The sequence below is a fragment of the Sinohyriopsis cumingii genome, chromosome 8 (genome assembly GCF_028554795.1).
Source record: "Sinohyriopsis cumingii isolate HCF-2022 chromosome 8, ASM2855479v2, whole genome shotgun sequence".
Taxonomy (NCBI): domain Eukaryota; kingdom Metazoa; phylum Mollusca; class Bivalvia; order Unionida; family Unionidae; genus Sinohyriopsis; species Sinohyriopsis cumingii.
Genome location: NC_142968.1, coordinates 85,036,411 through 85,162,482, shown reverse-complemented (window position 1 = coordinate 85,162,482; position 126,072 = coordinate 85,036,411). Strand labels below are relative to the sequence as shown.

At 35.5% G+C, this 126,072-nt stretch overlaps 1 protein-coding gene across 2 annotated transcripts; it reads right to left on the bottom strand.

Annotated features, from left to right (window-relative positions):
- Nucleotides 1-22,578: 22,578 nt before the first annotated feature.
- LOC149794039 (uncharacterized) lies at nt 22,579-97,322 on the bottom strand. Of its 2 annotated transcripts, XM_089967983.1 has the most exons (19): nt 97,068-97,322; nt 96,526-96,693; nt 94,083-94,220; nt 81,588-81,755; nt 79,142-79,279; nt 66,399-66,566; nt 64,476-64,613; nt 43,047-43,181; nt 42,227-42,296; nt 40,595-40,692; nt 38,696-38,729; nt 36,608-36,735; nt 35,352-35,388; nt 33,071-33,159; nt 30,291-30,327; nt 28,466-28,593; nt 27,236-27,272; nt 25,703-25,773; nt 22,579-24,866 (listed from the first exon to the last, which is right to left on the bottom strand). In XM_089967983.1, exons 1-18 carry the CDS (start codon nt 97,126-97,128, stop codon nt 25,725-25,727), a joined length of 1,821 nt encoding a protein of 606 aa, XP_089824109.1. In that variant the 5' UTR covers nt 97,129-97,322; the 3' UTR covers nt 22,579-24,866; nt 25,703-25,724. The 2 variants fall into 2 exon arrangements, with proteins under 2 accessions (XP_089824109.1, XP_089824110.1); XM_089967984.1 differs by lacking the exons at nt 94,083-94,220; nt 96,526-96,693; nt 97,068-97,322 and adding an exon at nt 82,105-82,357.
- Nucleotides 97,323-126,072: the final 28,750 nt, after the last annotated feature.

Below are 126,072 nucleotides of genomic sequence, written 5' to 3'. Positions count from 1 at the left end.
GTGAGTCCTGCAGTCTTTCGTTCTTCAGACCAGAGAGCGTTAAATACAAATCTCCACAGAAGCAATACAGCTGCTACTGTACTTAAAGGCAACACTAAAATTAATCGACGTATAAACGTAATACTAACTCAAGACGTGTACACCATCTGGAACTCCGCATTAGACTTGATTCAAACGTTCATGGAATTGCAGCCTGCTGTTTATGCTGCTTTAGTTACTAGGAAACGTGAGAAGAAACGCCAGCAACATCAGTTCACTGTCAGAGTAAGATGTTATTCTATCCAATTACATTACGAATTGCCTGCTTCGGCTACGAGAAATTATGAAAACTATGAGCTCGGAGAAGACACATACGGTATCAATCATAATTCCGTTCCAGAAAAAGCACCTGTCCTTTACCTTAGCTGCGATTGTCAAATAAATGAAAAAGGCTAGTTTGATGATTTGTCTTCCAGGTAAATATACTATCAATGACTATAATAACTTTGACTTTTTAATCGCTCAAAGACTTTGCTACACATAAAGTTAAAGTTATAAACGGAATAAAAGTATCCAAATAGTAATACATATACAATTTTGTAAAAGTAATTCAAATAATTGCTCTGCATTTGTTCAAGCGAGTTTAACGATTGACAGAAATAGTCACCACTCCACAACGATGTTCTTCTGCCTGTTTGTATGTCACATAACATTAAGTTTTTGCTTCCTAGTTTCTACATTGATGCATATTACCTTGACACGGACTGCTTAACAAGTTGACAGTGGCCGCTGGCATCGATAATTCATGCTGAATGCTACAGGAATTAATTCAGTTAAACATTTATATCAAACTATGTTTTGTTGGGTATAGGAATAACCAGGAGTTTCTGCAGAAATGCACACTAATAGATCCTCGATTCAAGTATGTGCTTGATTGAACAGGAAACGTTCGACACATGCAACCGACTAGCTTTGGAAGCATCCGTGGATAACTACGCTGTCAGCGTCAACACATGAGCCTGGGACATCGTCTCAGTCACAGCTTGCTGTAGATCCATCCATGCGTGAAATTGTTGATACTTGTAAGTTATTATATCTTGTTATGTTTTGCTATATTTGCCGGTCCTTTGGGATTATTTTGCCCAGACACACAGTCGCTGGCATCGTCGTAATTGTTGTTGTATCCATTGTAGCAATAGCTGATGCAGTGGAAGTTTTGTTTGTATAGGTCCTTTTCTCTTATGCTTGGCCGAATAGGATTGATATAATGCTCTCATCTCTTTCAGTAGAGTCCGGTTATGTTGCAGCACAAGCACCACCACCTCTCTGTCTCTCTCTCTCCTGTTGACAGCTGTCCGTCATCGTTAATATGTTGATATGTTTTGTTTGATCTTCTCTTCTTCCTGCTGCTGTGGAAAATTTGCTTCTTTCCCCTTCTTACGTTGTACAAATCCTTGAAACTTACTTCTGCTTATTTCTTCTTAAAATGATCGTAATCTAAAATGGATGCTGTCCATTACATATGAAGATACTAACATGATTATAAGGAAAATCGAATAAATCGCGTGTAATGTATGATGACATCGATTGATTAGTAGCAATTACAACGGTAACAGCGGTGTTACTGTCATAAATAGTAAATTTGAATATGTGGTTTCAAAAAGGCGATTGATCATAAAGGTGAAACAAACTGAGAAAAAGACGCATTACGGTTGACAAAGTTTCAGAACCATTCTCAAAGAACCAACATATGTGCAAGCATAGAGTACTCCACAATTATCGTGATTACTTAGTGTATGTGGAGTGAAAACTGACTAAAATACGTCTCACAGACAAAGCAGTATTTCTCAGAAACATTACTTGGGCTTGCCACGGGTGTGTCAGACGTGTCTGCAATATTCGCGAGGTCAATTAAGGTTTGAGACGGAGAAGACTGGTCTTGTAAAGTATGTTTGTTAACACTTAAAATGCCTTTTCGGGGCCATCCGATATTTTGAAGAAGGTAGTGATAATTGATACCCAGTTTCTCGATGTTTGTGTTAGTGTATTTGCTTTTCTATGTTCATATGTGATTGCATGTACGACAGACAAAAACTATAAATTGAAAATACCCAACCTCATTCCTTCGGCGTATGGATGGATAGATGGATGTGCATACATACATACGTATGTATGTATGTATGTATGTATCTATGTGTGTGTGTGTGCATGCGTGCGTGCGTGCGTGCATGCATGTATGTATGTATGCATGCATCATGCATGTATGTATGTATGTACATATCTATCCATATGTATGCATGCATGTACGACTGACTGATTGACTGACTGACTTTAGTTCCTCTTTAGAAAAGATTTCATTCAGTTAATTTTTCAATATTGCACAATAGAGATAGGAACATATCTTGACATTAATCGATTTACAGTACACTATATATATATATATATACATATATATATATATATATATATATATATATATATATATATATATATATATATATATATATGTATGTATGTATATATGAAACACAATATCTAAGCACATGAGTGAGAGAACTCATTGCACATGAGATTTCTACGCCGTCTTAAACTTTGTGTGAAAATACCCATTGGGCTTCGAAGTACTCCAGTATTGGGATCCATAAATCGAATATCTTTGAATTTTTAGGAGCTAGCAACCTGTAATATTAATTTACCGTGTGACCACAGAAAACAGCAAATCTTAAATGTCCATCGTCTCCATATTGGTCCCCTATACTACTAATATGAAGAGTGCGAATCATACCATAAACTAGGTGTTTATCAACCAGTTTGATCACCAACGTGGTAGATCACAAATATCTTTATTGATGTCATGTTGGATGACCATTACCTATTCATTTCTCTAACACAAGGCGTTGTAAGACAATTCGGGAGTAAGATGTGTAGAACTGACAGATTTATACCTGATTTTAGTCACAAAGAGTAGTGTTCTCACTCTGAGAAACTCCAGTATTGTACCATTTTATTGTAAGAGTAAGAGTACTTTGCTGATGCAGAAATATTGTTTTCGAATATTCCTGTCACCACTAATATATTTACATGTTGTCGTCTATCTAACAAGGAACTGATAATTTCCCGAACACGAAACATATTCCAGTATTGCTATTTAGAGTCTATTCCTGTTTCTTCCGTAAAATTCGTTGCCTTCCGAGAAAAAGAACCCAACAAAAATCAAAGCAACAAAGAAAGAAAAAAAAAAACGCCGGATATAAGTGATTGCAAGTAAAAAACGGGTTCATTTTTTTAAATAATGTATCTCAAGTATTTTTCTTAACCGGAAGCTTTAGACTGGACCACGGGCATTTTTAAGAAAGCTAATACAGTATAATGTAGTAAAGTCAGGGCTTCACATTGACATTGAAGAAACAGAGCTGTAAATGGTCATGCATTCTTCTATTTAGTTCTGTTCAGGTAACATAGCTCTGGAATGTTGCAAGTTTACATCTTCAAGGCATTGATTTGATGTGTAAACTCTTAACATTATGGACGGCAGCATTCGAACTTGCAGCAAATGAGTTTTTCTGCATCCAGATATAATTATTTGTATCACCCCTGTTAATAACCTAAACGAATACATACACATCAACACACAAACACCAATACCCACCCACCAACACACCCACACCCACACACCCACAGCACTCCCCCCACCAATACCATCCCACACACACACACACACACACACACACACACACACACCACAAGTCCAATTATACTGTGAGTGTGTATGTAGCGGGTTGCATCGTTTAACGAAAGTGTCTTCTACAATTCCATCTAAGATTTACGATAAAATATAATAGAATGTCGATATCTATAGCAGGTTCAAATTACGTACAACCGTGTAGTGAATTTACATTAGATTGATTTGGGTTTGAGAGGACACAGCTAGACCTTATTCTGATAACTGAATGATGGTGATTGATAGGCTTTGAGAGTAAACAGCTAAAGTTTATCCTGTTTACTAAATGATGATGGTTGATAGGGTTTGAGAGTACACAGCTAATCCTTATTCTGATATCTGAATGATGAAGGATTATTTTGGGTTTGAGAGTAAACCGCTAGACTTTATTTTGATAACTGAATGATAAGGGTTGATTTGGGTTTGAGATATCACAGCAAAGCCTTATTTTGATAACTGAATGATAAGGGTTGATTTGGGTTTGAGATATCACAGCAAAGGCCTTATTCTGATAACTGAATGATGATGGTAGATTTGGGTTTGATAATACTCAGTTACGCCTTATTGTGATAACTGAACGAGAAGAGTTTATTTGGGTTCGAGAGTACACCGGAAGTCCTTATTCTGATAACTAATGATGAGGTTTGAATTTTGGGTTTGATAATCCTACTGACGTGTAACATATTGAAGATTTCCAGCTCAACATTGCAGTTTACACTTCATGGAATTCAGATGTTGATGAGAAAAAAACAAGCCGATAATTTCATTTAGTTATTTGATATTTTCATAATTAATTCCTGCGCTTTTAGAAAACAAAAGTTCCTACGCTTTGCACCTTTTTTATTAGTGCAGGTTTTAGCTATCTTTAGTACATTTCCCAATACATAGAAGTAGTCATGTTCATCAGCTGAATGATGACTTCACTGGCACATGAAAGTAGTCATTTTAATTAACTGTCTGTAGACGTCCCAGTCACATGGACGTATTCATTTTCATCAACTGTCTGTAGACGTCCCAGTCACATGGAAATATTCATTTTCATCAGCTGTCTGTAGACGTCCCAGTCACATGGAAATAGTCATTTTCATCAGCTGTCTGTTCACTTTCCTGGCACATAGAAGTAGTCATTTTAATGAACTGTCTGTTTACTTCCCAGGCACATAGAAGTAGAGCAAATACATTTGCCACGCGTCTTAACAACTTTCATATATGTTTGAAAACCCAATGCAACGCAAAGAAAGGTTTTCAAAATATAAACTGCACTTTCTCAACAGAGCAACAACCACTGTTATGCTAATGGATAGAAATATGAAACTTGCCATAATTATTTATGATTTGTCTCTCGTACAGTCACACGTTGGAAAAGATCAGGGTCACATAGTTCAAAGGTGAAAGGGTGCACATTTGCTGATTGTTCTGTCATTATTATATTGAAAAATGTTAACCTGACTGAACTTAAAATACAAATGTCTGATATGTCTCTTTTCTTGTAATTTACCAGTGTTAAATTTAATATTTTTTGTTTCTATGTCCTAAGACTTTTATGTTCATGATAAGTATTTTGATTTCACGCACACTACTACAAAAACACATGCTTTATGATGAAGACCTAAATGGAATTGATTAGCTTACTTTCTTATACAGAATACATTTTAATTGTAAAGCATTCCCTGATACAGTAAACATGCTTCTGATTTGTTCCCAATTTGTTGTCAACCAATTTCTTTGTAACTGCTGTTAAATATACCAGTCTGAATCATTATGCTTTATGTTTAAGTTTTTTCTTGGAATTGCTTTTAGTGGAATTTATTTGAAGTGCGTGATTTTTCCTTCATTTAATACAACCTGGATCATTTGAATCGTTCATTTTCCTTTCTCGTCGTCTTATAAACCTGTTTGACCAGTAACATATATAACATTTCTATTTTATTTTCATGAATTTATTTTTTCTCTTGTAAAACATTTCTTCTCTGTCTTACAAATGGGTTCGGGCCCATGGTGGCCGAGTGGTCAGAAGCTCTCACAGTTACAGATCACTGGCCATCTCACCACTGCGTAGGATCGAGTCTTTGGTTCGGCCAAAGTGGGTGCGTAAGAAAACTTGCCAGTAGCTTCCCGTTGGTCGGTGGTTCTTTTCAAGGTTTTTCCGGTTCTTCCTCAAGGAGTTATAATGTCCAGTTATAGCCTATGAAATATGGCGTTAAGCCCGAAAACAATAAAACAACAACGAATTTCAAATGGCTTCCCAAATATAAATACTGATGTGCTATTTGTCATTTTTGAAGATGAAATTTGCCGTTTTATTGTTGTATCTGATACTCTTTTTTGTTCTTCTTGGTTAGATCCTTCAGTAACATTGTCAGCGCACTATGAAGTCCAGATTGTATTGGTATTTTATGAAATCTGGATTGAATTGGCATTTTATGAAGTGAAGATTGTACTGGTAACTTATGAAGCCTAGATTGTATTTGTAGTTTATGAAGTCCAGATTATATTGGTATTATATGAAGTCCAGATAGTGTTGGCATTTTATTAAGTCTAGATGTACTGGTAACTTATGAAACCCAGATTGTATTTGTAGTCTATGAAGTCCAGATTGTATTGGTATTATATGAAGTCCAGATAGTGTTGGCATTTTATTAAGTCTAGATGTACTGGTAACTTATGAAGCCAAGATTGTAATCGTACTTTAGGAAGTCCAGATTTTAATGGGACTTTATCAAGTCCAGATTGTATTGGTGGTTTATATTTTTGAATCTGATTATTTATGTGCAAACGAGAATAAATGCGGTGTTCATGATTTATTCTACAGTGATTAAAGACTCTGTTAATCAGCATTTCTGAAGTTTGTATCTGATTTTGATAATGTTGCAAACACAATCATCACATACATGTATCACGTGAACATTCATTTTATCAAAATTCAGATATACAGTTAGTGAGGTACAAACCTTGCGGTATGGTCATATATTGGCAGAATTTACATTTACTGATAGCAAACTGGATTTTTCTCTTTGTGATTTTTTATTTTCCCCAGGAAAGAATAAGAAACATCCATATAAACAAACAAATGAATTAGCATCACCTAACAGGTGCATGACTGATGTTTTAAGCCCATTCTTAAGACTAAATATTTAGAACTTCATTTGATTGTTTAAATCTTTAGAATTTCATTCAACGGTACTAAATCTTTAGGATAGAATCTCATTCCATTCGTCTAAAGTTATAGAATCTCATTCGTTTGTCCAAATCTTTAGAATCTCATTATTCGGTACTAAATCTTTAGAATCTCATTCGTTGTCTTATTCTTTTGAATCTCATTCATCATTACTAAATCTTTAGGACGGCATCTCATTCCGTGGTATATAGTTTTAGAATATCATTCGTTTGTCTAAATCTTTTGAATTTCATTCATTGGTACTAAATCGTTCGGCTAAATTTCATCCACTGGTCTAACTATTTTCATTCTCATTCGAGGATTTAAATCTTTCTAATCGCATTTGTTGGTCTAAACCTATATAATCTCATTCATTGTACCCAATCTACATAATCTCATTCATTGTACCCAATCTACATAATCTCATTCATTGTACCCAATCTACATAATCTCATTCATTGTACCCAATCTACATAATCTCATTCGTTGGCCTAAAACTTTAGAATCTTATTTATGTGGCTAAATCTGTAGAATCTCGTCCGCTGGTCTAAATATTTTGAATCTCATCCGCTGGTCTAAACCTTTAGAATCTCATTCATTGTACTAAATATAGAGAATCTCATTCGTTGGCCTAAAACTTTAGAATCTCATTCATTGGTTCAATTATATCTTCATGTAATACTAGTTTCATTCTCAGTTATACTCTTTATGTACCTACATGTTGCTTTCTGATGAATAATAGTCTCGAGCTGGCTCGCTATTCTATATTTAAAATAGTATATCTGTTATAGGGCTATGGGTGGGGGCAGGAAATGAATAGTCATTGGAAAATGATGTACATGTACATATATGGCTTAACTGGAAAGAAAATTAAAAGTAAACTGATAAAAAGTAAAGACGGAAGAAATATCAGTAGAAACAATTGCATTTTGAAACTAATTCAAGGAAAAGAAAACAATACAAAATAGGAACGGAGGTGACTAAAATGGCCTTACACAAAAGCAGGAACTGTACATAATAGAGTCATCTACAGAATTGTCCCGAGCTAATAATACTTGTACCGGATGCAATATTTTGATGGCAAATATTAGAAACGATGGTCTGTTTATTTTATATGCGTGTTTGAAAGTTGGGAGTGGGTTGGGGTAAAGAGATAATATTATTCAGAAAATAATATATAGGTACATGAAGATTGGAGTTGAAAAGGAAATTAGCAGTAAATAAAAACCTAGTTAAATAAAATAAAAACCAAGTTAAACCGAAAATAACCACGCTGGAAACAACTGTAAAAATTATTTTTGTCATTGTCTCTCAAAACAATGAATTCAATACGCTATATATACCATGAAAATTGTAGAAGAGAGGAACATGAATAGTCATAATAGTCTCAATGTAGCTATAAAAAAAACAGAAAATATTGCGCGTATTGTCGGGTATTGTCTAAAGCAAACAACGTATGTTATAAAATATTTTGATGATAGTGATCTGACGAAAATATTTGTATTGTCATTTGAGGTATCTATTTCAACTATATTATACAAATTGGCCAGAGTATTGGCGAAAATTACCAAAGAATGTGTAAACAAAACATCTAAAATGAGAGCAGGTAATTTTAATATGTCCTAATTTAAAATGACAATTAGTGATTCAGGGTTAAATATATGAACTGACATACAATCACTGTTGAGTAATAATTTTAGAAACTTTAAATTCGTCAAACAACGTTTTGAAATATACCCAAAATTCTGATCTTTAGGCTTGTATGTACATGCGGTGGAGTAACGAATAGCTATATTTTAAATGTAATTTAATTACTATTCAGTTTATATGCAAATAACATAAGTGAAATACAGCAGTAATAAACAGTAATAATTTCTTGAAAATAATGTTATAATTTGTGATTGGCGGGTGACAGGAGATGAATAATCATAAGAAACAATGTACATCTAATTAAAAACAAATAAATGAGACGCAAACTTGCAGCACACGAAAATGAAAGTACACTGATGAAAATCAACACGCAGGACAGTACTGCAGAAATGTCACGCTTTGACCCTTTGAAGACGGATGACAGTAACAATGGAGTTCATAGAAAAGCCAAACATATATGGTATATAATTAGTCGGCATTATTGTCTGGACATAACAATGTTTGTATCGTAAGTGACATGTTTATAATACACTCACATCTATTTTATTTTTGACGAGTACTTGTCAATTGTTCTACAAACTGGCAAGAACATAAGCAGGAAGTCATCTGAGTCGGTGTGAATAAAATATGACATAAGTCTACGCAGATTCAATTTAGCTCTGTTTCAGTGCTAATTAGTCAGGATTTATTTAAGTCGGTTCCATCCTATTATTAGATCGTATTCTATATTTCCTACTTTAGTCAGTGCTGGATTTCAAGTATTGTTCGCTGACCATCGTGTAATAGGAACCGTGACAATGTTTCCATTCCTAATGCATATGAAGGTTATCGTCTTAGCACTCGTCACTAAGGTTTATATACTTGTGAATAAAGTCAGAGCCCCAGATCGCTAAAAAAAATACGATAAGTGGAGACATTCAAGCAATTCTATAAGACATGCTAAATCAAGAAGGAGAAGGAAGAATGGACGGAGAAGTACATACTTCAGAATCAGCAAAGATAGCAGCGGCAACAAGATCAGCAGGAACCTGATAGAGGGTCACCCTTGTGATATTGTTGTGTCTTGGGAAAGTGGTAAATTTCGTACACTTCTAACAGTTGGCATCCCATGTCCAAAGCTTTAAACAATTCCACGCTGACCCACGTTCCCGTCAAGGCGCGTTCTTCCTGGGTGTGCTGACAAGGTTGGCCTTGGTTGCACGTTTCGGAACAAGTACGGCACAAGGGAAACATCAGTTTGCCTTGGCAATGGTGAGGTAACACGGGATGGTACAAGTCTGTGGGAGGCAAACCTTTGCACTTGATCAAGCCTTCGTATTGTCGAATGTTGTCCAGGTCAATGTGTTCCGTCAACAGTTGTGGGTGCCCTGTAGGAAAGCGACACTATTTGCACACTTAAGGATACAACGAACACACGTACAAGTATTTGATTTCTTCTCCGTTCTCCTCGTCCGCTTGGTACAGCAAACAGGTGGCATTTGTCCTTCCTCCGTACAAACTGTCCTTCGGGTTCAAACTCGGGATCAGTTTTCAAACGGTGATCGTACTCGTGTTCCCACATTTCCACCACTTGGTGTTCTTGCTGTTCTAACTTCAAGCGTCGCTGACAAGTGGCCTGGTACAAGTATTCCATGGTTCGTTGTAAAAAATATTGATTTTTAGTGCCACGTTCAAGGTAACAGACGGGACATTCGTGAAATAAGCAACCGTTAAACTCATACACTATCTTGGGGTTTTCTAAGTCCCAGCCATCTACCGAATACGTTCCGATGGTCTTTTCACCCCCTTCGTTGCGGGCGTGCTGAATCCATTGTCTTTCTTGTTGCACAAGTAATGTAACCAGCGTAGGGCTTTGACCGAGTATTGACGTTTGACAAAGTTGGTCGTCTGAGGGCTGATGACAGCCAGGGTGTTTTGGGCATGAATCGTTGGCGGTACACTAAGGAACACGCTTTGGCAATGGTGCAGGCTTCTTTCAAAGGATCGACCCCCCGTGTTCCATGAACAGTTCTCGAAATGTTCCACAGTAACGCCGTTAAATGTCCACGTCGGAACGACAATACTTTAACATTTCTTCTTGAAAGTCGAAAGGGTCCGAAGCGTGAGCCTGGTACCAAGCGTAGAAAGCTTCTCGTTGTTCGGTACGCATGTTGTCGGGGTCGTAGTCTTTAGCCTCAGGCAAATGGGATAGAACAGCATGTTGATTGGAAGTGAGGAAATTAACCTTTGGCCATTTCTGCCATTCCAAACATTTTAGGCATTCGGCTTAAAGGCATGGCCACGTAACTCATCGAATCTTTAAACTGTACTTGTCCCACTTGCATGGAAATGATTTTGGCTCCGTTCAAAGTCACTTTAGGACGTGCGGTGCCTTGTTCCGTATAGTATCTGAGAATAAACTGTCCGTCGTATCCCGAGAAATTGTGGACCATCACTGTGGCATGGCGATGACAATCTCCGTAACGTTTGATGTCCTCTTGGCTCCACGTCTCGTCGATGGGGTCTAAGACCCGTTGAGCGAAATTGGCCAGTGTGTTTGGTCCTCGAAATATTTTTTCACGTCCTCCAGGAATCTTGCTCTTGAATGAACCTCACGCACTCTAGATGAGACACGCAGAAATTAGGAATGTGAATGCCAGTCTCTTGCATGCATTCAAAATCGAAAAAGATGAAATTGCCTTTCGAATTGTTCTCATCATCTTGCTCCTGGAGTAGGTATTTTTTAATATAACATTGGTGCTCCAAGTCCACGATTTGGTAACAAATGTGACATTGTTTTCTTTCCTGAAGATACGTGTGCCTTGGCACTATTGGTACGTATGTCTTGTCCACAAGTGGGGCACAATCTCAGCAGTTGACAAGCACTTTGCTGCTGTGAACCTTGTGTCTTCAAATGTTGTTATTAATTGGTAGGGTTGTCCGGTCGCTTGAGGAGGAGAGACGTGGGTCATAAGCAGTGTCGCTTTTCCATCAGTGATGTGAAACTGGTCATTGGATTGTTGCACGTGTTGAATCTTGTCCAAGGTGTCAATTCTGCAGGGCTGCTAAACTCGACCCAAACGGGATTTCAAGCTGTCGTGATGTATGGATAGTTTCAAGCGATGGTCTTTTTTGGCTTGACATTGTCGCTTTAGTGTGGTAAACAAAGAATCCCACATCTCGGTGATGAACCCTTCTGCTTTCACCAATGATACGTCGGACTTGAAATTTTTAAAGTTCACCGTATAAGTGTAATCCGTGGTTCTAAATGTTCTAGAGGAGCGCTTTTCTGTCCCTCGAATGTGGTAATATTTTTCAGGGTTTACTGGTGAACTTTGGTTAGGTGAAGACTCTCTGGGTCTGGATTCTGGTTCACTCATGTCATCTTCAAAATCACTGGCATGAATCTGTGCCAAGACTTCAGCTATTGTACGAGGCGATACATCACGTTTCTGCCTCTTACTTTCTTCTACTTTCTTCACGAATTGATGCGATCGTTTCATCTTGACTTGCAAAAAGTCAGATGACTACTTGTTAAACACCATGGGTCGCTTTATATCCACGACAGACTAGCGTATATATAAAGGGTGTGTGTCTTGCCCTTTCACTATTCATTTCACTCTCAAACCGAGCAGAACGATGGAAGAGCCGACACAGATCGAACGTTTGATCAGAGCTTTGCGAGGGTCATCATAAACATTTCTTCAACGGACTACTCACCCTCCTTTCGAGATAAAGTCAAGATACTTGCTATATCTGTAAGAAGAAAGGACATTGGTCTTCAGAGTGTCCCGACCATCAAAAAAGCAAAACAGGGGCTAGAAGAGACAAAAGTCAAGATACCTGTTATCATTGTCAAGAAAAAGGACATTGGTCTTCAGATTGCCCTACGAAACAACAGAAGCAAGAAGAAAAAGAAGAGAGGGGTTATGGACAGGAAGAAGAAGAGGTACCCTCCCCCAAGGAAGACATGGAGAAAGTGAGGAAAAAGTGGAGGAAATAACTGTGACAGTAAAGAAATTTAAAAAAAGAGAGAAGGAAGACAGACACAAAGCAGCTTATGAACTTTTTAAAGTGTTATGTTGTGATGTGAATTGCATTGTACAAATTGGATGAGAATAGACCAGGAAAAAAATGTAAATATCTCTTGGTTTTGATAGAAAAAAAAAACCTACACTCACGCACGCAATCACTTAAATGATGGGTTAAAAAGGGCTTTTTTAGTTTTAATTGATATTGGCAATTGAAATACTATCTCTTTTCGAGAGAAATGGATGGCCCTGAAAATGGCCTTTGGGTATTTGTTTGTTTAAATCAACTTTAACTGCCTTAAGCCTTTGCCACGGCGAAGGCCTAGTTCTGGTTTGCCTCCTGTCGATGATGATTGGGTAGAAATCACTAAGGGTGGTAAGACAGGTATAGTCGCAGGATTGGGTTGTTTAGCTCGGGAAAGCCTTATTCTCTTTGGTCGTAATAAAGTCTGATACATTTGTTTCAGACTTCTTAACTCTGCAAAATGTCTAAAAGTACCGTGACCGTTTGACGTTTACACCCTTGTTTCTTCGCTGCTTCTTCTTCCTGTCATTTCCTTCTTGCCTCTTCTTCTCGCTGATGTTGAAGAAGAAAAGCTTGTTCTGCTTCCTTTTTCTGCTGCATAAATTTCTCCAATTCTTCTTTCTGTCTCTGTTTGAAATGATCAGCGAGTGGTAAAGAAGAAGAAGGTCCTGGCAAAGGTACTGGTACCGGAACAAATTCTTCCGAGGTAAGAAAATCCACAAAATCCCAGTTCAAAGTAGACTCTTCTGGAAGTAGGTCCATGTTCACTTTGGTAGTCGCTGATATTTCATCGCTTCTCGTCTCCACGATCGGTGCATCCCAATTCATCGTCTTCTTAGTTTCCGTCATGATTGAAAACTTTGTTGCATGGACTGACTGCGCACAGATGCTAGCGCCTCTATATAGGGGATGTGACGTCGCAGACTGCTCTCTTCTGATTGGACGAATGACTCCGTATGGTGACTGAATTTTGTAATGCGTGTTTGGATTGGTTCACCAACTCAATCTGTTTCGATCCTCCCTTCCCCTATAAATAACCGCAGTTCGTTGCATTCCTTCACCTGTTTTCGTCACCAACATGTGGACTGACGTAGAATCCTCTATTCTCGTATCGTCAATGCTGCTCCGTAAGGACTTACCCATGTATGTCAGATCATCGTGGACCATTGTCAGGAGGACGGATACAAGCGTTTGGAAAAGAAGAATTTATGTGGAGAGACAAGGCTGTTTAAAGAGAGCTATGATCTACGGACCAGAAGTCAGACAAAGTTTAAGGAAGAGATGAAGACCAATGATATGCCCTCTATGTTAACGAAATGATGCTAACATAAACCCAAAGGCCCTTTTCAGGGCGCCTCATAGACCTAGAAAAGAAATGACTTTCTTGCCTGTAATTTTGTTTATATAAAAATGTTGTATCAGTGTTTGTCTCTTGTCTGTTGTCTGTGTTATATAAATATTCCATGTTCAATTCCCATTGTCCCTAGACAGGCCCACGATGTTCAATTCCCATTGTCCCCAAAGTGCCAGTCCTGTATTCCCCCATGTTCAATTCCCATTGACGCTATACAGTCCCACGATATATTCTGATGTTAAATTCCCATTGACGCTATAGTGGCCCAGGATGTACTTAAAAGTCTTGACGCCATATCGTCCCAAGGGGGTCTTGTAATGCTAATGCCCACTGACGTTAGAACTCTTGATGCTATATAGGCCCAGGGTGGTTTGTAATGTATTTTCCCATTGACGCTATATCGCACCCATTCACTACTCACATATGACATTAGTACAAACCGTTCAAGTTTTTAGAGTGATAGAATTATGTTTCTTTTTCATAGAGTAATTGAATTATGTAGTCTTTATTTTAAAAATGTCAAAACCTCTCCATCAGTTGCGGTCTCTAAGAACGCACCAAGTGACTTTGAAATAACAACTCCGTGTTCCTCTGCTGGCACACTGATGTGTATGCTACTTTTTAAGTATTCATTCATTTTATTTGAAGCAGAGAGCAAGACTAAACAGGTGTTTTGTTTCTTTCTTACCTAAACACCAACCATTTCCTGGTCTTTTACATTGCTGGGAATCCTTCACAATCAAATTATTTTCCCGCTTTAAAATAAGTACTTATCAAATTTAAAGACGTGCCCCAGAAATGGAGAGAGAGAGAGAGAGAGAGAGAGAGAGAGACAGAGAGAGAGAGAGAGATGGGAATCATTGGATTTGGCTTTGAGAAGTATACTTGGAACCTTTTCTTGGAGCCATTACAGAAGCATTTCCTAGGCCATGCACTAGAATGAACCTCAAATTAACATCGAATGTATACATCGGAAATTATCAGTTGGTAGGATAAATTAATTTATAAGGATGTGATACTTTTTACAATATCTAACTACAAGTAGAATGGTTCTATTTAAGTCATAAGGGTATTTATCTTTACTTGTAGCAAGAAACATTAATCTCTCGATGAACGATCGTGCTAGTTTCTGTGATGAACGTAGTTTGAGACAATGTCATGGAAATCATTTGATTTGAAGACCATATACATATTTGGGGAAAAATATACTTTTAGAATACCAGAAAGAAATTGGATTCAACATGACAGGTGTCATGGGAGGACTTGATTGTCTTCTACATCGGCTGTTCAACCGTTCCAAGTTAATGGTTGACACTTTCTTTCCCATCTTTCACTCTGACATTTAATGCTTTTGCCCGGATTATACTCATCCGACTTAATACGATGACATCGTTTACCTCTATCCACCCACCACACACCCATTTATCAATCCCTTCCGCATACTGACAGTGTTACAGCACTGAAATTTCTCTTGTGAAAGTAGTTCATCCTTTCACCCCGTTTTTGATGATGGAACAATTTAGTTCTCATCCAGCTTGACGTATCTGCAGAACATTTGCTACAGTAGACCATACGATATTGTTACAACATTTATGATACATCCGACTATGGTTCAAATTATACTTTAATGACTCAGATTATGTCAGTAAATGGGAGGTATTCCAGTCTAGTTCTTCGTTGTTTTTGGCGTTGCATTGGGTTCGATTTTCTTCATTCAGCACTTTCTGCGTTTCTTTTTAAATTTCATAAATCGCCATTTGTGATTCTCACCATCAGTATACTAGTGACACCCAGTTATAGAAATTTAGTCACCCAAATGAAATCGATGCTACCATATCTGATCTGACGTTGAGTATGACGTGTAAAATGCTGCAGATGAATGATAATAAAACCGAAGTCATTTTAGTCATCTTACAAAGACCTTTTCGTTTCTGTCCTTTGTCTCAAACAGTAAGTATCAGAAACGTCAGCATTAAATTCGAAGAATCAGCACAGAAACATTGTGTCACTCGAGTGTTCCCTCTCTTTGAACGAACACAACATGAACACATGCAAGACTGGATATCTGAAGCTATTTTGAATAAGCTCTATTTCAAAACCTTTCGAATATTTTTCGTTAGTCTGTATCTTTAGAATCTTTCTGTTGGTGCTACTAAAACACTAATGTGCCCCCCTCCAACAAAAAAAAAATGCTGCTCGGATCGTTGTTAGAATAGAAAGAACCGAGCGCAGATTCACATAATCCCCCGTACACTCCACTGGGTACCCATTCGCTCAAGAAACAAGCACAAAATTTCTTCTCTTCGCTACATTTTGTTGAATGTCAAAAGTCCGAAATATCTATCTGACATCACGAGTGTGTCGATCTGTTCTTAAAATCAACGCTCTGCTACTGGTATATGTATTCTAGTTATTTCCAGCGCTATGACCAATTCTTGTGGACCATTTTCTTGCTTCTTTTGCATGACTAAGTGCAAAGAGGCAATTCATTCCAAGTAGTCAGACACTAAGTCTGACTACTTTGAATCAACTGCCTCTTGCACTTAGATACAACGACATACTGATCTCGCAAAAGAGTGCTCTAACAGCTCTCCTCCGTCAGCTAAACGAGCAGACATAAGACAACTTAATATTTCTGCACCCTTACTTATTTTCACATGCTTTATTAATTCCTTATTATTTTGTAAACTTGCCTAGATATTAGTGCTTATTAATTTTTTTATAGCGCTCAGACCTTTGAAAGATTAAGCGCCTATAAGTCATTATCAACAAGGAGCTTATATATCTAAATTGTTTGATATATTTCTGTATAGTGTATGTTGTTGTACTGATTGGAAGATGAACTTGATGTTGTACCTTCAGATGTACGATGTAGTACATTTCAGAAACTTTTTGTTCTATTTCGCGTTTGGACCTGGAGTGTGAAACTGGTCCATAGGAGCTGTGGCATTTGTTTGCTCTACATGTGTTTGAATGATGTGCTTTCAAATATGCATCTAAAAAACACTTGCTAATTTCAGCAATGGGTTTTCCAAAGTCAAGTCTGCAAAAGGACTGTAATTCCACCAATAAGACATTGTTTCTGTTTTTCTCAGTTACAAAAGGATAACCGGCCATGGTCAGCAATGCTACTGTGTTTTATCTTCACCCATTTCTAGACTGGTTTCCATTCTTCAATATAATTAGTATCGTAAGTCCTATATTCAGCCTTGATTTACTTGACAGACATATGTATATTAGTGGAATGTATAGAGGTACACGGTGTGCATAGTTTCGCTTGGCTAAGATTATATTACTGAACATTACGTATACCAAATAAAGAAATAGTGCATTTCAAGCAACATTGAAGAATTTGGGCATCATTTAGAAAAGCAGAGAAAATATTTGTGAAATCTTAATTCATCAAGAGTTTTTTTTCTATTAGTATTTCTGTCTCTTCAATCTAAAAATTGAAATATCTTATCAGTCTTGTCATATTATGCCAGAAATGGATTAAAGGTTAATATGACCATTTATGTGCTTGTCTATCTTCAGAAAAAAATCTATTTTAAATGACATAAATTACTTAAAATATTTTCATTACCATTATAGCTTAAACAAAACTAAGGTAAACATAAGCTAGTAAAAATTCAAAATATGATGTTCAAAAACATCCATTGAAGCGAATCTGGCGTGACACTAAATCATTAAGCATGTTGGTAGAGACCTGATGCATTATGTTTTAAAACAAAGCTAGGAAACCTGAAAATGCTGACCATTATTACCTGTTAAATGGTAAATTGCCTAAACATTTCATATTTGATTCCATAAATATTAGCCAATGCTCAAACCAACCCACCATGCATAATGATCTCTATACACCGTCCTTTTATGATAAAAATTACTAAATCTGAAAGCGTGCTTAATGTTTGACTGAATATCATTCTGAGGTAGGCACACTATTCATTTGATTGTTATCCACAAATAGAAGCAAAATTTGGCATCTAAATTAAACCTAACTAAACATGAATATGTGGACTCTCTATAAGGCAGTTGTTCTGTACAATATTCATTGTATCAATAAAGAGCAAAGGCACGGAAACAACATGATTGTACACCTCGAATCAATAATGTCTGAATTTTCATGACGAAACCTATATTTCTTAATATAGACCCATCCTCGGGCAGAGAGAACCATATTAGCCACAGCATCTCATTGATATACATGCCTTTTCACATATTTACATGGGCCAGTCTAGTTTTTCAGATAACAGATGTGATGCAGTCTTCCGGCGTCGATAATTTCTGAATGAGTCCTTCAATTCCCGTAACTTTGGTAGCTGCATCCCTTAGAAGACTTTATTATTCTGACGATTTCCTTTAAGAAATATGAAAGCGTATATTGGATGCAGATGACAATTTTTACAGAAAATAGGTTGATCTAGAAACTGAAAAAAGATAGTGAGCAGTCCGTCTGATTGTTTACAACGACAGCGTCCGTTTAGTTTCAAACTTTAACAAGATGACAATATTAGGGGCCACCATTAGACATTCAGGTCTGTAATTATAAAATTGATGACTGAAAATATAAACCTTGAATTATATCTTAGGAATCTGGATGACTGTATACATATGAGAAATAATGACTAGGCTGACATGTGGGTGTGTCTGGTACGCACGGATGCCTATAACATCATTTATTTGGTGATATGCACATAGTCGAGATAGTATATGCGTTGGTGCTTACAGGCAAGACTTTGATTACCATATACCTGCGGACCCAGGTTCGAATCTCTATAGAGACCGAATTAAAATTATCTAATCTGCATGACTCTCTGGTCTTAAACTAAGTTACAGCATTGCGAATTAAATTCCAGAGAATCATATACTTTCAAATACAAGTCCTAAGACTTAAGTTCTGAATAAACTTTAGTGGTATTCCAAAATAAATCTGCCGCTGGGTGTGTTGATGTGTCTGTGATATCATGTGTCGTACTGATGTGCTGACAATATTTTGCTAAATCACAATAATACAATCGAAGAACGTATCCTTATTTGAATTTCACTATAAATCCAACCATGCAAGGATGACTCTACTTAGCCTAAAGAGGTGTTTGAGGTATGAGTACGCGAGCAAGAACCCTATAACCAAGCTAAAAACTCATTTCCTTTGTATCTTTGTCATACCTTAATTTCATTTTTGACTGAATAGAGTGCAGATTATTTCTTGCAACTTCACAGGTCTTTGATAACGTAATTTTAAAATTAGAAACATTGTCGAGAAGAAAAATTTCTGTATCTTCACTGAAAGACGTTTCTCGTTCAACAACTGCTATGGTCCATGGACAGTCCCCCCAAAAACTAGTTCAAAGGGATTAAATTCTAAATATTCTTGAAATGATTGCCTAGCAGCAAACAACAGCAAATGAACGCCTTCGTCCCAATCTTTAACAATATCAAAACAATATTACCGAATCAAATTTTTCAAAGTTTGATGAAATATTTATAAAGACCCATGGCTTTCAGGGTGATAAGCAGAAGCCTTGAATTGCTGGATGCCTAATTCATGCATAACTTGCTGGAAAATTATAGACATATGATTTGACGGTTGGACAGATTTGTTAGGGCCAAATTGAGTACAAGAACTTTATCAAAGTGTTTACTCTTGATTTAGTGGAGCAAATCTATCTTCTGATTGGGTATCCCTACTATTTGACAAGTGTGACAAGATCTGCAATATTTACAAACATAACGTTTCAAGTTATATTCAAGATAAATGACTCAAGATAATGTGGTAAGTCTTACTGATCCCCGGAGTTTCATGGGCTAAGCTAAGAATTTCCTTCTATACGACTTTGTAACCACAATTTGATTGCTCACTTGCCACTCGTCACCAACCTATACCTCAAGTAGCATCCATTTTATCATAAGAACCACATTTTTAGCATAACAATAACAGGTACTTTTTACAGAATCAGTTTTGTTAATAGCCCTCCGAAACATGATGTGTCGTTGTCAACCTGATTAGAACAAAGAGAATGAGACGTTTTTAAAGAGGATCATCGTTATCAGTACCATTTGATTGATCAATAGGAGGAGCAAAAGTGACATCATCAAAACCTTGTCTAATAGAGCTTTCATTATCATAACTTTAGTAGCTGCACAAGCAGGATATTAATCAGGGATTTCTTAATAGGATCGACCTTCTAATCCAAATAAGACTTATCAATTACAAGTGGAATAACTTCTACCTTATCTCCAGTTAGGTCATTGCCTAGTTATAAATGAATACCCTTGATGGGTAAAGATGAAACTACTCAAACTGTCACGGCTCCAGAGACAACGTTTGATGATAAATTCAGACAACGGAGAGGAATATAAACGAAACCGCACTCTATTACCTGAATAAAATCCCTCATTAGAACCATACTTCTAAACAATGGCAAAGTAACTGATAATAATAGAGTCTGAGAAGCGCTTTTGTCCCTTAAACATTTAGTAGGGATAGTATTATTGAATCTCTCATGAATAAATAGAACTGTCCAACAAGAACAGTTCATAAATCTCCATAATGAAATGAGACTAGGGTTTGTTTGACTCAACAAATGTACTGATTTCAATAGATGGCTGTGACAATGAAAATGACATCTTAGAAATAATAACACGTGGAACAGGTCTGTCTTGATTGTGTTGCTTATTTTTTCAGATTTGTAGGAATCGGAAATAACGTGGCCTTTCTACCCTCACTAGGTGTACGTAGGAAGAGATAGGGATTTCTGATCAATTTTTGTCAGAAACTTGATCTCTAAAAGTTCTGACAGATTAAGTTTTGGAAATGCTTCTATTAGACTGAATTTATTTTTTAATCATAATATTTTCGCGTGGAAGACTTACACACGAAAGTTGTTGTTGTTGTTGTAGTGTTTAACGGCCTTTTTCAGCACACGATAGGCTATGCATGGGGCCAGCATTAATGGTGGAAGAAGAACCCGGGAAAACCCCAGAAAGAACCACCGACCCACGAGAAGCTACTGGCAAGCTTTCTCACATACCCACGCAGACAGAGGTGAGATGGCAGTGATCCGTAACGGAGAGCGCTTTAGACCACTCGGCCACTCGGGGCCCCAAACAGACGAAAGAAACTTTATGAGCTAAGGAATACTCGTCAGCTGTACAAGCAGCATTTCCTGTTGTTTCGACCATGTGCTCGTCACGGTAGTCTTACCGTCACTATGAACCGCACCGGTGGCACCGGTGGCCTAGTAGTTAGAGAGTCCGCATCGAATGACGGAGGTTTGTGAGTTCGCACCCTGGCCAAGTCACTCCAAAGATTTATACAAATGTTACTAGCAGTTGCCTCGCTAGGCGCTCAGCATTAGCAGATTAGTGTTAGGAATGCTTGGCCTGGTGTCTGGATAATGTGTCTGGGTGGGACATGATGCTACAAGTCTGCGGGATGATGCCCCAGTGCTAGACATTACTATAAACTGTCACACTGCAGACATCCTAGCGATATAACAGAATAATTGATAAAGCTACCTTAAAAATCCAAATCACACAAATCATCGTCAATATCGACGAAACTTTTTCAATAATATGAGTTGCCCGAAATTTTCGTAATCTTAACAACTTTCTTTGCTACGTACCACCTATCAAACAAATGCTCTTTTACTCTTGCAAATTCGACATGCGTTTGTTCAGTTCTGCTTTCATAGTCCTAAAACTTTTGTCGATAAGCTTCAGGGACCATCTGGTAACCATTCAAAATACGTCCATTAACCAGATCATAATCGTCACATTGCTATACTGACAGAGAAGTTTAGATGGCACTAGCGTCTCCAAAAAGTGCACTTCGTAATAACATAAACATATGCTCTCTTGGCTATTTTAAGTTTTCAGCAATTGTTTTTTAAACTAAGGAAAAATATTTATCTAGTTCTTTTCTTTAAGAGGGTATAATAACTTAATATTTTTCGTAACATCAAAATTTGCATATGTGTTATAAGGTGGTGACGGCTCCAATTCCTTTAATCTAAATTGAAAGTCTCTTTCTTCCATTTGTCTCTGCAATTCTCTCTCTTCTTATTCGCATTGCTTCTTTAATTGCATTAATCTATCTTCTCTCTTTCTGTTTGTCTGTCTCTCAGTGTCTCTGTCTGTCTGTCTATCTGTGACTTTCTATGTGTCTCTCTCTGTGCAATTGCATTTGCTTCTCTCCTTTCCCTTTCGGAAGCTCAATCTCTATAAACCCCCTTTCATTCTTGTATTTTAATTTCAATTAAATAACTTAGTGCGAGATTGAAACTTAATAATCAAATGCAAAGCACTTTCATCCAAAATATTATTTTATTCCAAATACTGGACAAAACTATTTTTTACTTCCTGCTTCGTTAAAGAAGTTTGGCAAGTAGAATCATTTCGTCCATTTTTCAATAAGTCTAATCTTTTCTGGGTAGGATTTGAAATAAAGTTCACTTTAGATGAAATTTTAAAGGCTTGTAATTTCACTAAAGATTTCTAAAATGTTATATAATACATCGGGCTTAGAAAATTACAAAAACTTGAATTTCAATGTCAAAAACAAAATTTTCTGAAATATGTTAGAGAAATTCGTATCCCAAGGACGAGCCTCCGATTTGCTATTACGACTCTGTGGTCTTAGTCTAAGCGATAGAAAAGGAAAAAAACCATCAAGGTTTGTAATATTCAACAAACAGTTTATTTCCTTAGAATACAATATGAAAAATGCAAAATGAACTTACCATAATGCAAATTAAATTTCAAATAATCATAGAATTTCGAACACAACTCTCTACTATTAAAGTTTTGATTAAACTTTAGTGGTATTCTAAAATAAATCCAAATGGAAGTGTTGATGTGCCTTTTATGGCCTGTATATTAGTGATATGCCAAAATTCGTTTGTTCAATCACAATAATAAACTACAAGATTATATCCTTATTTGAATGTTTTCAGTATAAATTAAAATCTCAATGTCCAATAATGTTTTATGAGCACTTTGTACTTTCAGAGAAGAATAACTTGAATTAAATAATTTGAATAAGAAAATTCCAACCCAAATGAATACTGGACACATTAATGCTACAACTGTTTCTACTCAGATCACAAATCAATATTATATATAGTTAACCAAGATTACAAAGTCTTCTATTTGACCTCTAATTACAATTAGCATTAACACAGACCTATGGCCAAATGAAAAAATTTCATTCTGGACGTTTTCCAATATTTAAAACATTTAAAATCTTAGTTAAAATTGGATTTTCTATTACTAAAATCATAATATAAAATGTGGTAAACAAGAGGTAGATCCGGCATTGCATGGGGAATTTCTCATGTTTTGGACCCAGGTTGATATAAACGTGTTGTTTACGAAACCAAAATCATTGATTCCAGTCAGATAGAAAATGAACTTTATTCTTGACAAGGTGAAGTCCTAAATACAATTATCTAAATCATGTGATAAATGCAACAAACGAGCAAAACATGAAAAATAAATATATATAACAAAATGTACTGTCTGAGGTACATCGTTTCTCTCGGGTGGCTTTCATTTTATTTGACAAAAAGTACGTAATATAAAGGAATCATTATATTGTCCTGGTAGCAATATATCGTCAAGTCATCAGTATATCGTCGTGGCATCACTATATCATCAATAAATCAATATATCATCATCGAATCAATATATCATCATCGAATCAATATATCATCAAGGAACCACTATATCATCAATAAATCGCTCTATCATCAAAAAACAAAACAAAAACCAAACATTATTCCTTCAAGAAATTACAATATCGGCAAGAAATTAATATATCAAGTTCAAACCTCTAGTATATAAAAAGAGAGCTCATTGTACGTACATTTGGTTTGTTTTATAGTCGTTTAATTAAAACTTTGGTTGTTTCTTTACAAATTAACACATTTATTTAGGTCCTTTCGAAAAGACGCATAATATAAAAAATACAGTCATTTTACATAAAATTCATCTGAAAACTAGGTCACAATTACTCATGAAAATACTAATAATAATTCAAAGGAAACAAAATAAGTATATATTGCTGCGGGCAACAATAAATACTATTTAAATGCACAGTCAATAATCTTATAATCTGATTAACCCATTTAGCATAATAAGTTTTCTTTTGTCCTAGATGTAATTAACTTTTAACAGGAATGAAATATGTACTTTCAAAAGAGAACTTCAAAAAGGATAAATTAATTTGTCTATATGTAATTAATAAAATCTTAGTCTTCAAAGTGAAAAGTATTTTGTTCATACAGTAGGTTCTTTTGTCATTATTATTGTTTATTAAACTGTGTATATGCAAAGAGCGTGAGGAAGACGTTCTAAGAAAAGAGTCACCCACTGAAGAAATTGCAAATGTTTGTAATATTTTTGTCTTCCAGTCCACATTAGTTACACGTTGAGTGTAACAAGCCAGAGTAAAACATATTGGAATCCTCAAAAAATAAAGCTGACCGAAGAAATTACAGGTGCCCAATTAGAAACATTGTATTAATATAACTGGTTTCTAGAATAGTCCTAGCTTTACGCTGTGCACGTAAACTTCTTTTAAAATCATCAAGTCATCAAAGACCACATGTTCAAACTACTGTTCCGTAGACAAGTATATGTGCAATTATTCATAACATAAGTGCGTCGTTAATATTGAGGTATCCTAATCTAGGTAAGCTATCAAGCTATTGAGTAACGTAAATTTTCTTTTGAAGCAATGAAAAAAGATAAATCTCATTAGAACTTTGGAGCATCTGAAATCTAAACAATATATAGTTCCATTGCAATCGTGGTGCAGACACACACGCACACACACGCAACCCATATATATATATAGGTATAGTGTCCCTTCAGTGCAGTGTCGAGATCAATTGTGTGCTGGAACTTGTCTGTAATACGATCAGGGTCTCCCTCATAGAATTGAAATTATACCCTGCTTTCGTCTGTTTCTGTCCGAAAAGAGAAGAAATTATGATTCATTCTAGAAGTTTATATTCACAACAAGAAAATACAGTCACTAAAGCATTTGAATGATGTTTATAAATCCAGTTCCTGGAACAAGGAAGTACTTTAAAAATCAAATGTAGAAGAAAGTACATCGGAGAATGATAAATTAGTGTGTAAGATGCACAACCTCATCCATCCCAGGTACAAACCATTTGTTGTCCAAAGTTAAGAACTTGTAGCGAATTAATTCTGACACACCGTTCTCGATTCATTCATTTAATTTTCAAGACGGTTTAAACTGACATTGTTTTATGATGAAAACAAATGTGAAGTAATATATGAGTGAGTTTAAGATGAATAAAATATGACTTTGCATATAGAGTTCCACTCGATCGCACAAAACCCATGTATTAAAATAGTCTCTTCAGGCGATCATTTTTTCTTAGAGGCAAGAAATTGATTAATTGACAGAAAAGTCTGAATAAATAGTCTTTATTGAAATGATGTAGATGCTTGTTCAAGCAGTAGGTATATTAATTACTATTGGTAACATAACATATCATAAAACAGTCACATAATGACGTTGCTCATTTCAGTGTAACACTGTTCGCCTTCGCCTCAGTTATGGCATCAGCTTGTACGTGTAAGGCACGATTAACATCATAAAATTATGAGGTGATCGGAAATATGGCTGGAACAAATTACTGTACTCGTATTTTATACACTGTTGACGGAATGAAGGACCCTCATAAAATCGTTATTGTAAGATAAAACGTAAATAATATATGTTTTACATGTTAGTTGACCAATTCATAAATACGATCGCTCTATTGCTTACCTTGTTAACTGTATATATTCATTCATTCATTTGCATATGGATTTTTCTCTCCTTCGTTTCTGCCAAATTTTCTAAAATGAAATTGCCAAATGTTATTATTCTATCAAAAAATCTATCTGTATTGTCCGTATATTTGTTTTTGTCCATCTTCAATATATAGTAAACCTAACATTTTGCCGTCTTCCAAAAACTGTGATTTTGGAATGAATGTCAGTAAATCGATACTGTTAGATTTAAATGATCTAGATAGTGTTGTTTAGGTGTATGAATACGTTACATTCCATTAGAGTACAGGCCAAAGATAAATAATATAACAAAAAATGTGGTAAGATATAAATTGACTTAAAGATGCAAAACGACGGTCTATTGGATGAATAAGAGGCTAGCTGTGCTAAAAGTTCCCATTTGACATTTATATTTATGACATTTTTTAAAATAGTTTTGATTTTTATCTAATCTCAATATAGCTAAGTACCTAAAGATGTACCCCAACTCGGGTTGTGAACTACAATAACGTCATTATGTCATCATCGACTTTTATTGTTCTGACTATGACTTCCCATAAAATAGCAATTCCCGTGTTTGGAAAACACGCCACATATAACATTTTTTCTTCTTTTTATTTGTTCCAAATAGTGTTTACACTTTTGCTTTTCAATATAGATCACAGCCAAATTTAATTGCTGATCCAATTTGAATTCTTTGATCAATATTCTAGAAAACGGTCTGGAAAGTCCGGAAAGATGATGGTGGTTAAAATGCAGCTCACTGACAGACAAACATGGTCCGATGATGGCTCCCTGAGCTCTAATTTACTTTAGAACTGACGCTGAAATATTAACTGTATAATTACATTTTTCGCTTAAATATCCAGCGCGGAGTGAATAAAAAGTAGATATTTATGAAAGTATCTCTCATTCACCCACTCAGTATGTATGTATGTATGTATGTATGTATGTATGTATGTATGTATGTATGTATGTATGTATGTATGTATGTATGTATGTATGTACGTACGTACGTATGTATGTATGTATGCATGCATGCATGCATGCATGCATGCATGTATGTATGTATATACATATCTATCCATCCTTCAATCCAGCCATCCTCCCGTCCGTTAATCTACCTATCTTTCTACATGTATCAACATATTCTTTCTGCATGTATCAACATATTTTTCTATACAAATATGTATATATTTGTTATCAAAATGAATAAAAGTGAAGTTAATGGGGTTTTTTTTGGACGGGGGTGGGGGTGGGGGTGTAACTATCCAAACATCTTGAGTGATGCTGGTGAATTTCAGTTTAACTACTCCGTTAGTCTTTTCCAACTGCTTCCTGCAAACATAGATGGCAAAAAGTGTATAGAAATATCCACACATGATTTATCACGTCATTTATTTGTCTGCTCGTAAACTCATCGATTAGATATTTATAAATTGATCCATCGATTCACACATTTATCGGTATGTCTGTCTGTACATAACAATGTATCTATCTTTTATTTTTTCTCACTATCCACAGCTACCTGCAATTGTAGTAGTCCATGTTTTCCATTTCGATGACTGTAAATAATAATAATAATAATAATAATAATAATAATAATAACGCATTGGTAAAACACATATCCTAGCACTTTCCACCTTGTTCAACCCTTCCCAATGTTTGGGTCAAATCCCTGGAGTAAAATATACCCATGGTCCTATGATATATGTCTGAGTTTATCCTTTCACGCTCAATAGCTGTATAAGTAGTAGTTATGGGGTGTTGGGTGGAATCCGAATAATGTCTACGTTAAAACACTGGCGTACACATGTATGCCCCCAGTGCATTACCATGGAGTCTAATTCGACAACATCAGCCTCCATCTAACATTTACTGACATTGGGATAAGCTATTATCCATTTTCAGAGATATAAATCTCATAATTTGCGAGTCATTTTCAATTTATAAAAAAAAGTCAAATGATAGGAAATAAATAGAAAATTCGAAAACATTTGTGCACATTTACAAACCACCTTTTATCATTTCCACAATCTGAAGTCTCTTTCTGGAATTATGTAGAAGAAGTTGCCTGATATTACAAACACATATACACATGAAGGAGCAGATAACATAAAACTCTTACTGTCTCATTTAAACCCAGAAATAATAATAATAATAATAATAATAATAATAATAATAATAATAATAATATCAAATATAAATGATGACGATGATAATGATGATAATTATTTCACTCTTTTGTATGGGGAAATTCAAGAGTTTCAGAATCATTGGATAGAAATGCCATATTCTTATATATCAGTTTTATTACAAGCCATATAGAGTTTGGTTATTTTTAAGAAAGAGCAGTATTATGGACTGATATTCTCAAATTGATACTTATCTCAATATTTTTCGATAGACATCAAACAATACAAAATCGTTTGTTAGATTAACTAAGATATTTGATTTTTTGAAATAAGTTTGAAGAAACGGATAAATATTCCATATATAACAATACTATTGCTAATTATGCAAGAACATAGATCGTACAGTATGGTATAACGAAGAAAGCTTATATATGATTGCAAAGTAACAAAAAGATTAGCATACACGAGAAGTTATGCTAACCATTTAAACGTATACATATGGTATTTTTATTTAGTTTGATGTTGTGCTCAGATGAAAAACTTTGCATCCTACAGCTTTGATAGAAAACTGTAAAATTTCCTAAGAGAGAGAGAGAGAGAGAGAGAGAGAGAGAGAGATTTACCAGTATGAACTGAATGTGCATTCACTTCTTGCCTATTCCAATGCGGTTCATCATATTCGCTTTCATTAGCATCGCCACTTCGGACACTTTTGTTTGAAGTTGGGCTCCACTTTGGCTTTGGTGTAGGGCTAACATTGATGGTTTATGTAGAATATAAGTGTTTGCGTACTAATACACACTCTATTTTATTATTATTATTATTATCATTATTATTATTATTATTATTATTATTATTATAGCTTGAAGTCTAGCAGTATTGCTTCTTAATGCTATTATAAGAAAGATAGGTAATTTAATATGACGAAATACAATTAATAATATTGCGAGCTCCGCGTTACTTTTATCATGGAGACCACTCCGCGACCTAGTGGTTTGAGCGTCTGCCCCGGTTGCCGGAGGTCGCGCGTTTTAATCCATGCAAAATCATACCAATGATTTATTGAAAAAATGTACTAACAGATGCATCGCTTGGAGCTCAGCATTAAGAGGTTATTTTTATGACTGGTCGGCCTGGTGTCAGAATAAAGTGACTGGGTGGGACATCATGCTACATGTTTGCGGCATGATGCGTCAGCGCTAAACATCACTATAAACTGCCACACTGCAGACATCGTAACGATATGTCTGAAAAATTGTTAAAGCTACGTTAAAAATCCAAATCACACACACACACACACACACACACACACACACTTTTATAATGTTAAGCTCGTGTTTGATTTTCATTCTTCTATTACCTACCATCGTGGCAAGATACATTGCGAGTAGATAATAATTAGGTTCAATTGTACAGTGTGTGTGGATAATGATTAGGCGGAATGTTACAGTGTGTGGATAATAATTAGGTTAAAGGTACAGTGTTTTGATAATAATTAGGATAAAGGTACAGTGTATGTGGTTCATAATTAGGCTAATTGTACAGTATGTGTGGTTAATAATTAGGCTGAATGGTACAGCATGTGGATAATAATTAGGTTTAATGTACAGTGTGTGTGGTTAATAATTAGGCTGAATGGTACAGTGTGTGGATAATAATTTGACTGAATGGTACAGTGTGTGTTGATAAAAATTAGACTGAATGGTACAGTGATGGTACAATGTGTGGATAATAATTAGGCTAAACGGTACAGTGTGTGTGGATAATAATTAGGCTGGATGATGTGTGGATACTAATTAGTCTAAATGGTCAGTGTGTGTCGTTAATAATTAGGCTGAATGGTACAGTGTGTGTGGATAATTAGGTTGAATGGTACAGTGATGGTACGCTGTGTGGATAATAATTAGGCTGAATGGTACAGCGTGTGGTTAATAATTAGGCTGAATGGTACAGTGTATGTGGATAATAATTAGGCTGAATGGTACAGTGTGTGGATAATAATTAGGTTGAATGATACAATGTGTGCGGATAATAATTAGGCTGAATGATACAGTGTGTGTAGATAATAATTAGGTTGAATGATACAGTGTGTGTGGTTAATAATTAGGCTATATGGTACAGCTTGTTTGGAGATTTGCAAGTTTCAAGGCATGATAGTGAAGAGCTGCCTAAAGTATATTCCAGATATTGCGAATTACAATCTATGTAATTAATCATGACAACGGAATGTTTGGTTGGTTAGAAAAAGGAAGGAAATTATTCAGCTACATATGGCTTGAAATTTAAGAACAGATATGATACATAACAGAAAACGATGATTTATGCTAACGTTGAGGTCCTGATAGCCTTTACAAATGAACCAAATCTATGTTCATTTTTCTTTATCTATTCACCCAAACATTCATCTATCGGTGTATTTATCTTTTTTCCCTCTTTATCCAAAATTACCCGGGAATGTTGTAATCTGTATTGTCCGCTTCGGTGCCTATCAATAATAATAATAATAATAATAATAATAATAATAATAATAGTAATAATAACGACGACGGTGGCGATGATGATGATGATGATGATGATAACCAGAATGTTGGTAAAGCACATACCGGGCAACCCCACTCTGTCCTGCCCACCCCACAATATGTCCCTCTTGGGCCAAGTCTCTTGAACAAGAAACGACTCTTTTGTATAAGTTGTACAACCGAAATCGTTTAAGTTGGAATCTCAGCAGTTTGAAAGTGAAGATAAAGGATCAAAACTTTATGTCCCCAGGACATCAACAAGGGTCCTAACTAGAAACCCCCACCCCCATATTCGTTGACACTTGGATCAGTGATCACAGACAGAAATTTGCAGACTTGCAAATTTCATAATTGAGAGTTTTTGTAAATTAAAAACGAGCAAACACTCTTAGTCATATACTATACTCTCATGGCAGTAACAGTATATGTCATATACTATACTCTCATGGCAGTAGCATTATTAATCATATACTATACTCTCATGGCAGTAGCATTATCAGTCGTATACTATACTCTCATGGCAGTAACATTATTAATCATAAAATATACTCTCATGGCAGTAGCATTATTAGTCATATACTACCCTCTCATGGCAGTAGCATTATTAGTCATATACTGTACTCTCATGGCAGTAACATTATTAGTCATATGCTATACTCTCATGGCAGTAGCATTATTAGTCATATACTACCCTCTCATGGCAGTAACATTATCAGTCGTATACTATACTCTCATGGCAGTAACATTATTAGTCATAAACTATACTCTCATGGCAGTAGCATTATTAGTCATATACTACCCTCTCATGGAAGTAGCATTATTAGTCATATACTGTACTCTCATGGCAGTAGCATTATTAGTCATATACTGTACTCTCATGGCAGTAGCATTATTAGTCATATACTATACTCTCATGGCAGTAGCATCATTAATCATATACTATACTCTCATGGCAGTAGCATTATTAGTCATATACTGTACTCTCATGGCAGTAACAGTATATGTCATATACTATACTCTCATGGCAGTAGCATCATTAATCATATACTATACTCTCATGGCAGTAGCATTATTAGTCATATAATATACTGTCATGGCAGTAGCATTATTAGTTATATACTATACTCTCATGGCAGTAGCATTATTAGTTATATACTATACTCTCATGGCAGTAGCATTATTAGTCATATACTATACTCTCATGGCAGTAACAGTATATGTCATATACTATACTCTCATGGCAGTTGCATTATTAATCATATACTATACTCTCATGGCAGTAGCATTATTAGTCATAAACTATACTCTCATGGCAGTAGCATTATTAGTCATATACTGTACTCTCATGGCAGTAGCATTATTAGTCATATACTGTACTCTCATGGCAGTAGCATTATTAGTCATATACTACCCTCTCATGGCAGTAACAGTATATGTCATATACTATACTCTCATGGCAGTTGCATTATTAATCATATACTATACTCTCATGGCAGTAGCATTATTAGTCATATACTGTACTCTCATGGCAGTAGCATTATTAGTCATATACTGTACTCTCATGGCAGTAACAGTATATGTCATATACTATACTCTCATGGCAGTAGCATCATTAATCATATACTATACTCTCATGGCAGTAGCATTATTAGTCATATAATATACTGTCATGGCAGTAGCATTATTAGTTATATACTATACTCTCATGGCAGTAGCATTATTAGTCATATACTATACTCTCATGGCAGTAACAGTATATGTCATATACTATACTCTCATGGCAGTTGCATTATTAATCATATACTATACTCTCATGGCAGTAGCATTATTAGTCATAAACTATACTCTCATGGCAGTAGCATTATTAGTCATATACTGTACTCTCATGGCAGTAGCATTATTAGTCATATACTGTACTCTCATGGCAGTAGCATTATTAGTCATATACTACCCTCTCATGGCAGTAGCATTATTAGTCATATACTGTACTCTCATGGCAGTAGCATTATTAGTTATATACTATACTCTCATGGCAGTAGCATTATTAGTCATATACTACCCTCTCATGGCAGTAGCATTATTAGTCATAAACTATACTCTCATGGCAGTAGCATTATTAGTCATATAATATACTCTGCTAGCAGTAGAACTATGAGGCCTAATATGTACTATGCAACACAGTTATCTGCTTTTCCTGTTTAAAAGAGACAAGCGGAATTTTCGGATGTTCAGATATTCATAAACAGTTTGAGCTGTAAGCAAGTCAAGAGACACAAACTCTTTTGCTAGGCTAAGGAAGATATTGCAATCCATATCAACAAACGGTTACAAAATACAATATATAGCATAGGCTTTAAATACATGAATACTTATGTCTGAGATATGGATAAACAAATACGATTGAATATGACCGAAAGTAGTGAGCGATTAAAAGATGCGTCACCTTTTGGAGACCCTTTAAACAGTGTGCGTACGTAATCATTTTTCTAAACATTGTTTAACGTCATGTTAGGGTACGACTATAAACATCCAACGTGGAATATTGTTTTTTCCTTGATGTTTTTCTTTGGGTTTTGTACGGAATACTATCAAAATATTCAAAGTCACACCTCAGATGGTAGCTTGATTCTGTTAAGTGGATTTACTGAGAGAGAGAGAGAGAGAGAGAGAGAGAGAGAGAGAGAGAGAGAGAGAGAGAGAGAGATTTACCAGTATGTTGTGAATGAGGTTCATCGTATTCACTTTCCTTAGCATTGTCACTTTGGACAGTGTAGTCTGTAGTTAGGCTTGGTGTAGAGCTAATATTTAAGTAAGGAAGATGAAATCAGTCTTTATGAGTTTTCGGATTTATTAAGCTTTGTTCATTTTAAAAAATCATACTTTTCATTTAAAGATAATTTTTAATTTTTGTTTCCATGTTTAATCAATCACACCAAAACAATCAAACCTATCCACGTTCTTTATTACAAACTCATAATGCATTTGGATGTTGCAGGTATTGGTAAGATACATTCTATGTACAGTTTCATCGACAAATCATGACAATGTCAGTCCTAGTTGGTTAGAAAAGGTAAGAAAATTGTTCCGTTAAGTTTGGCTTGAAATGTAATTAAAGATATGAGCCATAACAGAAAAGATTAATTAACATTGAGGTCTGGATAACGTTTACTATTCAATCAAATCTATTTGAAAATTTGTTATGTCGTGTTAATTATGCAAGGTTTCGCAACTGGTGCCATGAGTTATCGACGACTCAGATATCGGCGTAGTAACGTCTATGGTGTGGCGGAAACTAAAGATCTTTCAGGAAACCATTCACATAGTTATCAGAACGCAAGTATCGGAAACAATTTATATTGTTATCATCACACCTACGCATATGAAACTATTCATCCTGTTATCAGCACACACATGTATTGGAAACAACCATTGATATTGTCGTTATCACACACGCATAGAAAGCAGTTCATATAGTTATCAGCACGCATACGCATAGGAAACCATTCATAGTTATCAGCATACATACGCATAGGAAACTATTCATAGTTATCAGCACACTTACGCATTGGAAGCCATTCATAGTTATCAACATACATACGCATAGGAAACCATTCATAGTTATCAACACACTTACGCATAGGAAATCATTCATAGTTATCAGCATACATATGCATATGAAACTATTCATATTGTTATCAGGAAACGCTCGTGTGAGAAACCATTAATATAGCTAGTATCACACATACACATGTATTACGAACAAATACGACCGCTTCAGAGGCCTAACGGTAGAGCGTCCACCTCGGATGCGGGAGGTCGTGGGTTAGAACCCCAGCCGAGTCATGCCAAAGACTTAACAGCTGCCTTGATAGGCACTCAGCATTAAGATGTTAGTGTTAGGACTGGTTGGCCTGGTGTCAGGATAATGTGACTGGGTAGGACATCATGCTACATATCTGCGGCATGATACCACAGTGTTAGATATCACTGTAAACTGCAGACATAGTAGCGATATGACTAAAAAAATTAATAAAGCAACGTTACAAATCCAAATCACACACACACACACACACACACACACACACACACACGCACACACACACACACACGCACACACACACACCAACTTCTTATTCTAAAGAATTAGCTTCAGCAAATTCTGGTTGAGAACTTTTATAGTCATGTTCTTATATCATCGCCTGGCCTTTATTTAGTGGTGGAATATCTGACAGTGGCAATTCACCTGTTTTAAAGACCCACCACTAATAACATTTTTTTTTATTTCTTGCAACAACTCGTTATTTCCCGCATTAATGCAAGCAATGGTGGTTGTGCACTTAATATCATATACAAATTTATTTTTTTATGCATTTTAATTCCTGGCTTAATATTCATGGTGAGGACTAGACTAGCATATTATGGTGATAAACAGACTGATCACGTGGCGCTAACTGTCTTTAATATAACTGTTATCAGAATTAGTTGTTCAGAAATCTGCGCCAAATGGGGTGACTGAATTTATAAACTTTTGCAGAGGACATCATATTTCACCTACTCACTCATTCACCGTTCTCATTGCCTATATGTATTTCTGTCTATTACTTCATCCATCTCTTGACCGCTCTGGTGGTCTAGTGGTTAGAGCGTACGTCTCGGATGCGGGAGGTCTTGGGTTCGATCCCCGGCCGAGTCATTCCAAAGACTTACAAAATTGGTACTAACAGCTGCCTCGCTGTGCGTTTAGCATTAAGAGGTTAGTGTTAGGACTGGTCGGCCTGGTGTCAGGATAATGTGACTGGGTGGGACATCATGCTAAATGTCTGCGGCATGGGGCCCCAGTGCTAGACATTACTATCAACTGTCACATTACAGAGATCGTAGCAATTTCACTGAAAAAATGTTAAAGCTACGTAAAAAAATCCAAATCCAAATCACTTCATTCATCTCTCTACTTTCAATCTATATGATTTTCTTCCGTATCCATACTTACCTGGCATTGTCGTATTCTGTTCTCTCCGCTTCGATACCTAATAATAATAATAATAATAATAAGTAGTAGTAGTATATTTGAAAAACACATACCCGCGAACCCTCATTTTTTCCTAACCACACTTAACTCATTTCATCCAGGGTTAAGTTCCTGGAATTTGAAACGACCTATCGGCATATGTTGTATTACTGAATTCGTCTTAACGCATATCTAGTTACATGGGAGTCTTAGTAGTTTGTGAAAACACATGGTCACACCTATATGACTCCAGGACATTACCAAGGGGTGTAATGTAATCCTCCCCGGACATTGTTTTACTCTTGGATCGCGATAACAGATAAGACTTTTTAGACATGTCAGTCTCATAATTTGTGAGTTGTTGTTAATTTACATACGAAACACAGCAATAATAATAATAACAACAACAACAACAAAGAAGCAAACAAAAGATCCCAAATAAACGACCAGTGCCTTTGTCAAAAATCAAAACTATGAAACCGTTTCATATTTTTAGACCATCCATAATCATATCCCGTATTTTGAAGTATCTCTTTTGAACGGTGTATGAGGAGCCGCACGATATTCAGAATTCACGCACAGACGGGCATCATGATGATAATGATGACGATAATGATGATTTTAACACTTGTAAGTGGATGATTATCGTGATTATTTTTAAATTATCAGTCATATACTATTCACTCATGGCGGTAGTAATATGAGCTACATTCTGTACAACACAACACGGTTATCTACGTTATCTACTTTGTATGTTCTTTCGATAAGTAGAATGTGCTGATATGTAATGTTCATAATCATTATTATGTTTTTACTAGAAATGAAAAGACACAAAATCTTTGGCTAGATTAAAGAAAATATTCAATAATTTGGAATTCGTTTCAACAAACAGTTACACAAATTCGGTTGACAGCATTGTTGACAATGCAAGAACGCTTATTTTGCGGTAGGAATAAACAAATATGGTTGTCATTGACCGTAAGGAGTAAACGATTAAAGTGCACGTCATGCTTCTAGAGGTCACTTTAAAGTATACTTATATAATTTCTTCAAAAATTAGTCACAAATCTTTTTAGCTACGACACTTGCAATCCCACGAAAGACTGTGTTTGCTTTCTTCTTTTCTTTTTAATAGGAATATATGTACAATATATGCTTTCTTAGAAATCGATTTACTGAGAGAGAGAGAGAGAGAGAGAGAGAGAGAGAGAGAGAGAGAGAGAGAGAGAGAGAGTTACCAGTATGCATTGAATGTACATTCACTTCATGCCTATTCCAATGCGGTTCGTCATATTCACTTTCAACACTGTCGTTACTTCGGAAATTTTTGTTTGTAGTTGAGTTCCTCCTGGGGTATGTTGCAGAGCTGATATCAATCAGAAAAGAGGAAATCATTCTACGTGAGTTTTTAGATTTACGTGGCATACTAATTCTTGAACAGTCATACTTGTCGTGTCAAGAAATTAAATGTTTGGATGAGAGTTGATCTCAAATTTGGACGAAAACTCTGAAGCTGTAAGCCAGAACAGCCGCTTGTATCACTACAAACAAGAATATTAAACTACGACTTGGAATTACAAACTAAACGTTAGGTGGTTTGTATAAAAACAAATATATTATAAACGTTTGATTGCTATAGTCATCCCTCCCACTCTTCATTTTATTTACATTCGTATATGCCAGCTTGAAAGCCTAGCATTATCTCTTCTTGATGTGATAAGATACAAGGTAGATAAATAACCAAATATAGGAAGAGACAAAAATATCAGCACTGGGAGGAGCGCATTGTTTTTTGTATACTGTTAAATTCAGTTGTGTGTAAAATTCTTCGATGCCTCACCATTGTGGACACATACATTGCTAGTTGATAATAATTAAGCAAAACTGTATTGACTATGTGGAAACCTGGAAGCTTCAAGACATGACACAGAAGAGCTGCATACAAAATTTCAGTGTTTATTCCACCACTCAAAAACAATAAAACTTGTCAGGTCTATCATTACTAATGTATCATTCCGTTGCATGCTCTATATACTGGCAAGTTACGTTTCATTCAGTGTATTATCTACAAATCAGGACAATGGAATTTTTGGCTGATTGGAGAAAATAAAGGAACAAAATTAATCGATTATATCGGGCTTGATATTAAATAAAAAAATATGAGCCATAACATAAAGACTGTTTTATGCTAACGTTTATGCTTTGACAACGTTTAATTCAAACAAACCTGTTAAATTATATTTATGTAATGTCCATTGGACAACAAGTTGTAAGAACTGATACCATGCTTCAGATAACGACGTAGTGAATTTGTATGTTGAAGAGACTCGAGCTCCCATAGGAAACCATTTATAATGTTGCCAGAACGCATGCGCATATGAAACCATTCATACTGTTACCTGCACACATACACATACGAAACAATTTGTGTATTGATATATATCATCACACCTATATTTATATTACGAATGGATGATTTTTATTACTGTATAGCTATGTACATACTCTACTATTTGAATCACGTGACAGAAGATTGAACGAAATGATAAGCCATTTAAGCTTAAAATGCCCATTCTGCCATTGTATATTTACCAAGTTCTTATCCATCCTAGTGCGTTACATGTAACCATATAACAACTCAGAACGTTTATACAATAATGTCCTTATAACAACATCTCGTTTGTATAATGGCCATATTTTCCGACACGAGCAATAGCAACAACAGCTAATTTGTGTAATGGCTATATCTTCCAATACGAGCAATAGCAATAACATCTCCTTCGTGTAACTGTCATTTCTTCCGACACGACCAATAGCATCTCGTTTGTGCAATGACTATAGTTTCAAACACGAGCAATATCAATAGCATCTCGTTTGGTTAATGGCTGTATCTTCAGACACGAGCAATAGCAATAGACCTGTTTGGAAGACACAACAGACGTATCATTTAGTTCTTTATTGCATTAATGCTTCCCCAATTGTTTGAGACAAGGGCGATCGTTCACGTAAGTTCACATACAGATTTATCTCAATTTCTGTCTTAATATTCCCGAAAGGTGAGGACATTGAAACCACAAGTAAATAATAGTCCAATATGACCTACTTATAATAGAATGGTTACATGGTCCTAATTGTCTTTAAGGTTTAACATTTGGATTTGTCACTCAGTTTTCTACATCAAATGGATGACTGAGTATAACGTTTTAGCAGAGTCTCTCTCATTTCACCTCACTCATAAAACGTATATCTCTGTCTGTATGTACCTATCTTTCCATCCATTCATCCATCCATTCATCTTTCTGATTTTTTTCTTTATCCATAATTACCGGTAAATACGTTCTGCGTTGTCCACTTCAGTACCTATCAATAACAACAACAATAATTATAACAAAAATAATAATATTTTTAAAAAATGACACTACTACTACTATTATTACTCCTCCTCCTCCTCCTCCCCCTCCTACTACTACTACTACTAATAATAATAACAACAATGTTTCTTTAACACTTTCCAACGTTACCACATTTCTTTTCCATCCACCACATAATTCTGAATTCATCGAAGTGTATGTGTAGTTACGTGATCGGGATCTCCATAGTTTATAAGTGAAAACACAGTGTCACAACTATATGCCCCCTGGACATGACCAAGGGGTTTTCACCCCCAACCCACCGAAATTCGTTGACACTTGCATCAGTGATGACAGATACGTATTCTCAGACCTGTTAGACTTATAACTTGGGAGTTGTTGCAAATATATAGAAAGAAAAAAGAAGCCAAGAACGTCCGTTGGCTAAATCAAAATGCAAAAACTGTTGAACATTACAGACAATCAATGGGGCCCCGAGTGGCCGAGTGGTCTAAAGCGCTGTCCGTTACGGATCACTGCCATCTCACCTCTGTCTGCGTAGGTTCGAGTCTCGGATTCGGCTAATGTGGGTATGTGAGAAAGCTTGCCAGTAGCTTCTCTAGGGTCGGTGGTTCTTTCCGGGGTTTTCCCGAGTTCTTCCTCCACCATTAATACTGGCCGCCATGTATAGCCTATCGTGTGCTGAACAATGGCGTTAAACCCTACAACAACAAACAATTCTTTCATTATCTCTACTGAACTGTGTGGGAGGAGTTACACGTCATTCACAAACATAAGCGAGCAGCATGTTTTGTTGAAGAGGATCATTGTCACGTTAAGCAATGGGAAGTTCATGATTCTGGTAATTATTTATAACATTATCAGTCATGTAGTATAAGTTCATGACAGGAACATCATGAGCTTACTATGCACTATGCAGTGGCGTTATCTGTTGTGTTTTTTCTTTCTTTTTTCTGTTATAGAGATAAATGGAATGTACGAATATTCCAGACATTGATAAGCAATTTGGTTCTTTCGAGAGATGAAAGGAAACAAAATTTGTGCTAGATTAAGGAAGATATTCATATTTGAAATTCGTTTCAAGACACAATTGCAAAAATTCAATAGACACCAGTGATATAAAGGTAGGAATACTTATCTTGTTGTAGGGATGCACAAATAGGCTTGTCTATGATCGCAATAGAGAGAACAAGTAAAGGATTGCATTATGAATTTTGGAAATCTTTTAAAAAGTGTACTTCAATAAATAATTTTTCAGAAATGATTCTGACGTCATGTTGAGATACGACTATGGAAAATGCCACGAGAAATTTTGTTTAGCATTTTTTGAGGATTATATGTAAAATGGACAAAATCACACATCTGATTATCAGTGCCTGATTAAGGCCTTCCAGAGCCCGAAGCACTGAAAATAATATGGTGCCCTCCACCCCCACCCCACCCCACCCCCAGTAAAGCTCAAAATTAAAAACAATATTAAAAGCTTAAAGGGTGGGGAATTACCGGTGTTGCCATCATTCCAAATCAAAATATTTACAAATGCAGATCGATATTGTCATATATAATTCATTCAGTTTTATCATCAACAATTAATTGTTTTGTTCTGGTGCTGTTGTTGGGCTGGAGCCCTAAGCACGTGTTTAATGTGAGTAATCCGGCACTGGATTATAGATTATTCTTTGAATTGGATTTATTTATTTATTTATTTATTTATTTATTTATTTATTTATTTAGAGGGAAAGAGAGAGAGAACGAGAGAGTTAGATAGAGTTTGTGAGGATGGGAGGGTGGGAGAGAGAGATTGTATGAGAGAAAGAGAGAGAGAGAGTGGAAGGGAAGGAGAGAGATATATACCAATAGGATGTAAATATCCATCATATTCCCATTCATCGTCATCACTACTTTGGAAAGTGTTATTTGTAGCTAAGCCGATTACGAGGTCACGTGCAGAGCTAATGCCGAACAAAGATAGAAATATATATATATATATATATATATATATATATATATATATATATATATATATATATATATATATATATATTTACTGCACGGTTTAAAGGCATGTCAACACATTCATGGATATACATCACCAAAAATCGAAATGTTAAAGGAACGCATTCTAGATGAGTTTTCAGATTCACTAGTTTTCAGGTTTCATTTTTACTTTTCATGCAAACAAGAGATAAACGTTTTAAATTTAGCGATACGCATTACTTCCAACTTTCAACCTAGATTTATATCTTGAAAGTATATATACATTGCTTGAGTTAGTACTGAACAGGTTTTGACTCCGTTTTGCAATTATCGTAATGACTAGGAATTTGTAGTAGAAGAGAATACATTATGAGTATTTGACACCTAATAAAGATACAGTTTCCATTTATTTTTTTGTTGTTGGAAAATCTACATATGCTCACTTGCGAGATGTACACGATATTTAGATGCTTTCAGACACGAGGCAGATATGAAATAAAATGTAAAGTACCGAAGATATTGCTACTGCGGGGTGAATGCTTTTTGTCTCGTTTTAGATTAATATTTCATGACATTCTCCTGTGCTTTTCTTCGTGGACAGACATCTTGCACATGGATCAGAGTTTGACTAAATGGTATGGATAGAATGAAATGTCTTAAAGTCCAGAAGAACCGCGTACAATATTTTATGATACTGTCAATCCGAGAACAATAAAGCTATCCAGTTTTCGGTACCTATTTTTTATACCTTTGCATATTCTGATTGTATATTGTATGAAAGCAATAATTTTTCTCCACCAAACATGACACTGGAATTCCGTCTTGACAGGAAAGGAAGGTAGAAACAGGTTATGCCATACCATATCGACAGCTCAGATGTGGAATGGCGTCTAAGAATTATGCATATCAAAGAGAAAAGGGAATGCCAGGTAAATGGGAATGCCAAGGTGATTAAGCTGTACGTTTTGCTACTGTTTAGAAGCACTAAATCATTTTCCTATTGTTATACTTAGCGTGGTTTAGTTGAAAGGTGAATGCTTTCCACAGTAAACCCAGTAAACCTGCTGCAACATGATAGCAACAAATATTTCACCCCTAGTTATGTTAATAATAGTTGAGTTAGTGCATACCGTGCCACATAGTATGTACAACATGATACTCTGATGTCACTGTTGTGCAAAGCCATTGCATTCCTATCTTTCTACAGGTTATAGCTTGAATATTCAGCTCCAAGCAGCAAAGAAGAAATGAAACGGATACAGTTTGCCAGCGAATAAAATTCGAAATCCGTCAGTTGGCCAGGTTTTGCCTTCTAACGTATTATAAGCCAGGTCATGGTTCTGATGTTGCACGTGTGGATATAAATACATCACACACACGTACATATATCACAGTTGCTAATTATTGTGTATGTGTTGTAACTACTAAATCCAATTTAGAAAAGACAAAGTTTGGATTCAAGGGAGCCTTCTAGTTTTAAAAGTAAGGCGATTGTACATGTGCGCTTACCAGTGTGATTTATTCCAAGCTATTTTTAATTGTTCTAAGTCAGTTGTTTCTTCTTTTTTCGGACGACGTCCTGCAATATAAATTAAATATACAGTGAAGACAAATCCATAGAAACCTTGTTAAGTGATTGTAACTCAACACGGTTTTAAATATAATCTTTAAATATTTCTAACCTACACTTTATCTTAGTTTATTTTAGTTACGGTAAATCACACCGACTACGTTGTATATATATATATATATATATATATATATATATATATATATATATATATATATATATATATCTGTCTCTGTGTGTGTGTGTGTGTAACATAAAGGAAGATTTTATTCTTATAGGCATTAATTATGTGAGGGGGTTACTTTGTTCAGCGAATTTGTTCATATCAAACTTCGTTCAGCGAATTCAGCTTTTATTACGTTTACTGTGATAAAAGTAAATACGTTTAGGTGATGTAAGCAAACACGTATTGGTGATGTAAGTAAATATTTATTTGTGATATTAGTAAATACATTTTTTGAACACAAGCAAACACGTTTTCGTGAAGGAAGCAAACATGTATTATAGCACAGTATCATTTCAATTATGTGATTTTTTTTATATTATTTATCTTTCAATTATAAGACTGTAAGAAAATATCTCGATATCAATATATTTAGCATTGAACAAGTATTTTATTTTTAAAACACATGCCGGAAAAAAAAATAAAGAGATTTTCTTTCTCAATATGTCATCACATTTAAATTAAGCTATAGCCCGCCCTTATCTTTATAGTCGTAGTCATTGTATGGTAGAGCATGAGTTAAAGAATACACGCACCCAATCTCATACAGCTATACAAGGAACCCCCTCTTTTCCATATAACAAGTAAAGTTATTACAACTGTGAGCGGAATAGTCATGCCACTGATAAATAGTCCCGCATGTACATCTGGCCATTCAATCTTCCAGATTCCTGAAATATAATGTAGGCAGAATTTTACAAACTCATGGAATATAGTTCCATCTGTTCTTCAAATAACCATGACCATTAATTTCAAGATTAATAAGCATATATATATAAGATTAGGTATATACAGGGAGACTTTAAATTCTAAATGATATCGTTGTACAATGGGGGGGGGTATGTATGTATGTATCTATGTGTACAGATCATAAGCCATATCTTTAATATGCCACGAGATGCATAAAATCATCGTAAAAGTCATTTGCAATGCAATACTGTGGGTGGTGTTAGAAGGAAGTAGCTCTACAATAAAAAAATGGTGACTTTCCCCCGCAAAATACAGCTGGAGAAACCTAAATGTTGAGAAACAAAAATGACCGGTTTTCGAAACCTGAATTTATGTCCGGATTTTAGACCTTTTGGCCTTATATCTAAGACAGGTTTGAACTGCACACGAACCGAAGAATCTTTGCAAAACGTAGGATACATTTGAGATTTGGAATTAAAAGTAACAGGGACACGAAAATCATGTCTAGATTTACATTTCTGCACACGCGCGAGTGAAATAATCAATCGTAAACAGTGTTTCACCTAGATATCTGGCTTAATGAAAATCTCTTGCAAGCATATGAATTTGGATGTATTTAGAAGTAACCCCTCCCCCATGCCTTTCCTACCTCTATTTCCCGAGAAACTGAAAAGAATCTCCAGGGGTTAATGAGTTCAATTTCCAGCTGAGCTAAGATTGACTAAACCTAGCGCTGGACATCGTCCGAAGAAGTTAACTTTTCATTCGCATACATACGGAGTGTGTCCGCTACATTATGCACTACTGCACATATGCTACATTTTACTGGAACTTGATAATTTGCGAGATGGTATAACCTGTATTTCCATTTATATTAATTAAATAAATTCAAAAGTGTAAACTGGTTAAAGTGAAGAAAATACAATCATGGTATGGTTGGAGGTCTGATTGTGAAAGGGAGGTTATGTTATATTGATTGAAATACGTCGAAATGAGTGGGAAATAGGCAAAGTGAATACACACACGAGAGAGAGAGAGAGAGAGAGAGAGAAAGAGAGAGAGAGAGAGAGAGAGAGAGAGAGAGAGAGAACAGGTAGATCAGGAGATTTCTACTCAATTGTCTAACGTGTTTAATTGATGTATAAAATATTGATGAAACAGTGGATATGGGTATTTTTTCTCGTTAATTTCTGGTTTTATTATTAACTGCTAACTTAAAATTTATAACCAAGAGTTAATTTTTAAACCATAATTATATCGTTTCCATACGCAACGGGCGAATAGTACTTTGACATAGAAACAATAGTTGTATATCATATTGAGATACCGAGTAGCACCATGACAGAGTCGGTCAGTAATTCACGTTATGACGTAGTTGGTTCACTGTACCTATAGTGTGTGCAGTTTAATATTTGTTGTATTACAAGATGTTAACATATCACTACATGTGATTCTGATTGAGCCAAATAAGCCGATGAAAGTCTTGCGCAATATTCTCTTTATTGATTGACTGCGATCCTTAGAAAATTTAATTTCCATTTTTTTTCATAGCAACTACATAAAGGGAGTTGTGGAAAGTCACGTCTGTCTGAATATGGATTATTTACCACGGCATGGGCTCGTTACGCCATGTATAGATTAGCATGCGATGAAAATGATGTTAAAAAATAAACAAAAACAACAATAATAATAATAATAATAATAATAATAATAATAATAATAACATTAAAACTTGGGAATAGGTCAACTGATAGCGTGCGAGTGGAAAGGGGTTGGGTAGGCAGTAAGCATGGAATTCATTCTATATACAATGGCGGATTAAATGTTAACTTATAGGAATAAATAAAATCACCTCTGTTTACAGAACAATGTGAGCGTAAACCGGTCTCCAAACTGAAATAACATTATTTAACCACAACATGTTTACGCCGTAAAATAGCCCTTACCATGTGATGTAATTCCGACTTTGTCAATGTATATATTAGTCTACTGTTCCAACTCGAATAATGAATGTTTCCGATCACACCTACAATATGGTAAGTCCGGAATATCTGTATCCAGTAATCATCCATTCACATTCTGAATGCTAGGTAGTGAAATTTGTGGTAACACACTGTCGCTGTTAAACATTTCTTTATATGACATCATACTGAACTTGCATATCCATTCTGCGTTGAAAAACTATGTTGCTTGAGTCAAATATTCTATTGCTTCGAAAAGACAATTGCTCTTTGAATAATAATGGGTAAAGTTAAACTAATAAATTTTACCTAGTTATAGAACAGAGCAAAAATTTCTTGGCACTATGAAAGGCGACACTTCTGCGAATTTGTAAGTTGTTATTCTATTTTGACAAAGTGTGGCAATGATACTGTCGTACTAGTCAATAATCTCATCGATATGAGAACATAAAAGAATATCAATTAAACTATAGTTTAGCATTCAAGTTATAATGTTTTCTTTTTATTTCTCCTGGAATGAAGTTATATAATCTAAAAATCCAAATTTTAAGTAATTGTTTGCGCTAGTTATTTTATCAAAATGCTTTGATATGCTTTAAAGTTATATTTTAAACTGTTTTTAACTTTTAAGGTTCAAATGTTGCAGAAGTACATTTGAGAATCAAAATTATACAAATATCGCAAATATTTCTTTAAAAATCATATATTTCAATCTAACATATAACTTACTTTCTCCATGTGTCTAGACCACGTACAATTTCTTAACATATAAGTAAGACATGATTATCCTCATTCTAAAGTTAGCCTTTTTGGATTGAGCTGATGTTGAGGTTTGTGAGAAAAAGAGAAATATAAAATAATTCGATAATTTTTCTAAGTTTCTGTTTGTAAAGAGGCTGATAACAGAACGGGTAGAACACCTCAGGCTGCACAGGTTACATGCAATATCCTTTAATATCGTGAAGTATGTAAAAACGCATAAAGTATATTTAACAAGGTATTTATTATACGTAAGAGGGTATGAAGACTACGCAAGAGGGAATGAAGTATGCGTAAGAGGGTACGAAGTTTATTTAAGAGGCCATGAAGTACATATAAGAACGCATGAAGTATATAGAAGAACGCATGAATTATATAGAAGAACGCATGAAGTATATACAAGAACGCATGAAGCATATACAAGAACGCATGAAGTATAAAGAAGAACGCATGAAGTATATACAAGAACACATGAAGTATATACAAGAACGCACGAAGTATATATATTCAATAGGGAATTGTGTACATATAAGAACGCCTGAAGTATATTTAACAAGGTATGTAGTATATATAAGAGGGAATATATAATATGAACGAACCATGAACTACATATAAGAGGGCATGAAGTATATGTAAGAGGGCATGAATTATATTTAACAAAGCATGTAGTATATGAAAGAGGGAATGTAGTATATGTACGAATCATGAAGTATATAGAAGAGGACAAGAAGTGTATATAAGACTTCATCAAGTATATGTAAACCCAAACGAAGTGTATGCATGAGGGTACTAAGTATATGGAAAAGGCCATGAAGCATATATAAGAACGCATGAAGTGTAATTACAAAACGCATGAATTATATTTAACACGGCATGTAGCATATATAAGAGGAAATGTAATATATGTAAGAGGTCATGCAGTATATGCAAGGGCATGAAGTATATGTAAGAGGGCATGAATTATATGTAAGAGGGCATGAAGCATATGTCATTGCACATGAAGTATACGTAAAATGATATGAAGTATATGGAATAGGGCATGCAGTATATGTAAGAGGGCATGAAGTATATGGAAGAGGGCATGCAGTATAAGTAAGAGGGCATGAAGTATATGGAAGAGGGCATGCAGTATAAGTAAGAGGGCATGAAGTATATGTAAGGTGGCATGAAGTATATGGAAGAGGGCATGCTGCAAATGTAAGAAGGCATGAAGTATATGGAAGAGGGCATTAATTATATATCATTGGGCATGAAATATATTTAAGAGGGCATGCAGTATATGTACGAAGACATTAATTATATATAGGAGGGCATTTCTTATGTATCATTGGGCATGCAGTATGCGTAAGAGGCTATGAGGTATATAGAAGAGGGTATCAATTATATTTCTTTGGGCATGAAGCATACTTAAGTGGGCATGCAGTATGTTTATGAGGGCATGAAGTATCTGTAATAGGGCATGAATCATACGTAAAAGGGCATGAAGTATATATAAGGGGGCATCAATTATGTCATTTAGCATGAAGTATACTTAAGTGGGCAGGCAGTATATGCAAGAGGCCATGAAGTATAAGTAAAAGGGCATGAGGTATAAATAAGAGGGCATCAATTATATTTCAGTGGGTATGAAGTATAATTAATGATGTCAGTATATGTAATAGGGCATGAATCATACATAAAAAGGCATGAGGTATATATAAGAGGGCATCAATTATAGTTCAGTGGGCATTAAGTATACTTAAGTTGGCATGCATTATGTGTAAGAGGGCATGGAATATATATAAGAGGGCATGCATTATCTGTAATAGGGCATAAAGCATACATCAAAAGGCACGATGTATATATAAGAGGGCATCAATTATGTCATTTAGCATGAAGTATAATTAAGTGGGCATGCATTATATGTATGAGGGCATGAAGTATATGTAAGAGGGCGTAACATATATGTATCTTTTGTTATTTAAATCTCTGTATATGCGGGGAAAAGGTTAATGCTCGTCTCCTCTCGTTCTTCTTTCCATTAATGTGCAAGTATATTGTCTTGCACTTTTCTGGGATTGTGGTTAAAATGTGCATTTGAAGAAGTCACTTGATTCCTGCATTTTTTTAAAGAACTATTTTCCTTTACGAGACAGTTTTCAATCGATCGCAGTGAAACTAGATAAAATTAAAAAAATATGTGCATATCAATAAATCATCTCGTTCCCGCTATGTTTGTAAGTTATGCTCACTTTTGCCTTCCAGCTAAATGCATTGTACGACATAATAGCGTAAATGTGATTAGTTTGAGAGATTTTGATTGATTAATCAGAAACTTTGCACATACCGTAGAAATGATGTCAAGATCTGCCTATCAATAAATCGGTGTCTTCAAGCGATTTGTGTGAGAGCTCATGTTCTTTTGGACATTAAACCTGATAGAGTAGATGCTAGAATTTTGTGGGTACAGCTAGTCTCACAGTTTTGGTTTATTGCTATTCAACGTTGTACATGTTATGCTCATTATTTGAAAATAGACATACCGAAATATTTTTTGTCTTTTCCAGTTTGTGCTTGAGTTATTGCCGGTTTTATTGTGCAGCTGTAAGAAATGCATGTGAAAATATTTCGTGAACTCACCTATTATCACACTTTTTGATGGATCACCATGACAATTTGTATATGTCATGGTTGTCACCTGATTGTTGGGAACTTAGTACATGTTGTGGTCATCCATTCCTCATCAGAAGGTATGAATGTCGACATATAATTGTGCTAAACAGCGCTTTAGACTATCGTCTCATTTCCATTAGAGGTTGGAGGTTGGACTGAGATACTAGAGAGGGAATGTATATTTACACATGCATGCTGCTCGTCATTACTCCGTTATTTTGATACTATTTGTTATCATGCTTTCTTTCGTTTCTCGCCTTTTCATGCAAAAGCTGACATTATTCGCGTTACCGTCTGTTCTGATCTCTAATGCTTTTCAGATAGAGCCATGAAACTTTCATAATTACCAAGTCTGATCTGTCTTGACTCCACCACAATAGGCGAGGGACAAAAAGGTCACTGAATTTAATTGTTGTTGTTTATCTTCTATTTAATATAGTATTTTTGTGTTAAGATTAGAGCTAAGGGAACTTCGGTATGCATCTGGCTATGGAAATATGCTCGTGCTCATTGATATATTCCTAACTAGAATATCACCTAATTCTTTCAGCAAATTTATTCTGAAAACTGTCTGGAAGTTCTTGCTGGATGTTTGTGTGACTCTTTTCAATAAATTTATTTAACATATTTTGTTATCGTGTTATAAGTTATGTCGCAAGGAATACTGCTTTTCTGAATCGTTTAATATATTAAGACCAAACGGTGTTACTGTCTTGAACTTTTCAATCAAGTAGTCTCCACTGTCTGTGTTTTTCTTTGTCTTCCACATAATAATAGTGTGTGTGTGTGTGTGTGTGTGTGTGTGTGTGTGTGTGTGATTTAGATTTTTAACGTAGCTTTAACAATTTTCCAGTCATATCACTACCATGTCTGCAGTGTGGCAGTTTAAAGTGATGTCTAGCACTGGGGCATCATGACGCAGACATGTAGCATCATGACCCACCCTGTCACATTATCCTGACACCAGGCCGACCAGTCCTAACACTAACCTCTTAATGCTGAGCACCTAGCGAGGCAGCTGTTAGTACCATTTTTGTAAGTCTTTGGTTTGACTCGGCCGGGGTTCGAACCCACACCCTCCCGCATCCGGGGCGGACGCTCTAATCACTAGGCCACCGGAGCGGTCCATAATAATAGAAAATACTGCATAAGATAAATGGTCATTCTTAGAGAGGATAACTCTTTGAAAGATAACAGTATGCAATCTATGTAATAAAAGTTTAAAGAAAATATGGACTATCGGGTTTTAAGATGCGGACGATTCAGCGAATAACTCTAAACAAAAGGTTTAACGTTTAACATATACCTTGTGTGTGATTTCCAAAGAATGCCTTTGTTAAGAGTCGATTAACTACGTTATTAAATCCATTACAGTTATTATTAAGCATTTACATTTACCTTTGTCTTCGCCTTAAAAAATGCTCTCGGTATTTTGAGCTTGTGTTTCTGAGAATGGAGATTATACAAATGGAAAGCAGATTTATTTAAATTTCCATGTATATTTCTTTTGCAACTTAATTTGCAGACCAATAATTTAAAAAAAACAAAATGTTTTCTCTACATTTCTTATTTAAGCGGAACAATGTTAGGCTATTATACAAGGGTCAAATCCATGTCATAATTGCAGTGCCATGTCAAAACTATATCAGTCTCTAATTTTAATTTATTTTCTTAAACTGAGTACCTAAGTATAAAATACCAAAGTGGATTAAACATGCGCACTACACTGAATCTTTATAATAATAATAATAATAATAATGACTTTGTATAACGCCTAATCTTTAGAAGCTCTAAGCGCTTTACAACATTAGACAACACCATTAAGATAAGAAACATAATCATAATATTACAAAAACAAACAACAGGAAATTTAAAAAAAAAAAACATTAAAAAATAAAAAACATACTGAGAATATTTCAGGTAGGAAACATTATTAGGTCTTTAAGTTTGTTCTTGCAGTCGAAACAAGTGAGTTTTGAGAGCCCTCTTGAATGTGATCACTGTGTCTTTGTGTCTAAGTTCAGTGGACAATTCATTCCACGTTGCTGGGCCCTGGTATGCAAAAGAACGCTGTCCATATGACTTTGTTTTCATAGTGGGAATAATGAGTATACGATTGTCAGAAGAGGAGCGTAAGTATCTAGCTGGTGTCTACACATGGGTGAGGTCAGATAGGTATGTTGGACTGGAGTCGCACAGTGAAATGTAGCACAGAAAACAAATTTTGTGTTTGATTCTGGATCGAATGGATAGCCAGTGTAGGGCACAGAGCAGCGGGGAGGTGTGCTCTGATCGTGGTACTCTAAGTATGATCCGAGCAGATGTGTTTTGAACTTTTTGAAGTTTCTGGAGTAGATATTGAGATGAACCAGACAGAATTGAGTTACAATAGTCCAGTCTTGAAAGTACTAATGAACACACAAGTGTTTTAGTGGCATCAACTGAAAGATATTTGCGAATTGAGCTGATGTGTCTCAGGTCAAGATATGCAGCCTTGCATATGTTCATGACATGTTGGTGCAATGTGAGAGTACTGTCCAGAGTAACACATAGGTTTCGTACTGATTGTGTGAATTTAATGTTGGCGTTGCTGATATTTATTGTTTGAGGTAAAGGATGTGAATGAGAAAGTCTTTGTGTTGTGATCAGAATGAAGTTTTATCATCATTCATCTGCAGCTTGTTACAAGTCATCCATGATTTAGCATCAGAAATGCACCTCTCTACACCTTGGATGGTAGCATCAACTTCAGTTGGGTAGCTAGATTTGTATATTTGGGTGTCATCAGCGTACAATTGGTGAGACACTGGATGATGATCTATGACACTTGAGAGCGACTGAGTGTACACAATGAACAGAACAGGTCCAAGAACAGACTCCTGTGGAACACCACAACATAGATCAACTGGGCTGGAGTGTATTCCATTTGCAGATTCAATTTGTGTCCTGTTGACCAAGTAGGACTTGAACCACAGTAAGGCTGTTTCATGAATGCCAAATACATGCTGGAGACAGTAAAGTAATATATCATGGTCTATTGTGTCAAATGCTGCAGATAAATCAAGGAGGGTGAGGACTGTAATCTTTCCGCTATCCAACACAGAGAGAATGTCATTAACTACTTTTAGAAGAGTTGTTTCAGTACTGTGGCAAGGGTGATATGCAGATTGTACATTGCTAAAAAGACTATTTGAATTTAGATGAGATACAAGCTGGGATAGAACAACCTTTTCTAAGATTTTTGAAATGAATGGGAGATAAGAAACTGGGCGGTAGTTCCTTAAATCGTTATGGTCTAGTGTTGGTTTCTTCAGCAGAGGTTTTACAATGGCAGTTTTGAAAAATGATGGGAATTCCCCAGATGAGAGAGAGGTATTAATAACATCAGTTAGTGAAGGCAATACTGGATCTAAGCACTCAAGCAGCAGTGATGTTGGAATTGGATCAAGTTCACATGACTTTGGTGCACTCTTCATCACGACTGTACGTACGAAATCCATAGAGACAGGTTCAAATGCTGCTAATGGTTGCCACTCACATTCTGCATCCCAACTGTATGGTGACGACGAGTCAATTCAAATTGTGGTGTCAAGCTTATTTCTAATGGTTTGTACTTTTTCACGGAAGAAATTTGCAAACATGTCGGGAAGGTCGACTGAAGAGACGGTAGTTGGAAGTGGTGTTGATTTGTTCCTTGACATTAGCTTGTTAGTAATCTCGAAGAGCACTTTGCAGCTGGAACTTTCCATGATCTTAGTAGTGTAGTGGGCTGATTTCGCTGCATGGACTATATTTGTGACATTCTTCTAAGCGACTTCATAGATTTGCTTATGAATAGTGAGTCTGGTGGAAAGCCAGAGCCTCAGCTTTACGGCGGTCTCTTTTAGCAGTGCGAATCTGGTCCCTAACACTGCTATACCATGGAGAACACTTTTGAATTGATATTCTGCACTTGGTAGCTGGGGTATGTTTGTCAAGTAATGAACGCAGACAGTTATCGAATTGTTCTGCGGTAGGAGGTAAGCAAATTATTAGGTTAGCTTGGATGTCGTGCATTAATTTGGTTCTATTTTATCATACGGAGGTTTCTCTTAGTAGCAGATAAAGGTGGAGGGTTAGGGACTGATGCGTCAAGATGGCATATAATGCAGAGGTGATCTGATGCAAGGTCATGGGATACCAAGGAGGACCGTAGAATGTCATCATCAGGTCTATGAAGAATCCAGTCTAAAATGTGACCATGTTTATGGGTGGGTTGGTTAACTGACTGTTTGAGGTTGAAAACATTAATGGAATCTATGAGTTTTGATGTATTTGAGTTTCCGGGACAGTCAAAGTGAAAGTTGAAATCTCCAAGAATAATCAGGTTGCCACCTATCGAATTTCCATAGTCCAGGAGGTTCGGAAACTGCTCCAAAAAGAGATCCAGGAGGTTCGGAAACTGCTCCAAAAAGAGAGAGTCAGCCAGCTTGTTTTTTCTACCAGGAGGAGGGCGGTATAGGCAGAAAAAATGGACTGACCTTTTATCAAACGGTGTTACTGTCTTGAACTTTTCAATCAAGTAGTCTCCACTGTCTGTGTTTTTCTTTGTCTTCCAAATAATAATAGAGTGTGTGTGTGTGTGTGTGTGTGTGTGATTTAGATTTTTAACGCAGCTTTAAAAACAATTCAGTCATATCGCTACGATGTCTGCAGTGTGGCAGTTTAAAGTGATGTCTAGCACTGGGGCATCATGACGCAGACATGTAACATGATGTCCCACCCAGTCACATTATCCTGACACAAGGCCAACCAGTCCTAACACTAACCTATTAATGCTGAGAACAAAGCGAGGCAGCTGTTAGTATCATTTTTGTAAATCTTTGGTATGACTCGACCATGGATCGAACCTACGGCCTCCCGCATCCGAGGCAGACGCTCTAACCACTAGGCCAACGGAGCGGTAAAGTTATTGATAATACGCAAACAATAATCACCTTCAATTTAAAAAAGTTCAGTTTATACCGGTTGATGATACTACGTTTTAATTCTTTGTGACATTGGAGGTTGTTGAATTTTTTATTGTGTGCCATGATGTTACAATGTCTCATCTATTTGTCATTAGATGTGTCGATGACGTCGAAGATGATGTTATACATGATACGGTCAATCCTATAATTAGCGTTGTTATTGAACATATCCATCCATGCATACTTTCACAATCGATCAATCGATCATCCATCCAGTTGTACATCCATCAATCGATCGATCATACATCCATCTATACATCCATCCTTACATCCATCTATCGATCGATCGTTCGTCCATCCATCCCTGCATCCATCTATCCATCGATCGTTCGTCCATCCATCCATCCATCATCCAACCATCCATCCATCCATGCATTCATCCATTCATCCATCATCCGCCCATCTATACAAGATGCATCAATTACTCATGTTATATTAGAAATGAAAACTCAAAGTTGTTTACTTTAGTTTCTAAGGGTGGATGTGTGCATTAGTTCAATCTAGTATTCTTTCAAAGGGGTTCATTACTTTATTTGTATTGAATTCTGGCATACTGAGACCGATATAAGACGACATATTTTTCAATATATTTTATTAACTTTGTGTTAATTACATAATTATAAAATATTTGTACCAAAAATTCTAATCTAAAGAAAAGAAAACTTCAATCTAATTTTTGCTGAATGCAAATGCTATTGCATATGTGGTTCTCTTGGAGTAATCAAAATGAAAGAAGAAAATAAAAACCTATCTCATATATTCAGAACACAAACGATACAATAGTTTAACTAAATTCTGGACAGTATTACTTCGAAGAGTTATTTTCCATAGATATTGAACCACAGTTGTACAGAACATCTGTACTGCCTGTCAGTTCAGACAATATACGTGTCGCGTACTTTGTACAGTACAGTGGACAACTCAGATAATTTTAAGGCTCCAGGGATGAATAACGGTCCTGTACATTTCTTTCATAATCATCAATGAGGTAATACGCTTGAACATCCGAGTGAGCAACGAGCTAATACGTTTGCCCAACATTTATATTATAGACAAGGAAAATGTAGATTACCTTTTCTCGGTCACATAGAGGAAAATATTTTGTTGTATAAATACAATTCTTTGTTATGATAGTTGTCCGAGTTAACTGTCATAACGTTTCTGATCAATCAAAATTTAACACGTTTTATTCCATTTAACTTTGTGTATCACAATTCATTGGAAATAAATAAATAGTCTCGACATCCTTGATTGTCCGTAAAAAAAACAAAAATGGGAACAAATATGCACAAAAAGACCAGGATATCAATATTTATCTTGGTTGCAAAATATTTCCTAAACACGGATTCATTTGGTTCACAGATAATTAACAATTCACGTTTCTCTGCAAACTACAGAGTACACATGACAAACAAATTAACATATCCATAACAATTCCTTTTAAGCTTTTACCTTTATCTGTGACTTCACGTGGAAAAATACTGTCGGTAATTTTGGCTTGTTTATCTGAGGTGAATGGATGTCCTACATATGAGCATAAGAAAGGATTAGACGAATTCCTGAAAAGCTTTTAATGTAGGTATCAGAAACAGAAATAGTTATATTATAATTGTTTGTTGTTATTATCTGTGAGAACACCTCGAGACCTAAGACTACTGAGAGACTAGCAGGCGTGTGAGGTGAAAATTTCCCATTATTCAAAACTAAATGGATTTTATATATGTCTGTTGGGACATTCTGTTATTGTGAGTATGTGTCTAAAACAAATCTGAGTACACAAAATATAATTATTTTTATCTGGGGCTGTTTCCTTTTGAGATGAACATATTTACTCAGATCCACCTTTCCAGGTTTTCAATCCTTCCGTCCAAGGCTGTACGGTTTTTGTTTCAAAACGGTCTTGTATTTCAGCAGCAGAGAGGGTGAACCATGATCATTGCAAGAACGACATTTATTTAAAAATTAAAGATTCCTAGGAAAATTAAAAACAAAAGGTCAATAACGCCAAACCGAAGCCTCTAACTTATTGAGAGTTTCTCTAATTTTGTTAGTTTCTTTTGTTACTTTATTTTTGTCTTTTTTTTTTTTTTTTTTGTTTACCCATCGGACGTTTTATTAAGGTCGCACCATCCGTGCTGATGAAATTAGATCAGTCTTTCATCCGAAGATTTTATCAAGTCCTATACGATATCGCGATCGATGATTATATAAATTTATTGTTATAAGTCCGTGCTGGTAATTAAATCATCACTGATAAAACAATGGCACCAGCTATGGATTCTTATTCAGCGAGATTAGCTCAAGAGCGACTTGAGGCGATAAAAAATTTCTTCCTGTCCGTGATTCACTTAAACAAAAACTACTAGAACGTCAGGAAGCACAAACTGAATAGGCAGAGGGTACAGAACAGTTATTTAAACCAATTACAAACGTTACTAAAGGAGTTTCAGCAGCTACTGAAGGTTTTCCTCCACCAGACAAACCGCTGAGCAAACTGAAAAAAAGCGAGAAGAACTAAACAAACAAAAAAGATTTTACTTCCAACTCAGATAGCTGCCGCACAACCACGCCTCGATGATGAAGATGTTGACGAGGAAGAAGAAAAAATAATAACGTCAAAGAAGGGTAGTAAAACAGTTCGATTTTAAGGAAAAAATTACTAAAAATGGTATACAAGTAATAAAAAAATACAGTATAAATGATTTAGGTGAGTTTGCTACTGAAAGTTTTTCTTGAAGGCGTGACTTTTTCAAACAAGAATACATTGAGGGCAAAAGTCTTGAAGCGTGGTACAAATGTTTTTTCGTTGTTGTATAAACCAAGGAATTAATCAAGTGGTTACGAGTGATCCGATGTATCAGATTTATCGCGCTAGAATAGAACATTATTTAGAAATGTTAGAAAAACAAGGAATAAAGCCATCAAGATTCACCGCAACTTCCTGAGCAGGAGCCTTCATATCAACTTCCTCCATCGCAGCAACAGATAGAACGACAGCAGAACAAACCACAATCTCCTTCATGAATTTCTCAGCCACAACAAAAACCACAACCTTCTCAACAAGAACCTAAATACATTTTTACTGATGATCCTCCCGGCGCTACTGGAAGTGGTTTTCCTTCAATGACTACGCCAGGAGGAAGTGGTTTTATTGCTTGTCCTAACAATGTTCTTGCAGACGCAGATATATTATGAATTCTTATTATTCTGATTAGAGGAAAACGTGCTGGAAATAATTCTCCAGAAATCATTAATGAAATCTCTTATATTTGTCGACGATTATTTACAGGCGGTATTATGGGCTGCAATGTTTATCGATCTCTCATCGATGAAATTGCTGATGATTATTACAGTGATTTGATAAATGAATAACAAATAAGATGATTATGCATAATGCTCAACGTGGACCGATCATGGTCAGAGTTATAAACATTAGTGTCAACTTTCCAACTGCAATTACAGTAAAAGAAATAGCGCTAGCTCAATTACGAGTATACTATAGTTGGCCAAATATCCGATCAAAATCATTCGGTGAATTGCAGGCGAATAATTCGCATGTATTTGCAACAAAAAAAAACCTCGCCGATGGAACTCCCGATTGGCAAGTTGTCGGCGTATCTACAGCTAGTTGTCAAAACGAACAAATCAATGATGAACTCCAGCGCAGAATCAAATCTTGACAGCTCACATCGCGTTTATTTTTGGAGGCTCCACAAATTCTCGCACAGACATACCCCCCCCCCGTGAATCTTCTAAACGAAACGAATTGTTAGAATATTAAGGAGGTTGTATATGCCTTTCAATTTCTTGCACTTCACTGATATTAATTATTACATAAATGGTTAATTAATTAATTAGGATGACAAAAAATATTAAGCTCAACGGAGAAAGAAATCTACAGAGTTATATCCTTTCTTTTAGGACATTCGCAGTGACTAGCGAGGTAACTACTGAATTACTCTGTCTGAAAGATACAGAGTTATCTCCCATCAACAATGGTGAAATGTTATAGTAATTTATTTTCTTGTCACACCAATGATAAAAGCTTTAGATTAATAAATAAATGTTCTATCATACATTGTTTGTGACTGTGAAACTCGCATATATATATATATATATATATATATATATATATATATATATATATATATATATATATATATATAGAGAGAGAGAGAGAGAGAGAGAGAGAGAGAGAGAGAGAGAGATTAGGCGAGTTTCCACAATCACGATAGAGGACTCAGAATGATAAAATAATGTTTCGGACAATAAGTAAAATGACAAATAAATAAATAAAAAATAAATTAAAAAAATTAGTAATATAGTATTAGTAGCAACACTACCGGAGATATCTTAGCTTGACAGAGTCATCTTCCTTCAACAGTAATGAAAAATTTCTTTTGTCTATATTCCTTCGAAAAAGCAGATCTGGTAATATTATTTGCGACGCACTGAACCGAAGGCGTGCAAATATCTAAATAATTGCCATCTGCGTTTATTGATTGAAATATTATTTCTTCACCAGTCTCTGTGGTTATGGATTTAACCGCCTTTTTTGCAATTGTTTTATGTTTATGTATACCAGTATTACCAGATCCACAATTTTGACTCTGAGTAATGACTCGTAAATTATCTAAAGAGTTATTTTTGGATCTGAGTCAATATGATCCATCTTCGAGTACCCATTGAAAAGACTCGTAAATAAATGTATGACAAAGATAATTTTTCTTCTCACCGATACTGATCACGAGATAACCATTATTATTAACAAAACCAACTGGTCATTTTAGTCGACAGTTCCTGAAGATACCATCACGGGATGCTTCATATTTCGTTATGATAGGATGTCTCACAAATTCCTTTCGCTTTATTTGTATAACAATATCAGTTGTTTAAATAATAATTGTCTAAATTATTATATTTAATATCTAACTAGACAATCTTTCTTATTTCTTATATTTGTCATTATTATCAGTGTTTTTTATATTGTATATCGTTTCAACTCTCTGTCTTTTTTACAGCCACATTGCACACACGATTGCTTTTTTCCTCTAACTCCAACATCACACTTCAAACATGGTTTTGGTCCTAAACTACCTCTTCGTACACTTTGTAAATAATATCCGCAGAATTCATTTACACCAGATCTGTCACAAGGAATTGTATAACCTATCATAAGGTACCTGCTTTTATTTTTTGTTTGAATCATTATGTTTATACAATGTTTCAATTTAAATATATACTTGGCTTAATTATAATATGGAAGAATTAACAGAGATTAAGATAAGCCCTTCCAAATATAAATATAGTCTTGACAGAATATCCCCGAGTTACCTATGAGAGCTCTGTTTGATCCGACTAATACAAATTTGATTACTACTATTCACGACGCCAAGAAAGAATTGAGTAAAGATGGTGCATCTCATATGTGGTCGACGTTTAAAATCATACGCAACACCGATGATGTTATCGATACTACACTGAACGAAAAACGAGCAGCAACAATTAGTAATTATCTCAACAATCGAAGATACTTTTTCAGAGTGAAGTTTATTGTATTAGCAGAAACTAACAATAATACTTGGATTATCAGTGATAAACGTGACCCTGTCCTTCATAATGGAAAAATTGCCGTATTAAGTAAAACTTCCAAACCAAGAATGTTGACTGGTATTGCCAAACCGTATTATGAAAGAGCGTATCCTGCAACCGCGGTTATTTATGAAATTTATCCGATAAATGATAAACCCAGAGTTAATAATCTAAAACCAATGAAATTTTCAAAAAATAAATTGTGTAGCCGAACTAGTAACGGAACATTTCACAAACGCGATACGTGGAAACGGTTTAACGGACAAAAGACGTAAAATAATAAACGAGTGGGGAGAAATAGTTCATGATACCTGATCATCTGACAAAGCCGTCGCTGAGCTAGGAAAGAAATTACAATTCCCGATAAGAGTAAGAATAATAACCGGAGAGATTTATAAAAAATCGAAGTATAAATCGAAAGTAGCTTCCATTGAAATATTGATGATAATCCGCATGCATGGACTAATTCAGTAACAATATTTCCACAAAAATGAGTTGTTAAATTTTATAACGGTGATATATTTGATTTTATTAATCAGATTAGTAAAAATGATCCTGTATCCGTGTGGCTATTTCAAAGCTCTGAAGATGATAGTGATCTGAAAAGGCCAGTATCTGCATCGAAGAAAAAAGATTTGATCAGTTTGTAGGACCTAATGGTGAGATTTATCGAACAGAATTTCTTAATACAAAAATGAAAAATCTTGCGTCAAAATATACCCATGACGATGTCATACATGAAAAGTTACTCAGTAATTGTTTTACGATTCCATAAGTCGCGGGTCATTTTGCTAGAGAAAACAATTTGTGGAATCCAACGAGGTTTGATTTTCTGAATGATATGATATCGAGTTGTGTCGAATATGGACACGATGGATTAAGGAATACTAGATACGATTATAGGGATGTTATATTGATTGATATGGTTGTATATTATCCGGGAAGTTTTCTTGGTATGGGAGAGTGTTATAAGTATTTTGAGCGATTTGGACATCCAACAAACGAGATAACCAGAGTATCGATAAACGGACCATTTCTAGATTTTGACTTGACTGGATTCACGTGTATCTAGTCATTTAAGTTTGCCAAAAATCTTTATCCGCTTTGCTAGGTCTGGTTTGGCAAACATTTTTCAGAAAAATGTGGGCACCAACAGTATTAATACGATATATGCTTGATGTAAAAATAGTGATATCGTTGCTTTTATGTGAAGCAATTATATTGTATCATCTGCAGAAACAAGTTTGGTTACCACAAGAAAAGAAATATTCTGATGATGAATATCCTCATAAAACCGATTTTGAAAATAAAATCAGAAACGATCTTGGCAGAAAATATTCGGTAAATTCACCCAAGGAGAATCATATGATCATAAACGACATTGTACAAGATTAGTTATAGACGATGCTGAACTAGATTTTATAATTACGGATACAGCGAATAGAAATACGTTTACTAGTCGAGAAACAGTTTTCTTGCCAAATGGACCTAAATTATGTACAATTGTGAGTTATATTGCTGGTGAGTCATCGCAGTTTACTCATTTAAGGTCTTCAATGCTCGCTTATGTTTCGATAAATCTATTATCATGATAAATAGTGTTTCTGACTCCGCTATCAGAGTCGCTACGGATTCGCTTTATATCAACAAGAATTCAGGATTGCTAAAACAACTACATATCGGCACTTCTGCTTCATGCGGTGAATGGAAAATAAAACAAGAAAATATACTTAATTATTCTGAATCTGCCGACGTTGAAATTATGGGTATTTATCGCCAAAAAATCTAATATCTAAATTATCATCTGCACGGTTGATATTTGATCCTGTAGCTAGACATAAAACAGTTTACCTTAATGGGCCTGGAGTTATGATAAAACAACTCGTGTGATCGAATTATTCTTGAACAGCTGTTCAGAAATAGTTACATTAACACCTACACACAGTCTCTTAAGAAAAATGAGAGAAAGAAATAATAAATCATGCACTTATCATAAATTCGTTCGATGAAAGGGAGATAAATGGACTCCTAAACGAATGGGAGAGAAATATTCCAAGAATTATTGTTTGGGATGAAATATGTACTGTTTGATTAGAAACGTTAAAAATATTTCTTGATTGAAAAGTGACAAAAAATACGAACATGGTCAACCACCAACTTATGTTTGATTGTCTCCACATGAATGGCTGAGCAAGTTTGTAGATTTTTTTGAAGAAAGAACTAATGCTCATAGAGCGCTTGATCCAGAGTTAAGTGAAATAATCTCAGAAACTCCTATTAATAGATTTTGGAATTTATGGAGACCAAATGATTTGATAGTTGCAAGTATAAAGATAGTTTGTGATACACATCAACAACAATTATGTATGTTACATAAAGACAAATTTACAAATCTTTCCGTACCAATGTGTTATCAACCAGCAGATACGCGTCGACAAAATATCGACGTCGAAATTCCAGGATCATCAGAAAAACGAAAACTCGTGTTAAATGATATCGTTTTAGTTCATGTCTATGTCGTTGAGAGCGTGTTAAGCACCGAGTCAGGGACAAAACTCCATGGACGCTAGGATACGCAATGACGAATCATTCATCACAACGATTAACCATCTCTGATACAAATGTTTGGATTGTTGATGATCGTATCGAATAGTCAAACTTAGTTTATCTCGCCGTGTCTCGAGTCAGAAAAATATGTCAGCTGCGGAGAATTGTCATAGACTTCAAAGTAAATGATAATCAAACTGCCAGCAATGAAAATGATATAGTAAGACAAAAATTACTTATAAACAATGTGGCCAAAAAATAAACGCGAGACTTTGATCTCGATGCCGAATGTATCATGACATTAAAAGAACGACATAATAATCATTGTGCGAGCTGTAACACAGTAATGTTGTGGCAGTATTTAAAAAATAACCCAAGACAATTCACTGTAGATATAATGAATAGTGGTCTTTGTCATACACGCGAAAATGTAATGCTGACCTGTCTTAAGTGTAGTCGACGTCGAGGTGCTAGTTTACGAAAGTGAACGCGGTGGTAATTATGTGTCTTCAGGAATTACTTGTAATTGCTCGCGTACAAATCCACGTTGAGGAGCACTTGAATCTAATCTGTAGATTGCAGGACTACCCATAGATCTTACCACACTAGAAATGTTGTGTCTGGCGGGTAAACAAAACGCGCATTCTTTTTAAAAAAACCCACTAACGACAATAATAAAGTAACAAAATAAACTAACCTAATTAGAGAAACTCTCGGTAAGTTAGAGGCTTCGGTCTGGCGTTATTGACTTTTTATTTTTATTTTGCTTAGGAAGCTTTATTTTGTAAAAATGACGATCCAGCAAACTTTTCAGTTCACCTTCTCTGCTGCCAGTTTCCTACTCAAGCAATACGCCGTCCAGGCGTTTTCCGCACCTTCTTGTTGCTTGTGCTTCCCTTGCAAGACATTTAAATCATCACTAATGCACATAAGTTGCAAACAAGAGACACCCTGACTCAAATAGTAATATATATTCCGATCTCTGATTTGTTGTGATACTGGACGCTGTCCGCGTCATTGTTTGCCACGTATCTGGTGTATTCATTGGCATTTGCTTCGTCGACGACACCAAAGCTGTGTCATGCTTAGTGATGTTGATCCCATATTTTTTATCTGCAAACATATAGGATATGGCATATTCACTACCCGGCGGTGTCGGCAAAATACTGATCGCGTGCACAATTCAGGCAAATACGCAACCAAATTTAGCTAGGATGCTGGTACTGTACAGTGATCTCATTTCTTTCTGAGTGACCATAGAGTTAATACACATGCATCATAATTAACAGTCGTCATGAGGCGAGTAAATGTAGTTACTTATCAAAACCGATCAAATAGATCTTGAATTCTTTTGAAAACCAAATTTGTTATTGTCTCTTTACAGCTGTGTAACTAACAGTACGTTCAAAACCCTTGTAGTCCTTTTGTAATCCTTACACTTTTTGCATCGAACCTTCTGTGCTACAAGTCATTACAAATATAAAAATGTTCCTTCCGTCTTCGGCGTATTAGTATAGTGGCTCAATAGTCAAAACATGCACAGGTGACCAATGTATAAACACAGAACTTTATAACAAAATATGTCAAGACCACACTAATTCAATTATTTCATATTACAAATGACGATTTTGAAAATTGTTTTGACAATTTGCATTTCTCTGCCAGCTGCAGACCATGGAATTTAAATAACTGGAGAAACTCATTTCGATATGGTAAATGATATAAAATAATAATTACATAGTACATGGTGGGAGCTTATGTATACTTTCTTTTAATATCTACGTTTATTTAAAGCGTTGATCAATCCTCTCAATTTTCTTCAGAGCTAGTTGCAAAATACAATAATTTCTTTCCATTTGAAATCGTATAGTGGAAAACTAAATACCATTTCTCAATATTTTGAAGGACAACTCTTTAATGCCATACAAGATTATAAAGGTTTTCAAAAATCTGAATTTAAGGCAGAAAATTTCACCTGCTTAGTAAGATCTGGTCTTGGTTTACAATCATGTAATGTCACACTTTGTTTCAACCGTTTTCATTTAGGACATGCAACACTGTCGTTAAAATGCCTTCAATTAATTATTTACTGCTCATGTACCTAGTGTTACGCAATATAGTTCAGTGCATAGATCATTAAAATGACAACTTCTCAAGAAGCTCAAGAAGAAGGTTGGTTCGAAATTCAAATAAAACGTTTTTACATTGATCTGTTTTCACAAATGAATTATATTGTTGTTACATAGGAGGGTATGTCCATTGGATAAGGCTTTCCGTATAACAGATTCAAGTTAAACAATGTAGTTACTGACTTATAATTTATGAACGAATCCAATACACTGAAAGTCGCTTATCTTAAAAGTATATGAACCGCTTCATTTACGATTTGAATTCTCTAGGATATGTATATTGTACCTTTGACTCTGGAAAATGTAACATAAAGTGACAGAACTAGGAATATATTCAGGGCCGGTGCCAGACCCGGCCAGATTATCTGGTGCCCTAGGCAAGGTTAGATTCTGGCGCCCCCCCCCCCAAAGTAAAATATCAATTATCAAATTTATAAACAATAAAAAAAATTAAATATGCGCCCCCTGAAATCAGCGCCCTAGACGGCTGCCTAGTTTGCCTATATGGTAGCCCCGGCCCTGAATATATTTTTCACCTTCAAGCAGAGGATATTAAAATTTATCATAATGTACAAACAACAAGGTTTATGACGCCAATAAGAAAGTGTTAAATTAAATTTATATACCCGCCGTTGATATTATTCTTTCATTTGTTGTCACACTTGATGTTGTTTCATTTCCTATTGATGTCATTGGCATTTCTTGCGACGACCACTCCACACTTACTGTCGTGTCTAGTGATGATGATGTCATGGTTGTTGCTACTGTAATATAAATAAAAATGTTTTCTTTTATAAAATTTATTGGAAAGTTTAATCTGATACCTGTGTATTTGTATCTCTGTTAATTGTCACCTCTTTTAATGTATACAATTCTGAATTTCCCAAGCAAACTGCCCGCCCAGATCAAAAGTTTTGATACCCTTCATTCATTCATCCATCATGGCTATGTAAATAACAATACATATAACCGACACCTTAATAAGATACTAACGTGAAATTGCTTATTCTTATGTTCAAAGTGTTATTTTCGGTCATGATGTTTGAACTAAATAATATAGTTAATAGCTCTCGTGTCTATTTGGTATGTATGTGATGATGATAAATCATATGTATAATTCTAATAGACAGGTTTGCTAGCACATGAAGCTGAATTCATTTCAGCTTGCATAGACCGTAAATTTCGTGCACATTGAACTATTCCTTCCGAACCTGTTTTGGGAAAAATCATAGCATTTTGTCTAATTAAGGTGCTAATTAAATTACTGTAAGTCAATGTCTCCAAGCACCTAGTTTTCGGTCACGAAATGATATTTTCAAATTAAAAAGCATAAAATTGAAAGCATCTGTTATAGTTATTTTTAAACAAGCATACGAATAAGTACCAATCTGGTTCTTGTAAACCATTAACTTGTTCATTTTCTTTTCTTTTATTTCAGTAACTAAAGCAGAACAAACGGTGAAATAAAGGGATAAATGTACAAATGCAGGCAGTGTTGTATACACAAAACGAAAGCTTCACGCCGTTGCCTTTGGATGATTTAGCCATAACCAGACTTATATTGATCTGACTGACCTTGGATCAATAATATGGTTTAAATGACCTAAAAAAACAATTTGTTGACACGACAAAATTAAACTTTGGTATATAGGATTGCATGAAAATCGTAGAAATCTGTACTTACTAACAGATTCATATTAAGCATTCCAATTACAGTTTAATAACGAGAAACAAACGTAGTACGCAAAACGATTATGTACATTGAAATTGATTGTGTTGCTTCCTTCAAAGAAGACACATATGAAATAGATGATTGTTTAAAAGAATATGTTTAATGTTGTTTCACTCAGCAAAAGATAAAAAATATAAAGTATTCAATGCAGAAATAAACGTTTTCATACCCACGTTTTGAAAAGATTCATCGCAAAATGATCAAGCCACAAACACTGACTCAAACAAAAAGATATTCAATTAAACATTAAGGTGGCGCTCTACAATTTCGATTTTGCATGGTTAGAATTTTAAAGAGAAAGAATTTCCCCGGGTTTCCTCACTGGTTATACAGGCTATTTAAAAAAGACCTTTTATATCTTAGGTATTGTTCAAAGAACATTTAATTCTATTTATTTTTAAGTCTGATAGATCTGTGTAATATGGGTTATAGAGTATACATTTTGGTCTTACTCCAGATATGCATCGTTCTAAAACTGCTAGCTCCGCTTGGTCATTTTCACTTCCTGGATTTCAGAAGTAAATTGTAAAACATGAGCCGATAACTTTTGTTAAATGCTTTATATCTATAGTAATACATCCATTGCACTTTCAGAAGCTGGTATTGTTTAGGTGCTAAAGATAGTGTAATTTAGACTAATTCAGGCTGACGTTTTTAGCAGAAGGAAGCAGTCATTTTAGTTACGAGTGTGCTTAGATGTATAATTTCCATACGTACAGAATCCAAAGAAATATCATCCACATTTCATCAAAGTAGCATAGAGGCATGCCATCACTCTCTCACAAAAGTAGATAATAACTGTTGAGCGCAACCATACCGGTTATTGGTTCTAACGTTTGTCTTGCCACGACAGTGGACGTTGTTAATATCGTTCTTGGGTATGGTGTTACACTTATATTCGCTGTTATTGTCACTAGCTCTTTTGAGACCTCCACACTTGATGCCATATCTGATAATGTTGATGCCATCCGTGGTATTATGCTTCCTGCAATACAACTTAGACTCAGTGTGATATATTGAATTCAGTACTGCTTTCCGTGGTAACCTCCTTTAATGCATAAAAGATTTAATTTCACAACTCAGACTAATGAATATATATATATATATATATATATATATATATATATATATATATATATATATATATATATATATATATGCCTGCGTGCGTGCATACATACGTACGTACACACATACATACATACATACATACATACATACATGCATGCATGCATGCATGCATGCATACATACATACATACATACATACATACATACATACACAGAGACATACATACATACATACATACATACATACATACATACATACATACATGTATACATACATACATACACAGAGACAGACATACATACATACATACATACATACATAATACATACATACATACATACATACATGTATACATACATACATACATACACAGAGACATACATACATACATACATAATACATACATACATACATACATACATAGATACATACATACATACATACATACATACATACATACATACATACATACATTGCACGTTACCTGTGGTATCAACAATTCCAAGAAATATGAGAATGACACTTATCTCAGTCACAAGCTCCATATCTTTACACGTAACTGAGAACCTAGATATGCAAGAAGCCGTTAAGCTCTCTCGAAGAGCATCTAATCTGATAGTATATGGTCACAAATTGGTTTTGTACTAGAATGTAAGAAATGGGAGTATAGCGTTTTAGTATAATAATTTTAGTACAAGTAGATTTTCACCGTGTATATTGACAAACACAATATTAGTGATCTTCCACCAATGACTATGCAGATCTAAAAATTTGTGGAACCCTATTGTTTTAAATATATTGGAAATAATGAATCAGAATCTTTTGAAGACCACGTGACGGGAAGAATGACACTAACATTATCAAGATCATATCTCAGAAACGTGATCAGAGTAATAATTCAGGAAGTACATGAAATTTATAACCTTAAGCAAAACAACATGAGCAACCATATTGTAGATCTGCTATAATCTCCATATCTAAAGAAGTTAAATGTAATTTAGATTGGTGATAATGTACAATTCAAACAATAGAGAAATTGAAATGTGATTTTTTTCCTTGTTAGCAAACAGATGGACATGAGAGAGGGAAATACAGAGTAAATTACAGATTACAGTACAGATTAATCAGAGAATTAACAATCGAATTAAATTTTTAAATGCCGTTAAAGAAAGAATTTTCCCCGTAAGCATATTTGTTAAATAAGTAAGAATGGACAAATTAGCGAAATACAGAAAACTAATTTGAAGTTATAACACTGAGATTGCCAATGATCCTACAATGTAGATACCTTGTAAACTGATATGCAAGTTAAAACACTGAGATTGCCAGTGATCCTAAAATTTACGATACCTTGTAAATTGATATGCAAGGAGAGCTTCATACCGTTTGATTGCAGAGCAAAATCACATCTTTACTCACTATTTGTGATTTCGTTGACTAACAAATATTTTTGTACCGCCTTAGTTTCCGTGACATTGAAATTTACCCAGGGAAAAATTAGATCTAGTTTTCTGCGTATGTCTGTGAGTCACCTTGCAAGAAACTGAAACACGACCAATTGTGCAATTTGAGGTTAGTGACAATTATGCTGCATTTATGTGAAAAGGTAGTGTTTGAAAAATCATTTTGTGAGAATTTTAGATGTATGCTTTGAAAAAACATAAATATTAATATGTCTGCTTGTAATTCGATCTCATTACAGCAAATGAAGATGACCTTAGCTCAGGATCACACATGCCTTCTTTAAAATCGTTAGAATGAACATCGACCATTACTTAGCTAAACGAATTTTGCAGCATAGAACGTCATCGCGTAGCTTCTGTTTTCCTAGGAATGGTATGATCGTTTCATGGCGGAAGATCAGTCGTGTTTGATTCGCCTAGGACACCATTCTATCTCACTCATTATATCATAGTACACGTGCGCAATTCCAATATGTGATGATTGAAAAGCCTCAACACTTGACCCTTCTGGTCCGTGATTTGCATAGTCATTCGAAGAGATTACTCCTCACGAAACAAAAGTCAAGAGACTTCTTATACCTGTCAAGAGAAATGACTATGGGCTCCAGAATGTCCACAACGTCGATAAACACGAGAAAGAAGAGACAAACGTAAAAGTACCTGTTAGCTTTGTTAAGATAAATGAAATTGATCAACAGAGAGTCCCACGAATATGAACAAAGAGAAAATACAGACATTTTTCAGAAGTAGCAACCGCATCAGCAGCAGGAGAAAGAGAAGAAACAGAAACACATCAAGATCCCATTCCCTCAAAGAGATTCAAAGCAACATGCAAAAAAGAAACAGCAGAAGGACCCGTGCCAGTGAAAACAAAAGGAAAGAAAGTAAAAGAAGAAAAAGAAATGGACGTTTGTAATGTGCTTTGGAATTTCTTTGCAATTTCGTTTAAAATGGAATATGTATAACAAAAAATAAAACAAAACAAACAAAAGTAAATGTCTTGGTTTGCTATTTAAGTAAGAATACGATATTCCACCCCCACCGCCCAAACACCCAGCCCCTAAACCCACACACACTCTGTCTGTCTCTCTGTCTGTCTGTCTGTCTGTCTCTCTAGAGAAAAAGATTGTTTATGTTCCTTTCATGCATGCAAAATTAATAATAATAATAATAATAATAATAATGACTCTCTGACACCTACCTATATCGGGAGATATATTGTTTACACCACTAGCACACATAATAATAATAATAATAATAATAATAATTATGACTCGAACTTTCTTTTTTCTTTATCTTGTTTATCGCACATATACACATGCTTTATTTTGATCCTTTTAAACAACGAGAAGCCAAAACTTAACTTCAGCATGTTTCATTTTTGTAAATTACTGAGAGTCTTGATTAAAAAATGTCAGCTTCCATCTGATACAAGTACTTTAGCTGAATGGTAACATGATCAGGAGTGGAATACTGTGGGAAAGCGTGGGAACAGCGTTCCCTTACCTTTTTGCGAGTGCTCTTACTTTTTGCGCTCAGCATTGTCCCCCACCTCTGCACCTGAGTAACACGCGTTCTCTCCCTTATTTATTGCATTCTCCCACTTTTTTAATTATCACCACACCACTCAGTATAATTAAAATCCAGCTCAGGTTTTGACTGATATTATGAAACAATGTAGAGTGCGTATAAACTCATATTTTCCTAGATGTATAGAAACAACAAAATACAGGTGAATGGAATGGTCTATTCGTTAGGAATTTTAGAAAGGGAGGTAAGAAATAAATATAATGTGATAGGAATATGAGAAAGGGAGGTAAGAAATATTCATTATAGATGAGGCTAGCTGTGAATCTATCTATACTTAAGTTATACGAAGGCTTGTAAGGGTAATGAAGGGCTTTGAATTGAATGGGTGTAGCTACTTGTTTTATACTTTTCTATAAAATCCAGCTCTGTGTACATGGGAAGGTAGCTTTGTTCAAAATGCCTGAGAGTAGGTGAGGATAGATATAAATATGGGTACAACTTTTTATTTTATCACATGGAAAATAATGTAGTAATTTTATTTTATCATGCTTGTTTTATATGTAAAGTTGTGGGTCAGTTGATGAGTGGGTGTTGACATATAAGGATTATAAGGTTGATTGCTTTGTTTTAAATTAAGAAGGATGTATGTTGGGTGGGGATATTATACAAAGGGTTAGAGATTTTAACTTTATAAGGTGAATCCTGGGAGAGTTGTTATGATATGATTGGTTTGCAGATAGAAAGAACCTGGGTGCTGGCGGGGCCGGCGCCAGACCCGGCCAGACTATCTGGCGCCCTAAGCAAAGTTAGATTCTGGCGCAGATTCTGGCTCCCCCTCCACCCACCCCCCCCCCCCACCGGAAAATATCAATTTCAAAATTTATACACAATATATTTTTTTAAAATATGCGTCCCATGAAATCAGCGCCCTAGGCGGCTGCCTATTTTGCATATATGGTGGCGCCGGCCCTGGATGCTGGATAGTATATAATATTATTGTGATAATAGATAGTTGATGGATAGTTGATAACTGGTTCGTCGAAACCAGATTTAAACTGGGATCGTTCACGATCAAAACGCACTCTCGCGTGACTTACAAGAAATCATAAAGACAGAGATTAACTGTCAACACTAAATAAACCGATTGTGAATTGATGTAACCGAATGCATGCTACAAGATACACGAGACGCGCTGACCATACTGGGCTTTAAGCTGTACCCAAACCCAATGCTGGAATGAAACGTTATAGAGAAGGCACAACTACAGTTAGAAATGAAAAACATGCATGTAAACATAACTGGACTACTGATGGAAGATTGGATCATATAGTTTAAGCAATCATTCGAAATAGTGCTAAATACTTATACATTATAAATATTATCTTGCAAGCATGTCTACAAAAAGTGGTGTATAACAATAGTCTCAGACTTGCAAGACTGTCAGTCAGACCAACATCTATAGACGAATTTATAAAGAAATAGACTCTATGATATAAACCTAAGTAACAAAAAAGAGAGGGAAACCAACAAGTTTATTGAAAAAGTCAACAAATAATTTAGAGTACAACATGACAGTTGAAAAAGATCTTACATCAATCGTGAATTAAATCTATAAATAGTCATACAAGTACAAGCACAAATCAAAGAGTCAAAAGAATTCCTAAAAAATTCCGATGATGTTTCGAAAGAATTTTAATGTTTAATGTGCTGATGGGCCAATGACCTGGAATAGTTTTAATTTGCTAACTATTTTGAAGCATTACAATAATATAATCCAAAATGTCTCTAAATGATTTCACAATAGTCTCGCAATAATGACAGTCTTAAATTCAAAGAGGATTTTGTAATTCAAATACAATTTCAACTAAATAAATCCTCTCATATTAATAAATGAACAAAAATAAAAGACTGATTGAATTTCAGATGTTAATATAGGAAAACGTACACAATCTGTATGAGGGTCATCTTACAGAAAGTTCCTTCAAACTGTAAAGAAAATCCATTTTGTTTCTGGAATCTTCTAGGGTCAGAATTAAAGACTTTATATAAAATTTAAAGTCAAGGATTACCCACAAATAATAATAACCTTATTTAAATGAAAAATTATAGACAACAATTAGCTACGTAATAATTTGTTTACAAAAAATGAAATTAGTCAGGTAGGCCCAAATTCCTACCCTCAATTATGGACAAGGGTCAATCACACACTACAAATTATATATATAACGTATAAATATGGATACAAGCCAACACACAAAACAAACTAAATATACGTAGAAATATAAACACTGATAGATGGATACATAACTGTTACATTGCACATTGTAACTAATCTCATTATCATAGTTGAAATTCAGTTTGTGTTTAATATTTTCCGATTACATACTTGACAATATAGACATATATTTAAAATAACCCTCTCGGCCCCCCCCCCCCCCTTTGCTTAAAGCTTCAGACTTATAGCTATGAAATAGATGTAACCGATGCATACTAACGTGCTAAGTTTAGAGTTTTATTATATGTATACATATACAGAGTCGTGGAGGTCTTTGTAAATGGCGAATCAGGTGTCTAAACGCCGGCACTGCAATATGATCCCAGGATGCTAATTTATCAGCTATGCGAAACCGGAGTTTGGAATTAACAATTTCTGACTGATACAGAATTTGTTCTTAGCTATACGCGAGTTACCATAAGGCTGTACAAAATTTTATCAGATTTGATCTATACGAAACTATATCATACTAAGTCAGACCTACATCACACTTAGGATACGAAAATGGATTATCATTATTACCACATTAACAAATACATCCAGTATGACACGGACTTGTCTTTTTATTGAAACAAAACAAAATCCCCTCAGGGGACAATACTAATCCTGGCAAACAATGGGTTTCAAAAACAATAGAGTGTGTATTGGCATAATGGGCTAAACAATAATGCGTATTAAATAATTAGGTTCTGTTTGAAATGAAAACGATTTTATATGCTACACATAGTTTACGTCCTCTTCTAAACGTAATAATTTGTGTTTTATATCATACGGATTAGCCGTGGTATGCTGGGAAATGTATATCACCTAAGCACAAATTATATCCCTTTTAATTATATCCCTTGTAATTATATGCCTTGTTAATTCATTGCGAAATCAGTCGATTTATTTTTAGTATGAATATATCTTTTATACAGGTAGCTTCAGTACTTGCATAGCTTCGTGGTTTCCTATATTCCAATTAAATATTTTGTTTTAAAGATATAGTTTTTGTTTTACTATAAATATTTTACCATATTTTATTTCATTAATTTGTTGGTGAGATTACAAGACGGTTATAATTCACCGGTCATACTGTCTCATTATTATTTTTATATCAGATATTTAAAATAATTAAAGGAAGTTATATCGCACAAAAAGAATTTTAAAAAATGATCAAGTGACAAGAAGAAATAATGCTAACTGAATTAAACGAAATAGCAGTATACAATGTTGTCATTTCCGCATAACTACGATTTCCCACCTATAGAGGACGCCAACCAGAAATGTCGTACATTTATCCACACAAGACGCAGCACATGCTTCTTGTTGTCGAAAAAGAAATACACTATACACTTTTGATAGGGAAACATTTTGATGAAACTATTGAAAACCAATTTACTGTTCAGCCTTATACTGAAGTGCGTGCACGACGCACTAGATTGTGTTCGCTTCTCAAAATGTTCCATTTTTTCAATTCATTGTCAAAATTCCCGTTCATACAGGTAAAAGGTAATTAATGCTGGCTTCCCTATGTCGGTCGACTTTGTAAACAGAAAGAAATCGTCACACTTAAAAAAATTCGAAGGAACCAAAGTTTGTTTTCTTATGACGACAGGCTTCATTAAAAATAATTGACACACTTAAAAGAATCCAACATCAGTTTCCGGGGTTTACTTTCTCATAATAAAATAACATTTGTATTTGATATTCTGTCGGTAAGTTCAAGCAACGAGTTTATTGCTCGCTGCCAGTTGGGTTTATTCAGCATCCGGGCTTCTTATTGTATGCCATATTCATTATAATTGATACAATCGGACAATGATGATTGCAATGTAAATAGTATACACAGCATAACTTGCTTTAATAACACTTTAATAATCCATGCTCGAGAAAAGATTATCATTTGTACTCACAGTGAATGTATTTTCAAATAATGAAATTTATTTGAGAGATACCGTCGTATAATTAACCTGGACACAATATAATTTTGGCCGTTTTGAACCTTATAACGTATCATGCGTCAATGGCTGTGCTTTCAAGCGATCTGGTAATATTCCCATCTCTTTTGCGAATTTTTTTACCTGACATAAGCGATCCACACTATAGCAATGTTGCATATCCAGCAGGCATCAGCTATATATACGGAATTCGCTGATATATTTCTTTCTTTAATAAATTTTGCATCACGAAAAAAGAAGGAATACATGATAACAATACATGGTTAGATTCTTTCATTTTATTTCAAATAAGTGTTTTGTGTAACTATTTTATTGTACCGTGCACTGGGGGGTTGGGGGTTGGGGGGGCGCCAATTCAACACAAAATTCCTTTGTTTCTTAAGTCTTGATATATATATATATATATATATATATATATATATATATATATATATATATATATATATATATATATGTCTTGATGAAAAAACTTTTCACCATAAGTTATAGGACAGGAAAATATAATGATCTGATTGTGTACCGATATATGCGGTAAATACTATATATATATATATATATATATATATATATATATATATATATATATATATATATATTACTGATTCTACTGACTTGTATACCTGTAAATGATAAACGTCCGACAGTAATAAACCCTTTTGGGTACATAGATCACTCGTCCTGGGAGAACTCGCCCCCAATATAGTTTGGAGAAGTCGTCCAATTGATTGTAGATGTCGCCCCAAAACTTGTAACCCAGACAACCTATTTAATATTTATCATTTAAATAAATAAATAATTTAAAATATAGAAATATGTACCTTAGAACAATACTGTTAGCGACAAAGATATCGCCACGGTTAACGATCTATGTAATCATATTTTGAATTGTTCAATTACCTAAAGTGTCAATGCATTGTTGAATACATGTTGTAGATTCTATGCTACAGAAGAATTGAATAGGGATACTCTAGGGACTAGGGGACTTCCATGTTAAAACGGGTATATCCACTCTGGGGACTATGTAAAATTTAACATAGGAGAAAAAAATATCCACTCTGGGGACTATGTAATTTAACATGGGAGAAAAAAAATATGCGTTCTAGGGACAAGGGGAATTGAACATGGGAATAGAGTTTGGGCCTGTCTAGGGACAAGGAGATTGGAACATGGGAATACTGTGTGGGCCTGTCTAGGGACCAGGCGAAATGGAACAGGGTCTGGACCCTATTTTAATACGGTCCCGACCTGATGGGTCTATGGAAAGGGAACAGGCAAAAAATTGAAACAGGGAGAGGGGTCTCAAGGAGAATCATATGATCATAAACGACATTGTACAAGATTAGTTATAGACGATGCTGAACTAGATTTTATAATTACGGATACAGCGAATAGAAATACGTTTACTAGTCGAGAAACAGTTTTCTTGCCAAATGGACCTAAATTATGTACAATTGTGAGTTATATTGCTGGTGAGTCATCGCAGTTTACTCATTTAAGGTCTTCAATGCTCGCTTATGTTTCGATAAATCTATTATCATGATAAATAGTGTTTCTGACTCCGCTATCAGAGTCGCTACGGATTCGCTTTATATCAACAAGAATTCAGGATTGCTAAAACAACTACATATCGGCACTTGTGCTTCATGGGGTGAATGGAAAATAAAACAAGAAAATATACTTAATTATTCTGAATCTGCCGACGTTGAAATTAAGGGTATTTATTGCCAAAAACTCTAATATCAAAATTATGATCTGCACGGTTGATATTTGATCCTGTAGCTAGACATAAAACAGTTTACCTTAATGGGCCTGGAGTTATGATAAAACAACTCGTGTGATCGAATTATTCTTGAACAGCTGTTCAGAAATAGTTACATTAACACCTACACACAGTCTCTTAAGAAAAATGAGAGAAAGAAATAATAAATCATGCACTTATCATAAATTCGTTCGATGAAAGGGAGATAAATGGACTCCTAAACGAATGAGAGAGAAATATTCCAAGAATTATTGTTTGGGATGAAATATGTACTGTTTGATTAGAAACGTTAAAAATATTTCTTGATTGAAAAGTGACAAAAAATACGAACATGGTCAACCACCAACTTATGTTTGATTGTCTCCACATGAATGGCTGAGCAAGTTTGTAGATTTTTATGAAGAAAAAACTAATGCTCATAGAGCGCTTGATCCAGAGTTAAGAGAATCAGAATATAACCAATCAAATTCAGTGTGAACTAATGCGTGAAATAATCTCAGAAACTCCTATTAATAATTTTTGGAATTTATGGAGACCAAATGATTTGATAGTTGCAAGTATAAAGATAGTTTGTGATACACATCAACAACAATTATGTATGTTACATAAAGACAAATTTACAGATCTTTCCGTACCAATGTGTTGTCAACCAGCAGATACGCGTCGACAAAATATCGACGTCGAAATTTCAGGATCATCAGAGAAACGAAAACTCGTGATAAATGATATCGTTTTAGTTCATGTCTGTGTCGTTGAGAGCATGTTAAGCGCCGAGTCAGGGACAAAACTCCATGGACGCTAGGATACGCAATGACGAATCATTCATCACAACGATTAACCATCTCTGATACAAATGTTTGGATTGTTGATGATCGTATCGAATGGTCAAACTTAGTTTATCTCGCCGTGTCTCGAGTCAGAAAAATATGTCAGCTGCGGAGAATTGTCATAGACTTCAAAGTAAATGATAATCAAACTGCCAGCAATGAAAATGATATAGTAAGACAAAAATTACTTATAAACAATGTGGCAAAAAAAAATAAACGCGAGACTTTGATCTCGATGCTGAATGTATCATGACATTAAAAGAACGACATAATAATCATTGTGCGAGCTGTAACACAGTAATGTTGTGGCAGTATTTAAAAAATAACCCAAGACAATTCACTGTAGATATAATGAATAGTGGTCTTGGTCATACACGCGAAAATGTAATGCTGACCTGTCTTAAATGTAGTCGACGTCGAGGTGCTAGTTTACGAAAGTGAACGCGGTGGTAATTGTGTGTCTTCAGGAATTACTTGTAATTGCTCGCGTACAAATCCACGCTGAGGAGCACTTGAATCTAATCTGTAGATTGCAGGTCTACCCATAGATTTTACCACACTAGAAATGTTGTGTCTGGCGGGTAAACAAAACGCGCATTCTTTTTTAAAAAAACACTAACGACAATAATAAAGTAACAAAATAAACTAACCTAATTAGAGAAACTCTCAGTAAGTTAGAGGCTTCGGTCTGGCGTTATTGACTTTTTATTTTTATTTTGCTTAGGAAGCTTTATTTTGTAAAAATGACGATCCAGCAAACTTTTCAGTTCACCTTCTCTGCTGCCAGTTTCCTACTCAAGCAATACGCCGTCCAGGCGTTTTCCGCACCTTCTTGTTGCTTGTGCTTCCCTTACAAGATATTTAAATCATTACTAATGCACATAAGTTGCAAACAAGAGACACCCTGACTCAAATAGTAATATATATTCCGATCTCTGATTTGTTGTGATACTGGACGCTGTCCGCGTCATTGTTTGCCACGTATCTGGTGTATTCATTGGCATTTGCTTCGTCGACGACACAAAAGCTGTGTCATACTTAGTGATGTTGATCCCATATTTTTTATCTGCAAACATATAGGATATGGCATATTCACTACCCGGTAGTGTCGGCAAAATACTGATCGCGTGCACAATTCAGGCAAATACACAACCAAATTTGGCTAGGATGCTGGTACTGTACAGTGGTCTCATTTCTTTCTGAGTGACCATAGAGTTAATACACATGCATCATAATTAACAGTCGTCATGAGGCGAGTAAATGTAGTTACTTATCAAAACCGATCAAATAGATCTTGAATTCTTTTGAAAACCAAATTTGTTATTGTCTCTTTACAGCTGTGTAACTAACAGTACGTTCAAAACCCTTGTAGTCCTTTTGTAATCCTTACACTTTTTGCATCGAACCTTCTGTGCTACAAGTCATTACAAATATAAAAATGTTCCTTCCGTCTTCGGCGTATTAGTATAGTGGCTCAATAGTCAAAACATGCACAGGTGACCAATGTATAAACACAGAACTTTATAACAAAATATGTCAAGACCACACTAATTCAATTATTTCATATTACAAATGACGATTTTGAAAATTGTTTTGACAATTTGCATTTCTCTGCCAGATGCAGACCATGGAATTTAAATAACTGGAGAAACTCATTTTAATATGGTAAATGATATAAAATAATAATTACATTGTACATGGTGGGGGCTTATGTATACTTTCTTTTAATATCTACGTTTAGTTAAAGCGTTGATCAATCCTCTCAATTTTCTTCAGAGCTAATTGCAAAATACAATAATTTCTTTCCATTTGAAATCGTATAGTGGAAAACTAAATACCATTTCTCAATATTTTGAAGGACAACTCTTTAATGCCATACAAGACTATAAAGGTTTTCAAAAATCTGAATTTAAGTCAGAAAATTTGATCTGCTTAGTAAGATCTGGTCTTGGTTCACAATCATGTAATGTCACACTTTGTTTAAACCGTTTTCATTTAGGACATGCAACACTGTCGTTAAAATGCCTTCAATTATTTAGTGCTGATGTACCTAGTGTTACGCAATATAGTTCAGTGCATAGATCATTAAAATGACAACTTCTCAAGAAGCTCAAGAAGAAGGTTCGTTCGAAATTCAAATAAAACGTTTTTAAATTGATCTGTTTTCACAAATGAATTCTATTGTTGTTACATAGGAGGGTATGTCCATTCCGTATAACAGATTCAAGTTAAACAATGTAGTTACTGACTTATAATTTATGAGCGAATCCAATACACTGAAAGTCGCTTATCTTAAAAGTATATGAACTGCTTCATTTACGATTTGAATTCTCTAGGATATGTATATTGTACCTTTGACTCTGGAAAATGTAACATAAAGTGACAGAACTAGGAATATATTCAGGGCCGGCGCCAGACCCGGCCAGATTATCTGGCGCCCTCGGCAAGGTTAGATTCTGGCGCCCCCCCCCCCCCCCAAGGAAAATATCAATTATCAAATTTATAAACAATAAAAAATATTAAATATGCGCCCCCTGAAATCAGCGCCCTAGGCGGCTGCCTAGTTTGCCTATATGGTAGCCCCGGCCCTGAATATATTTTTCACCTTCAAGCAGAGGATATTAAAATTTATCATAATGTACAAACAACAAGGTTTATGACGCCAATAAGAAAGTGTTAAATTAAATTTATATACCCGCCGTTGATATTATTCTTTCATTTGTTGTCACACTTGATGTTGTTTCAATTCCTATTGATGTCATTGGCATTTCTTGCGACGACCACTCCACACTTACTGTCGTGTCTAGTGATGATGATGTCATGGTTGTTGCTGCTGCAATATAAATGAAAATGTTTTCTTTTATAAAATTTATTGGAAAGTTTAATCTGATACCTGTGTATTTATATCTCTGTTAATTGTCACCTCTTTTAATGTTTGCAATTCTGAATTTCCCAAGCAAACTGCCCGCCCAGATCAAAAGTTTTGATACCCATCATTCATTCATCCATCATGGCTATGTAAATAACAATACATATAACCGACACCTTAAAAAGATACTAACGTGAAATTGTTTATTCTTGTGTTCGAAGTGTTATTTTCGGTTATGATGTTTAAACTAAATAATATAGTTAATAGCCCTCGTCTCTATTTGGTATGTATTTGATGATGATAAATCATGTGTATAATTCTAATAGACAGGTTTGCTAGCACATGAAGCTGAGTTCATTTCAGCTTGCATAGACCGTAAATTTCGTACACTTTGAACTATTCCTTCCGAACCTGTTTTGGAGAAAAATCATAGCATTTTGGCTAATTAAGGTGCTAATTAAATTAATGTAAATCAATGTCTCCAAGCACCTAGTTTTCGGTCACGAAATGATATTTTCAAATTAAAAAGCATAAAATTGAAAGCATCTGGTATAGTTATTGTTTAACAAGCATACGAATAAGTACCAATCTGGTTCTTGTAAACCATTACCTTGTTCATTTTCTTTTCTTTTATTTCAGTAACTAAAGCAGAACAAACGGTGAAATAAAGGGATAAATGTATAAATGCAGGCAGTGTTGTATACACAAAACGAAAGCTTCACGCCGTTGCCTTTGGATGATTTAGCCATAACCAGACTTATATTGATCTGACTGACCTTGGATCAATAATATGGTTTAAATGACCTTGGATCAATATAATTGTTTAAATGAGATTGGATCAATAATATGTTTTAAATGACCTTTGATCATTAATATGGTTTAAATGACATTTGATCAATTATATGGTTTAAATGACATTGGATCGATAATATGGTTTAAATGACCCTGGATCAATAATACGGTCTAAATGAGTTAAGATCAATATTATGGTTTAAATGACCTTGGAATAATAATATGGTTTAAAATGGAAACACGTTTCGTATCTAAGTGTTTAAGTAAGGCTTGTGTATTGTTTTGCATGATTTAAGGTTAACATATCGCATTCTGCAGGATTAAGACAGACTGTATATAGGAATAGCAAAGCGCAATAATATTAATAACACGAATAAGTAGGATGCATTCTTACATTCGTTTATGTATACAAACATCAATTAATTTTGCATCCCGTAACCAGTACAGAGAGTGCTGCAGGGGCTTCTAAATGCAAACAATCTGAATACCAATTTAATGAATATCTACAGCCTTTCATACGAAAAGATTGTCCTAATAAAACAATTTGTTGACACGACAAAATTAAACTTTGGTATATAGGATTGCATGAAAATCGTAGAAATCTGTACTTACTAACAGATTCATATTAAGCATTCCAATTACAGTTTAATAACGAGAAACAAACGTAGTACGCAAAACGATTATGTACATTGAAATTGATTGTGTTGCTTCCTTCAAAGAAGACACATATGAAATAGATGATTGTTTAAAGGAATATGTTTAATGTTGTTTCACTCAGCAAAAGATAAAAAATATAAAGTATTCAATGCAGAAATAAACGTTTTCATACCCATGTTTTGAAAAGATTCATCGCAAAATGATCAAGCCACAAACACTGACTCAAACAAAAAGATATTCAATTAAACATTAAGGTGGCGCTCTACAATTTCTATTTTGCATGGTTAGAATTTTAAAAAGAAAGAATTTCCCCGCGTTTCCTCACTGGTTATACTGGCTATTTAAAAAAGACCTTTTATATCTTAGGTATTGTTCAAAGAACATTTAATTCTATTTATTTTTAAGTATGATAGATGGGTGTAATATGGGTTATAGAGTATACATTTTGGTCTTACTCCAGATATGCATCGTTCTAAAACTGCTGGCTCCGCTTGGTTATTTTCATTTCCTGGATTTCAGAAGTAAATTGTAAAACATGAACCGATAACTTTTGTTAAATGCTTTATATCTATAGTAATACATCCATTGCACTTTCAGAAGCTGGTATTGTTTAGGTGCTAAAGATAGTGTAATTTAGACTAATTCAGGCTGACTTTTTTAGCAGAAGGAAGCAGTCATTTTAGTTACGAGTGTGCTTAGATCATGAATAATTTCCATACGTACAGAATCCAAAGAAATATCATCCACATTTCATCAAAGTAGCATAGAGGCATGCCATCACTCTCTCACAAAAGTAGATAATAACTGTTGAGCGCCACCATACCGGTTATTGGTTCTAACGTTTGTCTTGCCACGACAGTGGACGTTGTTAATATCGTTCTTGGCCGTGGTCTTACACTTCTATTCGCTGTTATTGTCACTAGCTCTTTTGAGACCTCCACACTTGATGCCATATCTGATAATGTTGATGCCATCCGTGGTATTATGCTTCCTGCAATACAAATTAGACTCAGTGTGATATATTGAATTCAGTACTGCTTTCCGTGGTAACCTTCTTTAATGCATAAAAGATTTAATTTCACAACTCAGACTAATGAATATATATATATATATATATATATATATATATATATATATATATATATATATATATATATATATATATGCGTGCGTGCGTGCATTCGTACGTACGTACACACACACACATACATACATACATACATACATGCATGCATGCATATATACATACATACGTACGTACGTACATACATACATACATACATACATACACAGAGACAGACATGCATGCATAATACATACATACATACATTGCACGTTACCTGTGGTATCAACAATTCCAAGAAATATGAGAATGACACTTATCTCAGTCACAAGCTCCATATCTTTACACGTAACTGAGAACCTAGATCTGCAAGAAGCCGTTAAGCTCTCTCGAAGAGCGTCTAATCTGATAGTATATGGTCACAAATTGGTTTTGTACTAGAATGTAAGAAATGGGAGTATAGCGTTTTAGTATAATAATTTTAGTACAAGTAGATTTTCATTGTGTATATTGACAAACACAATATTAGTGATCTTCCACCAATGACTATGCAGATCTAAAAATTTCTGGAACCCTATTGTTTTAAATATATTGGAAATAATGAATCAGAATCTTTTGAAGACCACGTGACGGGAAGAATGACACTAACATTATCAAGATCATATCTCAGAAACGTGATCAGAGTAATAATTCAGGAAGTACGTGAAATTTATAACCTTAAGCAAAACAACATGAGCAACCATATTGTAGATCTGCTATAATCTCCATATCTAAAGAAGTTAAATGTAATTTAGATTGGTGATAATGTACAATTCAAACAATAGAGAAACTGAAATGTGATTTTTTTCCTTGTTAGCAAACAGATGGACATGAGAGAGGGAAATACAGAGTAAATTACAGATTACAGTACAGATTAATCAGAGAATTAACAATCGAATTAAATTTTTAAATGCCGTTAAAGAAAGAATTTTCCCCGTAAGCATATTTGTTAAATAAGTAAGAATGGACAAATTAGCGAAATACAGAAAACTAATTTGAAGTTATAACACTGAGATTGCCAATGATCCTACAATGTAGATACCTTGTAAACTGATATGCAAGTTAAAACACTGAGATTGCCAGTGATCCTAAAATTTACGATACCTTGTAAATTGATATGCAAGGAGAGCTTCATACCGTTTGATTGCAGAGCAAAATCACATCTTTACTCACTATTTGTGATTTCGTTGACTAACAAATATTTTTGTACCGCCTTAGTTTCCGTGACATTGAAATTTACCCAGGGAAAAATTAGATCTAGTTTTCTGCGTATGTCTGTGAGTCACCTTGCAAGAAACTGAAACACGACCAATTGTGCAATTTGAGGTTAGTGACAATTATGCTGCATTTATGTGAAAAGGTAGTGTTTGAAAAATCATTTTGTGAGAATTTTAGATGTATGCTTTGAAAAAACATAAATATTAATATGTCTGCTTGTAATTCGATCTCATTACAGCAAATGAAGATGACCTTAGCTCAGGATCACACATGCCTTCTTTAAAATCGTTAGAATGAACATCGACCATTACTTAGCTAAACGAATTTTGCAGCATAGAACGTCATCGCGTAGCTTCTGTTTTCCTAGGAATGGTATGATCGTTTCATGGCGGAAGATCAGTCGTGTTTGATTCGCCTAGGACACCATTCTATCTCACTCATTATATCATAGTACACGTGCGCAATTCCAATATGTGATGATTGAAAAGCCTCAACACTTGACCCTTCTGGTCCATGATTTGCATAGTCATTCGAAGAGATTACTCCTCACGAAACAAAAGTCAAGAGACTTCTTATACCTGTCAAGAGAAATGACTATGGGCTCCAGAATGTCCACAACGTCGATAAACACGAGAAAGAAGAGACAAACGTAAAAGTACCTGTTAGCTTTGTTAAGATAAATGAAATTGATCAACAGAGAGTCCCACGAATATGAACAAAGAGAAAATACAGACATTTTTCAGAAGTAGCAACCGCATCAGCAGCAGGAGAAAGAGAAGAAACAGAAACACATCAAGATCCCATTCCCTCAAAGAGATTCAAAGCAACATGCAAAAAAGAAACAGCAGAAGGACCCGTGCCAGTGAAAACAAAAGGAAAGAAAGTAAAAGAAGAAAAAGAAATCGACGTTTGTGATGTGCTTTGGAATTTCTTTGCAATTTCGTTTAAAATGGAATATGTATAACAAAAAATAAAACAAAACAAACAAAAGTAAATGTCTTGGTTTGCTATTTAAGTAAGAATACGATATTCCACCCCCACCGCCCAAACACCCAGCCCCTAAACCCACACACACTCTGTCTGTCTCTCTGTCTGTCTGTCTGTCTGTCTCTCTAGAGAAAAAGATTGTTTATGTTCCTTTCATGCATGCAAAATTAATAATAATAATAATAATAATAATAATGACTCTCTGACACCTACCTATATCGGGAGATATATTGTTTACACCACTAGCACACATAATAATAATAATAATAATAATAATAATAATTATGACTCGAACTTTCTTTTTTCTTTATCTTGTTTATCACACATATACACATGCTTTATTTTGATCCTTTTAAACAACGAGAAGCCAAAACTTAACTTCAGCATGTTTCATTTTTGTAAATTACTGAGAGTCTTGATTAAAAAATGTCAGCTTCCATCTGATACAAGTACTTTAGCTGAATAGTAACATGATCAGGAGTGGAATACTGTGGGAAAGCGTGGGAACAGCGTTCCCTTACCTTTTTGCGAGTGCTCTTACTTTTTGCGCTCAGCATTGTCCCCCACCTCTGCACCTGAGTAACACGCGTTCTCTCCCTTATTTATTGCATTCTCCCACTTTTTTAATTATCACCACACCACTCAGTATAATTAAAATCCAGCTCAGGTTTTGACTGATATTATGAAACAATGTAGAGTGCGTATAAACTCATATTTTCCTAGATGTATAGAAACAACAAAATACAGGTGAATGGAATGGTCTATTCGTTAGGAATTTTAGAAAGGGAGGTAAGAAATAAATATAATGTGATAGGAATATGAGAAAGGGAGGTAAGAAATATTCATTATAGATGAGGCTAGCTGTGAATCTATCTATACTTAAGTTATACGAAGGCTTGTAAGGGTAATGAAGGGCTTTGAATTGAATGGGTGTAGCTACTTGTTTTATACTTTTCTATAAAATCCAGCTCTGTGTACATGGGAAGGTAGCTTTGTTCAAAATGCCTGAGAGTAGGTGAGGATAGATATAAATATGGGTACAACTTTTTATTTTATCACATGGATAATAATGTAGTAATTTTATTTTATCATGCTTGTTTTATATGTAAAGTTGTGGGTCAGTTGATGAGTGGGTGTTGACATATAAGGATTATAAGGTTGATTGCTTTGTTTTAAATTAAGAAGGATGTATGTTGGGTGGGGATATTATACAAAGGGTTAGAGATTTTAACTTTATAAGGTGAATCCTGGGAGAGTTGTTATGATATGATTGGTTTGCAGATAGAAAGAACCTGGGTGCTGGCGGGGCCGGCGCCAGACCCGGCCAGACTATCTGGCGCCCTAAGCAAAGTTAGATTCTGGCGCAGATTCTGGCTCCCCCTCCACCCCACCCCCACCGGAAAATATCAATTTCAAAATTTATAAACAATATATTTTTTTAAAATATGCGTCCCATGAAATCAGCGCCCTAGGCGGCTGCCTATTTTGCATATATGGTGGCGCCGGCCCTGGATGCTGGATAGTATATAATATTATTGTGATAATAGATAGTTGATGGATAGTTGATAACTGGTTCGTCGAAACCAGATTTAAACTGGGATCGTTCACGATCAAAACGCACTCTCGCGTGACTTACAAGAAATCATAAAGACAGAGATTAACTGTCAACACTAAATAAACCGATTGTGAATTGATGTAACCGAATGCATGCTACAAGATACACGAGACGCGCTGACCATACTGGGATTTAAGCTGTACCCAAACCCAATGCTGGAATGAAACGTTATAGAGAAGGCACAACTACAGTTAGAAATGAAAAACATGCATGTAAACATAACTGGACTACTGATGGAAGATTGGATCATATAGTTTAAGCAATCATTCGAAATAGTGCTAAATACGTATACATTATAAATATTATCTTGCAAGCATGTCTACAAAAAGTGGTGTATAACAATAGTCTCAGACTTGCAAGACTGTCAGTCAGACCAACATCTATAGACGAATTTATAAAGAAATAGACTCTATGATATAAACCTAAGTAACAAAAAAGAGAGGGAAACCAACAAGTTTATTGAAAAAGTCAACAAATAATTTAGAGTACAACATGACAGTTGAAAAAGATTTTACATCAATCGTGAATTAAATCTATAAATAGTCATACAAGTACAAGCACAAATCAAAGAGTCAAAAGAATTCCTAAAAAATTCCGATGATGTTTCGAAAGAATTTTAATGTTTAATGTGCTGATGGGCCAATGACCTGGAATAGTTTTAATTTGCTAACTATTTTGAAGCATTACAATAATATAATCCAAAATGTCTCTAAATGATTTCACAATAGTCTCGCAATAATGACAGTCTTAAATTCAAAGAGGATTTTGTAATTCAAATACAATTTCAACTAAATAAATCCTCTCATATTAATAAATGAACAAAAATAAAAGACTGATTGAATTTCAGATGTTAATATAGGAAAACGTACACAATCTGTATGAGGGTCATCTTACAGAAAGTTCCTTCAAACTGTAAAGAAAATCCATTTTGTTTCTGGAATCTTCTAGGGTCAGAATTAAAGACTTTATATAAAATTTAAAGTCAAGGATTACCCACAAATAATAATAACCTTATTTAAATGAAAAATTATAGACAACAATTAGCTACGTAATAATTTGTTTACAAAAAATGAAATTAGTCAGGTAGGCCCAAATTCCTACCCTCAATTATGGACAAGGGTCAATCACACACTACAAATTATATATATAACGTATAAATATGGATACAAGCCAACACACAAAACAAACTAAATATACGTAGAAATATAAACACTGATAGATGGATACATAACTGTTACATTGCACATTGTAACTAATCTCATTATCATAGTTGAAATTCAGTTTGTGTTTAATATTTTCCGATTACATACTTGACAATATAGACATATATTTAAAATAACCCTCTCGGCCCCCCCCCCCCTTTGCTTAAAGCTTCAGACTTATAGCTATGAAATAGATGTAACCGATGCATACTAACGTGCTAAGTTTAGAGTTTTATTATATGTATACATATAAAGAGTCGTGGAGGTCTTTGTAAATGGCGAATCAGGTGTCTAAACGCCGGCACTGCAATATGATCCCAGGATACTAATTTATCAGCTATGCGAAACCGGAGTTTGGAATTAACAATTTCTGACTGATACAGAATTTGTTCTTAGCTATACGCGAGTTACCATAAGGCTGTACAAAATTTTATCAGATTTGATCTATACGAAACTATATCATACTAAGTCAGACCTACATCACACTTAGGATACGAAAATGGATTATCATTATTACCACATTAACAAATGCATCCAGTATGACACGGACTTGTCTTTTTATTGAAACAAAACAAAATCCCCTCAGGGGACAATACTAATCCTGGCAAACAATGGGTTTCAAAAACAATAGAGTGTGTATTGACATAATGGACTAAACAATAATGCGTATTAAATAATTAGGTTCTGTTTGAAATGAAAACGATTTTATATGCTACACATAGTTTACGTCCTCTTCTAAACGTAATAATTTGTGTTTTATATCATACGGATTAGCCGTGGTATGCTGGGAAATGTATATCACCTAAGCACAAATTATATCCCTTTTAATTATATCCCTTGTAATTATATGCCTTGTTAATTCATTGCGAAATCAGTCGATTTATTTTTAGTATGAATATATCTTTTATACAGGTAGCTTCAGTACTTGCATAGCTTCGTGGTTTCCTATATTCCAATTAAATATTTTGTTTTAAAGATATAGTTTTTGTTTTACTATAAATATTTTACCATATTTTATTTCATTAATTTGTTGGTGAGATTACAAGACGGTTATAATTCACCGGTCATACTGTCTCATTATTATTTTTATATCAGATATTTAAAATAATTAAAGGAAGTTATATCGCACAAAAAGAATTTTAAAAAATGATCAAGTGACAAGAAGAAATAATGCTAACTGAATTAAACGAAATAGCAGTATACAATGCTGTTATTTCCGCATAACTACGATTTCCCACCTATAGAGGACGCCAACCAGAAATGTCGTACATTTATCCACACAAGACGCAGCACATGCTTCTTGTTGTCGAAAAAGAAATACACTATACACTTTTGATAGGGAAACATTTTGATGAAACTATTGAAAACCAATTTATTGTTCAGCCTTATACTGAAGTGCGTGCACGACGCACTAGATTGTGTTCGCTTCTCAAAATGTTCCATTTTTTCAATTCATTGTCAAAATTCCCGTTCATACAGGTAAAAGGTAATTAATGCTGGCTTCCCTATGTCGGTCGACTTTGTAAACAGAAAGAAATCGTCACACTTAAAAGAATTCGAAGGAACCAAAGTTTGTTTTCTTATGACGACAGGCTTCATTAAAAATAATTGACACACTTAAAAGAATCCAACATCAGTTTCCGGGGTTTACTTTCTCATAATAAAATAACATTTGTATTTGATATTCTGTCGGTAAGTTCAAGCAACGAGTTTATTGCTCGCTGCCAGTTGGGTTTATTCAGCATCCGGGCTTCTTATTGTATGCCATATTCATTATAATTGATACAATCGGACAATGATGATTGCAATGTAAATAGTATACACAGCATAACTTGCTTTAATAACACTTTAATAATCCATGCTCGAGAAAAGATTATCATTTGTACTCACAGTGAATGTATTTTCAAATAATGAAATTTATTTGAGAGATACCGTCGTATAATTAACCTGGACACAATATAATTTTGGACGTTTTGAACCTTATAACGTATCATGCGTCAATGGCTGTGCTTTCAAGCGATCTGGTAATATTCCCATCTCTTTTGCGAATTTTTTTACCTGACATAAGCGATCCACACTATAGCAATGTTGCATATCCAGCAGGCATCAGCTATATATACGGAATTCGCTGATATATTTCTTTCTTTAATAAATTTTACATCACGAAAAAAGAAGGAATACATGATAACAATACATGGTTAGATTCTTTCATTTTATTTCAAATAAGTGTTTTGTGTAACTATTTTATTGTACCGTGCACTGGGGGGTTGGGGGTTGGGGGGGCGCCAATTCAACACAAAATTCCTTTGTTTCTTAAGTCTTGATATATATATATATATATATATATATATATATATATATATATATATATATGTCTTGATGAAAAAACTTTTCACCATAAGTTATAGGACAGGAAAATATAATGATCTGATTGTGTACCGATATATGCGGTAAATGCTATATATATATATATATATATATATATATATATATATATATATATATATATTGCTGATTCTACTGACTAGTATACCTGTAAATGATAAACGTCCGACAGTAATAAACCCTTTTGGGTACATAGATCACTCGTCCTGGGAGAACTCGCCCCCAATATAGTTTGGAGAAGTCGTCCAATTGATTGTAGATGTCGCCCCAAAACTTGTAACCCAGACAACCTATTTAATATTTATCATTTAAATAAATAAATAATTTAAAATATAGAAATATGTACCTTAGAACAATACTGTTAGCGACAAAGATATCGCCACGGTTAACGATCTATGTAATCATATTTTGAATTGTTCAATTACCTAAAGTGTCAATGCATTGTTGAATACATGTTGTAGATTCTATGCTACAGAAGAATTGAATAGGGATACTCTAGGGACTAGGGGACTTCCATGTTAAAACGGGTATATCCACTCTGGGGACTATGTAAAATTTAACATAGGAGAAAAAAATATCCACTCTGGGGACTATGTAATTTAACATGGGAGAAAAAAAATATGCGTTCTAGGGACAAGGGGAATTGAACATGGGAATAGAGTTTGGGCCTGTCTAGGGACAAGGAGATTGGAACATGGGAATACTGTGTGGGCCTGTCTAGGGACCAGGCGAAATGGAACAGGGTCTGGACCCTATTTTAATACGGTCCCGACCTGATGGGTCTATGGAAAGGGAAAAGGCAAAAAATTGAAACAGGGAGAGGGGTCTCAAGGAGAATCATATGATCATAAACGACATTGTACAAGATTAGTTATAGACGATGCTGAACTAGATTTTATAATTACGGATACAGCGAATAGAAATACGTTTACTAGTCGAGAAACAGTTTTCTTGCCAAATGGACCTAAATTATGTACAATTGTGAGTTATATTGCTGGTGAGTCATCGCAGTTTACTCATTTAAGGTCTTCAATGCTCGCTTATGTTTCGATAAATCTATTATCATGATAAATAGTGTTTCTGACTCCGCTATCAGAGTCGCTACGGATTCGCTTTATATCAACAAGAATTCAGGATTGCTAAAACAACTACATATCGGCACTTGTGCTTCATGGGGTGAATGGAAAATAAAACAAGAAAATATACTTAATTATTCTGAATCTGCCGACGTTGAAATTAAGGGTATTTATTGCCAAAAACTCTAATATCAAAATTATGATCTGCACGGTTGATATTTGATCCTGTAGCTAGACATAAAACAGTTTACCTTAATGGGCCTGGAGTTATGATAAAACAACTCGTGTGATCGAATTATTCTTGAACAGCTGTTCAGAAATAGTTACATTAACACCTACACACAGTCTCTTAAGAAAAATGAGAGAAAGAAATAATAAATCATGCACTTATCATAAATTCGTTCGATGAAAGGGAGATAAATGGACTCCTAAACGAATGAGAGAGAAATATTCCAAGAATTATTGTTTGGGATGAAATATGTACTGTTTGATTAGAAACGTTAAAAATATTTCTTGATTGAAAAGTGACAAAAAATACGAACATGGTCAACCACCAACTTATGTTTGATTGTCTCCACATGAATGGCTGAGCAAGTTTGTAGATTTTTATGAAGAAAAAACTAATGCTCATAGAGCGCTTGATCCAGAGTTAAGAGAATCAGAATATAACCAATCAAATTCAGTGTGAACTAATGCGTGAAATAATCTCAGAAACTCCTATTAATAATTTTTGGAATTTATGGAGACCAAATGATTTGATAGTTGCAAGTATAAAGATAGTTTGTGATACACATCAACAACAATTATGTATGTTACATAAAGACAAATTTACAGATCTTTCCGTACCAATGTGTTGTCAACCAGCAGATACGCGTCGACAAAATATCGACGTCGAAATTTCAGGATCATCAGAGAAACGAAAACTCGTGATAAATGATATCGTTTTAGTTCATGTCTGTGTCGTTGAGAGCATGTTAAGCACCGAGTCAGGGACAAAACTCCATGGACGCTAGGATACGCAATGACGAATCATTCATCACAACGATTAACCATCTCTGATACAAATGTTTGGATTGTTGATGATCGTATCGAATGGTCAAACTTAGTTTATCTCGCCGTGTCTCGAGTCAGAAAAATATGTCAGCTGCGGAGAATTGTCATAGACTTCAAAGTAAATGATAATCAAACTGCCAGCAATGAAAATGATATAGTAAGACAAAAATTACTTATAAACAATGTGGCAAAAAAAAAATAAACGCGAGACTTTGATCTCGATGCTGAATGTATCATGACATTAAAAGAACGACATAATAATCATTATGCGAGCTGTAACACAGTAATGTTGTGGCAGTATTTAAAAAATAACCCAAGACAATTCACTGTAGATATAATGAATAGTGGTCTTGGTCATACACGGGAAAATGTAATGCTGACCTGTCTTAAATGTAGTCGACGTCGAGGTGCTAGTTTACGAAAGTGAACGCGGTGGTAATTGTGTGTCTTCAGGAATTACTTGTAATTGCTCGCGTACAAATCCACGCTGAGGAGCACTTGAATCTAATCTGTAGATTGCAGGTCTACCCATAGATTTTACCACACTAGAAATGTTGTGTCTGGCGGGTAAACAAAACGCGCATTCTTTTTTAAAAAAACACTAACGACAATAATAAAGTAACAAAATAAACTAACCTAATTAGAGAAACTCTCAGTAAGTTAGAGGCTTCGGTCTGGCGTTATTGACTTTTTATTTTTATTTTGCTTAGGAAGCTTTATTTTGTAAAAATGACGATCCAGCAAACTTTTCAGTTCACCTTCTCTGCTGCCAGTTTCCTACTCAAGCAGTACGCCGTCCAGGCGTTTTCCGCACCTTCTTGTTGCTTGTGCTTCCCTTACAAGATATTTAAATCATTACTAATGCACATAAGTTGCAAACAAGAGACACCCTGACTCAAATAGTAATATATATTCCGATCTCTGATTTGTTGTGATACTGGACGCTGTCCGCGTCATTGTTTGCCACGTATCTGGTGTATTCATTGGCATTTGCTTCGTCGACGACACAAAAGCTGTGTCATACTTAGTGATGTTGATCCCATATTTTTTATCTGCAAACATATAGGATATGGCATATTCACTACCCGGTAGTGTCGGCAAAATACTGATCGCGTGCACAATTCAGGCAAATACACAACCAAATTTGGCTAGGATGCTGGTACTGTACAGTGGTCTCATTTCTTTCTGAGTGACCATAGAGTTAATACACATGCATCATAATTAACAGTCGTCATGAGGCGAGTAAATGTAGTTACTTATCAAAACCGATCAAATAGATCTTGAATTCTTTTGAAAACCAAATTTGTTATTGTCTCTTTACAGCTGTGTAACTAACAGTACGTTCAAAACCCTTGTAGTCCTTTTGTAATCCTTACACTTTTTGCATCGAACCTTCTGTGCTACAAGTCATTACAAATATAAAAATGTTCCTTCCGTCTTCGGCGTATTAGTATAGTGGCTCAATAGTCAAAACATGCACAGGTGACCAATGTATAAACACAGAACTTTATAACAAAATATGTCAAGACCACACTAATTCAATTATTTCATATTACAAATGACGATTTTGAAAATTGTTTTGACAATTTGCATTTCTCTGCCAGATGCAGACCATGGAATTTAAATAAATGGAGAAACTCATTTTAATATGGTAAATGATATAAAATAATAATTACATTGTACATGGTGGGGGCTTATGTATACTTTCTTTTAATATCTACGTTTAGTTAAAGCGTTGATCAATCCTCTCAATTTTCTTCAGAGCTAATTGCAAAATACAGTAATTTCTTTCCATTTGAAATCGTATAGTGGAAAACTAAATACCATTTCTCAATATTTTGAAGGACAACTCTTTAATGCCATACAAGACTATAAAGGTTTTCAAAAATCTGAATTTAAGTCAGAAAATTTGATCTGCTTAGTAAGATCTGGTCTTGGTTCACAATCATGTAATGTCACACTTTGTTTCAACCGTTTTCATTTAGGACATGCAATACTGTCGTTAAAATGCCTTCAATTATTTAGTGCTGATGTACCTAGTGTTACGCAATATAGTTCAGTGCATAGATCATTAAAATGACAACTTCTCAAGAAGCTCAAGAAGAAGGTTCGTTCGAAATTCAAATAAAACGTTTTTAAATTGATCTGTTTTCACGAATGAATTCTATTGTTGTTACATAGGAGGGTATGTCCATTCCGTATAACAGATTCAAGTTAAACAATGTAGTTACTGACTTATAATTTATGAGCGAATCCAATACACTGAAAGTCGCTTATCTTAAAAGTATATGAACTGCTTCATTTACGATTTGAATTCTCTAGGATATGTATATTGTACCTTTGACTCTGGAAAATGTAACATAAAGTGACAGAACTAGGAATATATTCAGGGCCGGCGCCAGACCCGGCCAGATTATCTGGCGCCCTCGGCAAGGTTAGATTCTGGCGCCCCCCCCCCCCCCAAGGAAAATATCAATTATCAAATTTATAAACAATAAAAAATATTAAATATGCGCCCCCTGAAATCAGCGCCCTAGGCGGCTGCCTAGTTTGCCTATATGGTAGCCCCGGCCCTGAATATATTTTTCACCTTCAAGCAGAGGATATTAAAATTTATCATAATGTACAAACAACAAGGTTTATGACGCCAATAAGAAAGTGTTAAATTAAATTTATATACCCGCCGTTGATATTATTCTTTCATTTGTTGTCACACTTGATGTTGTTTCAATTCCTATTGATGTCATTGGCATTTCTTGCGACGACCACTCCACACTTACTGTCGTGTCTAGTGATGATGATGTCATGGTTGTTGCTGCTGCAATATAAATGAAAATGTTTTCTTTTATAAAATTTATTGGAAAGTTTAATCTGATACCTGTGTATTTATATCTCTGTTAATTGTCACCTCTTTTAATGTTTGCAATTCTGAATTTCCCAAGCAAACTGCCCGCCCAGATCAAAAGTTTTGATACCCATCATTCATTCATCCATCATGGCTATGTAAATAACAATACATATAACCGACACCTTAAAAAGATACTAACGTGAAATTGTTTATTCTTGTGTTCGAAGTGTTATTTTCGGTTATGATGTTTAAACTAAATAATATAGTTAATAGCCCTCGTCTCTATTTGGTATGTATTTGATGATGATAAATCATGTGTATAATTCTAATAGACAGGTTTGCTAGCACATGAAGCTGAGTTCATTTCAGCTTGCATAGACCGTAAATTTCGTACACTTTGAACTATTCCTTCCGAACCTGTTTTGGAGAAAAATCATAGCATTTTGGCTAATTAAGGTGCTAATTAAATTAATGTAAATCAATGTCTCCAAGCACCTAGTTTTCGGTCACGAAATGATATTTTCAAATTAAAAAGCATAAAATTGAAAGCATCTGGTATAGTTATTTTTTAACAAGCATACGAATAAGTACCAATCTGGTTCTTGTAAACCATTACCTTGTTCATTTTCTTTTCTTTTATTTCAGTAACTAAAGCAGAACAAACGGTGAAATAAAGGGATAAATGTACAAATGCAGGCAGTGTTGTATACACAAAACGAAAGCTTCACGCCGTTGCCTTTGGATGATTTAGCCATAACCAGACTTATATTGATCTGACTGACCTTGGATCAATAATATGGTTTAAATGACCTTGGATCAATATAATTGTTTAAATGAGATTGGATCAATAATATGTTTTAAATGACCTTTGATCATTAATATGGTTTAAATGACATTTGATCAATTATATGGTTTAAATGACATTGGATCGATAATATGGTTTAAATGACCCTGGATCAATAATACGGTCTAAATGAGTTAAGATCAATATTATGGTTTAAATGACCTTGGAATAATAATATGGTTTAAAATGGAAACACGTTTCGTATCTAAGTGTTTAAGTAAGGCTTGTGTATTGTTTTGCATGATTTAAGGTTAACATATCGCATTCTGCAGGATTAAGACAGACTGTATATAGGAATAGCAAAGCGCAATAATATTAATAACACGAATAAGTAGGATGCATTCTTACATTCGTTTATGTATACAAACTTCAATTAATTTTGCATCCCGTAACCAGTACAGAGAGTGCTGCAGGGGCTTCTAAATGCAAACAATCTGAATACCAATTTAATGAATATCTACAGCCTTTCATACGAAAAGATTGTCCTAATAAAACAATTTGTTGACACGACAAAATTAAACTTTGGTATATAGGATTGCATGAAAATCGTAGAAATCTGTACTTACTAACAGATTCATATTAAGCATTCCAATTACAGTTTAATAACGAGAAACAAACGTAGTACGCAAAACGATTATGTACATTGAAATTGATTGTGTTGCTTCCTTCAAAGAAGACACATATGAAATAGATGATTGTTTAAAAGAATATGTTTAATGTTGTTTCACTCAGCAAAAGATAAAAAATATAAAGTATTCAATGCAGAAATAAACGTTTTCATACCCACGTTTTGAAAAGATTCATCGCAAAATGATCAAGCCACAAACACTGACTCAAACAAAAAGATATTCAATTAAACATTAAGGTGGCGCTCTACAATTTCGATTTTGCATGGTTAGAATTTTAAAGAGAAAGAATTTCCCCGGGTTTCCTCACTGGTTATACAGGCTATTTAAAAAAGACCTTTTATATCTTAGGTATTGTTCAAAGAACATTTAATTCTATTTATTTTTAAGTATGATAGATGGGTGTAATATGGGTTATAGAGTATACATTTTGGTCTTACTCCAGATATGCATCGTTCTAAAACTGCTAGCTCCGCTTGGTCATTTTCACTTCCTGGATTTCAGAAGTAAATTGTAAAACATGAGCCGATAACTTTTGTTAAATGCTTTATATCTATAGTAATACATCCATTGGACTTTCAGAAGCTGGTATTGTTTAGGTGCTAAAGATAGTGTAATTTAGACTAATTCAGGCTGACGTTTTTAGCAGAAGGAAGCAGTCATTTTAGTTACGAGTGTGCTTAGATGTATAATTTCCATACGTACAGAATCCAAAGAAATATCATCCACATTTCATCAAAGTAGCATAGAGGCATGCCATCACTCTCTCACAAAAGTAGATAATAACTGTTGAGCGCAACCATACCGGTTATTGGTTCTAACGTTTGTCTTGCCACGACAGTGGACGTTGTTAATATCGTTCTTGGGTATGGTGTTACACTTATATTCGCTGTTATTGTCACTAGCTCTTTTGAGACCTCCACACTTGATGCCATATCTGATAATGTTGATGCCATCCGTGGTATTATGCTTCCTGCAATACAAATTAGACTCAGTGTTATATATTGAATTCAGTACTGCTTTCCGTGGTAACCTCCTTTAATGCATAAAAGATTTAATTTCACAACTCAGACTAATGAATATATATATATATATATATATATATATATATATATATATATATATATATATATATATATATATATGCCTGCGTGCGTGCATACATACGTACGTACACACACACATACATACATACATACATACATGCATGCATGCATGCATGCATGCATACATACATACATACATGTATACATACATACATACATACATACACAGAGACAGACATACATACATACATACATACATACATACATACATACATACATACATACATACATTGCACGTTACCTGTGGTATCAACAATTCCAAGAAATATGAGAATGACACTTATCTCAGTCACAAGCTCCATATCTTTACACGTAACTGAGAACCTAGATCTGCAAGAAGCCGTTAAGCTCTCTCGAAGAGCGTCTAATCTGATAGTATATGGTCACAAATTGGTTTTGTACTAGAATGTAAGAAATGGGAGTATAGCGTTTTAGTATAATAATTTTAGTACAAGTAGATTTTCATTGTGTATATTGACAAACACAATATTAGTGATCTTCCACCAATGACTATGCAGATCTAAAAATTTGTGGAACCCTATTGTTTTAAATATATTGGAAATAATGAATCAGAATCTTTTGAAGACCACGTGACGGGAAGAATGACACTAACATTATCAAGATCATATCTCAGAAACGTGATCAGAGTAATAATTCAGGAAGTACGTGAAATTTATAACCTTAAGCAAAACAGCATGAGCAACCATATTGTAGATCTGCTATAATCTCCATATCTAAAGAAGTTAAATGTAATTTAGATCGGTGATAATGTACAATTCAAACAATAGAGAAACTGAAATGTGATTTTTTTCCTTGTTAGCAAACAAGGATATGAGAGAGGGAAATACAGAGTAATTACAGATTACAGTACAGATTAATCAGAGAATTAACAATCGAATTAAATTTGTAAATGCCGTTAAAGAAAGAATTTTCCCCGTAAGCATATTTGGTAAATAAGTAAGAATGGACAAATTAGCGAAATACAGAAAACTAATACGAAGTTATAACACTGAGATTGCCAATGATCCTACAATGTAGATACCTTGTAAACTGATATGCAAGTTAAAACACTGAGATTGCCAGTGATCCTAAAATTTACGATACCTTGTAAATTGATATGCAAGGAGAGCTTCATACCGTTTGATTGCAGAGCAATATCACATCTTTACTCATTATTTGTGATTTCGTTGACTAACAAATATTTTTGTACCGCCTTAGTTTCCGTGACATTTGAAATTTACCCAGGGAAACAATTAGATCTAGTTTTCTGCGTATGTCTGTGAGTCACCTTGCAAGAAACTGAAACGCGACCAATTGTGCAATTTGAGGTTAGTGACAATTATGCTGCATTTATGTGAAAAGGTAGTGTTTGAAAAATCATTTTGTGAGAATTTTAGATGTATGCTTTGAAAAAACATCAATATTAATATGTGTGCTTGTAATTCGATCTCATTACAGCAAATGAAGATGACCTTAGCTCAGGATCACACATGCCTTCTTTAAAATCGCTAGAATGAACATCGACCATTACTTCGCTAAACGAATTTTGCAGCATAGAACGTCATCGCGTAGCTTCTGTTTTCCTAGGAATGGTATGATCGTTTCATGGCGGAAGATCAGTCGTGTTTGATTCGCCTAGGACACCATTCTATCTCACTCATTATATCATAGTACACGTGCGCAATTCCAATATATGATAATTGAAAAGCCTCAACACTTGACCCTTCTGGTCCGAGATTTGCATAGTCATTCGAAGAGATTACTCCTCACGAAACAAAAGTCAAGAGACTTCTTATACCTGTCAAGAGAAATGACTATGGGCTCCAGAATGTCCACAACGTCGATAAACACGAGAAAGAAGAGACAAACGTAAAAGTACCTGTTAGCTTTGTTAAGATAAATGAAATTGATCAACAGAGAGTCCCACGAATATGAACAAAGAGAAAATACAGACATTTTTCAGAAGTAGCAACCGCATCAGCAGCAGGAGAAAGAGAAGAAACAGAAACACATCAAGATCCCATTCCCTCAAAGAGATTCAAAGCAACATGCAAAAAAGAAACAGCAGAAGGACCCGTGCCAGTGAAAACAAAAGGAAAGAAAGTAAAAGAAGAAAAAGAAATGGACATTTGTGATGTGCTTTGGAATTTCTTTGCAATTTCGTTTAAAATGGAATATGTATAACAAAAAATAAAACAAAACAAACAAACGTAAATGTCTTGGTTTGCTATTTAAGTAAGGATACGATATTCCACCCCCACCGCCCAAACACCCAGCCCCTAAACCCACACACTCTCTCTGTCTCTCTGTCTGTCTGTCTGTCTGTCTCTGTCTCTGTCTCTCTCTCTCTCTCTCGAAAAAGATTGTTTATGTTCCTTTCATGCATGCAAAATTAATAATAATAATAATAATAATAATAATGACTCTCTGACACCTACCTATATCGGAAGATATATTGTTTACACCACTAGTACACATAATAATAATAATAATAATAATAACAATTATGACTCAAACTTTCTTTTTTTCTTTATCTTGTTTATCGCACACATACACATGCTTTATTTTGATCCTTTTAAACAACGGGAAGCCAAAACTTAACTTCAGCATGTTTCATTTTTGTAAATTACTGAGAGTCTTGATTAAAAAATGTCAGCTTCCATCTGATACAAGTACTTTAGCTGAATGGTAACATGATCAGGAGTGGAATACTGTGGGAAAGCGTGGGAACAGCGTTCCCTTACCTTTTTGCGAGTGCTCTTACTTTTTGCGCTCAGCATTGTCCCCCACCTCTGCACCTGAGTAACACGCGTTCTCTCCCTTATTTATTGCATTCTCCCACTTTTTTAATTATCACCACACCACTCAGTATAATTAAAATCCAGCTCAAGTTTTGACTGATATTATGAAACAATGTAGAGTGCGTATAAGCTCATATTTTCCTAGATGTATAGAAACAACAAAATACAGGTGAATGGAATGGTCTATTCGTTAGGAATTTTGGAAAGGGAGGTAAGAAATAAATATAATGTGATAGGAATATGAGAAAGGGAGGTAAGAAATATTCATTATAGATAGGCTAGCTGTGTATCTATCTATACTTAATTTATACGAAGGCTTGCAAGGGTAATGAAGGGCTTTGAATTGTTTGGTGTAACTACTTGTTTTATACTTTTCTGTAAAATCCAGCTCTGTGTACATGGGAAGGTAGCTTTGTTCAAAATGCCTGAGAGTAGGTGAGGATAGATATAAATATGGGTACAACTTTTTATTTTATCACATGGATAATAATGTAGTAATTTTATTTTATCATGCTTGTTTTATATGTAAAGTTGTGGGTCAGTTGATGAGTGGGTGTTGACATATAAGGATTATAAGGTTGATTGCTTTGTTTTAAATTAAGAAGGATGTATGTTGGGTGGGGATATTATACAAAGGGTTAGAGATTTTAACTTTATAAGGCGAATCCTGGGAGAGTTGTTATGATATGATTGGTTTGCAGATAGAAAGAACCTGGGTGCTGGCAGGGCCGGCGCCAGACCCGGCCAGACTATCTGGCGCCCTAAAGCAAGGTTAGATTCTGGCGCCCCCTCCCCCCCCCCCCCCCCCGGAAAATATCAATTTCAAAATTTATAAACAATATATTTTTTTTTAAATATGCGTCCCATGAAATCAGCGCCCTAGGCGGCTGCCTAGTTTGCATATATGGTAGTGCCGGCCCTGGATGCTGGATAGTATATAATATTATTGTGATAATAGATAGTTGATGGATAGTTGATAACTGGTTCGTCGAAACCATATTTAGACTGGGATCGTTCACGATCAAAACGCACTCTCGCGTGACTTACAAGAAATCATAAAGACAGAGATTAACTGTCAACACTAAATAAACCGATTGTGAATTGATGTAATCGAATGCATGCTACAAGATACACGAGACGCGCTGACCATACTGGGCTTTAAGCTGTACCCAAACCCAATGCTGGAATGAAACGTTATAGAGAAGGCACAACTACAGTTAGAAATGAAAAACATGCATGTAAACATAACTGGACTACTGATGGAAGATTGGATCATATAGTTTAAGCAATCATTCGAAATAGTGCTAAATACTTATACATTATAAATATTATCTTGCAAGCATGTCTACAAAAAGTGGTGTATAACAATAGTCTCAGACTTGCAAGACTGTCAGTCAGACCAACATCTATAGACGAATTTATAAAGAAATAGACTCTGTGATATAAACCTAAGTAACAAAAAAGGGGGATAACCAACAAGTTTATTGAAAGTCAACAAATAATTTAGAGTACAACATGACAGTTGAAAAAGATCTTACATCAATCGTGAATTAAATCTATAAATAGTCATACAAGTACAAGCACAAATCAAAGAGTCAAAAGAATTCCTAAAAAATTCCGATGATGTTTCGAAAGAATTTTAATGTTTAATGTGCTGATGGGCCAATGACCTGGAATAGTTTTAATTTGCTAACTATTTTGAAGCATTACAATAATATAATCCAAAATGTCTCTAAATGATTTCACAATAGTCTCGCAATAATGACAGTCTTAAATTCAAAGAGGATTTTGTAATTCAAATACAATTTCAACTAATTAAATCCTCTCATATTAATAAATGAACAAAAATAAAAGACTGATTGCATTTCAGATGTTAATGAAGGAAAACGTACACAATCTATATGAGGGTCATCTTATCAGAAAGTTCCTTCAAACTGTAAAGAAAATCCATTTTGGTTCTGGAATCTTCTAGGGTCAGAATTAAAGACTTTATATAAAATCCAAAGTCAAGGATTACCCACAAATAATAATAACCTTATTTAAATGAAAAATTATAGACAACAATTAGCTACGTAATAATTTGTTTACAAAAAATGAAATTAGTCAGGTAGGCCCAAATTCCTACCCTCAATTATGGACAAGGGTCAATCACACACTACAAATTATATATATAACGTATAAATATGGATACAAGCCAACACACAAAACAAACTAAATATACGTAGAAATATAAACACTGATAGATGGATACATAACTGTTACATTGCACATTGTAACTAATCTCATTATCATAGGTGAAATTCAGTTTGTGTTATATATTTTCCGATTACATACTTGACAATATAGACATATATTTAAAATAACCCTCTCGGCCCCCCCCCCCCTTTGCTTAAAGCTTCATACTCATAGCTATGAAATAGATGTAACCGATGCATACTAACGTGCTAAGTTTACAGTTTTATACTATGTATACATAAACAGAGTCGTGGAGGTCTTTGTAAATGGCGAATCAGGTGTCTAAACGCCGGCACTGCAATATGGTCCCAGGATACTAATTTATCAGCTATGCGAAACCGGAGTTTGGAATTAACAATTTCTGACTGATACAGAATTTGTTCTTAGCTATACGCGAGTTACCATAAGGCTGTACAAATTTCATCAGATTTGATCTATACGAAACTATATCATACTAAGTCAGACCTACATCACACTTAGGATACGAAAATGGATTATCATTATTACCACATTAACAAATGCATCCAGTATGACACGGACTTGTCTTTTTATTGAAACAAAACAAAATCCCCTCAGGGGACAATACTAATCCTGGCAAACAATGGGTTTCAAAAACAATAGAGTGTGTGTTGGCATAATGGGCTAAACAATAATGCGTATTAAATAATTAGGTTCTGTTTGAAATGAAAACGATTTTATATGCTACACATAGTTTACGTCCTCTTCTAAACGTAATAATTTGTGTTTTATATCATACGGATTAGCCGTGGTATGCTGGGAAATGTATATCACCTAAGCATAAATTATATCCCTTTTAATTATATCCCTTGTAATTATATGCCTTGTTAATTCATTGCAAGATCAGTCAATTTATTTTTAGTATGAATATATTTTTTATACAGGTAGCTTCAGTACTTGCATAGCTTCATGGTTTCCTATATTCTAATTAAACATTTTGTTTAAAAGCTATTGTTATTTTGCTATAAATATTTTACCATATTTTATTTCATTAATTTGTTGGTGAGATTACAAGACGGTTATAATTCACCGGTCATACTCTGGCATTATTCTTTTTACATCAGATATTTTACATGATTAAAGGCAGTTATATCGCACAAAAAGAATAAAAAAATGATCAAGTGACAAGAAGAAATAATGCTAACTTAATTAAACGAAATAGCAGTATACAATGGTGTTACTTCCCCTTAACTGCGATTTCCCACCTATAGAGGACGCCAACCTGAAATGTCGTACATTTACCCCTACAAGACGCAGTACATGCTTCTTGTTGTCGAAAAAGAAATACACTATACACTTTTGATAGGGAAACATTTAGATGAAACTATTGAAAACTAATTTACTGTTCAGCCTTATATCGATGTGCGTGCACGGCGCACTATATTGTGTTCGCTTCCCAAAATGTTCCATTGTTTCAATTTATTGTCAAAATTCCCGTTGATAAAGGTAAAAGGTAATTAATGCTTGCTTCCCTATGAAGGTCGACTTTGTAAAAAGAAAGAAATCGTCACAATTAAAAGAATCCGAAGGAACCAAAGTTTGTTTCCTTATGACGACAGGCTTCATTAAAAATAATTGGCTCACTTAAAAGAATCCAACATCAGTTTCCGGGGTTTACTTTCTTATAATAAAATAACATTTGTATTTGATATTCTGTCGGTAAGTTCAAGCAACGAGTTTATTGATCGCTGCCAGTTGTGTTTATTCAGCATCCGGGCTTCTTATTGTATGCCATATTCATTATAATTGGTACAAACGGACAATGATGATTGCAATGTAAATAGTATACACAGCATAAATTGCTTTAATAATACTTAAATAACCATGATAGCGGAAAGATTATCATTTGTACTCACAGTGAATGTATTTTCAAATAATGAAATTTATTAGAGAGATACCGTCGTATAATTAACATGGATACAATATAATTTTTGTCGTTTTGAACCTTATAACGTATCATGCGTCAATGGCTGTGCCTTCAAGCGATCTGGTAATATTCCCATCTCTTTTGCGATTTTTGTATCTGACATAAACGATGCACACTACAGTAAGGTTGCATATCCAGCAGGCATCAGCTACATATACTGAATTCGCGGATATATTTATTTCTTTAATAAATTTCACATCATGAAAAAAGAAGGAATACATGATAACACTACATTGTTAGATTCTTTCATTTTATTTTCAAATAAGTGTTTTGTGTAACTATTTTATTGTACCGTGCTCGGGGTGGGGGGTGGGGGGGGCACCAATTCAATTCAACACAACATTCTTTTGTTTCTTAAGTCTTGAGACATATATCTTGATGAAGAAACGTTTCACCATAAGTTCTAGGACAGGAAAAAAAATAATTATTTGATTGTGTTACGATATATGCGGTAAATACGGTATACATATATATATATATATATATATATATATATATATATTGCTGATTCTACTGACTTGTATACCTACAAATGATAAACGTCCAAGAGTAATAAAGTCTGTTGGGTACATACAGCACTCGCTCTGGAAGAACTCGCCTCTACATATCTGGAGAACTCATCTCCAGTGTAGTTGGAGAAGTCGTCCAATTGGTTTTAGAAGTCGCCCCAAAACTTGTAACCCAGAAAACCTATTTAATATTTATCATTTAAATAAAAAGAATTATTTAAAATATAGAAATATGTACCTTAGAACAATACTGGTAGCGACAAAGATCTCGCCACGGTTACCGATTTTTTAAATTACATTTTGAATTGTTCAATTACCTAAAGTGTCAATGCATTGTTGAATACATGTTGTAGATTCTATGCTACACGTGTATCCTAATTCTCTTTTATTATCATCATCATTCCAGAGTAGTAGTGCAAATGTCATTATATCAAGGTGTATATCCCATTTGGTCATTTGGAAAGTTTCGGTAAGTTTATAGATATATGCAATGATATCAAATTCATTGTCAAATTTGCTGAGATCCTATTTTGTTTCGCACATCTACGAACACAAATGGAGCACTTGTTTAAAAATTAATATTGTTGGGGGTCAGGGGTTCATTTACGTAAGTGTTTGGAATTGATTCGATTGGATACGAAAAGCATGAATCGTCATTGTTTTTAACTCTGACATAAATATTTTTGTTCTTAACTCATTTTGACAAAATGTTTGTAAGTTCCCGTACGCAACTGAATTAAATTCATCGATGTTCAAGCAAATATGATTAAACGTTTTATTAAACATACTATTAAGTAGTCAAGTCATTTTTGTTGAGGGTTCATATTTTCAAATAGATCGTTAAAAACCGTTTCCTTGATTGAACATGTTCAGCTCGTATCCGAATTTTAATAATAACAATAATGTATCACTTTTAATTGAAAGTCTGTGTGGTTATATAATCTCATTAGATTTCTTATAACAACACATACTAGAACATCACGAGAAAGATTTTTAAACACATGTTACCGCTAACTTTCTTGATTGATTTATCTATTATACTTAAAATTATTCATTCACGTGGTATTTACACTCAAACGCGGACCTGGCAGATTCGGAGCAGATTTCTGGCTATTTCGGCCCAACTTCCAAGCTGATTAGGACCATGTTAAATATTCAGTTTAGTCCATGATTTAAATGTGACATTTTGTTTTTTAAAGATGGTTTTCTCCATATGTCCGATTGTACGTCCAGCAGTTCAAATATGCATTTAAGGGGACAAAATCCCGTTAGTATGCATTATAACTGGGTTTATTATATATAATGAAATAAGGTAAGACTTTATTTTGCATCGGCAATTTAGTAGTAACCACTTGAATGGCTAGGTTGAATGGAAGGGATAAATGTATGTGATATCCGATTGTACAATATATGTGGCCAGTGACCTTGCAACTTTTGAAGAGAGTTGCTTTTCACGTCCTCCTTCGGTGATGAAATCCATTGATGTACAATGAAATTGAATTTGTTAAAGACAGCGATGCATACAATTTTCCCAAAGACTGTAAAATACAAGAACAAATCCCTTCCGTCACCGAGACGTTTGGTTCTTCTAAATCCGGTAGAAAGCTCTATGGTGCATATGAGAATAGGGATAGAAAGAACGTAAGTAAACTATATCAAATAAAGATTACAGTACAATCGGCCGGCATGGGGAAGCAAGCATTGGTTCCTATTTACCTGTATTAACGGGAATTTTGAAAATAAATTGAAACAAGGAGCAGTTTTGAAAGCGACACAATCTAGGTCGTCGTGCACGCACATCGATATAAGGTTAAACAGTAAATTATTCAGTTTCATCTAAATGTCCTTTATCCATAGTTTATAGTGTTTTTTTCTCGACAACAAGAAGCACGTACTTCGTCTTGTAGGGATAGATGTACGATATTTCCGGTTGGCGTACTCTATAGGTGGGAAATCGTAACAACGGGGAAGTAACAGCGTTGTATACTTTTATTTCGAGTAATTAAATTATCATTTCTTCCTTACACTAGATATTCCTTTCATTTTTTTTCTTGGCGAGTATTGCTACTTTTAATCATATAATGCAGATCTGATGAGCAAAGAAAAATGTTAGAGTATGGCCAGTTAATTTTAATGCTGAGCTCGTATCGAAGCAGCTGTTAGTACCATTTGTATAAGTCTTTGGCATGACTAGGCCTGATTTCGAACCCGCGACCACCCGCATCCAAAGAGGACGCTATGCCCACTAGTCTACGGGAACGGTGATATTGTAAAGATCCACTATTAATCCAGAGACTTGCTGTTCTATGTGCATAGCACATTATTTAGTCCACATTGGATGATATACATCTACGTAGAAACTGAAATACCTTTTATTTGTATAATAGACCATCAAGATATGGGGAAAATTTATTTTTTGTGGACAATTAAAGCATGCCACCAACGTCAACTTCAAAACCCAATTTCATTTTAAAGTATGCTCTTACACAAAGCCTGAAGGGAAAACGCTGCTGAATGAGAATTAATTTTAGGAAAGTAACTTTCTTATTTAAATCAAATTATTTTGAGCTATGAAACCAACCTGTTTGAGGATATATCAAAATAAGGAATGCCTCTCTGACTGGCTGAAAATTATTACCGGAATATCAACAATACATTTTTTTTGTCAGAAAGGGTGAATTCTCCATGCTAAAAAACACAACTGAGTACAATGTACATCTGTAATCTTCAACAAGGTTCACTCATGCGATGTGCTGCAAGAGGCAACTGTAAACATGATATCTCCAATCAAACATGCAAGACGGGGTTGGGGGAAAGGAGTATTTTTAGCCAAAATATCATGTTAACTCGACTAAGTGACCTGACCGACGCTTTAAAAGAAATGACACAATCCAAATGCATGGTTTCTTCATCTTGGGTTTCACTCATTATATATAGTAACCAAGCGATTCTGACCTGGTCTCAACGCCATTGTTTACTATTTGCAAATGAATGAAGACATCCTGTTTTAATAATAAAATAACTTTTGATATTGGTAGATACTAATGATAGCCATCCCCATTTTTATATTAACAACAAAAAAAAATCAACAAAAAAAATCAGTATTGCTCAAGTTTAAATAGACCAAAAAAAAAACACTCCTTTTGGCCACGAAAATTACCTACTGTACATTCACGGTAAGACAGAACGACATTGTGTAAAATAAAACACGTACAGTGAATGGTCAATTTCTACAAAGGCAAAGTGATGTCAGATCATAGAGGCAGGTGGATGTGGAGGTCAAATGTATTATGATATTATTTTTGAGCTTCTGACGATTGGAGAGTGTGGGTTAATGGTTTTTTATTCAGATCATAATCTGTACTTATCGATGTTCACTGAGAGTAATCAAAATATATTTTAATTCTTTCGGCATGAAACTTCAATGACATTTTTATATTATTCGGAATAATATTTAGGCTGTTTTTGAATTTTCAGTAGATTTTCTTTAAAACATTTGTAAACTATATGTAACAATTGACAAATATTGGATTTTTATCAGTAGAACAAACGTTCTGGACATGTAACAGCTAACTCTAGTATTAAAAATCTAGCTCTGGTTTGGGTCATGAATACTGTGTCCTGCACGAGAAAAAGTAGATTCTTGTAAATACATATAAATAATATGAAGGGATATCGAAAGTACGTATGAAATGACACAATAATATAAATTGAATATTGGACAAAAGAGGGGTGTCTGCTGATGAGTCTGGTCGACTCGAAAATGACGTTGTGCTATGCAGGCATCGTATATGCTGGATGCGCACTAGACCATGCATAATTAGTTTTCAAGAATGATGCCTGCATCACAACACCTATATTAGAGTAGGCTTTTGACATCATGTAATGTATCAATAACTGCAACATCCAAATGCATTATGACTTTGTAATAAAGGACGTCGATAGGTTTGATTGTTTTGGTGTGATTGATTAAACATGGGAACAAAAATTAAAACTATCTTTAAATGAAAAGTATAATTTTTTAAAATAAACAAAGCTTAATAAATCCGAAAACTCATACAGATTGATTTCATCTTCATTACATAAATATTAGCTCTACACCAAGCCTAACTACTGACTACACTGTCCAAAGTGTCAATGCTAAGGAAAGTGAATACGATGAACCTCATTCACAACATATTGGTAAATATTTTTCTCTCTCTCTGTCTCTCTCTCTGTCTCTCTCTCTGTCTCTCTCTCTCTCTACTTGCCAAGGCTACCAAAAGAACAGTAAGGCAGCAGCACAACTTTGTGGAACTCTTCTAAAGCCCCTTTGGGAATTGTAATTTTACAATAGTCTTCAGGAACGTGAATATTTCCTTCATTTTGTTCTGTCTCGTATGCAAAAGTTTATACACAATCCAATATTCATCAAGATCATATAAATCAATCTTTGGAGAAATGCTGTAGAGTGCATTTCATCTTGCACACGTAACAAATTTAATAAGCTTAATTCTAATATATACCACATATGTAACACACAGACACACACTTAATTACACACACAAACACACACACACACACGTTTAAATGTTAGATCGTTAGACGTACTGCTTTCTTTTCATAAATCTACTTTTATGTCAAAACCTGCATGGTCATTGAAAGAAGATAATTCTTGCGATAATCCGACCTCCCTTGTTTTATGTTGAGTTCAATGTCTGTTTTCTCATTCGTATTTTGATGACCGTTTGTACAATTGTTTTATTTTCATGAGTCGTATGCATCTTCTTCAGAATGGTTTCTCAGCATCTTTTTCCAATCTGAGATCACTTAGCAAAACTGAAATCAGGCGAATCATCACAACCTATTTGGAAAACAAAACTGTCCCATTTGATTTTAAAACTCATGTTTGGCTTTTATCCGCATCGGCTGGCAAAATATACCAGAGGCTTTTGGAGATCCTGAAAACTAAATGTCTACCCTAAATCAGAGAATCGGAGTCAGATATTTAAATTAGAATTGAACATCTATGAAGACACTCTGATCACACATATCTCATGACTACATTCGAAAACTCAATACCGAACATTCGGATAAACATCACAACAATTTTTCTAGAGATCGTGCAATACAAGAACAAAATCTCGAACATGGAAGGAATGATAAATAAAATAATACTTCATGAGTTTTGCACGGAGAATATCGATTAGCCTCATTGATTCCACTCAAAGAGCTCGTATCTTCCACCCCTTGGTAATGTTTCAACTCTATGGGAATTCCGATCAATAATGCCAGCAGATAAGGGATTCTGCATTGCTGTCATGAATACTTCCGACTACATCTCTGAGGCGAACAGACAACAGTCAGACGGGAGATTTTATGCCAAACTCAGAAATGACCCAACATTTAAAAATGGTGAAATCGTGTTTCTGACATCGAGAGACATGCATTTACACCGGTGACAAAACATTGACTTAACTCTGCCAGTTGATCCTTTACTATTTATTCCCTAAAATGCGAAAAGAAGGGAATTCAGAGAGGCCAATCATTTCAGGAAAAAACCATCCAACCTATCACACTTCTGAATTTGTTTATTATCAATTTCTGCATTTAGTGGAAAAACAGCCTTGTTATATTCATGATACCACATATTGTCTCAACAAAACACAGGAAACAAACAATCCAGATCACACTCTCCTCGTAATTATGGATTTCTGTTCCTTATACACCAACATTCAACATGAGGAAAATAGCATAGTCTGCAAGGAAACTCGGGACAGACGACCTTATCCTTAGTCTCTTGTGTACTGTTTGGTCAAACTTCAACATATGTTCTTAAGTTTAACGATTTTGGATTCAATAAGCAACTCCTCCTGCAAACGAATGGAACTGCAATGGGAACTAAGAGGGCCTTGCGTATGCTGATATTTTCATGGGATGACTCAAGCAAAGTCTCCTAAGCAAGGCACTTTATTGAATCTCCAATGACGTAAATTCAAAATGGAAGAAAACGGGCGACAATTTTCAAAATATTTGCGAATTTGCCAAGTGATTCGTACCGATATCTACTCCAGGCAAACTGACACCTCCTGCACGTATAAAAAGTGTCCTTACGGCAAGTGCATTCGGACCACACACAGAAGCTCTAATCTGGCTGTCTCTGAAACAGGGGAAAAGGGCAAAGAGAGTGAACGGACCAGAAGAAGAGGATACCAAAAGAAGCTATTAGCAAAACTAAGACTCCTCGATAGAGGGGTCCGTCTGAAACATATAATCAATAAACCAACAAAAAGCTGCATGTTCACTTTTTATCCCAATTCCCCTAACTAACAACAGAGCATTCGAAGCACTGACTCCATATCGAATCCTCCAAATGTCTGAAGGACAAGTTTCATAAAGTTCCTTTGTGGAATAGTTCTGTTCCAAATGCTAATGAACAAGGTAGTTATTCCTTTGAGGAATATTTCTGTTCCAAATGCTAATGAACAAGGTAGCTATTCCTTTGGGGAATATTTCTATTCCAAATGCTAATGAACAAGGTATTTATTACTTTTTTGAGCTTTTTCCCTTTAAGATATTTCAAGTTATGGTTTAAAATAGATATCGGTAACATGTAGTAAAATACAAAATACAGTGGTACCTATATATTATATGCAATTGTTTTAAATATATGATACTGCTGTTCGAATTAAATGTAACATAAAATACATTTATTTCATGTTGTTAATTATGGCTGATACGTTGATTGTCGCAGGGCAGCATTGTTGCATAATCTGATATGTCTTTAGTATGAACCATGCTACTTAATAATTGTTATTGGTACTCTTAAATATCAGAAATGTTGAAAAAGTTTACACGAATTGACTTTATATACGTAATTTTTAAAAGTACACAATTGCGTATACCAGGTGAAGAAATGTTTTTTTATTATATATATTTAGAATTCGATGCAATATTTCTGCATGTATCGTCAAATCTAGTTGAGGCTATTGGACCTGTTTGGACTTGTATGTGACCAAACAGGCATTGGTTTGACTGTTTTAAATTTGAATAATCAGAAATGTCATTTCCATATTAAATAGCTTCTTTCTAGTAAGATATTTTAATTTGGTACTTTTCAATGCAACATTCCTGTATAATGTTACACACTAACTGTAAGATTAAAGCTCCTCCTCCTCCACCATATGAAATCTCACGAAAGCTTGTGCTTCGTATTACTTATTTATCATACGTATAAAACGTTAAATATACTCCAGAAAATATAATCATGCGTATCGGACACTGGTCAGGTGCTCATAGTAAAATCCGCGTTAGCAGAGAAAAATTGAGAAATTAGACTGCTTTTGACCAATATTGTATTGTGACCAAAGTATTTTTAAGTATGGAATAGCCTTTATCACTATTAGTTTACAAATATTACATAATGTTTGCCCATTGTGATTCAAATTGCGATGAATAAAAGGCAAATCTCAAGAAACCTGGCATACATCTGACGTTGCCACTACTATAATATAGATGTTGTAAGAGTTGAGAATGATATAATATGCTTGACCATTGGTCCAGTATGTTCAGCTTCGGCTGACTCTCTCTCTCTCTCTCTCTCTCTCTCTCTCTCTCTGGAAAGGCTTTTCTAGTGGATCAGGTGGAGGAGCAGATATCTTTATTCCAGACTGTGAAAGAAGATGAAAAGAGATGTGTGGACATTGCAGAGCATCAGCTCCGGTGCAGTAGGAACCGTTAGCCATCCTCTGCATCCTAATTTGTATCCAGACGTCTCGACATTGTCTTTCTACTGGATTCAGACAGGCCAGGACGTAAGAATGAAGGAGATTCGGAGCAACATCACCACACTTAAATCAAACTTAGGCACGAGCCATTACGCCCATTCCCACACCACAATCATTGAAGTTTCGATGAGTAAGCGCCAGAGCAGCAGGTGTGGAGATATTGCGAGCTACAGCAGCAGACCTGCACACAGATGGTTTACTGCTGAGGATCACTTTTCACTGGACCGAATCAGAAGTGGAGGTCGAGAGCCCACTGGATGACTGAGCAGCTGTATACAAGATTACACCGCTTACCTTGTATCACGAGGAAAGGGCTCGAAAAGGTGCCAGAAAGATTGCCTGTTTCATCTTAAACATGCTTCAACATACCGCGGTTAAGGTGTAGGGGATCCTTAAAGGTCGAGATCCTATCGTGAAAAAAAATCACCAGCGGCTATATCAGAGAGAAAAAAACATTCTAGTTAGTACAAAGTTTGTCAGATTCGACATTCAGGTATCAGTTCTGCGTGAAGCTCGCAAAGCTGATGAACCTTACCAAACCTATACAGGAGCCATCTACATCTTCTGGAGTGGCCGAAGTAAAGCTTGTGCTGAGTTTGCCATGATATCTGACTCTGTTAGCATGCTTGCAGATATCGCCAAAGGCGTGAATGGCAGATTAATACAAATAAGACACACACTGTTTGGAAAAATACATACAACTTTGATCATTGCTTATGAACCCTCGCTAGACCGATCAAGAAGTGATCAAGTACAAATTTTATGAAGACCTGGAATATCGTATTACAGAAGCACCAGAGACAGGCAAGGCTATTTTCGTTGATGACTTCAACATCGTCTTCTCGTACAAGCGCACATGCAACAAATATCTCTGCGACAACCATCATTAATCTCCTTTCTGAAAATAGTCGAAAATTCCTTGTCAGCTTTCTGTTGAATCGCCGTGTTTATCAAGTCGATCAAGGGCTCGTGCCTGAGAGGCAGTGTGGCTTCAGGAAATGGTCATTGACGTGGCATAACATGTCGTTTAAGAAACCAGACTGGCAAAGAGTCAAACGTTGGACAATAACCTAGACAAGTATTTAAACCCTATTTAAAAATAATATTCAAGGATTACCAAACAAGTTGCAAGAGAATATCTACAAGGAAGTTTGTAAAGGACTTGCCAGAGCAAAATCTCAATTGTTGACTGACAAACGTTTGTGTCGAGAAATTCACAAGTAAAAATTGACATAAGTCAACAAACTCTTTCATTTTTTTCTGGATCAAATCTGTATTCATCCGATTATTCTGCTTTAGACCGTTTACATCAGAAGAATTTATTACCATTCTTGACCGTTACCAGGAATGTCAGTGGTGAGAAATTACTTACTATGCTCATTACTTTCGCTCCCGGAGAATATACTAAATAAAATAAAGACACTTAGAAGCGACCTCCACATGGGTAAAAGTACTAACTAACATGATCAAATGCCTGGCAGATGAGGCACTAATTCCTTTCACTAGGATCAATATAATACTTTCTTATTAAAGACAGCTTTGCTGGCACAAATCGTCGAACATGCCCTAACGGGCGAAATAGACGTAAATGTAACTCAATCAGTCTTTCCAGTGCAAGACTGGACGCCGAACAGAGCAGACGTATTGGGTCTTGTCACTCGTAAAAAGTGTCGGATCCACAAGTCAAAAGTTTTTGCTGGAAGTGTTTGGTTCATTAAGCTACATTAACCGCCGAATCAACCATCAATCAACAACACCAACAATATCTGTAATTGCAGCCCGCCCAGCAGCTTGACCTACAGATGTGGCCCAGCAGTCTGCCAAGCAGATCGACCTGCAGACGTAAACCAGCAGCCCGCCTACCAGCCCGCCAAGCAGTTTCGATCAATAGAAGAGGTCTAGCTGCTTACACACGAAAATCCAAAATGCGTTAACGCCGCCATTTTTCAAATCTGCTCAGGGAGGGAATCAAAAGGTAAATTTGAGACATTTGGTATTAAACCTTCGGGTACCTATCTATTTGTGCTGTTTGGAATATAATACTTTCTTTTTCATAATTCTCCTTTTGCCCACTAACTAACATTATTTTATCCTCGATCAACTAATCAGCAATTAAAACTTTTTAAATGTCCTCACCCATACAATGCAGCCCAGGAATGACTAATCGGGGCGCACAAGCAAATATCAGACCCCAAACAACCTTTTCTACCCTAAGCAGCCTGGAAATGCTAAAATTGTCTCCAAACAGGAAAACCCCCATCAAACTTGCTTTCAATCATAATTCAATGGCAACCAAAGAAGGGGCTACCCCAGAAATATCCACCCCTTTTACCATATATGTTGGATCGCTAAATAAAATGGGAAAGAATAAAACACTCCCAGACTTACTAGGAACCCAATCCACACCATCACGACTTTCTCACTCAACTGAAACACCCACTCTCACCACTTATCCAACGTCCAACTCACACCCGTCCATCACCTTCTATTCCATCACCAATGAATTACCCTCCCCAATGCTTATCTCCATTACGCCCTCACCAACAATCCGCCACCCTCCAATCTGCAAAAGTAAACAGGTACGCTATGTGACAGACGCCTCAAACCCTTCCACTACCTCGAATAACCAGGGTAAGAATACCGAACCAAATCAAATATCTCAGATACCACTATTACCACAAGGCAAAAACCAGGACTGACTGACAAACAACTCCAAGACAAGGTGCAAGACCAACTCCAAGGCAAAAGTAATCCACTCTAACCAAATACCAGGCCCCTTAAAGGAAATATGTATAGAAGACATACTAGAACTATCAGGAACATAATAAGAGCAAAGAGCATCCTTATGCATATGATATCACCTCATAAGAAGAAGATTAAATAAACAGAAGAAAAGCCATACCAAAGAAATGGCAAAGCGCCAATGAATGGAATACCAAAGGAAAGAAGACCAAAACAGACAACTAAAAAATTTCGAACCAAAAATCGCAGTAATCCACACAAGAACGCCCCACCCCCTAACCACAAGCAGCAAGGTCTACCAAAGAAGGAACCAAACAAATGACGGAAAAGGACGACCAAACTACAAGTGGACAACCACAGAACAAAACTCAATACCACAGTAAAGAACACACGATATTTATCACCTGCGGAAACTATGAAACCATCAACATCAGCACCAAAAGCATAGCATCGGTCCTGATGAAAACTTATTCAGGAGCCTTTAAAATTATCAGACCAAGAACTAATTATATAATAGTCAGATGCAGTGCCCTCAGACAGGTGGCAAAATGCTTGGAATTCCATATAAATGGACCAATCCAAGTAAAAGTAACAAGACATAATGCGCTCACAACAATCCATTCGAGCAAAATCCAGCAGAACACGACCACGAATAGAGAAAAGGAGCAGAAAACGGATGCAATCTCAATAACAAAGATCAGACCAATCCAAACAAATGTATCGAATTCAACTGTAGCATACATAAAGGTGATAATATTGTATGCGAAGTACAACTGGCTAAGCAATAATGACCTCGCCCGAGAGTTAATAACCCAAGGAGCTGAAATCTCCATGGCTTTCAGGTTAAGAAATAGTCCAGGACTTGTAACCACAAAAATACTATTGGAATTCAACACCCTCCACCACTACTTGTCTACTTCAATAGTTACTCCTACCCCCTCCTAGAGTATATAAATAAGCCTGAATTTTACAGTAAGTGAAAGCATGGGGACATAACTCTAACAAGTATAAGACTAGGAACCGTTGTAATACATGTGGCGGTAGCCACAGTAGCAAATGCATATTCACAGGAAAGAAATGTACAAATTGCAACGGACCCCATCACATTATCTCTAATAACTGCTCATACTCCAGGGAAGAAAAAGAAATAATCCTACTCATGACTGAACAGAAACTATCATACCCAAAAGCGAAAGCTTTAGCACACCGGCAAAATACCTCGCAGAAAACGGAGCCAACGTTACAACGCACAGCTATCCGCAACCAAACCCCGCCTCTACCAACCCCCACCCAAATCCCCTAAAACAGCTGACAAAGGGACCTTTCCCCTTGCCATCAGACCATAACAGAAAACAGGTAAAGGACCCATTAAAAAACAAAAGCAATGCTAATACCAATACCATCAAATCAACTAACATTGACCTAGCAACCTTCATTCAGGAGGTAAGCACTCAAGCAAAATGCAATACTGCAGACAAACCCAGGAACCGAATGACGAACATTGCAAGTGATAAATGCAAACCAATGTAGATAACATAAGGATGCCCTCCCCCGAGGTCTTTTCACATACCATTACATGTATTAGATACTATCTAAAAGACCTCATGGAGGGAGACACAACCCTCTCTTAAATATACCCTGTATTCAATACTTCAAATTACTGTCAGACTTACTAGAGAAACACCTTGACGCCACACACTAATATGACCATTAGAATCTATAAAAATACGTTGTTATATAAATATGTAAATGGATAAAACCATGAAAAACAAATTAGTAATTTGGCAATGGAATAGCCGGGGATTAAATATTAACAAACCTAAATTAATGATCAAACTTCAAAACTCCAAACACAAATCAGATGTAATTTGTATTTAAGGAACCCTAATGCACCAAAATTCAAAATATATACCAAAAATCCCCTGTTTTTCCACCATTAAATTTATCATGATAGATAATAAAGAAGAAAAAAAAAGGGGGGGGGGGGTGTAGCCATCTTTGTCAGTGACTTGCTTCCAAATACAACATTTGAACAGTACTCCAAATTCACAATGGACTCTGACAATCCCGTAACCCTTGAGTATCAATCGATACTCATCCACAGTTTCATTTTGAAATATTTAATATATATGACCCTGGTAAGCCATATGCTGTTTCCCCTCTTAACTATGCCCAATTAACCTGCTCAACGGGTGAGCAAATGATTTGTGGCTTTTTCAACGCACATAGCAAAAGATGGGGTGGAAATCATCAAAAAAGAGAGGCTTATTGATAGAAGAATGGTTCCTTAACAACAACATAGTCATGCTAAATGACGGTACCCAAACCAGAATCCCCCCAGAGGATGGTTTTCTATCAACAGTTGATCTAACAATTTGCACACCCAAATTAGCATATATGACCAATTGGGATGTAGATAGAGAATCCACATTAGGTAGCGACCACTTTCCTATACTTATTACTATAAACCGTACAAACCCAGTCGCCACCTCCGCAAAAGTACCCAAAAGGAGATTTGACAAAGCTGATTGGCATACATTCAGTACCCTACTTACCAGCATACCTATATCCAATTGAAAAAGAGGACGACATTGACAGATATAACAAAAATATCCTTGAAGCGATAAATGCAGCCGCCACACAAAGCATCCCTATTACTGGAACAAAGAACAGATCAAATACAAAACAACCCATTCCATGGTGGAACGACGACTGCAAAAACATAATCAAGGAGAAAAAGAGAGCCCTCCATAAATTTTGTCATACAGGGCAATCAATAGACTACATTGAATACAAAACCAACGAAAAACAAGCGAAAAGTATTATGAAAAGAGCAAAGGAAATATCTTGGCAAAAATACTGCTCTACCCTTGAGATCAAGCAATGAAATTCCAAACAGGTCTGTAACAAATAAAAGCAACGAGAAGCAACAGTAGTAACAGTATCCCAACAAAGAAAAAGCTGAACAAATAGCAAAATATTTCACCGGAATGAGCAAAAATGATAACCATTCTGCTCAATTCCAAGCACATAAAGCAACAGTAGAAAGCAAATATCCCCAGCTTTTTAATGACCTAGACTTCAGAATTTCCTCACGTAACGACCTTTTTACCTTAGACGAATGGAAATCTTCCCTCAGAAATAAGAAATACATCACTCCAGGAGAAGACAAACTGTAATCTGCAAAAACGTTCCACCCAATATTGAAGAAATCCTGCTACACGTGATTAATCGATCATGGCAGACCGGACGAATACCAAACAATGGAAACAGGCTATTGTTATTCTAATCTCTAAAGCTGGTAAAGACCCCAAAAAAGTATCATCTTACAGATCAATACCCCTCACCTACACTATATGACAATGATAAACAACAGGCTTAAACATCACCTAGAAAGTAACAATCTTCTCTAAAATAGCCGAAGTGGCTTCCTCGAAAAAAATATCTACCTTTGGACCAACTAATAAGGATTGAGTCGCATTTGACCTAGTTTGGACTGATGGTCTAATCGCAAAATTTAACCACCTTGGAATCAACGGCCACATGCATAAATGGATCACAAACTTTTTAAAAGATAGACATATGAAAACTAGAATATGTGGCTAATATTCAGAAGAATACGTATTATAAAAGGCCACCCCCAAGGAAGTGTATTAAGCCAAACCCTGTTTAATATCATGATCAATGACCTAGAACGCTCTGTAGACCTCAGTGAAATCGATCTTTCGCAATTTGCTGACGACAGTGGCATATGGAAAGCAGGTAACCCACGCAGCCAACAGCAAATTACTGAACTGCAAGCCAATTTAACTAAAATTGGCAAATGGGCCGAGAATTGGGGCTTCAAACTATGTAAAGAAAAAACAACTGGAATTATATTTTCTCCCCATAAATGGTACACTATAGAACCCCTGACCCTGTACACACAAGGCGAAGCCATCAAATTTTAAAAAATATATCAAAATGTTAAGGTATGTATTACGACCAGCATCTCTCACGGAAACACCTCATCACTTGGCTAATACGTAAATGTAATGGAGACCTAAACCTCCTGAAGACATCAAAGGTCTAAAGTGGGGTGCAGACCAAGACACACTCGTAACGCTCTACAGGGCCTTAATTAGGTCCAAGCTGGATTAAGCCAAACCCTCACTCCTCAAACGCCTCGACATAATCCAAGCCAAAGCGTTGCGTATATGTACAAGTACACTTAAAAATACTTCCAAAGAAGAACTTCAGATCGTTACAGGCGAAACATCGTTAACATCGAAAAGAGAAGAATTAACACTAAGATATGCAGCCAGAATCTCCATACACATCCTCAGCCATCCCACAAGGGACATCATCAACAAATGCAATATTCCATTTAGCCAGAGACTCGTCCCGTATCCACCATCCGGAAAATTGACCCATTCACTATGTAAAGAATTACAAATTGACTTTCTTCATGCAGAGCCCACCCGATACACAGACCCTACACCATGGACAAGCAAAGATCAAACATCCTGACTATATAATTGTTCAATATATACACATACATTTAGGCCATATTTGAAGCTTTGAAAACAGCAAACCAACAAAATTTCTGGAAAACACTAATAATCCACAATTCACTTAGTGTACTAAGAACCATGGAAACTGACAACTCAAAGAGGCGAGAAACCCTCTTAAAAGAACCAAGCTTGCTGCTTACCAACATGAGAAATCAAGATCAAATTGTATAATTCAAGTGCGTCCCATCCCATATCAACATCTCAGGCCATGAAAGGGCCGACTTAGCAGCAAAGAACGAACTCAACGGATCAAAACCGGCCCAAATCTAGTACAGCTTCCCAGAAATATACAGCATGAGATCCAAAAACATCGCGTCTAAATGGCAAACCGAATGGGACACATGTCCCAGTGGCGCACGCTGTACTCGATTCCTAAAACAGTGGGTCGCAAGACCAAAGTACCGTCAACAAACAACATCAACAGATAATAAACCGAATCAAAACAGGAAAAACCTTACTCGCAGGTAGTATGAGGACATATGTTCTGGATAATAGAGAAAATGGAGAAAAATGTCCCAGTTGCATTGATGATGAAGATCTCCGGCACGTATTTAAAACTGGAGAAGTGGGTGCATGGGTAGTATACGGTTTACAGCCCAAATAGAGGGGTGTACCGCGAAGCGCGGGCTGATGCTGCACCTGCACCCATCACCCACTACGGCACCATGGGTGGATCGGGAGTGTGAATCGTTAAGCAATGCAATGGAGCTACAGATATAAAAGTAGGTCAATTTCTAAACCCCTCATTTACAAAAAACAGCTAGTCATGATTCGACTGGACGCCCCTCTTGGTATGACTGGGTGTGGAATTAGTATACGGTTTACCACCCAAGTAGGTGTATGTACCGCCAAGCGCGGGCTGATGCTGGACCTATCACCCACTACAGTACACTGGGTAGGCCTGAAATATGACCCGCTAAGCAATCCATTAGGTGGTTGGTAGCCAAATCTCCCTCAACACGAATACCAATGATCTCTGCCTACTCTCTCTTACAATTTATGGCATGGTGGATCATTTAAATATAAGAATCAAAGCTGGCCGATAAACTTAGCTATTATAAGGTGGCTTAAATCCCAGCCATCAGGACCCGTTGAACAATGCGGCAACGACTTGACCAATAACTTGTTAAATTTAATGTAAGAGCCTAAAATTATATCTATAAGGTGGCTAAAAGTCCAAAACCATCAGAACCAGCTGCACAATGTGGCACCTAATATTATATAATTAAGAAGTATGGCTTCAAAATTTAGAATTATAAGGTTGCTAAAACCCAACCATCAGGCCCGCATCACAAGGCGGAAACATTTATAACTAGAGTATGATCCCCTAAATATTAACTGACTAAATAAATTCTTCTAGAAAAGGACTAGGAAGTTCCATTATATCACCTGTATCCTGCAAACAGCACCGATAATGATTTTCCATATTATAAATTTTCCATATTATAAATGCGACAAGACGACATCATTTAACATTCGGCAAATGGGCAACAAAAATAAACTGCTGTCCCGGATCTAAGGTGCATTCCTCCCGATCAGTCCGACATATCCTTGCCACTGCCTTACATGTATTATATAAGTGAGTGCGTCTCACCACAAGTCCCGTGAGATATCAATGCCTCGAAAATCGGACAAATCAAATAGCATGTTTTTAAGTGCTTTAATACGCCCAGGGACGTGGCTCCATACCATCCCTCTCGAAAAAATCACTGAGCCCCATTTGTGGCATTAAGCAATCATGCATGTCCGTATGGGGGAATACCACTTTAATTAAAACGACAGACCAACCAGTCTGGCCATCCATTGTTGACTCATCCTCCTATGAAGATGTATTCAAGACTAGCCAAGCTGAACGAAGCTTACGTGAATTTATATCGTGTCAGGCAAAGCCTGATACCAATCTCTAAAGATATACAGAATGTCAGAATGTTGAAAGTGAGCGTAGGTCTAATAGAAGAGTTCTTCAGAGAGGAAATCATGAAGGAGAAATAAGAATGACGGAGAAGTAGAGACTTCAGAAGCATAGACAGCCTCAGCAGGAACCAGAGAGAGGATTTGTCGACTGCCTTGTAGACACGAAAATGTTCTCCTTCTCTTTCAGAAGAAACAGACCCTATCCTGTGGGACACCTGCCGCAAGACGGGAACGTAATATTAGACGATACAATATTGTCATGATGCTTTCTTTTTCTGTCTTGTCAAAAAGTCATTGTTTTTATTTGTAGTTTGTGGTTGTCTGTAATAAGTATGTGTCTCTTTTAGCTACGCGATTTCGACAGTTGTTTTGTAATGATATGAGTCTTGCAAATTTTTGTATGGGGATGTTTTCCTTCACTTCCGTGTTTGCTATTATTAAGTATAAGCGCTAGTCAGTCTTACTACCTATCGTTGATTCATCAACTTGAAAATGAGTAGAAGAGCCGACTCTTGGAACTTTAGATGCACCTGGAGCATGCCAGGCACATACTAGATGAACTGTCTATGAAGTCCTTAGCAGAAAGTGCTAGAATAGAGGAGAAGGAGAGAAGAGAAAGAAAGAAGAGGAGAACGAAAACAAAAGAACGATCCTGCCTCACCTCATACTGAGACCTCCGTGTGAGATCAAGCCTGAGGTGAGGACGCTTCCACCACTTTAACCAGCACGACAACCAGCACCACAAATACATCAACGTCAGCTACATCCAGCAGTACCTACCAGATATAAGGAGACCTCATCATCCCCGACTACAAAATAGAAGAAAGAGGGAAGTCTTCACTATCCCGCAAAGTGAAGACTGGGATGATGAGGCAACTCAACCCGCCTTTGTGGTATCAAGAACAAATGTAAATAGTGAGCCGGGCATGGGTAGATGTTGCGTGTGTTGGGTCAGGCCTGGAAGATGTCAGCATTAAGTGGGTGTGTCTAAGCTAAAAAAAAACTACAGCCCTTCTCAGGGCTAACCAAATCTCTAGAAAATAGATTATTCAAATTGCGAATTGGTGTGAATGTTGAGTAGTGTGTTTATAAACACCAACCCCTTTACTGATGTGTCTGTGTGTGAGTGTGTGTCTGTGTTTGTATGCGTTCGCGTACGTTTGTATGGATATTAGAGTGTGTATTTGTTTGCGTTCGCACACGTTTGTGTGGATAGTAGGTAATGAGGTTTGTTTTATCCTCTTGCTGTGTGTGGATAGTATATTTGGGGTTCGTATGCGTTCCCGAACGTTTGTGTGGCTAGTATATTGGGGTCCTCTTCCATCTGTGAATATCATATTTTTGGTTTGTTTTTTCTTCTTCCCTCTGTGGTGCGTGTGTTTGTTTGTATTCGTATGCGTTAATGTACGTTTGTGTGGATAGTAGAGTGTGTGTATGTATGCGTTCGCGTACGTTAGTAGTGAATAGGGACGATTCAGCCTCAAGGGGAATTAGCATTACAAACCACCCTGGGACTGTTTAGCCTCAATTTAAATTTAACATGGACAAAAAACCCTGGGACTGTTTAGCCTCAAGGGAATTTAACATGGGAAAAAAAATCTTGGGACTGTTTAGCCTCAAGGGAATTTAACATGGGAAAAAAATCTTGGGACTGTTTAGCGTCAAAGGGAAATGGAACAGGGTCGGGACCCTATTTTAATACGGTCCCGACCTGATGGGTCTATGGAAATGGAACAGGGGGAAAATTGAAACATGGAGGGTCTCTATTTTTTTTTTAAAATTAAAAAAAATGGGGTAGGCAATGAAAGTCAAGGTTTTTTCGAGACCTATGAGTGGCCCTGAAAAGGGCCTTTGGTTTTCTTCTTCTTCTAATTTCTTCTATTCCTCCACCAGCTTCTTATTTTCTGTCCTACACTTTTTCTGTTCTTTTCTTTCTTTTCTTCCTCCTTTTTCTTCTTTTTCTCCTCTTTCTGCTTCTCCTCCTCTTCTTTCTTCCTCTTCTCATTTTCTTCATCCTTTTCAATTTTTTCGTTCCATGCTCTCATCCTTATCCTTTCCTCTTCATCCTCCTTCTCCTCCGTTATTTCTTTCAACAGATCACTGATGATTTCCTTTAGTTTTCTTAAATTGTTGATCTCCATCTTTATTCTATGTGGACTATAAGAACAGCGATCCTAGTCCAGTCTTACTAACATCTGCTCCATCATTCCTAAATTATCCAAAACGTCTTGCAATTTTTTCATTTTGTCAAGGTGGCTCGAAGCCATCTTCTTTTTAATTCTTTGTAGAATGGTGCGAACGACGAACCTTGTGGGTTCTTATACGAAAAGCGCGGACGTGAAGGAAAACATCCCCTACCTTTCTCATTTCATATTATCTAATATCCACATACGTGAAGCAGCAATAAACAAACCCCAAATCTACTATCACATACTTAAAGCAGTCAAATCAAACCCAAATCTACTATCCCCACAAACTTACTTGATCACTTACAAAACCCAATAATCTACTATCCACACACACCTACGTGAGCGCTTACAGACACAAACACATACACTCACACTAGGAAAAAAGAGTCAGTGTTTATATTCATACTACTCTACATACACACATTGGCAAATGGAGTACTATTTCTTTTCTAAAGGTTTGGGTAGCCCTGAAAAGGGCTTATTTTTTAAGAATTCCAGGGCACCTGGTTAATGATGGCACCCTCCAGGCCTGGCACCACACACACATCTTCTACTCCAATCTCCTTTCACTCTTTTGACTGGGAGCGCAGAGGGAGGATGATTGGCTTCAGCACCCCAATCCTCTGTCTCTGGTATATTGTAAGTCATCCTCTCTCCTATTTTCTTTTCCTCCTCTTCCCTCTGTCTTCTCTGCTCCTCTTCCGTCTTTATCCTTCGATCTTCGCCTATGGCCTCTGCAGCCAGCTCATTCATTATACGCCTGGCATATTCCAGGTGCATCTGGAGTTCTAGAAGTTTTATAATCCTTGTATTCATTGTCTTGCTGTTAACAGGTCAACGATGGGTAGCCCAACTGACGATTAGTTTTTTATTTATACGAAAAGCGCGGATGTGAAGGAAAACGTCCCCCTAAGACAAAACTTATATTACCTAGATCATGACCAAACAACGCGCGGACCTAAAAGAAATACTCACTTTTTTATACTACCCATCACTATTCTAAAAAAATTTCATTTTAAAAAATGATATACTATCCATATACGTAAAGCAGTCAAATCAAACCCAAATCTACTATTCCCACGCTTCAAACAACAAAAAACATTATCATAATCTACTATCCACACAAACGTACCTGAGCGCTTACAATTACACACACTTTCTAAGCAAGAAAAATAATTCATGTGCTTATACACGCACTTCTATGTTTTAACTTATTATAGGCAATCGATTGTTATTTCTTTTCTAGAGGTTGGGGTAGCCCTGAAAAGGGCTGTTTTTTTTTGTTTGCTATGTCCATCTTTTTTAGGTTCTAAGATTGCGGCCTCCTTTGACGATAGGCTTTCTCCCAGGATAAGGTCTGCTTCTTCGGAAAGAGAAGAAGAACTCTATGATATCGATACGACAGTCGACAAACCCTCTGTCAGGTTCAGGTTGCTGCTGCTGTTGCTGCTGTTGCTGCTCTCTCTGCTGTTTCTGAAGTCTGTTCTTCTCTGTCCATTCTTCGTTCTCCCTGTTAATTTCTTCTCTGAAGAGCTCTTCTATCAGGTCTTCAGTGACTTTTAACATTCTCACATTCTCTATCTCTTCTGGCTTCGGTATCAGACTGTGTCTGACCCTATGAAAATTCACGTAGGCTTCGTTTAGCTTAGCTAGTCTGGAGCACATCTTCGTAGGAGGATGAGTCGACAATGGATGGTTAGACTGGAGGCTACCCCCGGTTTTAAAGTCAGAGCGCGGACGTGAAGGAAAACATCCCTACACGGTTTTCGAGCCGGAACGTTCAATGAGTGTTATGAGAGGGATAGTAAGAAGTCAAAGAGCATGAATCAAGATTCCTATAGCAAAAGAAAAGACAAAGGCATTTTTCTTCAAAACAACATTTTTTATTCAAAATCACTTAACACTAACAAACAACTATAATATTTTTAACAATAATCAAACAATATAACATCAAAGATTTCAAAACACAAACATTTTTTTTCAACTAACACATTATTTTGGACAGGGCTGACAACGTTGTGAATGAAATTGTGATTTCCACTGTTGGAAGTCATTAGGCCATTGATGGACACTACGTTTCCTAGCTTGAGACAAAAGACCAGTATAATGGTCACAAAACCATCGATCTACTTTTACATCGTTTCTAGAAGAAGAACGAGGATCAAAATGAGTCACTAAATGTTTTAAAGAATAGCCCAGGCTGCGATGATGCAGAAAATGCACACAATATTGTCCACACACCAAGGAATCTTTGCCTTGTAATTTCACATTATTGAATCGGGTGGTCTGAGCATTTCCTCTCATAAAATCAATGATATCGTCTTCCAAAGGGGGCAATCCATACGAATCAAATATTCCACACATCCTTCTTGAGGAAAGTAGACGGCTACCCAGTGGGTTCCTGGGAGATGACTGTCGTCCGTGTTGATCACATAAGCTTGATGGTCTTGAGGTTTGCGATGAGGGAGTTCATCTTTAGCACAGACGACAGGATTCCAAGAAGTAGTGTACGAACTGTGGTTCAAAAGGTAATAACGTTCCCAGGGATCCATTTATTTGTGTGTGTTTTTTTCTTCTTCTTCACAGGTGATG

What these genes read in the sequence shown, in the direction of transcription:
- LOC149794039 (XM_089967983.1), bottom strand. Translation starts at nt 97,128, where the DNA reads ATGGAGCTTGTGACTGAGATAAGTGTCATTCTCATATTTCTTGGAATT. An exon ending in AACGTTAGAACCAATAACCG is followed by an intron (nt 94,221 to 96,525) that starts GTATGGTTGCGC and finishes TTTATATTGCAG; the next exon opens with CAGCAACAACCATGACATCA. An exon ending in AACGTTAGAACCAATAACCG is followed by an intron (nt 79,280 to 81,587) that starts GTATGGTGGCGC and finishes TTTATATTGCAG; the next exon opens with CAGCAACAACCATGACATCA.